Below are 141,530 nucleotides of genomic sequence, written 5' to 3' on the forward strand. Positions count from 1 at the left end.
TTTTCCGCACTAGATCTCGCCCCCACAGCTCGCGGCGCATCATGGAGGAAGGAAATTGTCCTTTTTCCATGGTAACTCGGCATTGAGCGAGTGCGCCGGCGGCCGCCGGGACAGGCGACTGGGAGAATGGAGTGAATAATTTCACTGCGACGAGTTTTCAGTGGGTGGTCGGCTCGACTAGATCGCCTTTATGGCTTTGGAAACAGCAGCACTGACGAAGGTCTACGCAGAGTCCTCCCCATTAATCGGCGTGTCAGCGCGCGCTCATTTCTTTTTGCCTTCATATGCATTTTGTTTTCATATGTATTTTTTTGCAAAGGGCAAGCACTCCGCCGCTTCCATCCAACCCCGCGCGCTGCATAGCAGAAACTTTGGACAGTAAATAATTAGCACTGTTTGTGGACCTCGTAGGGCGCTGTTCGAGCAGCACCGTCGCGTGAAGTGTTTCGCCCGTGTCGCTTGCTTGGTCCTGCATACACAGAAAATTTTACGCGTCGCCCGGAAGTACACCCGCGACTGGCAAATGAGGACTCCGCCGTGCACGCTTCTGGGGTTCTGATCTATGTGCTCCCCGCCCGCCTCTGTCTTGGCCTCAAAACGCAGACCGACTTGGCCAGAGAACATATTGAATTTGCTGTGGCCGTAAGGCAGCGCAGCAAAATTAAAGAAAAATGAACACTCTGCTAGTTGGTAAAAGAGGGCTAACAACACTTGGAACGGGCTACGCGCAGAGCTAGCACAGACAAACTTTATTTAGTTCAGATAAGTGGCAGGAGGGCGGACTTGCCCCCCACCCTCCCCCACGCGTCCTTGTCAACCGGCCGAGATCCCTCGGGACCTGGCGGCTTCGAAGGCTAGTCTTACGACGGTCTTATGCTCTTCCAGGTCCTATGGATGCGTGGCGATACCACCCAGGACTCCTTACTGACAGCTGCAGCGGTGGATTGGGCGCATGCAAACGTCATATGGGCTGGGCAGCTCCTCTGCAGGGCGAAATGCCGCGTCGGCCCGCGGGTACGGGCGCTCGATGCGAGGCGCCGCTGTAACATCGTTGATGCAGACGACTCACTAAGATTTAGACTAGATGTTGCATAAATTATTGCTACCTCACAACAGAAAAAATAAAATAATACTTTTTACTCTAACGCGAAATATATCTGCGATAAGAAATGCATAGTTGCCATGATGAGCACAAACGTCTGGCCACAATGCATCAAAAATTTGAAAGCTCAACAACAATGTCTTTGTTGTAAGCTTGGAGCTCACACTGTTTTACTTGCTGCGGAAATGAGGTTCCTTTTGTCTCAGCAGATAATAAGTTCCCACTAAGCATTTTTAGTACAAGCGGGAAGTGATAGTTTTCGTTCAGAAATCTGGCCACCAAGGTTATTCACGTAAGTCTGGCAACAAAGTAAAAAATTTGAAACAAATGTTAAATATTGTTATAAAATAATTATGCAGCTACAAATTTTGAATTTATAAAACACAGAACATATCCGCGAAGAGAAGTAGTTTCCATTATGAGCACAAACGTCTGACCACACTGCATAAAAAATCTGAAAGCTCAACAACAATGTATTTGTTGTAAGATTGGAACTTACGCTGTTTTGATTGCTGCGGAAAGGAGGCTGTTTTTGTGTCAGCAAATAATATGTTGCCACTGAGCATTTTTAGTAAAAGTGGAAAGTGATAGTTTTCGTTCAGAAATCTGGCCACCAAGGTTATTCACGTAAGTCTGGCAACAGTCTAAATTTGGAAACAAATGTTAAATTTTGTTTGCAAATTTGGAATTAATAAAATTTGTTTAGTTTCCATCGTTGCACATAATCGTTTGGTGTAATTTTTAGGCATTTGAAGCCCATAACTTCTACTACACTTGTGCACAACTCTGCAGGGTTGTCGCCAGTTGGTTCAGTGACTCTCGCTGTCAGGGGTTCGGTGATCGCGCGATTGATTGATTGATTGATTACAGACATCTTTATTTCTTCAATGTTCTCAGAACATGTGGGTGGGCCGCCTAGTGCGGTAGTCCACTGGCTGCTGCTGCTGCGCTGGCCCTCCCCACATGACAGTAGACATGACATGATAAGTTATCACGTGGTTTGAGCGTTATCTTCTGCTCCACCAGCAAGAGTAAAATTTAACCGGTCGTAATTGGCTATTGATCGTTGATTATCCCAAAACGTACCTATACACTATTAGAAATACATTCGGGAAGGACATAGTAGTTTATGACGCTTATAATATTCAAAACACACACCGTGAAATACTCAAGCCTATTAGCTTTTCCTTTCTGCTGAAAGCGACCAGTTCGGCTCTGAGTTCAACGTGTGAGATCCGTTCACTAGAAAAATGTCAACCTACTCCTTGCTGGGCCGCAAGCAGTAGGATGTTGACGTGCCACTGGTCGGTATCGGTCAGCTCTGTGGATGGGCGTCCTGCCTTGGTACGGAACAAAGTGAGAAACGACTGCCCTACACCAATACTCCGGAAGAGCCCCGTCTTCGCAAACCAGACCTGCTGTAGGAGAACTTGGAGTTTCTCAGCGCCCAAGTTGCACGAAGGACTGCTTGGCGACATCCAGTCCGGGTGTGCTGCCGCTCTTTTTTTCTGCGCCTCCGCGTGCGCGACGACGCCTTTCGGCTGCGAGCAACTAGCACCGACTTTTGGAAAGCACGGCGGCCACAGCTCGCGAGCGCCATGCGGTTTTCCGCACTAGATCTCGCCCCCACAGCTCGCGGCGCATCATGGAGGAAGGAAAATGTCCTTTTTCCATGGTAACTCGGCGTTGAGCTAGTGCGCCGGCGGCCGCCGGGACAAGCGACTGGGAGAATGGAGTGAATAATTTCACTGCGACGAGTTTTCAGTGGGTGGTCGGCTCGACTAGATCGCCTTTATGGCTTTGGAAACAGCAGCACTGACGAAGGTCTACGCAGAGTCCTCCCCGTTAATCGGCGTGTCAGCGCGCGCTCATTTCTTTTTGCCTTCATATGCATTTTGTTTTCATATGTATTTTTTTGCAAAGGGTAAGCACTCCGCCGCTTCCCTCCAGCCCCGCGCGCTGCATAGCAGGAACTTTGGACAGTAAATAATTAGCACTGTTTGTGGACCTCGTAGGGCGCTGTTAGAGCAGCACCGTCGCGTGAAGTGTTTCGCCCGTTTCGCTTGCTTGGTCCTGCATACACAGAAAATTTTACGCGTCGCCCGGAAGTACACCTGCGACTGGCAAATCAGACTCCGCCGTGCACGCTTCTGGGGTTCTGATCTATGTGCTCCCCGCCCGCCTCTGTCTTGGCCTCAAAACGCGGACCGACTTGGCCAGAGAAAATATTCAATTTGCTGTGGCCGTAAGGCAGCGCAGCAAAATTAAAGAAAAATGAACACTCTGCTAGTTGGTAAAAGAAGGCTAACAACACTTGGAACGGGCTACGCGCAGAGCTAGCACAGACAAACTTTATTTAGTTCAGATAAGTGGCAGGAGGGCGGACTTGCCCCCCCCACCCTCCCCCCCGCCTCCTTGTGAACCGGCCGAGATCCCTCGGGACCTGGCGGCTTCGAAGGCTAGTCTTACGACGGTCTTATGCTCTTCCAGGTCCTATGGCTGCGTGGCGATACCACCCAGGACTCCTTACTGACAGCTGCAGTGGTGGATTGGGCGCATGCAAACGTCATATGGGCTGGGCAGCTCCTCTGCAGGGCGAAATGCAGCGTCGGACCGCGGGTACGGGCGCTCGATGCGAGGCGCCGCTGTAACATCGTTGATGCAGACGACTCACTAAGATTTAGACTAGACGTTGCATAAATTATTGCTACCTCACAACAGAAAAAATAAAATAATACTTTTTACTCTAACGCGAAATATATCTGCGATAAGAAATGCATAGTTGCCATGATGAGCAACGTCTGGCCACAATGCATCAAAAAATTGAAAGCTCAACAACAATCTCTTTGTTGTAAGCTTGGAGCTCACACTGTTTTACTTGCTGCAGAAATGAGGTTCCTTTTGTCTCAGCAAATAATAAGTTCCCACTAAGCATTTTTAGTACAAGCGGGAAGTGATAGTTTTCGTTCAGAAATCTGGCCACCAAGGTTATTCACGTAAGTCTGGCAACAAAGTAAAAAATTTGAAACAAATGTTAAATATTGTTATAAAATACTTAGGCAGCTACAAATTTTGAATTTATAAAACACAGAACATATCCGCGAATAGAAATAGTTGCCATTATGAGCACAAACATCTGGCTACACGGCATAAAAAATCTGAAAGCTCAACAACAATGTTTTTGTTGTAAGATTGAAACTTACGCTGTTTTGATTGCTGCGGAAATGAGGCTGTTTTTGTGTCAGCAAATAATATGTTCCCACTAAGCATTTTTAGTACAAGCGGGAAGTGATAGTTTTGTTCAGAAATCTGGCCACCAAGGTTATTCACGTAAGTCTGGCAACAAAGTAAAAAATTTGAAACAAATGTTAAATATTGTTATAAAATAATTATGCAGCTACAAATTTTGAATTTATAACACACAGAACATATCCGCGAATAGAAATAGTTTCCATTATGAGCACAAACGTCTGGCCACACTGCATAAAAAATCTGAAAGCTCAACAACAATGTCTTTGTTGTAAGATTGGAACTTACGCTGTTTTCATTGCTGCGGAAATGAGGCTGTTTTTGTGTCAACAAATAATATGTTGCCACTGAGCATTTTTAGTAAAAGTGGGAAGTGATAGTTTTCGTTCAGAAATCTGGCAACCAAGGTTATTCACGTAAGTCTGGCAACAGTCTAAATTTAAATTTTGAAAAAAATGTTAAATTTTGTTATAAAATATTGATGCAGCTGCAAATTTGGAATTAATAAAATTTGTTTAGTTTCCATCGTTGCACATAATCATTTGGTGTAATTTTTAGGCATTTGAAGCCCATAACTTCTACTACACTTGTGCACAACTCTGCAGGGTTGTCGCCAGTTGGTTCAGTGACTCTCGCTGTCAGGGGTTCGGTGATCGCGCGATTGATTGATTGATTACAAACATCTTTATTTCTTCAATGTTCTCAGAACATGTGGGTGGGCCGCCTAGTGCGGTAGTCCACTGGCTGCTGCTGCTGCGCTGGCCCTCCCCACATGACAGTAGACATGATATGATAAGTTATCACGTGGTTTGAGCGTTATCTTCTGCTCCACCAGGAAGAGAAATATTTAAGCGGTCGTAATTGGCTATTGATTGTTGATTATCCCAAAACGTACCTATACACTATTAGAAATACTTTCGGGAAGGACATAGTAGTTTAGGACGCTTATATTATTCAAAACACACACCGTGAAATACTCAAGCCTATTAGCTTTTCCCTTCTGCTGAAAGGCGACCAGTTCGGCTCTGAGTTCAACGTGTGAGATCCGTTCACTAGAAAAATGTCAACCTACTCCTTGCTGGGCCGCAAGCAGTAGGATGTTGACGTGCCACTGGTCGGTATCGGTCAGCTCTGTGGGTGGGCGTCCTGCCTTGGTACGGAACAAAGTGAGAAGCGACTGCCCTACACCAATACTCCGGAAGAGCCCCGTCTTCGCAAACCAGACCTGCTGTAGGAGAACTTGGAGTTGCTCAGCGCCCAAGTTGCACGAAGGACTTCTTGGCGACATCCAGTCCGGGTGTGCTGCCGCTCATTTTTTCTGCGCCTCCGCGTGCGCGACGACGCCTTTCGGCAGCGAGCAACTAGCACCGACTTTTGGAAAGCACGGCGGCCAAAGCTCGCGAGCGCCATGCGGTTTTCCGCACTAGATCTCGCCCCCACAGCTCGCGGCGCATCATGGAGGAAGGAAAATGTCCTTTTTCCATGGTAACTCGGCGTTGAGCTAGTGCGCCGGCGGCCGCCGGGACAAGCGACTGGGAGAATGGAGTGAATAATTTCACTGCGACGAGTTTTCAGCGGGTGGTCGGCTCGACTAGATCGCCTTCGTGGCTTTGGAAACAGCAGCACTGACGAAGGTCTACGCAGAGTCCTCCCCGTTAATCGGCGTGTCAGCGCGCGCTCATTTCTTTTTGCCTTCATATGCATTTTGTTTTCATATGTATTTTGTTGCAAAGGGCAAGCACTCCGCCGCTTCCCTCCAGCCCCGCGCGCTGCATAGCAGGAACTTTGGACAGTAAATAATTAGCACTGTTTGTGGACCTCGTAGGGCGCTGTTAGAGAAGCACCCTCGCGTGAAGTTTTTCGCCCGTGTCGCTTGCTTGGTCCTGCATACACAGAAAATTTTACGCGTCACCCGGAAGTACACCCGCGACTGGCAAATCGGACTCCGCCGTGCACGCTTCTGGGGTTCTGATCTATGTGCTCCCCGCCCGCCTCTGTCTTGGCCTCACAACGCGCACCGACTTGGCCAGAGAAAATATTCAATTCGCTGTGGCCGTAAGGCAGCGCAGCAAAATTAAAGAAAAATGAACACTCTGCTAGTTGGTAATAGAGGGCTAACAACACTTGGAACAGGCTACGCGCAGAGCTAGCACAGACAAACTTTATTTAGTTCAGATAACTGGCAGGAATGCGGACTTGCGCCCCACCCTCCCCCCCGCGTCCTTGTCAAAAGGCCGAAATCCCTCGGGACCTGGCGGCTTCGAAGGCTTGTCTTACGGCGGTCTTATGCTCTTCCAGGTCCTATGGCTGCGTGGCGATACCACCCAGGAATCCTTACTGACAGCTGCAGCGGTGGATTGGGCGCATGCAAACGTCATATGGGCTGGGCAGCTCCTCTGCACGGCGAAATGCCGCGTCTGACCGCGGGTACGGGCGCTCGATGCGAGGCGCCGCTGTAACATCGTTGATGCAGACGACTCACTAAGATTTAGACTTGACGTTGCATAAATTATTGCTACCTCACAACAGAAAAAATAAAATATTACTTTTTACTCTAACGCGAAACATATCTGCGATAAGAGATGCATAGTTGCCATGATGAGCACAAACGTCTGGCCACAATGCATCAAAAATTTGGAAGCTCAACAACAATGTCTTTTTTTGTAAGCTTGGAACTCACACTGTTTTACTTGTTGCAGAAATGGGGTTCCTTTTATCTCAACAAATAATAAGTTCACACTAAGCATTTTTAGTACAAGCGGGAAGTGATAGTTTGGTTCAGAAATCTGGCCACCAAGGTTATTCGCGTAAGTCTTGCAAGAAAGTAAAAAATTTGAAACAAATGTTAAATATTGTTATAAAATAATTATGCAGCTACAAATTTTGAATTTATAAAACACAAAACTTATCCGCGAATACAAATATTTGCCATTATGGCACAAACGTCTGGCCACACTGCATAAAAAATCTGAAAGCTCAACAACAATGTCTTTGTTGTAAGATTGGAAATTACGCTGTTTTGATTGCTACGGAAATGAGGCTGTTTTTGTGTCAGCAAATAATAAGTTGCCACTGAGCATTTTTAGTAAAAGTGGGAAGTGATAGTTTTCTTTCAGAAATCTGGCCACCAAGGTTATTCACGTAAGTCTGGCAACAGTCTAAATTTTGAAACAAATGTTAAATTTTCTTATAAAATATTTATGCAGCTGCAAATTTGGAATTAATAAAATTTGTTTATTTGCATCGTTGCACATAATCGTTTGGTGTAATTTTTAGGCATTTGAAGCCCATAACTTCTACTACACTTGTGCACCAAATCTGCAGGGTTGTCGCCAGTTGGTTCAGTTACTCTCGCTGTCAGGGGTTCGGTGATCGCGCGATTGATTGATTGATTACAAACATCTTTATTTTTTCAATGTTCTCAGAACATGTGGGTGGGCCGCCTAGTGCGGTAGTCCACTGGCTCCTGCTGCTGCTCTGGTCCTCCCCACATGACAGTAGACATGACATGATAAGTTGTCACGTGGTTTGAGCGTTATCTTCTGCTCCACCAGCAAGAGCAAAAATTAACCGGTCGTAATTGGCTATTGATCGTTGATTATCCCAAAACGTACCTATACACTATTTAAAATACATTCGGGAAGGAAATAGTAATTTAGTACGCTTATAATATTCAAAACACACTAGTTCGGCTCTGAGTTCAACGTGTGAGATCGCTTCACTAGAAAAATGCCATCCTACTGCTTGCTGGGCCGCAAGCAGTAGGATGTTGACGTGCCACTGGTCGGTATCGGTCAGCTCCGTGGGTGGGCGTCCTGCCTTGGTACGGAACAAAGTGAGAAACGACTGCCCTACACCAATACTCCGGAAGAGCCCCGTCTTCGCAAACCAGACCTGCTGTAGGAGAACTTGGCATTGCTCAGTGCCCAAGTTGCACAAAGGACTTCTTGGCGACATCCAGTCCGGGTGTGCTGCGAGAGAGAGAGAGAACAACTTTTATTTAGAAAGCCTGCAGAGTCGGTTAGGCTCCCTCCAAGCAGGGAGGACAAGCTTTTACCGCGACGCGGCCACTACGTCAATCTCGTGCGTTGTGCTCCTTGAGGTCTTGTTACGTCCTTCGCTACTTCCGCGGGTTCGAGAGGACCGCCGCCCCCTTCCTGGGGGTGCCGCCCCCCTCTCCTCGGTTTCGCTCGGTCGCTACCTCTCGAGAGCTGCCGAGACCTGCTGGACGGCCTTGAGTTGTGTCTTTTGATCACAGCTCCTCGTTGCAGCCTCTAGCTGCGGCGGGATCGTCGTCTTCTCGCTGGCTTCGCGCGGATTTACGCTACAGTCCCAAAGGATGTGAGCCGCGGTGGCTCTCTCCTTCGCGCACAGTCTGCATATGTCGCTCGCGTGCACTCTCGGACACACGTGCTTAGCTAGCACCGGGGTGAGCAGGGACCCCGTCTGTAACTGTCTATATAACACTGCCTCCTTCCGGGTAAGCCCAGGGTGAGGTGGCGGCATAGTCTGTCTGTTCAGTCTGTACCATTTCACTATTTCGTTGAAGGTGGTCATCTTGTCCTTGGCAGTGCGCCGCGACCAGGACTCCGAGTCGGCCGTGCTTTCAGCCGCGCGGTTGGTTAGTCCTCGCGCGGCCGAGTTGGCCGTCTCGTTGTGGTTCACGTTTCCGCGTTCCGACACGTCACTGCCCATGTGGGCCGGAAACCACTTGATCACCACAGGACTGTTGCGTCCGATGTCTTCGGCCTTGCGCAGTATGCTCGCGGCCTCACTACATACCCTACCCTTGGCGTAGTTCTTCACTGCCGTTCTACAGTCACACAACACTGTAGTACATCCGGGGTCGGAAACGGCCAAGGCGATGGCCACCTCCTCCGGCCGGTGCGCTTCTCGAGTCCGGAGGCTCACCGCGGTCTTCGTTGCACCCGTCGATCCCCGACAACCACCGCCGCGTATGCGTCGGTGCTCCCTTGATACTCTGCCGCGTCCACGTAGGCGGCGCCTTCTTCTCTGGCGTGGAGGTCCACGAGAGCCCTGGCCCTCGCCAACCTCCGCTCCCTGTTGTGCTCGGGGTTCACGTTCTTCGGGATCGGGAAGACCCTGAGCTTTCTGTTGATGCTATCTGGTATAGGTACGTCTTTCTGCTGCTTGCCTTCCCTCGGTTCGAGGCCAAGGTCCCGCAGTAGCTGTCTTCCGGTTCTCGTTTCGGAGAGACGCTCGAGTTGCGCCGTTCTCTGTGCTTCGGCTATTTCGTCCAGCGTGTTGTGGACTCCCAGCGCCATGAATTTTTCGGTGCTCGTGGCCCCGAGGAGACCGAGTGCCGCCTTATACGCCTTGCGTATGGTGGCGTCTATCTTGTTACGTTCACTCGGCCTCCAGTTGTGGAAGGCGGCCACGTACGTTATGTGGCTAACTGCGAAGGATTGAACGAGCCTAGTCAGGCTCTCCTCCTTCATCCCCGCTTTTCTGTTGGACACCCTCTTGATCAGTCTCATTGCCGCAGCCGCCTTGCCCGCGAGCTTGTTGACCGTGTCACCGTTGACTCGGTTCCGCTGGACGAGCAGCCCGAGTACCCGAATCTTCTCGACCTCCGGTATTACCTGTCCTCCCGCCGTCTTGACCGTGATCTTGGGACGCTCGTACTTGACTTCCATATTCTTTCTTTTCCTGCACGATCCTTTCGGGGGAATCACCAGCAGTTCTGACTTGGCCGGGGAGCAAACGAGTCCAGACCCGTCCAGCTGCTCCTCGATGGCGTTGACCGCTTCTTGCAGCGTTGTCTCGATGTGTCCGTCGCTTCCTCCCGGTACCCATAGCGTCACGTCGTCGGCGTAGATGGTGTGCCGGACTCCCGCTACTCTTTCTAGCCGGGTGGCCACCCCGATCATCACGAGGTTGAAGAGTAGTGGGGAGATCACCGACCCCTGCGGAGTTCCGACGCTGCCCAGCTTCTTCTCTTCGAGCTGTAGGTCTCCCGCAAAGATTTCGGTGGTTCGTTCCGTCAGGAAGTCTTTGATGTACTGGTATGTCCTCCTGCCCATGTTTAGCCTGGATACTTGGGCCAGGATAGCCGAGTGCCTCACTTTATCAAAGGCGCTCTGCAAGTCCAGCCCGAGTACGGCTCTGTTGTCCTTGGTGCCCGTCGTATCGTCGATGGTCTCGTTCTTCAGTAAGATCATGGCGTCTTGCGTCCCGAGTTTGTTCTGAAACCCGATGATGGAGTTTGGGTAAAGCTCCAATTCTTCCAGGTAACGCTGCCACCTGTTCATCAGAACGTGCTTGAGGACCTTTCCCACGCACGAAGTGAGTGAGATCGGCCTGAGGTTCTCTATGTTGGGCGGCCTGCCAGACTTGGGGATGAGGATCGTCTTGGCTGCTTTCCATTGCTTGGGTAGCCTTCCTTCTTGCCAGCACTTGTTGTAGAAGTTCGTGAGCGTTTCGATACCCGCTTCGTTGAGGTTCTTGAGCGCTCTGTTGGTCACTCGATCGGGACCCGCGGCAGACCTTCCATTGAGTTCCTGCAGGGCAACTCTTACTTCCCAGGTCTGGATGTCGCGATCTAGCGTCTCGTTCTCCTTGCCTTGGTAATCCGGGTGTCTTTCCGTGGGGGTGGTCGGCAGGTACTTGGCGTCCAAGCGCCGCTTGACCTCGTCCTCCCCGTGTTCGCAGATTGCCTTGTGTAGGATCCTGGCCAGGTTGTTGTGTTGGTGGCCCTTGGTCTTGGTTTCGTCGAGGAGGTGCCGCAGCATGTTCCACGTCTTGCCCTTGTGCATCTGTCCGTCGGCTTCGTTGCAGGCCTCGTTCCACTGTTGGGTGCATAGCACCCTGCAGTGGACCTCGATCTGCCTGTTGAGCTCGGCGATCTTCTTCCTTAGACTTCGGTTGGTTCGTCGCTTCTGCCACCTCGCCTTTATGGACTGCTTGGCTTCTATCAGGTGGGCCAGCCATCTTGTCTATCCGTTCGTCCGTCTCTAGCTCTTTGGTGGCTCCTTCCTTCGTCTCAACGACGTTGGCCGCCCATTGCTCGATGTCCGTAATGTCCTCTTGCACCGCGGGTAGCGCCTTTCGAAAGGCGTCCCAGTCCGTAATGCGATGCTTTCTTATGCCGGTGTTGCCTTGGCCTTCGAGCAGTATGACGACCTCTACGATGTAGTGATCGCTGCCCAGCTCTTGGCCCGTGTTTCTCCATTTCGCTTCTCTTGATCCTCCTTCAGTTTTGATGAATGTAAGGTCCGGAGTTGTGTCTCTCGGAACAGATGTGCCGATCCTGGTGGGAAAGGCCGGATCCGTGATTAGGTTCAGTCCGACGTCGGTGGCGTCTTGCATCAGCTTTCTCCCCTTGACCGTCGTTCTGTGGTAGCCCCAGTCTTGGCTCGGTGCGTTAAAGTCTCCGCACACTACGAGCGTATTGCTTTCCGCGACTGAAGCTGCCTTGTGGAACAGTGCCTTGAATTTCTGTTGTCCGTGGGACGGGTTGCTGTAGATGTTCACCAGGAAAGTGCTCTCCCTCCTCTTCCTTCCCGTGATTACTTCCACTGTGCAGTGTTCGATGGCGCTTCTGCCGATCATTTCGTGTTCCACGAAGGTGATCCCTCTCCTAACGAAGGTGCAGACCCCTCTGCCCTTGCCCTTGGACGTGTCCCTTTTGCTCGGCGGGCTGTCGTGCGACCGGTAGCCCGGTAGTTTCGGCGTCTCTTCGCTGTGTGTTTCTTGAATCATTATGACGTCTGGTTTCCTCGTTAGTTGCTGCAAGTGTTGCTGCAGCACTGCTCTCTTGCCGGTAAAGCCGTTGCAGTTCCAGTGCCAGACCAAGAGGTCTCTCACTGGGGGTGTGGATGCTGCTGTACTTGCTGTCCCGTCCATGATTGCTGCAGTTTGGCGGTGATCTGTGCTTCCATACATTGTATTTGTGCCTGTACCTGCGTCTGCAGCTGTGCTTGCATTTGCGCCATCATGTTCTGGATCGTGCTCTGTATATTCGTTGTCATCTGCTGAACCGTTTGCGGGAGCGCAATAAGTCGTTCGTTGGTTTCCTTGCTGGTCGCCTCCAGACGGTCGAGTCTGACGTCCTGTTTTTCGATTCTCTCCATTGTCTTTCGTTCCTTGGCGACCTCTATGGCTCTCCTCTTGGGAGCCGGTCCCGCCGTTTTCGTGGCTCTCGGGTCCACCTCGACCTCTAGTTCGTCCTCGGTTATCTCTTCTTGTTCCCTCTCTTGTGCGGGCTTCGGCAGCAGCTGCTGCTGTTGCTGCATCGCAATTAATGTCGTTAGCTTCGCGTTGATTTCCTTGATGGTTGCGTCCTGCTCGGCGATTCTCTGCTTTAGCTTCTCGTTCTCGTCTCTTAGGGCTTTTATTACCATTCCATTCTCTTCTTGAAACTTCTTTGTGGCGTTTTGCGCCGGTGGTTGTCTTTTCTCTGTCATGTTAGCCTTGACTGCTTCGGCCCAGGTGACTCTTTCCCCCGACTGCGACGGTCTGTGGCGGCTGGCGCTCCTGCCTCCCTTGCTGTTGTCCCTCTTGCGGCTGCTGTCGCGCTGCCTCGAATCCCCGCGGGGTCTCTCAGCAGACGGCGCTCGCAGCGGCGGAAAGCTTTTCGGACCCAGTTGTTGCTGCATGGCTTCCATCTTGCGTTCCCATTGCCGTTTTTTGACCACATACGGCATCTTGTACTTGTTTTTGCATTCCCTCTCGCCCGTTGGATGCTGTCCCCCGCAGAGCTTGCACTTGGGCTTGCATTCGCGTTTGTGATCCTCGCTGGGGTTCACGATTCCGCAGCCGAAGCATACTTTGGCATTGGGATTCGGGCGTACGTCTCTTCTATGGCTGATCCTGCCGCATTGCCTGCACACGTCAAAGTGCTTGCGGTAAAGCCCGCACCTGACTAATATCGAGCCATACTTGACGTAGTTCGGTACTTTTTGTCCAGCGAAGAGTACTATCACTGTGGTTGTATTGCCGATTCTGTGCGCCTCCACCGCTAGGGGGTTGCATGGGTTCACGATGTTTTCGGTTATCTCTTCCGGGGTGTCGCGTACGGCTATGCCTCGGATGACTCCCTTGACCGTGCCGTCCGGCGCCGTTCGGTAGGCGCTGACTTCGTATGCCTTGTCTCCTACGTTTAGGGTTTTGACCTTAGAGTACAGCGTGGCACGCCTCTCGTCCGGGGTGCTGACCACGATGATGTTTTGCTGCGCGTTCGTGCAGATGGTGTCTGCTTTGGCTTCTTCCTTCGTCATTCGAACCGCCGTCATGACGGCCGACATAATTATTGAAACCTCAGTTCTCGCTACGTTGAGACCTCCCCGTGGTCTCATGACTATCTTGGTGTCTTCCTTCGGCATGTCTATCGGCATCATCGCCGCTTTCGTTACCGAGGCTGCAACTCTCTTAGCAACACTGGCCCTAGTCTTGGGTCTAGACTGGCGAGTAGTGGCGGCGGAATCACCGTTTTCCTTGCCGGCCATGATCTGCTTGATGCGCTTGCCGGAGGCCGACCAGCCTTCGGCTTCTTCCGGTGTAATGTCCTCTCCGGGAACTTCAATGGACGTACGCCCGCCGAGACTGCTGATGCTCGGCGCTGACGTTATGCTGTCTCCCATCGACGTGGCCACTTCCATGTCGGACGCCATCTTGGTCGCACTCGTCGTCGGGTTAGGCCTAGCGGCCGGGCCCGTCGCCACCGGTGGCCGTACTTGTGGTAGGCCGACGCTAGGCCTAGCACCGCACCAGAGAAAAGTCCTCGTAAATCGGGAGAATCACGTACCGCTTGGTCAAAACTGGTACCGGTCGATGCCCCGCACTTTCGCGCACACTTTGATACCAAATATATCGCGGTAACTGTAAATTAACACTGCGTTAATTGGCATAATAGCAGGGGCCGATAAGAAGCGCGTCCCCTCCCGTCGGCGACCGCAGCGCCCTCTCGGTGTGCTGCCGCTCATTTTTTCTGCGCCTCCGCGCGCGCGACGACGCCTTTCGGCTGCGAACAACTAGCACCGACTTTTGGAAAGCACGGCGGCCACAGCTCGCGAGCGCCATGCGGTTTTCCGCACTAGATCTCGCCCCCACAGCGCGCGGCGCATCACGGAGGAAGGAAATTGTCCTTTTTCCATTGTAACTCGGCATTGAGCGAGTGCGCCGGCGGCCGCCGGGACAGGCGACTGGGAGAATGGAGTGAATAATTTCACTGCGACGAGTTTTCAGTGGGTGGTCGGCTCGACTAGATCGCCTTTATGGCTTTGGAAACAGCAGCACTGACGAAGGTCTACGCAGAGTCCTCCCCGTTAATCGGCGTGTCAGCGCGCGCTCATTTCTTTTTGCCTTCATATGCATTTTGTTTTCATATGTATTTTTTTGCAAAGGGCAAGCACTCCGCCGCTTCCATCCAACCCCGCGCGCTGCATAGCAGAAACTTTGGACAGTAAATAATTAGCACTGTTTGTGGACCTCGTAGGGCGCTGTTCGAGCAGCACCGTCGCGTGAAGTGTTTCGCCCGTGTCGCTTGCTTGGTCCTGCATACACAGAAAATTTTACGCGTCGCCCGGAAGTACACCCGCGACTGGCAAATCGGACTCCGCCGTGCACGCTTCTGGGGTTCTTATCTATGTGCTCCCCGCCCGCCTCTGTCTTGGCCTCAAAACGCAGACCGACTTGGCCAGAGAACATATTGAATTTGCTGTGGCCGTAAGGCAGCGCAGCAAAATTAAAGAAAAATGAACACTCTGCTAGTTGGTAAAAGAGGGCTAACAACACTTGGAACGGGCTACGCGCAGAGCTAGCACAGACAAACTTTATTTAGTTCAGATAAGTGGCAGGAGGGCGGACTTGCCCCCCACCCTCCCCCCCGCGTCCTTGTCAACCGGCCGAGATCCCTCGGGACCTGGCGGCTTCGAAGGCTAGTCTTACTACGGTCTTATGCTCTTCCAGGTCCTATGGATGCGTGGCGATACCACCCAGGACTCCTTACTGACAGCTGCAGCGGTGGATTGGGCGCATGCAAACGTCATATGGGCTGGGCAGCTCCTCTGCAGGGCGAAATGCCGCGTCGGACCGCGGGTACGGGCGCTCGATGCGAGGCGCCGCTGTAACATCGTTGATGCAGACGACTCACTAAGATTTAGACTAGATGTTGCATAAATTATTGCTACCTCACAACAGAAAAAATAAAATAATACTTTTTACTCTAACTCGAAATATATCTGTGATAAGAAATGCATAGTTGCCATGATGAGCACAAACGTCTGGCCACAATGCATCAAAAATTTGAAAGCTCAACAACAATGTCTTTGTTGTAAGCTTGGAGCTCACACTGTTTTACTTGCTGCGGAAATGAGGTTCCTTTTGTCTCAGCAAATAATAAGTTCCCACTAAGCATTTTTAGTACAAGCGGGAAGTGATAGTTTTCGTTCAGAAATCTGGCCACCAAGGTTATTCACGTAAGTCTGGCAACAAAGTAAAAAATTTGAAACAAATGTTAAATATTGTTATAAAATAATTATGCAGCTACAAATTTTGAATTTATAAAACACAGAACATATCCGCGAAGAGAAATAGTTTCCATTATGAGCACAAACGTCTGACCACACTGCATAAAAAATCTGAAAGCTCAACAATAATGTCTTTGTTGTAAGATTGGAACTTACGCTGTTTTGATTGCTGCGGAAATGAGGCTGTTTTTGTGTCAGCAAATAATATGTTGCCACTGAGCATTTTTAGTAAAAGTGGAAAGTGATAGTTTTCGTTCAGAAATCTGGCCACCAAGGTTATTCACGTAAGTCTGGCAACAGTCTAAATTTTAAAACAAATGTTAAACTTTGTTTGCAAATTTGGAATTAATAAAATTTGTTTAGTTTCCATCGTTGCACATAATCGTTTGGTGTAATTTTTAGGCATTTGAAGCCCATAACTTCTACTACACTTGTGCACAACTCTGCAGGGTTGTCGCCAGTTGGTTCACTGACTCTCGCTGTCAGGGGTTCGGTGATCGCGCGATTGATTGATTGATTGATTGATTGATTACAAACATCTTTATTTCTTCAATGTTCTCAGAACATGTGGGTGGGCCGCCTAGTGCGGTAGTCCACTGGCTGCTGCTGCTGCGCTGGCCCTCCCCACATGACAGTAGACATGACATGATAAGTTATCACGTGGGTTGAGCGTTATCTTCTGCTCAACCAGCAAGAGAAAAATTTAAGCGGTCGTAATTGGCTATTGATCGTTGATTATCCCAAAACGTACCTATACACTATTAGAAATACATTCGGGAAGGACATAGTAGTTTAGGACGCTTATAATATTCAAAACACACACCGTGAAATACTCAAGCCTATTAGCTTTTCCCTTCTGCTGAAAGCGACCAGTTCGGCTCTGAGTTCAACGTGTGAGATCCGTTCACTAGAAAAATGTCAACCTACTCCTTGCTGGGCCGCAAGCAGTAGGATGTTGACGTGCCACTGGTCGGTATCGGTCAGCTCTGTGGATGGGCGTCCTGCCTTGGTACGGAACAAAGTGAGAAACGACTGCCCTACACCAATACTCCGGAAGAGCCCCGTCTTCGCAAACCAGACCTGCTGTAGGAGAACTTGGAGTTTCTCAGCGCCCAAGTTGCACGAAGGACTTCTTGGCGACATCCAGTCCGGGTGTGCTGCCGCTCTTTTTTTCTGCGCCTCCGCGTGCGCGACGACGCCTTTCGGCTGCGAGCAACTAGCACCGACTTTTGGAAAGCACGGCGGCCACAGCTCGCGAGCGCCATGCGGTTTTCCGCACTAGATCTCGCCCCCACAGCTCGCGGCGCATCATGGAGCAAGGAAAATGTCCTTTTTCCATGGTAACTCGGCGTTGAGCTAGTGCGCCGGCGGCCGCCGGGACAAGCGACTGGGAGAATGGAGTGAATAATTTCACTGCGACGAGTTTTCAGTGGGTGGTCGGCACGACTAGATCGCCTTTATGGCTTTGGAAACAGCAGCACTGACGAAGGTCTACGCAGAGTCCTCCCCGTTAATCGGCGTGTCAGCGCGCGCTCATTTATTTTTGCCTTCATATGCATTTTGTTTTCATATGTATTTTTTTGCAAAGGGCAAGCACTCCGCCGCTTCCCTCCAGCCCCGCGCGCTGCATAGCAGGAACTTTGGACAGTAAATAATTAGCACTGTTTGTGGACCTCGTAGGGCGCTGTTAGAGCAGCACCGTCGCGTGAAGTGTTTCGCCCGTTTCGCTTGCTTGGTCCTGCATACACAGAAAATTTTACGCGTCGCCCGGAAGTACACCTGCGACTGGCAAATCAGACTCCGCCGTGCACGCTTCTGGGGTTCTGATCTATGTGCTCCCCGCCCGCCTCTGTCTTGGCCTCAAAACGCGGACCGACTTGGCCAGAGAAAATATTCAATTTGCTGTGGCAGCTACAAATTTTGAATTTATAAAACACAGAACATATCCGCGAATAGAAATAGTTGCCATTATGAGCACAAACGTCTGGCTACACGGCATAAAAAATCTGAAAGCTCAACAACAATGTCTTTGTTGTAAGATTGGAACTTACGCTGTTTTGATTGCTGCGGAAATGAGGCTGTTTTTGTGTCAGCAAATAATATGTTCCCACTAAGCATTTTTAGTACAAGCGGGAAGTGATAGTTTGGTTCAGAAATCTGGCCACCAAGGTTATTCACGTAAGTCTGGCAACAAAGTAAAAAATTTGAAACAAATGTTAAATATTGTTGTAAAATAATTATGTAGCTACAAATTTTGAATTTATAAAACACTGAACATATCCGCGAATAGAAATACCCTATCAAAAAATCCAACAGTCTCTCCTTGTTGGCCCTTGAATGGCAAACAGGAATTGCTATTGGCACTCTGTTTGTCAAACAAGCCAATAAGCCAACACCAACAGATTCCTTATTGGGCCGTGTTGGCGGAACGCGAAATTATGCCAACACCAACAGAGTGGCTTGAATTGGAAAGAAAATCCTGACTGGTACAGCTGTTGGCCAAAGACGCCAGTAAGCCAACACCAATAAGTGGCTTGAATCGCAAGCAGGAAACTTGTTGGGTGAACACGCCATGTAGCCAATAGCAACGTGCAAACAGGTAAATTTGTATGCGCAGCAAAATATTGACACTGTATGCCATGAAGACAACCCGTACGGTTATTCAGTCAGCATGCTTTGCTTCGGATGGTCTCCTTCCGTGTCATAGGTAATTTTCTGTGCACTAATAGAAAAGAATCGCGGCTCGATTCGATTCGAAGGAAATGGAAGAGGATAGCCAGGAGATGCGGTATGCTCTCCGGACCGACCTACGCACCGAGCCACATTCATGTGAGCGCCACTCGAGGCAGGCGATGCGGTGTGCACTCTGGACCGACCGGCGAACCGAGACAGATTCACGTGAGCCTCTTGAGTCGAGGGGACGACTGCCGCCATCTCGACGGGAGTAGGCGCCGATGAGAAATTGCGTCGTACGATCGCTTACAGGTGGCACTATATTTTGCTGCGCATGATGCATGAAAGCCTATGCACGCCTTATAGTTTTGTCCGCGTAGTTGAGATGCGTCCATTGCCAAATCAAGGCGCGTCGCGTTGCAAACTTAGTGCGCATTTGCGGTTCGTTTTAATTGTTCCCGAAATGTTCGTCTACTGTGAGTACGTGTGTGATCATACAACTGCTGTTGTTGAACACACTAAAGTTCAGTCATTTGAACCAAAGAACGTCGCGGATTTCGATCCGGGAAAAAACTACAGCGTCTACTGGTGCGGCGACGACTTCACCGCTGGCGGTTACTACGATGCCAGAATCATACACATGACAGGTAAGTCGCCAAAAGGTCATCCATTGTATTTCTTTTTCTGCGGCTGAACAACTTTTTGCGGTATTAGGAAGGTGTATATACAAGCGCGTGCCCTAAGTATGCATGACTTCCGCACCTGTGCGCGCGCTGCTCTACGCAACGACACAACCGTCTTGAGAGCTCAAAATGGAGCACTTTCGGGGATCCATTGGCTATATTATAGATATTTGTCGCTTCGTCAAGGGCTCGTGAAAATATTTTGAGGCATGACAAGTAAACCACGCAAAGCGCGCAAGTTGAGGTCGCGGGAAGCGGCGAATGGAAAACATGTGCTCTAAAGTTTCGATTTCTCTTTTTTTTTGTAATTCTCGTATCTTCACCTGTCTTCTAGCGAATAATTATAACGAAAGGTTGCGAAGTTCATAAAATGACTTGTTTTCTCATGCGTAGTTGTCTAACATTGTCAACGAATTGCGCTTCTGATACCCCGCCGGTGCCTCCCGGTGCCGGTGCCGCCGGTTTCGCGGGTCGCGGTGCCTCGTGTATTTCGCGGGTTTCTGCTCGTGTTTTTAATTTTATTTCAGTGAGTATTGGGCTTCATGTATAAGAAAAAAATGGCTTTATTGCACACAACAAGGCTTTGTGTACTACTAATTATACACTTGTATACTTCCTTCTTAACTATTGATGTCCCGGGGAGGACTATATGAGGGTATTAGTTTTAATGACTCAGTAACTTTAGACAGCTTTAGACAGCTTTAGACAGCTACTCATCGACCATTTCCAAGAAAAATAAAACTTTCCATGTATCAGCTGCGATGTGCTACAAAATGATCGCTTTATTTGACGCGTTGTTTTACTGTGGTGTGTATTTCTCTATGTTTTTTTTTTCACATTGTTTTTGATTGACTATATTAATGTATTTACTATTTTGCTTGTTTCTCACATTGTCTTTGATTGACTTCATAATTCGTTTACTGTTTTGCTTTGTCTAGCTTTCTTTCTAGTTTTTATTCTTTTTTTCTCTCTTCTTGTTCTTGTTTCTGCCTTTTCTTATGTATGACCGTCGGACACTTGTATCCCCCCCCCTTATGTAATGTCCCCACGAGACCCTTAAGGGTTAATAAATGATGATGATGATGAACTGTTGCAGCTAGCGGAGCGTAAAATCCAAATGTGAAATCAGCATACAAAGTTTTATGTAGTATGTATGTATACACATATATATATTAAATTAAGGTATATTTTATAAATAATGGTAATAGTTTTAACTGCCATCCCTGCTGAAAAAAGTTCTATGTTGCAATAAACTCACACAGTTTATCATAGAAATATCATAGACTTATCATACAAATCATAGAAAATTATCATAGAAATGTCATACATTTCTATAAATCATAGTCATCATAGAGATGTCATAGAATATCATACAAATTGTATGATATATCATTCAGATTGCATGATATTCTATGATGAAGCCTCTATGAGGTTATTGCATCATAGAAGTTTTTTTCAGCAGGGATGCCCTCCTTGAGGCAAAACGCTGTGGGGTACATGTTGCTATAGTGGCTCAGCCGAGCATGTGTTTCTCTGTTTTTAGTGTTTTATAATTTATTACCCTACAGAGTTCTTGCCCTCAAGGCAGGACAAAAGGAGGGGATATGTGCTCAACCTCAAACACTAAAATGAAGTGTGTATGTGCTTAGAAATTGTAATCAAGCTTTTACTGCTTAAGACGTTAATTAATGTGTCTTCAACTAATTCTTGCTCAACAAAGGACATATGAATGCAGCCTGAAGTACCGCAGCTGTGCCCTCTTGGTTTGAGCATCCACCTTGCGTGCAAGCAGTGTTGGGTTCAATCCCCATACAGTGCCCCCAGGTACTCAGAAATGATGCAGTGTGTGCAAGGTTTCCCTTGGCCTGGTGTTTGGCATATGTGCGGTAAAATGCTCGAAAAATGTGTCTCTAATTTCACCTTGAGTAGACGAAAATTCCTTGTGCCATGGTGCTCTTTGGACAAAGCTGCCTTTAAACCAGTAAGATCTGCAATCATCATCATCTGGTAAGCTGCATACAGTATGATTGCAGTAGACGGAGAGGAACTTGTACACAGAATTCGCGGATGCAGGTTTGTTCCATTACAATACAAAAAAATTGAACATTTTGTAAAGGTTGTGTGCATATCAGATTGGAAAAATTCAAAATAATATGCGGTGCAGCTCCATGATACATTCTTAACCTTTTATCAATGCACATTGCTTCTAACTTTCTATGTGCTGTGCAGAATCAAAGGAGGAAATGGACATCTACAATGAAAAACGACACCGAAGACCTCTTATACCACCCGAAGGGAAGAAAAGGACAAAAGTAAAGGTAAAGTCATAGCTTTTAAAGGCTGCTAATATTACTTTCAAATGTGCAGTTTTGCACTGTAAAAGTGTGTGTCTACTTGATGAACAGCTCACAAGGTGGGGCTTGTGACTGGCCTTGAAGACAGATCATTGCCTCCAGATATCCACTTCTATTTCAAGCTGTAAAATATTTGATCCTAAGTAGGTTGTCGGGCAGGTGAGTTACATTTATTGAAAGCAGTGTTAAAAAATATGGACATGGGAAGAAGGTGTACACACGAAGATGAACGGACAGCTAATCTATATGCAGGGACTGCTCCACATTAAATACACTGCCTACTAGGATGCCGTGCTGACATTTAGTATGCTCCTTTCCCCACACACTCTTCCACGTGATTCCTGGCTCAACTTGGATCAGCTTGCAAGGTCAGCTGACCTTTGTGCACCAGGCTAGCAGCCTTCTTAGGGGTTGACTCTGAGTGACCAAACACAGTTCTACTGGGTCATTCCATGCCAAACACCCCAGACGTTGCACACAGCCATCTACAGTTTGTTCAAAAATATTCATGGCAAGTTATGCCAATGTGCCTAATCAAAGCCTGAAACATTTTCGTTGAAAAAATTTATTTGTGAGGTCAGTGCAGCTTGAACATTTAGAGAAGGTTTTAATAAAAACACTTATAGTCGGATACAACTTAAGTCTGCAGTGAAGCTCCGCCCATATATTTAGCCTCCGCGCAAGAATTCCTCCACGACGAAAAAGTAGTCCGTTGCTTAAAAATACCTTGTTACCTATAAACAAGCTTATTGCAAGAAAAAAAATTATGAGCTTTTGAATTTTGATATGGGGATTGTTTGATAAAATCAAACATTCAAGCTGATTTCGTTTACTGTTCCGTTTACAAAAGTCAGGCTGATTTTGTTTCTGTTCCAATTGGAAAGCGGCGACTGCGGTCCAGTGTTAGCAACTGCTGTTTTTTTAAGTTGTATTCTACTATAATATTGTTACGTGCTTAGCACGTAACGCACGGGGGGTTATTCACAGAGGGGATCGGTCGGAGCAGGATGGAAGCAGGAAGCCTACCAGCGTCCTTCCGCTCTTTCTCTTCCTTTCTCTCTGCTCGTCCTTCATCTTCTGCTTCTTCCGTCGAGGTTCTATGGAAGCACGTTACATTTCCCTCCTCGCAGACGAAGCCCGTCGGGCGAGTTAAACAGACCGCCTGGGATGGAATCGCTTGAGGCGGGCTACATGCACCACCTGAGACTGGCGTGACCGTCGACCACTAGCAGTTAGTCGCGATATAACGTAATTAACGTCACTAATGCACTCCAACACAACAAACGGTCCAGTGTAGTGGGATAGCAGTTTCTGACACAGACCACGCTTGCGCAGAGGGGTCCACAACCACACAATGTCACCAGGAACATAAGAAACTTCTTGGTGGTGGACGTCGTAGCGGTTCTTGGAACGCTCTTGCGAAGATAAAATTCGAACGCGGGCAAGCTGGCGAGCTTCTTCAGCTCTGCAGAGTGTGGTCGCAAGAGAAGGTTCGTCGTGGATGAAAAATGGCAGAATGGTGTCAAGGCCACAGCGAGGCGAGCGAGCATAGAGCAGGTAAAAGGGGCTGTAGCCAGTTGTCTCATGTTGCGCTGTGTTGTATGCATGAGTAACGAACGGGAGGACGCCATCCCAGTCTTTATGATCTGCAGCGATGTACATAGCAAGCATGGTGGTGAGCGTCCGATTAGTGCGTTCTACCACACCGTTCGTTTGGGGATGATATGGCGTGGAGTGGCGAAAACTGCAGCTGCTGAGGCGGAGAAGTTCTTCAACAACGTCCGCTGTAAATTGGCGTTTACGGTCGCTAATGAGAACTGCAGGAGGGCCGTGCCGAAGAATGACGAAACGAAGTAAGAAGTTAGATACTTCAGACGCAGTAGCAGCTGGTATCGCGGCTGTCTCACAATAACGGGTTAAGTGGTCTACGCACACAAGAATCCATCGATTTCCTTTCGAGGACCGTGGGAAAGGTCCAAGGAGGTCAATGCCAACTTGCTCAAACGGGGCTGTTGGAGGTGTGATTGGCCGCAGTTTGCCAGGTGGACTTGAAGTCGGCAGCTTAAAGCGCTGGCATTGCACACAGCTGGCTACATAGTGCTGGATGGTTGAACGCATGTTAGGCCAGTAAAATCGTTGCTGTGTGCGGTGGAGTGTGCGTGTCACTCCCAAGTGCCCAGACGTGGCGTCGTCGTGCATCATTTCAAGAACTGTGATGCGTAGGTTTTCGGGTACAAGAAGCATGCGTGCTCCTCCAGAAGCGAAATTCTTCTTATAAAGCAAACCGTCGCGAATGCAAAAAGTATTCTTTACAGAATCTTGAGCGGCATCAAACAAAGAGGTTAATGTTTGGTCTTTGCGTTGCTCAGTTCGGAAAACTTGAAGATCGGGGAAGGCTTGTGAAAGTGACGCCAAGTATTCATCAAAGTTGTCTGCGTCGTCATCAGTCGTTTGAAGCGGCAAACGGGAAAGACAATCGGCATCTGAGTGTTTACGGCCGCTTTTATGCACCACAGTGAAATTAAATTCTTGTAGGCGCAAAGCCCATCGAGCAAGCCGGCCACAGGGGTCACGAAGACTCACTAGCCAGCAAAGCGAGTGGTGGTCGGTCACGACGGTGAAAGCATTTCCGTACAGATAGGAGCGGAAGCGCTGTACAGCGAAAACAACGGCGAGACATTCTTGCTCAGTAACCGTGTAATTTCTTTCGCTCTTACTCAATGACCGGCTGGCATATGCTACCACGTGCTGATCGTGACCATGGCGTTGTATAAGTACAGCGCCGATACCGATACCACTTGCATCAGTGTGCACTTCAATTGGTGCAGATGGGCAGAAGTGGCGTAGGATGGGGCCCGAGGTCAAAAGAAATTTCAGATGTCGGAAAGCTGCGTCACATTCGCTGGTCCAATTGAACGGTGCATCTTTATGCAGCAAACACGTCAGTGGGTAAGCGATGTCCGCAAACCTAGCTATAAAGCGTCGAAAGTACGAGCAGAGTCCTAAAAAACTCTGCAGCTCTTTCACTGATTGAGGCACCGTAAAACTTTTGACAGCTTCAATTTTCTTTGGATCTGGTCGAACACCTTCTTTATCAACTAAATGACCAAGAACAATTGTTTCACGGTTCCCAAAATGACATTTCTTGGAATTGAGGATAAGGCCAGCTCGTTCCATGCAATCACGCACAATATCCAGGCGGCTGTTGTGCTCACTAAACGTTTTGCCATAAATTACAACGTCGTCCAAATAACATAAACAAATTTGCCACTTAAGGCCACGCAGGATTGTATCCATGAACCGCTCGAATGTTGCAGGTGCGTTACATAATCCGAAAGGCATAACGTTAAACTCGTAAAGTCCGTCTGGTGTTATGAATGCCGTTTTTTCCCTATCTGCAGCGTGCATGGGGATTTGCCAGTAGCCGGATCTCAAATCAATAGAAGAAAAGTATGAAGCGGAGTGCAGACAATCAATTGCGTCATCTATACGTGGAAGCGGGTAGACGTCCTTCTTCGTGGCCGTATTTAAGCGACGGTAGTCAACACAGAACCTCCATGTGCCATCTTTTTTCTTAACAAGGATAACTGGAGCTGCCCAAGGACTTGAAGACTCTCGAATTATGCCTCGCTTTAGCATCTCTTGAACTTGGTCATCTATTAACTTACGTTCAGTGGCTGAGACTCGATAGGGCTTCTGGCGTATAGGAGGTGCGGAGCCGGTGTTGATCGTGTGATGAATACGACTGGTAGGCGGTGGTGTAGAATCGTCTTTGGCAAAGTCGAACACGAACACGTGCTTCAGAAGGAGTTCCACTAGAGTGCGACGCTCGGTTGTGGGAAGAGCCTGATTAATCATAGCCTTAACTTGGGTCTCCATATCTCTTTTCACGTGCTGCTCACTGACAGAGTTGGTTAACGTCGCGACGGAACCTGACACACCTTCCTCGAAACGGGCGAGTTTGAGGCCCCGGGGCAACACAGCTGGCTCTTCAGAGTGGTTCACTGTCCACAGCTCAGTACGGCCTCTCACCACGGGAACGACGCAACGAGGCACGACGATACTCTTCTTAGAGCAGGCGAGTGTCGTAGGCTCTACCACAGCTTCAAAAGATTCGCACTGATTGTGAATAGAGGAAACCCGCACGAATGCTGCGGAGAAAGCTGGTACAATAGTGTCTTCTTCCACCGCAAATGCTCCAAAATCCGGTGTCGAGTTATCCACAAGAGCTGAAAGTAGTGAAGAATTCAAAGCAATTTCTCCCGTACGACAGTCTAAAGTTGCACCACACTCTTGCAGAAAATCAATTCCAAGAATCACATCATGCGTTGACCGTGGTAGCACTGCGAATTCTGTTCTAAACGTTAGACCACCAATAACAACATCCGAAGCACACACACCAAGTGGAACCAAAGGTTCACCACCGACACCACGAAATAACGCTGCACGGTCACCACTAAACATAACTTTCCTACCTAAACGGTTCTTAAAACTCAAACTCATAACGGATACGGTAGCACCAGTGTCCACAAGAGCCATTGTTCTCACACCATCAATAAACACTTCCAGCTTGTTCTTCAACATAAACACGGGCAGAGGTATATTGGACGTCATCGACTCGCCGGCGGCCTCACCTCCATTGGCCGCGCCTCCTAGTTTCCCGGAGGCGGAGGGGATGCACGACGTCGAGGAGAAGGTGACCGCCGTTGGCGCTGAGGTGGCGGCGTCACACTGCGGTCAGATGCAGGTTATGAACTCCGCAAAGTGCTCGGACGGTATGGGTCCCAAGTGGACGTTGAGGGTCGCTGCTGCGCGGTGTGCACTTGTCCGTAAGTAGGCGCTGGGGGTTGGCAGTCTTGAGAAGTCGGGAAACGACGGCGGCAATATCTAGCGATATGCCCTGCAATGCCACACCGGTAGCACAAAGGTTGAGAGCGCCAGCGACCGCCATAAAAGTCCTGGCGAACAAAGTCGCGACGTTGGCTGGAGCCAGGATCTCGCTGCTGACGAACAACGTCTTCTGGGTAGGTGGGCCTCCTTTCCGCCGGCTGGTGGCCATAACGTTGGGCAATGTTCCGATCGTCCTTGGGCAAAGTGCCGTTAGGTTGAGCCCACGGAGTCGACAGGGCGGCAACATCTTCCTCCGGTGCAGAACTGTGCCGCAGATATTCTGTGCGGCAGAAGGTGTCCCGGGATCTGGACAATTCCTCGCGCACAATCTCTCGAATCATTTCAGCCATAGAATTTGGAGGACAGGCTTCAACACTGGCTATAGAGGTGACATTGGCCAATCTTCCGAATTTAGGGGTAATTCGACGCAGCTTAAGAGCTTCAAATGTTCTGCAATGTTTTATAACGTCAGCGGTGGTGCTCAGGCTCTCTTTACTAATCAGGAAATTGTAAACATCTTCCGCAATTCCTTTTAGAAGGTGGCCGACTTTGTCTTCTTCAAGCATACTGGAGTTAACTAGCTTGCATAACTTTAAGATGGCTTCGATGTATGCCGTGCAAGTTTCTCCGGGTACTTGCGCGCGGTGAAGCAATGTCTGTTCAGCACGCTTCTTTGTTGCCGATTCATCCCCAAAATTTTTCTTGATTTCGGTCGTAAAGGTTGCCCATGAACTCAATGTATCCTCATGATTGTCGAACCAGTCAAGGGCAGTGGCGGCAAGGAAAAACACCACGTTAGCCAGTTTGGTAGCAGCGTTCCAGCGATTGTATTTGCTCACCCGCTCGTAGTGTTTCAGCCACTCGTCAACGTCCTCTTCAGGTTTTCCAAAAAATGTGCGGGGCTCTCGGTAATGTGGCCAGTTGTTCGCTGTGGATGTCCCGGGTTGCTCGGCATTGTCGTCTCCAGGCATGTCCGATGGCAGTGGTGGGAAGCCTGCGAGTCTACGGCTCCTTCGGTAGATGGAATGCTCCGTGGTCGATACCCCGCACCTCCACCAAGCTGTTACGTGCTTAGCACGTAACGCACGGGGGGTTATTCACAGAGGGGATCGGTCGGAGCAGGATGGAAGCAGGAAGCCTACCAGCGTCCTTCCGCTCTTTCTCTTCCTTTCTCTCTGCTCGTCCTTCATCTTCTGCTTCTTCCGTCGAGGTTCTATGGAAGCACGTTACAATATTAACATTTGGAAAATAATAACATTTAGAAAAGATTAATCATCATCATCAGCCTGCCTACGCCCACTGCAGAGCAAAGGCCTCTCCCATGTCTCCCCCCACAAAAAAAATACTCTGCCTGTCGATGGAACTGCATAACCAGGCCTGAAGTGCGGCCTGATCTCGGTGACCAGAACCGACAACGCACTTCCTCACCAGAGCAGGATTTGGCCACCCTGGTGTAGTACTTGGCCACAACCTTCTGTGAACAAACCAATTAAGAGAAAAGATTAATGAAAAACAAATTTTTAGAAAACACTCCACAATTTTTTCAGTGACATTTGCGCAGATTCTGGCTTTCGACATAAATCAGAGCGTATAGGTTTTTACGGCTCAAATCTTTTTTTTTAATTAAAGAAAATATGAAAATGCACCATTTCTGCTGTTTTTTTATACCAACTTGCTCTCGCATATTCATAAATAGCCGTTTGGCTTCTCTAGATGTCTAGAACTTATAACCAATGTTACAGGTGATGAAACTGTGTACATTGAAGTAAGAAAAATACTAAGGTTGCAAAAAAGTGGATTTTGAGCCAAAAACACTGGTTAATTTCACCCTGAGGTGATCCAAGTAAAAATACAAACAATGACAGGTTACATAGAACAATTTATTGCCTTTCATTTCTTACATTTTAATCGAGGTAATTTTTGTTTAAAGGGAGAAAAGATTTTTTGAAGTTGAGCTCTTGCGTCGGAAGTTGCAAGTTGCAGATATAGGAGAATTGCGACCTGCACTTGGACCTGTGAAGAGCCACATGTAGCTCGCGACCTACAGTTTGCCCCCCCCCCCCCCTCCTCCTCCCCCCTGTACTAGTGCATTGCACAACTTTCCCCATTATGCTGTGGCGTGCTGCTGTCAGGATTAATCCTGATGGATTGCATATTTTGGTGTGTTCAACAGTTCAGTAGGAAATTTTAATTGCGCCTATTCAGTTGCAGGTGACAAAGTCAGCAAAAAAGCTACGGCTTGATGTGCAGCGCCAACAGGAGCTGCAGTTGATTGAGGAGGCAGTGGTGGATGGAGCCGTCGACATGGTTCCTGTTGGATTGCACAACGAGCGGAAGCGCAAAACAGAGGCCTTGGAGATTGAACTGGCTGCGTTGAAGCAAGCAAGGGTGACCAGCCAGCTACAGCTGAATTTGAAGCTCTTAAGGACGAAGTTGGAGAGCTCCGTATTCTGAATATGGAACTGCAGCGCAGCCTTACTTCCAAGCTCTTCGATGCTGGTAAATCCTCTTGAAAAGTTAGCTTCTTTGGAGCTGTTATGTCTTGATGCAGAGCATACTTTCAGATCCATCTACAGAATCATGTGTAGTGTGAAACAATTTTTTTGTTTCCCCCACACAGACACACACTTGTAAATGTGTTGTGAAGATGGTGGGGAACAGGTACTTCTAAACTTCTGAAATCCATCATAGCTGTGTGGAGGGATGCTTGTTGCTGTCGTGATTGCTTCCTCAAATTTCCAGTTAACTCGCTGGCTATAAGTTTCCAAAAAGACAGGAAGAGGATAGGCAGCTGGTCTGTGCAAAGAACCCTCGGTGTATCATGTGCCTTTTAACTCAATGGGAGATCATTAAGCATTAAAAAAGAATTTAAAATCTTTTTTTTCTTTTTTGAGGCAGGCCAGGTTTTTTCATTTATCGGAAATTTTTGTTTCTGCATGTGCTCATCGCGTTCAGAATATATATCAGTGCATGCTCTGCATATTCATTCATTCAATATCTTAGCTAGCGGAAGCTTCCTTAATTTCTTAGCTTTCATTTTCACTGCACATTAAAAAAACAGGGCGGCATATGCATGACTTTGGTAGCGCACATTAATGGCATGCCAGCACACAGTTCGGCACTGCTTATGTCAACAAAAGTTGGAAAGGAGGCTAGTTGATGGTGGACGCGCATTGCTAAGTGGCCAAGTGAAATCTTAGTGCATTATGAAACAGTAATCTGCAGTATTTTTGTTGGGAGCTCAGAAGAAAGAGCATGTTTCGCTTCTATTTAGGCCATTATAAGCTGATGAGCTGCATTACAGAAATGATCTAGTGTTTTATGTAGCCCTTCGTGCTGAGTACCAGATTTCCATTGGGTATAAAGAACAATTGCGTTGTTTTCAGTGAAAATTGAATCTTAGCCTCTTCACTGGTATGTTGTTGTTAATTTGGCAGCAAAGGACATAATTATTGCTGGTAAAATCAGATTGGAAATCTTTCCACTGGCTGATTCAAACTTTTGAGGTCTTTGCTGAAAAGGACAGGTTGCCACCGTTTTGAAGTTAATGATGGTCTAGCATATCCTCTGAGATGCGCGCAATAAAATTGATGTTGATACACATGCTTCATTCATGAGAACGGCCAGTGATGACTACACCTGCATTTCGTTTCTAGGTTCTAGCTTATGAAAGCTTTGTTTTCAGTTTGTTTTGAACACGCTACCGTACTGATACAGGTGAACTTAAATTTTTGTTTTGCGTCCCTTTAACATATTCCTCATAGATATTTCTTTGCTTCTAATTTAGGAAGACTACAAAAAAAATGAAACTAACATGTATAAGTGCTGAATATTGTTCCTCGTTCATGCATTATAACTGCAGTGCAGTAGAATAAACAAGGTGTAAGCATTCTATAGTGCTGTTATTTGGAAGATGCAGTGTGCCCACAACCATGCAGTGCCGGCACCAAAAGAAATGTTCTAAAATAGGCTAGCTGCGGCTGTCACAGGACTGAGCTGATTAGAAATCAGTGAAAAAGGTCTGATTTTTCCATGCACATAGCTAGGCTTTTGATCATAAACAGGAAGCCTGAGTATGTCATAGAAGTTGCCAGACTGAAGCAGGAAGGTTAGCATTGTATTGAACAAATAACCCTGCCACAGGACGAAGGACAGGGAAGAGACAAGGTGCACACTGCGACTGAAACTAACAACTGTGCAGCAAGTTTTCTTGGGAGATGGATGTGCTTCATTAGAACACTGTTGTTAGTTCCAGTTGCAGTGTGCGCCTCGTCCCTTCCTTGTCGTTCAGCGTTTGCCTGGGTTATTTGTTCAATACAGTGCACCAGCTGACCCAGATCGCAACTTTTCTGCTAAAGTATGTACCAGTACTGCAGCCTGTGAACCATGGAATTATCCCTCCTGCGGCCTCAGTGTTGCAGAGTAGGCAAGGCAGATTTCGTTTGCAAACAGTATCCAACATCAGGAGTTCAGTTTCATGACACGCAGGTACTGCTTGCAACTATAGCAGAGATTTGGATAGCATGGTGGAAGGCGACAAGCTGGATAACGTGGAAGTAAACTCTTGTATACAGGTAAAAAAAAGAGTTGTATGAAGAAACCTAGCAAAGATTATCGGTAGCGTTGCATTGCTGTTTGTAAAGCCGATACAATTTCTTCCAGTGTCGTGGCACTGGTGAACATTGCCATAGGGGACAATAAATTTTTACCTTTTCTCTAAACTCTACTTCAGAGAAAATTTATTGTTCGATCCGGCAATGTTTACTCAATTATGACATTGGAAGTAATTGTATGGGCTTTCCAAATAACAAGGTAATGCTATCAGTAATCTTTTCTCGGTATTAAGTTGCGCTGTGAGCAAAATCATTAAGTGCCAGCTCACTGGCCTGTGTTTGATGAATTTATGTGATACCTGATTGGCACTAATATCCTCAGGTATAGGAAGCTGGAGTAATGAATTAACAGAAGTGTTTTAGGCAACTAAACTTATGTACTTAAAAACCGAATTATTCACTCTTATGTGCTATGATATGTAAGGGGGAAAGAAGGGATTACTTTTAAATTTATTTTTCTTTTTCAGAAGTGAGGCTGATATATGCAGCTGCCTCTGATCTTCCACTGAATATTGTGTATCAGCCCGCACTAGATAGTATGGAGAAGAATGGTAAGTAATTATTTGTCCACTTGCATTCTTTTACTTTTCTAAACTGATTTGAATGCCTCTGAAGCTCTTTACTTGTAATATCTGCAGGACAAGCCTCGGCGAGCGTTGCATCCCCACAGTGCCAAGTTCAGCATGGTAAGGTGTATATATTCTAAACACGTATTGGTTTGTTGACATGGGGTTTGCTGGTGGCAGTTTCATGACATTTCAGGACGTGTGTTTGTAAGCAGAATCTGTAAACTTCTTGAACCTAGGGAGAGAACACTGTTTAGTTGAACCGGGTCAATTTGAGAGTTATCAGAATGATAGAGCACCGTTGCATTACCATGTAGACTGACACAGATGCTATGCTTAACTCCTTGAAAGTGAGGCTAAAATGAAAGTGGTGACGTAAGTATACCTTTCACTGGCAAGACTTTGCACGGCTGCTTTGTCTGATGTGGCCGTGCAACAGTCGGAAGTACTGGCATGCCTTACTGCAAATAATTATGGAAGAGAAATTCCTCTGCAGCTCCTTATAACTTGCTGTTCCTACAGGACAAGCCTCGGCGAGCACTGCTTCCCTGGAGAGCCCAGGTCTGCTTGGTAAGATACACTTTCATGTTTTGGGTTTAGTGATCTGACAGTTTAGTGCTGTTTTGGATCGTAGTCGTATGTTGGGAGAAAAAAGCCTCGGTAGTTGGCTAACTTATTACTTGCTGCACCTACAGGACAAGCTTCAACGAGCACTGCTTCCCAGAGCCCAGGTCTGCTTGGTAAGATACTCTTTCATGTTTTGGGTTTAGTGATCTGACAGTTTAGCGCTGTTTTGGATCGTAGTCGTATGTTGGGAGAAAAAAGCCTTGGTAGTTGGATAACTTATTACTTGCTGCACCTACAGGACAAGCTTCAACGAGCACTGCTTCCCAGAGCCCAGGTCTGCTTGGTAAGATACTCTTTCATGTTTTGGGTTTAGTGATCTGACAGTTTAGTGCTGTTTTGGATCGTAGTCGTATGTTGGGAGAAAAAAGCCTCGGTAGTTGGCTAACTTATTACTTGCTGCACCTACAGGACAAGCTTCAACGAGCACTGCTTCCCAGAGCCCAGGTCTGCTTGGTAAGATACTCTTTCATGTTTTGGGTTTAGTGATCTGACAGTTTAGCGCTGTTTTCGATCGTAGTCGTATGTTGGGAGAAAAAAGCCTCGGTAGTTGGCTAACTTATTACTTGCTGTACCTGCAGGACAAGCCTTGACGAGCACTTCTTCCCTGGAGAGCCCAGGTCTGCTTGGTAAGATTCTCATTGTACTCCCGTGTTGGTTTGGTGATCTGAAAATTTTGATCTGCTTCAAAATATAGTGTTCATAAGCTGAAGCCGACTCGGCTGGGAAAGTTTGCTTAATGCTTGAAAGCCAATGAGCATCAGACCAATTTGATGTTGCTGAGAATTACTTAGCACCATTGCACGGCCCATGCAGTACGAAAAGAATGCCGTGATTAATTCTTTGAAAGCAACAATACATGAAAGCACTTTCTGAAGACTACCTGTTCGTCTTACTGCCAAGGCTTTGCACGGCTTCTTTGCCTGCATTAGCCATGCAACAGTCTGGAGTGCCTGCGTGCCTTATTGCAGGTAATAGTGGAAGAATAACACATCTGGAACTCCTTTTTACTCACTCCATCCGCAGGACAAGCCTCGACAAGTGCTGGTCCCCTGGAGAGCCCAGGTCTACGTGGTAAGATTATTCGATTGTTGGTTTGGTGATTTGACAATTTTGATCCACTTCAAAATATAGTGTTTATAAGCTGAAGCTGACTTGCCTGGGAGAGTTTGCTTAATGCTTCAAAGCTAATGAGTGTCAAATAATTTTGGTATTTCTCAGTTATTTAGCACCATTGCATTCTCCATACAGTGCGAAAAAATGCTATAACTCCTTTAGAGTGAGAATAAATGGAACGCTTTCAGAAGATTACCATTTCCTCGAATGACTTTCCATGGTTGTTTTGCCTAATATAGCCACGCAACTGTCTAGATTATCTGCACACCTTAGTGCAAGCTTTAACTGAAGAGCAACGCCTCTACAACTACTTTTTACTTGTGTACCTGTGGTACAAGCCACGACGAGCACTGCTTTTTTTATATCAGTTTCGGAGTAGAGGTACCACATGCAGTGTTTGAATATTCCAGCCCCCATGAAAAAGTTAAGTATATAAGAAGCTATGTTAATTGATCATTTTATGGTTTGATCATCCCTGTGCATGCACATTTTATACTTTTTTTGGTGTCCAAAACAAAAAGTCAATTTTTGTCTTTGTGCAGGAGAAGGAGGCCATGGCCACTGCCCTATCACTGAAGCTGACATACAAGTGGGCTCTACCAGGGTTGATGGAAAAGTAATCACCTTTCTTTTTTACAAGCAAGCATGTAAACATCTGGTGGAGATGGTGTTCCATGGCTCCCAGTTTTACTGTAAGGACTGTGCTTTAAAATATAAAATATCTTGTCAGCTTAAATGCGACGACAAATTTCTTATGGTCTAAAGTAGGCTTTTTGAATTATTATAGATAGATGTGAACAGGTAGGCAGACAGCTACAGTATTCATTTTAAATGAGCCTCAGGGGAGCATTTATGGAGGGAGGTGGTGGGGCATTGGTAAATTTCATTTAAGGAAAACATGCAGAACACCATTTTTTTAACAAAAGGCGAAGAAATACATGGCTAAAATGTGACTGCTGCCCCAAGAGAGTGCCGTATATCCGACCCTATGTTAAATTAAGCCTACTCAATAACATTTTGAGTCTGCTTAATTTTTTGTTTAGTTTTAAGATTGCATAGGTCAGGAAGATAGCACCTCTAAGGGAATAACCTGTAGCACAAGCATATTAATTGCTGCTTTTCGATGTGGCAGAAGACTTCAAGCTGCTAATTGGGTGCTTGCAAGGAGAGTTAATTTGTCATACTGAACTGCTGTTTCATGTGAGCAGTAAATTTACAAAAGCCTCTCCTGCATTTCTAACCTGCTGTCAGGCACTTTAGTTGTGCAGCTGGTAAGCCTGTTCGCAACACAGGTGCATTGATCATGCTTAAACTGCTAACAATGTCCAATGTATTGAACAAGTTGCATAAGCCCATGTTATCATCAGTGGTGTATTAGCTTTGAATATTTTGGGGCCAGATGTAGAATCCACTTTCTCCTTAACTATATTGCTCAAAGACAAATTTAGGCAGTCGTTTTTGCATTCATGTCTAAACTGGAACACTATTTTTGTAAAGAACCCGTAGTAGCTTTTTCTGATTGACAGCTCAAGCTTTTGTGGAGTATGGAATTTGGAGCAATGTTTTGTCATATTACGCGTTGCTGTTGTTATTGGAGTTTGAAGTCTTATGTGGGCAATACACTAATGTGACGCTTGAAAAAAGTGAAAATGCAACACTCTAAAAACTCATAAGGTGTGGTAGAACTGCTTTCATATGGATACTATTGTGATATTCATGACTTCTGCATTTTTTGTGCTCCATACCATGAGACTCAGGAGAAAACAGTTGCCCAGCCTGTCATATTGGCTTTGAGGGGACTATACAAAAAGTGCTAAATAGCGTGACAGTTTTTGTTTTGCGTCATTGTCAAGTGACCTTAAGTCGCCATCATGTGCTAGAGTACTATGTAATGCTTGATGGTGCTACTGAAAGCTCCTCTGTCAAGGTACTTATAGCCTCAGAGCGCAGAAAGAGGTCTGAAAAAAATAGGCCGCAGGAAAGTATTAACAGCTGTGTGCACATATTTTGCAGGTCTATGCTGGAAGCGGTGCCTGGGTGGAGCCACAGGTGTGGACTAGGCTCTTCCAGGCGCCATCCGACTCGATGTTCTGCCGGATGGCGGCTCAGGTGTACTGGAGCACAGAAGAGTTATAAACAGGAGTGTGACTGGAACGCTTTCAAACAGAAGCCTGTCTCTGGGCAAGACAGAGCCAAAGCCTGCATTGACGCCGCAGAAGCTGACTTCTCTGAAAGGTGTGTTGACCCTTTGGTGACCCTTTTGCTTTATGTCTAGCGTTGCTCAGTTAGTAAATGGCCACGTAACAATAATTTGGAACCTAAACTTCTCATCATACCTTGTGGGCTGTGAGTTTTGGTACAGAAGGAAAAATGTTTCAATGACTGCACTTCAGGATACAACTTGTCCACAGGTTATTTACAAACACTAGACAAGCAGGAAGCTGTTTGCTGGAACTGGTCACATTAAATGCATCATCATTTGCATCATCGTGTACGTGCAAAGTATGTTAATAAAACTGGAATTAAACAAATTTAGGAAGTCATGACAGACCCATTGTTCAAGGAATTTTCACCACCGGACAACACTGCTTATAGTTCACAGATCCAGAGCTGTGTCCTGTAATTAATGGCAGCTCACTCACTTTTAAAGTTATCATGTGTGCATTTTTTTCAATGCAGAACACTGCGCTATACCACAGCAGTTAATGAAGCTGGTTCTGCAGCAAGCTGTATTACTTAAACTTGTTCTTCTGCTCTTAACTAAGAATTCATTGTATTCTGCCCATAGTTATTATTGAAGCGTTAAATGTTTGTCCGTGGCAGAGCTTACAGAGATACGGAGTAGAAATTGAAGTTGGCCTAGCTGGATTTAGCTCAGCAGTTTGAGATTGAGTTCATATATTTTAAGAAGGCTTCTCATAAATTTGTTGTGGTGTGTGGAATTTAACGTCCCAAGGTTACTCAGCCTATGAGGGATGCTGTAGTAGAGTGTTCTGGAATAATTTTACATCACCAGAAGTGTTAAACCTTTACTGACATCGTCCAGCACATGGACGCCTTTTGCATTTTGCCTTCATCGAAATTGTGTGGCCGCGACTGGGTTCGAGCCTGAATACTCAGGCTCGGTTTCTGAAATCCTAACCACTAAGCAACTACAGCTAGTCCTTCTCATGAATATGTCGCAGTCTGCACTGACTACCTAAAAGCTCTTGACCGCGTCGAATCATCTCAGAAAAAAGTTTCTACCTTGCAGAGTAACATGATGGTGCTTTTATGCTGCCACTATTTTGTCAGTTTATTGTGTAAAATGTATGTTGCCAAAGGCAAAGTGCTACAATGCACTTGTATGAACCACCAGTGGCTATTGTGTTCCAGATTGGGCTGGCCCTTAGTCACAAAGCAATTTTTCATTTGGCTATATATAATGCACTATATGCAACTTTTGAAACTGCAGTCCTTGACTGCATTGGGTTTCTTTGCTTTACTTCTTCTTTTGAGAGTTGCTTGTGGAAATGTTTGTGTAATGCCCCTCAATCCATACATTGCCCTTAATATTTATTCTTTCTGCAGCTTTGTTCCGCCTCTACATGGGGGACACAAGCCCAGAGGAGTCTGCAAAACGGCTGAAAGCGGTGCGCAAGCATCTTGCTCAGAAACTGGGTGATGTACAGCGCAAATAGTGCGCAACATAATAAAGGTGTTCTGTGAAATTTTTTGTGACTGTTATCTAGAGACACACATTTTGCTAAAAAGTTATTGCACCATTTATTTGCAGCATGCAGAAATAATTTTCCAGTTTATCCAAGTTCTTCTTTTCAAGTATTCAGATAATCGTTTTAAGCTTGTCCAAAGATACCAGCAGGATTGTGTGTTGAAACAATGTGAAGGTGCCATGGTCATGTGTCTGCGTGAGCTTCATGCTCACGGGCCAACAGGCCTTCAGGCATGCACAAAAGCAGGCCAATACCAGTAGGCCGACACCACCAGGCCAATACCAGTAGGCCGACACCATTAGGTCCAACACCAATAGGCCCGACAGCAATACACCCAACACCAATAGGCCCAACACCAATAGGCCCAACACCAGCAGGCCCGACACCAGCAGGGTCCCAATTTACGGATTGCCAACAGACCTACAGCCTGTTGGATTTTCTGATAGGGTAGTTTCCATTATGAGCACAAACGTCTGGCCACACTGCATAAAAAATCTGAAAGCTCAACAACAATGTCTTTGTTGTAAGATTGGAACTTACGGTGTTTTCATTGCTGCGGAAATGAGGCTGTTTATGTGTCAGCAAATAATATGTTGCCACTGAGCATTTTTAGTAAAAGTGGGAAGTGATAGTTTTCGTTCAGAAATCTGGCAACCAAGGTTATTCACGTAAGTCTGGCAACAGTCTAAATTTAAATTTTGAAACAAATGTTAAATTTTGTTATAAAATATTGATGCAGCTGTAAATTTGGAATTAATAAAATTTGTTTAGTTTCCATCGTTGCACATAATCGTTTGGTGTAATTTTTAGGCATTTGAAGCCCATAACTTCTACTACACTTGTGCACAACTCTGCAGGGTTGTCGCCAGTTGGTTCAGTGACTCTCGCTGTCAGGGGTTCGGTGATCGCGCGATTGATTGATTGATTACAAACATCTTTATTTCTTCAATGTTCTCAGAACATGTGGGTGGGCCGCCTAGTGCGGTAGTCCACTGGCTGCTGCTGCTGCGCTGGCCCTCGCCACATGACAGTAGGCATGATATGATAAGTTATCACGTGGTTTGAGCGTTATCTTCTGCTCCACCAGCAAGAGAAATATTTAAGCGGTCGTAATTGGCTATTGATCGTTGATTATCCCAAAACGTACCTATACACTATTAGAAATACATTCGGGATGGACATAGTAGTTTAGGACGCTTATAATATTCAAAACACACACCGTGAAATACTCAAGCCTATTAGCTTTTCCCTTCTGCTGAAAGGCGACCAGTTCGGCTCTGAGTTCAACGTGTGAGATCCGTTCACTAGAAAAATGTCAACCTACTCCTTGCTGGGCCGCAAGCAGTAGGATGTTGACGTGCCACTGGTCGGTATCGGTCAGCTCTGTGGGTGGGCGTCCTGCCTTGGTACGGAACAAAGTGAGAAACGACTGCCCTACACCAATACTCCGGAAGAGCCCCGTCTTCGCAAACCAGACCTGCTGTAGGAGAACTTGGAGTTGCTCAGCGCCCAAGTTGCACGAAGGACTTCTTGGCGACATCCAGTCCGGGTGTGCTGCCGCTCATTTTTTCTGCGCCTCCGCGTGCGCGACGACGCCTTTCGGCAGCGAGCAACTAGCACCGACTTTTGGAAAGCACGGCGGCCAAAGCTCGCGAGCGCCATGCGGTTTTCCGCACTAGATCTCGCCCCCACAGCTCGCGGCGCATCATGGAGGAAGGAAAATGTCCTTTTTCCATGGTAACTCGGCGTTGAGCTAGTGCGCCGGCGGCCGCCGGGACAAGCGACTGGGAGAATGGAGTGAATAATTTCACTGCGACGAGTTTTCAGTGGGTGGTCGACTCGACTAGATCGCCTTCGTGGCTTTGGAAACAGCAGCACTGACGAAGGTCTACGCAGAGTCCTCCCCGTTAATCGGCGTGTCAGCGCGCGCTCATTTCTTTTTGCCATCATATGCATTTTGTTTTCATATGTATTTTTTTGCAAAGGGCAAGCACTCCGCCGCTTCCCTCCAGCCCCGCGCGCTGCATAGCAGGAACTTTGGACAGTAAATAATTAGCACTGTTTGTGGACCTCGTAGGGCGCTGTTAGAGAAGCACCCTCGCGTGAAGTTTTTCGCCCGTGTCGCTTGCTTGGTCCTGCATACACAGAAAATTTTACGCGTCACCCGGAAGTACACCCGCGACTGGCAAATCGGACTCCGCCGTGCACGCTTCTGGGGTTCTGATCTATGTGCTCCCCGCCCGCCTCTGTCTTGGCCTCACAACGCGCACCGACTTGGCCAGAGAAAATATTCAATTTGCTGTGGCCGTAAGGCAGCGCAGCAAAATTAAAGAAAAATGAACACTCAGCTAGTTGGTAATAGAGGGCTAACAACACTTGGAACAGGCTACGCGCAGAGCTAGCACAGACAAACTTTATTTAGTTCAGATAAGTGGCAGGAATGCGGACTTGCGCCCCACCCTCCCCCCCGCGTCCTTGTCAAAAGGCCGAAATCCCTCGGGACCTGGCGGCTTCGAAGGCTTGTCTTACGGCGGTCTTATGCTCTTCCAGGTCCTATGGCTGCGTGGCGATACCACCCAGGAATCCTTACTGAGAGCTGCAGCGGTGGATTGGGCGCATGCAAACGTCATATGGGCTGGGCAGCTCCTCTGCAGGGCGAAATGCCGCGTCTGACCGCGGGTACGGGCGCTCGATGCGAGGCGCCGCTGTAACATCGTTGATGCAGACGACTCACTAAGATTTAGACTTGACGTTGCATAAATTATTGCTACCTCACAACAGAAAAAATAAAATAATACTTTTTACTCTAACGCGAAACATATCTGCGATAAGAGATGCATAGTTGCCATGATGAGCACAAACGTCTGGCCACAATGCATCAAAAATTTGGAAGCTCAACAACAATGTCTTTTTTTGTAAGCTTGCAACTCACACTGTTTTACTTGCTGCAGAAATGGGGTTCCTTTTATCTCAACAAATAATAAGTTCACACTAAGCATTTTTAGTACAAGCGGGAAGTGATAGTTTGGTTCAGAAATCTGGCCACCAAGGTTATTCGCTAAGTCTTGCAAGAAAGTAAAAAATTTGACACAAATGTTAAATATTGTTATAAAACAATTATGCAGCTACAAATTTTGAATTTATAAAACACAAAACTTATCCGCGAATACAAATATTTGCCATTATGGCACAAACGTCTGGCCACACTGCATAAAAAATCTGAAAGCTCAACAACAATGTCTTTGTTGTAAGATTGGAAATTACGCTGTTTTGATTGCTACGGAAATGAGGCTGTTTTTGTGTCAGCAAATAATAAGTTGCCACTGAGCATTTTTAGTAAAAGTGGGAAGTGATAGTTTTCTTTCAGAAATCTGGCCACCAAGGTTATTCACGTAAGTCTGGCAACAGTCTAAATTTTGAAACAAATGTTAAATTTTCTTATAAAATATTTATGCAGCAGCAAATTTGGAATTAATAAAATTTGTTTAGTTTGCATCGTTGCACATAATCTTTTGGTGTAATTTTTAGGCATTTGAAGCCCATAACTTCTACTACACTTGTGCACAACTCTGCAGGGTTGTCGCCAGTTGGTTCAGTTACTCTCGCTGTCAGGGGTTCGGTGATCGCGCGATTGATTGATTGATTACAAACATCTTTATTTTTTCAATGTTCTCAGAACATGTGGGTGGGCCGCCTAGTGCGGTAGTCCACTGGCTCCTGCTGCTGCTCTGGTCCTCCCCACATGACAGTAGACATGACATGATAAGTTGTCACGTGGTTTGAGCGTTATCTTCTGCTCCACCAGCAAGAGCAAAAATTAACCGGTCGTAATTGGCTATTGATCGTTGATTATCCCAAAACGTACCTATACACTATTTGAAATACATTCGGGAAGGAAATAGTAATTTAGTACGCTTATAATATTCAAAACACACACCGTGAAATACTCAAGCCTTTTAGCTTTTCCCTTCTGCTGAAAGGCGACCAGTTCGGCTCTGAGTTCAACGTGTGAGATCGGTTCACTAGAAAAATGTCATCCTACTGCTTGCTGGGCCGCAACCAGTAGGATATTGACGTGTCACTGGTCGGTATCGGTCAGCTCCGTGGGTGGGCGTCCTGCCTTGGTACGGAACAAAGTGAGAAACGACTGCCCTACACCAATACTCCGGAAGAGCCCCGTCTTCGCAAACCAGACCTGCTGTAGGAGAACTTGGCGTTGCTCAGCGCCCAAGTTGCACGAAGCACTTCTTGGCGACATCCAGTACGGGTGTGCTGCCGCTCATTTTTTCTGCGCCTCCGCGCGCGCGACGCCGCCTTCCGGCTGCGAACAACTAGCACCGAATTTTGGAAAGCACGGCGGCCACAGCTCGCGAGCGCCAAGAGGTTTTCCGCACTAGATCTCGCCCCCACAGCTGGCGGCGCATCATGGAGGAAGGAAAATGTCCGTTTTCCATGGTAACTCGGCGTTGAGCGAGTGCGCCGGCGGCCGCCGGTACAGGCGACTGCGAGAATGCAGTGAATAATTTCACTGCGACGAGTTTTCCAGTGGGTGGTCGGCTCGACTAGATCGCCTTTATGGCTTTGGAAACAGCAGCACTGACGAAGGTCTACGCAGAGTCCTCCCCGTTAATCGGCGTGTCAGCGCGCGCTCATTTATTTTTGCCTTCTTATGCATTTTGTTTTCATATGTATTGTTTTGCAAAGGGCAAGCACTCCGCCGCTTCCCTCCAGTCCCGCGCGCTGCATAGCAGGAACTTTGGACAGTAAATAATTAGCACTGTTTGTGGACCTCGTAGGGCGCTGTTAGAGCAGCACCGTCGCGTGAAGTGTTTCGCCCGTGTCGCTTTCTTGGTCCTGCATACACAGAAAATTTTACGCGTCGCCCGGAAGTACACCCGCGACTGGCAAATCGGACCCCGCCGTACACGCTTCTGGGGTTCTGATCTATGTGCTCGCCGCCCGCCTCTGTCTTGGCCTCAAAACGCGGACCGACTTGGCCAGAGAAAATATTCAATCTGCTGTGGCCGTAAAGCAGCGCAGCAAAATTAAAGAAAAATGAACACTCTGCTAGTTGGTAATAGAGGGCTAAAAACACTTGGAACGGGCTACGCGCAGAGCTAGCACAGACAAACTTTATTTAGTTCAGATAAGTGGCAGGAGGGCGGACTTGCCCCCCGCCCACCCCCCCGCGCCCTTGTCAACCGGCCGAGATCCCTCGGGACCTGGCGGCTTCGAAGGTTGTCTTACGACGGCATTATGCTCTTCCAGGTCCTATGGCTGCGTGGCGATACCACCCAGGACTCCTTACTGACAGCTGCAGCGGTGGATTGGGCGCATGCAAACGTCATATGGGCTGGGAAGCTCCTCTGCAGGGCTATAGTGAACTAGAAAGTATTCTAGTTCACTATAGCAGGGCGAAATGCCGCGTCGGACCGCGGGTACGGGCGCTCGATGCGAGGCGCCGCTGTAACATCGTTGATGCAGACGACTCACTAAGATTTAGACTAGATGTTGCATAAATTATTGCTACCTCACAACAGAAAAAATAAAATAATACTTTTTACTCTAACGCGAAACATATCTGCGATAAGAAATGCAAAGTTGCCATGATGAGCACAAACGTCTGGCCACAATGCATCAAAAATTTGAAAGCTCAACAACTATGTCTTTGTTGTAAGCTTGGAGCTCACACTGTTTTACTTGCTGCAGAAATGAGGTTCCTTTTGTCTCAGCAAATAATGAGTTCCCACTAAGCATTTTTAGTACAAGCGGGAAGTGATAGTTTTCGTTCAGAAATCTGGCCACCAAGGTAATTCACGTTAGTCTGGCAACAAAGTAAAAAATTTGAAACAAATGTTAAATATTGTTATAAAATAATTATGCAGCTACAAATTTTGAATTTATACAACACAGAACATATCCGCGAATAGAAATAGCTGCCATTATGAGCACAAACGTCTGGCCACACTGCATAAAAAATCTGAAAGCTCAACAACGTCTTTGTTGCAAGATTGGAACTTACGCTGTTTTGATTGCTGCGGAAATGAGGCTGTTTTTGTGTCAGCAAATAATATGTTGCCACTGAGCATTTTTAGTAAAAGTGGGAAGTGATAGTTTTCGTTGAGAAATCTGGCCACCAAGGTTATTCACGTAAGTCTGGCAACAGTCTAAATTTTGAAACAAATGTTAAATTTTGTTATAAAATATTTATGCAGCTGCAAATTTGGAATTAATAAAATTTGTTTAGTTTCCATCGTTGCACATAATCGTGTGGTGTAATTTTAAGGCATTTGAAGCCCATAACTTCTACTACACTTGTGCACAACTCTGCAGGGTTGTCGCCAGTTGGTTCAGTGACTCTCGCTGTCAGGGGTTCGGTGATCGCGCGATTGATTGATTGATTGATTACAAACATCTTTATTTCTTCAATGTTCTCAGAACATGTGGGTGGGCCGCCTAGTGCGGTAGTCCACTGGGTACTGCTGCTGCGCTGGCCCTCCCCACATGACAGTAGACATGATATGATAAGTTATCACGTGGTTTGAGCGTTATCTTCTGCTCCACCAGCAAGAGAAAAATTTAACCGGTCGTAATTGGCTATTGATCGTTGATTATCCCAAAACGTACCTATACACTATTAGAAATACATTCGGGAAGGACATAGTAGTTTAGGACGCTTATAATATTCAAAACACACACCGTGAAATACTCAAGCCTATTAGCTTTTCCCTTCTGCTGAAAGGCGACCAGTTCGGCTCTGAGTTCAACGTGTGAGATCGGTTCACTAGAAAAATGCCATCCTACTGCTTGCTGGGCCGCAAGCAGTAGGATGTTGACGTGCCACTGGTCGGTATCGGTCAGCTCCGTGGGTGGGCGTCCTGCCTTGGTACGGAACAAAGTGAGAAACGACTGCCCTACACCAATACTCCGGAAGAGCCCCGTCTTCGCAAACCAGACCTGCTGTAGGAGAACTTGGCATTGCTCAGTGCCCAAGTTGCACAAAGGACTTCTTGGCGACATCCAGTCCGGGTGTGCTGCGAGAGAGAGAGAGAACAACTTTTATTTAGAAAGCCTGCAGAGTCGGTTAGGCTCCCTCCAAGCAGGGAGGACAAGCTTTTACCGCGACGCGGCCACTACGTCAATCTCGTGCGTTGTGCTCCTTGAGGTCTTGTTACGTCCTTCGCTACTTCCGCGGGTTCGAGAGGACCGCCGGCCCCTTCCTGGGGGTGCCGCCGCCCTCTCCTCGGTTTCGCTCGGTCGCTACCTCTCGAGAGCTGCCGAGACCTGCTGGACGGCCTTGAGTTGTGTCTTTTGATCACAGCTCCTCGTTGCAGCCTCTAGCTGCGGCGGGATCGTCGTCTTCTCGCTGGCTTCGCGCGGATTTACGCTACAGTCCCAAAGGATGTGAGCCGCGGTGGCTCTCTCCTTCGCGCACAGTCTGCATATGTCGCTCGCGTGCACTCTCGGACACACGTGCTTAGCTAGCACCGGGGTGAGCAGGGACCCCGTCTGTAACTGTCTATATAACACTGCCTCCTTCCGGGTAAGCCCCGGGTGAGGTGGCGGCATAGTCTGTCTGTTCAGTCTGTACCATTTCACTATTTCGTTGAAGGTGGTCATCTTGTCCTTGGCAGTGCGCCGCGACCAGGACTCCGAGTCGGCCGTGCTTTCAGCCGCGCGGTTGGTTAGTCCTCGCGCGGCCGAGTTGGCCGTCTCGTTGTGGTTCACGTTTCCGCGTTCCGACACGTCACTGCCCATGTGGGCCGGAAACCACTTGATCACCACAGGACTGTTGCGTCCGATGTCTTCGGCCTTGCGCAGTATGCTCGCGGCCTCACTACATACCCTACCCTTGGCGTAGTTCTTCACTGCCATTCTAGAGTCACACAACACTGTAGTACATCCGGGGTCGGAAACGGCCAAGGCGATGGCCACCTCCTCCGCCCGGTGCGCTTCTCGAGTCCGGAGGCTCACCGCGGTCTTCGTTGCACCCGTCGATCCCCGACAACCACCGCCGTGTATGCGTCGGTGCTCCCTTGATACTCTGCCGCGTCCACGTAGGCGGCGCCTTCTTCTCTGGCGTGGAGGTCCACGAGAGCCCTGGCCCTCGCCAACCTCCGCTCCCTGTTGTGCTCGGGGTTCACGTTCTTCGGGATCGGGAAGACCCTGAGCTTTCTGTTGATGCTATCTGGTATAGGTACGTCTTTCTGCTGCTTGCCTTCCCTCGGTTCGAGGCCAAGGTCCCGCAGTATCTGTCTTCCGGTTCTCGTTTCGGAGAGACGCTCGAGTTGCGCCGTTCTCTGTGCTTCGGCTATTTCGTCCAGTGTGTTTTGGACTCCCAGCGCCATTAATTTTTCGGTGCTCATGCCCCCGAGGAGACCGAGTGCCGCCTTATACGCCTTGCGTATGGTGGCGTCTATCTTGTTAAGTTCACTCGGCCTCCAGTTGTGGAAGGCGGCCACGTACGTTATGTGGCTAACTGCGAAGGATTGAACGAGCCTAGTCAGGCTCTCCTCCTTCATCCCCGCTTTTCTGTTGGACACCCTCTTGATGAGTCTCATTGCCGCAGCCGCCTTGCCCGCGAGCTTGTTGACCGTGTCACCGTTGACTCGGTTCCGCTGGACGAGCAGCCCGAGTACCCGAATCTTCTCGACCTCCGGTATTACCTGTCCTTCCGCCGTCTTGACCGTGATCTTGGGACGCTCGTACTTGACTTCCATATTCTTTCTTTTCCTGCACGATCCTTTCGGGGGAATCACCAGCAGTTCTGACTTGGCCGGCGAGCAAACGAGTCCAGACCCGTCCAGCTGCTCCTCGATGGCGTTGACCGCTTCTTGCAGCGTTGTCTCGATGTGTCCGTCGCTTCCTCCCGGTACCCATAGCGTCACGTCGTCGGTGTAGATGGTGTGCCGGACTCCCGCTACTCTTTCTAGCCGGGTGGCCACCCCGATCATCACGAGGTTGAAGAGTAGCGGGGAGATCACCGACCCCTGCGGAGTTCCGACGCTGCCCAGCTTCTTCTCTTCGAGCTGTAGGTCTCCCGCACAGATTTCGGTGGTTCGTTCCGTCCGGAAGTCTTTGATGTACTGGTATGTCCTCCTGCCCATGTTTAGCCTGGATACTTGGGCCAGGATAGCCGAGTGCCTCACTTTATCAAAGGCGCTCTGCAAGTCCAGCCCGAGTACGGCTCTGTTGTCCTTGGTGCCCGTCGTATCGTCGATGGTCTCGTTCTTCAGTAAGATCATGGCGTCTTGCGTCCCGAGTTTGTTCCGAAACCCGATGATGGAGTTTGGGTAAAGCTCCGATTCTTCCAGGTAACGCTGCCACCTGTTCATCAGAACGTGCTCGAGGACCTTACCCACGCACGAAGTGAGTGAGATCGGCCTGAGGTTCTCTATGTTGGGCGGCCTGCCAGGCTTGGGGATGAGGATCGTCTTGGCTGCTTTCCATTGCTTGGGTAGCCTTCCTTCTTGCCAGCACTTGTTGTAGAAGTTCGTGAGCGTTTCGATGGCCGCTTCGTTGAGGTTCTTGAGCGCTTTGTTGGTCACTCGATCGGGACCCGCGGCAGACCTTCCATTGAGTTCCTGCAGGGCAACTCTTACTTCCCAGGTCTGGATGTCGCGATCTAGCGTCTCGTTCTCCTTGCCTTGGTAATCCGGGTGTCTTTCCGTGGGGGTGGTCGGCAGGTACTTGGCGTCCAAGCGCCGCTTGACCTCGTCCTCCCCGTGTTCGCAGATTGCCTTGTGTAGGATCCTGGCCAGGTTGTTGTGTTGGTGGCCCTTGGTCTTGGTTTCGTCGAGGAGGTGCCGCAGCATGTTCCACGTCTTGCCCTTGTGCATCTGTCCGTCGGCTTCGTTGCAGGCCTCGTTCCACTGTTGGGTGCATAGCACCCTGCAGTGGACCTCGATCTGCCTGTTGAGCTCGGCGATCTTCTTCCTTAGACTTCGGTTGGTTCGTCGCTTCTGCCACCTCGCCTTTATGGACTGCTTGGCTTCTATCAGGTGGGCCAGCCGACTGTCCATCTTGTCTATCCGTTCGTCCGTCTCTAGCTCTTTGGTGGCTCCGTCCTTCGTCTCAACGACGTTGGCCGCCCATTGCTCGATGTCCGTAATGTCCTCTTGCACCGCGGGTAGCGCCTTTCGAAAGGCGTCCCAGTCCGTAATGCGATGCTTTCTTATGCCGGTGTTGCCTTGGCCTTCGAGCAGTATGACGACCTCTACGATGTAGTGATCGCTGCCCAGCTCTTGGCCCGTGTTTCTCCATTTCGCTTCTCTTGATCCTCCTTCAGTTTTGATGAAGGTAAGGTCCGGAGTTGTGTCTCTCGGAACAGATGTGCCGATCCTGGTGGGAAAGGCCGGATCCGTGATTAGGTTCACTCCGACGTCGGTGGCGTCTTGCATCAGCTCTCTCCCCTTGACCGTCGTTCTGTGGTAGCCCCAGTCTTGGCTCGGTGCGTTAAAGTCTCCGCACACTACGAGCGTATTGCTTCCCGCGACTGAAGCTGCCTTGTGGAACAGTGCCTTGAATTTCTGTTGTCCGTGGGACGGGTTGCTGTAGACGTTCACCAGGAAAGTGCTCTCCCTCCTCTTCTTTCCCGTGATTACTTCCACCGTGCAGTGTTCGATGGCGCTTCTGCCGATCATTTCGTGTTCCACGAAGGTGATCCCTCTCCTAACGAAGGTGCAGACCCCTCTGCCCTTGCCCTTGGACGTGTCCCTTTTGCTCGGCGGGCTGTCGTGCGACCGGTAGCCCGGTAGTTTCGGCGTCTCTTCGCTGTGTGTTTCTTGAATCATTATGACGTCTGGTTTCCTCGTTAGTTGCTGCAAGTGTTGCTGCAGCACTGCTCTCTTGCCGGTAAAGCCGTTGCAGTTCCAGTGCCAGACCAAGAGGTCTCTCACTGGGGGTGTGGATGCTGCTGTACTTGCTGTCCCGTCCATGATTGCTGCAGTTTGGCGGTGATCTGTGCTTCCATACATTGTATTTGTGCCTGTATCTGCGTCTGCAGCTGTGCTTGCATTTGCGCCATCATGTTCTGGATCGTGCTCTGTATATTCGTTGTCATCTGCTGAACCGTTTGCGCGAGTGCAGTAAGTCGTTCGTTGGTTTCCTTGCTGGTCGCCTCCAGACGGTCGAGTCTGACGTCCTGTTTTTCGATTCTCTCCATTGTCTTTCGTTCCTTGGCGACCTCTATGGCTCTCCTCTTGGGAGCCGGTCCCGCCGTTTTCGTGGCTCTCGGGTCCACCTCGACCTCTAGTTCGTCCTCGGTTATCTCTTCTTGTTCCCTCTCTTGTGCGGGCTTCGGCAGCAGCTGCTGCTGTTGCTGCATCGCAATTAATGTCGTTAGCTTCGCGTTGATTTCCTTGATGGTTGCGTCCTGCTCGGCGATTCTCTGCTTTAGCTTCTCGTTCTCGTCTCTTAGGGCTTTTATTACCATTCCATTCTCTTCTTAGAACTTCTTCGTGGCGTTTTGCGCCGGTGGTTGTCTTTTCTCTGTCATGTTAGCCTTGACTGCTTCGGCCCAGGTGACTCTTTCCTCCGACTGCGACGGTCTGTGGCGGCTGGCGCTCCTGCCTCCCTTGCTGTTGTCCCTCTTGCGGCTGCTGTCGCGCTGCCTCGAATCCCCGCGGGGTCTCTCAGCAGACGGCGCTCGCAGCGGCGGAAAGCTTTTCGGATCCAGTTGTTGCTGCATGGCTTCCATCTTGCGTTCCCATTGCCGTTTTTTGACCCCATACGGCATCTTGTACTTGTTTTTGCATTCCCTCTCGCCCGTTGGATGCTGTCCCCCGCAGAGCTTGCACTTGGGGTTGCATTCGCGTTTGTGATCCTCGCTGGGGTTCACGATTCCGCAGCCGAAGCATACTTTGGCATTGGGATTCGGGCATACGTCTCTTCTATGGCCGATCCTGCCGCATTGCCTGCACACGTCAAAGTGCTTGCGGTAAAGCCCGCACCTGACTAATATCGAGCCATACTTGACGTAGTTCGGTACTTTTTGTCCAGCGAAGAGTACTATCACTGTGGTTGTATTGCCGATTCTGCGCGCCTCCACCGCTAGGGGGTTGCATGGGTTCACGATGTTTTCGGTTATCTCTTCCGGGGTGTCGTGTACGGCTATGCCTCGGATGACTCCCTTGACCGTGCCGTCCGGCGCCGTTCGGTAGGCGCTGACTTCGTATGCCCCCAGGCAGCACAAACCGTTGGCCCAATATTGGGAGTCTGTTGGCTATGTGTGGCCCTATACAGGACCAATGTTGCCTTCATTGTCCCCATATTGGCACTGCCACAATGTGCCATTTCCAACATTGGCCCTACTTGTCCGATGTTTTCCCCATATTGGCAATGCCGCTTAGTTACACCTCCAACGATGGCCCTACTTGTCCGATGTTTTCCCCATATTGGCAATGCCACTTAGTTACACCTCCAACGATGGCCCTAAATTCCTGCTGTCGTCCCCATATTGGCAGTGCCGCCTCATTACACCCGCTATGATGGCCCTACTTGTCCGCTGTTTTCCCTGTATTGGCAGTGCCGCTCCACGACACACCAAATGATGTCCCTGTGATTATATGTGGTTATTTCTCTCAATCCGTTTTTTTTAATATTCGGACTTGTTTATTTATTTATTTTTTATGACCAACAACAGCGCTAGCGTCGAACTCTGACGCGAAATTACAATAAAAAGCGCGATGTAATTGATTGCGCGAAAGTGAGCAGAGGTCAGATTCATTCTCGAAGGTATACGAATTTTGAAAAGCGGCGTCTTTTGTAATGGACCTTTTTCATGGTGGCACTCTGCGCATGCGCGCGCAATGCATTGCGGGAAGTGTGCGACTGCCATGTTTTTTGGTGGTTCGTCGGCCAGTTGAGCTAGCTGACCGGTGCGGGCGGTCGCGTCTTCGCTGCTGCGTAGCTGTCGCGAACTCTGCGCTTTGCGTGCCTGCCGAAACCGCTGGCGAGATGCCTCAGCGATGCGCCGCCGTGGGATGTTTTAATTCAAGCAAAAAGCCGGGAAATGTACGATTCTTTAGGTTCCCTGCGGCATCACTGCATGCAGCCAAACGGGCAAAGTGGGTGCAAGCAATGTGCCGTGTGAACGTCGATGGATCGCCGTGGCAGCCAACAGCCAACTCGCGTGTCTGCAGCGACCACTTTTTGACAGGTAAAAGCTCCCTTTCTTGTTTATTGCACTCAGTTTTATAAGAAGTTGAGCGCGGCGTCTCTGTTGTTTATATGCTAGTGTAGCAGAAGTAGCCGTATGAAAAAAATAAGCGGAAACTGCGCGAGCCTGTCTGCTAGCACACCGGGGATAACTTATTTGTCGTTCTATCGTTCTAGTTGGATAGTATAGACGCAAAGAACTGCGCGAACGAAGAACGGACGGCGAAGAAACAGAGACTGAGCCGCGTTTGTGTGCGTCTTTGCCTGTTCGCCGTCCGTGACTCGTTCGCGCAGATCTTTCTTTGAAACTGTAATATCAGTGCTGCATTTGAAAAGAAGTGAGCCTAAAAGATAGAGTGAAAGTAAAAAGAATGTAGTACGCCAGCGGGAATGTGCGCGCGCCGTGGCATAGCCTGTCTCGACGGTAGGGCGCGGCCGCGGCGAGAGCGTTCGCCGCAACGACGACGATGGCTCCAGAACGCCGGATACCTTCCGCTTTGGAGCAACTCCTCGGTGAAAGCAGGCGCCTCGACATCTTTTTCTGCAGTGGATTGTGCCCCTTTCAGACCATCGCAATATGGAGTTGACTGCGCGAAGGCTTCCTCAGCGGAACTCTCGTGCGCTCGCGAGCCAGCCGAATAGTAAGCGCTTCCCCAGCGCTGTGTCACGTTGCGAGATCAACAGCCCTGGCACAGCTTGTTATCAAATAACGAGCACGCTTGACTAGGTACCCCGATCGGGCTTTCAATCGATTTGCTTCCCATTTGTTATTCCCGAAACTGCAGGCAGAGATTTGAGCAACAAGAGTGCACAGTTAAGAAAAAGGTCAGGTTGACGTGCATTTCCCTTACGTTTAATATTTTTTGCAGGGGTGCCTTCTCGTTTCGTGGGCCATCCCGATTACGTGCCATCACTCTTCAAACACAAGAATGGTAGCCGCGTCGGTGCTGTCGCCCGCTTCGAAAGGTCGAAGAAAAGAAACACCACAACCGCGAGTTGTGGGCTGAGTGATGGGGCTCCTTCACTGAGCACTCCACTGCACGACAGCGACCAGACGCAAGCTATGGCTCAAGACGGCGTCACTGGAGATAACACAACAGACGCTGTCATGACTGATGATTCCTCAGCAGAGAAGTGCCAGAATGAACATCTGCTTCAACAAATTGAAGAACTTGAATCGCTTTTAGCTAAAGAAAAAGAGAAAAACGGTAAACTTCATTCACAGCTGAAAACAGCAGAAGAAAGTATTGGTCAGTGGCAGACATGTTATTATGAACTGAAGTCAAGAATGTTGTGCCTTGAGAACATGAAAACACCACAGGACATGCTCTATTATACTGGGCTGCCATCTGTATCTGTTTTTAATCATATTCTCAATTTTGTGGTAGAAAGAAGCCCAAAGCTTGCCAGAAGTGAAAACCAAAATTTGCGTTCTCTGGAAGAACAAATGTTTATGGTTCTGGTACGTCTGCGAACAGGCATGGCAACAAAGGAAATTTCACGAAATTTTGCTGTTTCCATGCCTACCTTTAGTCGCATTTTCACAGAATGGATACTCGTGCTGGACAAAGATCTGGCTGCTATAACAACCTTTCCATCACTTGCCGAGGTGCAGCGACATATGCCAGCCCATTTCAGGCAGTATCCGAACACACGGATTATTCTGGATACAACTGAAGTGCGCATCCAGAAGCCGTCGGGTTTAAATGCACAAAGATATACCTTTTCGAACTACAAATTTGCAAACACTATGAAGTGTTTGGTGGGGGCCACACCAGACTGTTATATCAGCTTTGTGTCACCCCTATTTGGTGGAGGTACGAGTGACAGATCTATTGTTGAGGAGAGTGGCGTCCTAGATCTGTTAGAGCCAGGTGATGGGGTAATGGCTGACAAAGGGTTTAAAATTACTGACCTGCTTCCTCCTCATGTTGACCTCTATATGCCCCCATTTCGCATCCCTGGGAAGCCTCAGATGAGTGCCAGTGATGTTCGAGAAACAAAACAAGTGGCAAGTGCAAGAGTGCACATTGAGAGAGTAATACGGAGAATAAAGGAGTATCACATACTAGACAAACCATTCCCCATCAACATGCTGGATATAGCAGACCAAATTTTTGCCACCTGTGCTCGGCTGTCAAACTTCCGAGGACCATTGTTGAATAACAAAAGGGATGAACAGTCAGACTCTGAGTAGATCACCAGTACCCTATAGGCTCTTCATCAATTTAACTTTTCATTTTGATGGTTACCTAATGCTTGTGTTCATGTTGATGGTTTTAAGATGGCGCATGAAAGATGCAACCTCTGATATCACTTCTCTATGTTGGCCTTGTTCAATGAAGCGAGTCATTTGTGTGTGAAGATTTGCTATCAAGAAGCAGTTTAAATGCACTTTATAAGTAAAATATGATTGTGCACTTTTTGTAATGTCATGTCTATTGCAAATGTAATATTTGAAAGTATAGGTGGGCGAATAAAATTCAGTACACTTGGAAATGTTGCATTTAGCACCGCACGATGAAGGCAGCAAAAATATTTATTTAAGCTTTCGAAGTTTCAGCTTCAGTGGCTCGTTCTGTTCATCAACAACGTAAAACCCCTCCCTGAACTTTTGAAATGGTACATAGCCAGCGCCTGTTGTGTACAAAAATCCCAGGCGTTTCACACGGCGTGTGATTAGCTCTGGTATCACTGCAGCCCTGTAAAAATAAAGTAGTCCTTGCAGAATTTCATCCCACATTTGGCGATCGAAATAAATCCTCTGAACTGATATGGAGTGCTCCAGTTCAGGGTGGCCAGTCCACAGCGCAAAGTCGCACCAAGGTTTGCTGGTGACACCAAGTTGTCCCTGTATTTGATAAAAGTATGCATGTGAACGCTTTAGGTGCATTTCCCCCTCAACAACTTCAGCACAGAATGCTTTGTCAGTGCATGCATCGAGCACTTTTTGTCCGGCTTTTGATGAAGGGCATTTCACCTCGAGAAGTCCACCTATGCCTCCATCCATCACAAGACGGTCTGGTGATGCAGCGATGAAAGAATATTTTTCATGGACATGGAGGCCCGTCTTGCTCACTTCGATGTCTTTGTCGTACAGCTGCATTATTTGAATGTATTGCAGTACGGCTGCTTCTTCATTTTGCAGTCCATACATTCTTGGGTCATCGTGTCTGAGTGTTTTTCTTCTTGGATACAGAATATCCTTAACAACTCCTTCAGGCTTTCTGCAGCAGAGAATTCTTCTGAAATTCGATGCCGTTAGCCGACCAGTCCTTTCAGCAGCCCATAATGCATTTTCATCTTGACCTACTGTTTTCACGCAGATCTCCTCTCGCTCAGCTGTTGTTAGCGGGACAAGCTGCTCAAAGTGGTCCCTTGTTTTTGCCAAACACTTCTCAGAATGCAAATCTTCAGTGTCTGAAATGTCACTCGCGTGGCAGGGTGGTGCTGGCTTGCTGGTCGAGTACCTGTTCCACACTAAGTGTGGTGCATCATCAGCAATTTTCTTCGCAAAGGCTGCGTAGTTAGATTGGTTGGCCGACGAATAATCTGGTGGCAGTCGTCGCTTCCGCTTTGCTGGCACTGTTTTGTTGATGACATGTTTCTTGAAGGTTATATCAACCAGTGGCTTTGTCAGCAGACGGTTGTGACCTGCAAGTGAAAAAATGACCACTTGTAGAAAACACTACCGTTACGTGCATTTGAACTGCTTGGCATTAATCTGCTCAAGGCAGTCCACTTATTGAAAAAATGTATCTTTGTCCCTTATGATCTTTCTCTGCAACTCCACACACGAGGTTCGATCATTTCAAAGCTGCATAAGCAATGAGTTCAACAAATAAAGTACAGCTGTTCGAGGCAAAATGCAAAGCTGGATTGAAGATGCTCTTTGAATACAGCAGTAACAATCTGCTGGATACCCTTAAGTCTGACTTTTTAAGCAGCACAACCAAATGATGGGCAAGAAACATGCAAGGAACCAACCAAAGACAAAAATAATAAATATTTATCTCCATGCTGTGTGTGTCCTTTTTCTGTTGTGTGACTGCACAACAACATTGCATGTATATCAGCTACCATGCCCAAAATGCTTTTTCTCCATGTAAAAGCAGGTGTCATAACACATAAGTCAATGCACTTAAAATGTTGAGTGAAATGTAAAATAGCCTTGCCTTGTGTTGGTGCCATCCATCGGCATGGCATATCGGTACATGAAGGTGTCTGAATGCTGCGGACAGCAAAAAGGAGGGCAGCGATGTGCTGGCACCTCTGGCTCAGTCTGCAAAAGAACGCATTGAAAAGAGTTGCAAAAACATCCTTTGTTGGAATGCATGCAAACGACTTCTATATACGCACTTCTGCATGCTGCTTAGGCAGGCACCTATTACCATTCTTAGTGCATGTTTAAAACCCAGCAGTTACACAGTTAAAGGTCTATTCTGTTTATTAACAGGGCGGTCAAGACGATCATACGGGAACCAAAGTAACACATGTACATAACTGATCTCTGGAGCCGTGTACTTAAAAAACTCCAGCGTTAAATAAGTCTATGAAACAGGCCTTCCTACGCTTAAAGTATCCACGACTTAAGAAGGCGTCATAAATAAACGCCCGGGATTGCGAGAACAGTATACATCACACCACTGGTTATATCGCCGTGTCGATAGATTTATTCAAGACTAAGCGAATGGCAGGGCAGTACATATGAGCGCACCTTTCAATATTCAAAGGAATGTGTACTAACCCAGCAACGCAGTCGCAGTATGCTTGCGCTACCTTTGTTTGTCCGTCATCACGTAGTGCTGCGACTTGTCTATAATGTCCGGGTTTCATTGAGCAAAGGCAGATGCTTCTCAGTATCAGCAGCTCGCCGTCGGGCGAGTGCTGATGAACGCAACATTCAATGCGGCGGATGTATTTTTCTTCTTTGAACGCCCATCCTCTCAGCAGTTGCCGGTTCGATGCGCAAAAGTGCGTGTCAATCACACTATCACTGATCGGAGGCACAGATGTCAAATCGTTAGTCCACTGCTTGCTCGCGTCAAAAAACTGCGCGAAATCCATCGCCGAAAACATTCTCAGCTTAACAGAAAGAAAATGTTCACAGCAATATATAATGGCAAAAGTCGATGGTCGGATGAGCACGAAAACTGCATCAACAAGCACGGACGGAACAACAAACTGACTGCGGATACTGCGCGACGCGAGCGACCCGACCGAGCCACCAGTTGTGCTTCGGCGGCCGCCGCTAGGGGCGCTCTCCCAACGTGAAAAAGGTCCAAAAAAAAGAAAGAGAGAAAGAGGTGCCACAATCAAGAAAATGAAATTTCGATTCGAGGAATGGTATAATAACGCACTAATTAACGTCCTGCCTCGCATATCTCTCGCATACCTCGCATACCACAGCTCCCGATTATAGGTTGCCGGTTCAAATTCGTGTCTCAAGATATAGGCTCAACTTAACTAATAAGTTTATGCTGCACGAAACGGTGAATCGTATTACACAATCCGGAATACAATGCCTCACCCACAGGATGCTCACCCTAGAAAAAAACAAATAAATCGCTTTTTCCACTTGGTCACAAATTATTGCGTGGCGCATTTTGAGAGAAGAAACGATGTGAGTAAAACGGGATTTTGGTTTTATCGCAAATAAACAGTTGACGTGAACAACTTGCTGCGCATTTACTGCGTGAAGAAGCAGCAGACGAGAAAGAAAATGTAGATGTATGTTAAATTAAAAAAATAATAATAAGCGAACAAACGGCTCTGCTTCCTGAAGCCGCGATGCTAAGGTGGCTAGGTTTTTTTAATGTCGCAAATTGTTTTGTTATTCTGCTGTGATTTTTGGGTATTCTATAACGACGGCTCTAGCATACGTTTTTGCTTTAAATTATCACGTTTATCAAATTAAAGATCGGAACTTTTTCCCGGTCGCATTTCCACTAGTTTTTTTTGCCTTTTCTTTGCGCGTATCCTTAATACCAATGAGCCATAACAGGTGCATTGCTGATTAGCGCGCCGCGTCATTTCGAGCTAGCGCAGACACGCACGGGTGGGCCGCATGACGGCTTATACCGACCTGCCTACACTGGTGTGTATAAAATGTAGAGTATTCGTCGCTCTAGAAGCGAATCATTGGATTATATTGATGAATGGTGTTGCTTGGACGTATGTCATCCTACTTAGTCCGCCACAAGTATCGTATATAAAACACTCAAAGAACACGCATTGTTCCCGCTAATTTTATTTATTGTTTTATATTTCCGGTATTTTCATAGTAACACGTTTATCTCAGCTTCAACCAAAGAGGCACACGACCGCAGAGACTACGCTAATGTTTGGAGCCGTTTTGACGAAATTCATGCCCAAGCTCCACGTTTCCACTTCCAACATCTCCGCATTGTCGTTTCCTTGCCGCTTTTCACGTGCTCAACGCCTATGGCGCACCCTCCGGACATTCCGGAATTCTTTCACTCATTTCACCCCCCCCCCCCCTCTCCACCCCCTTTTTGAAGTCCCATACAGCCGCCTTTTGCCGGGCCGAGCCTCTTTGTTGGAAGAGCGCTGGCCCTCACCATGCTAGGAGTTTTTTTTTTCTTTGTGATTTTAGGTACACTGACCTTCTCTAACCTGTTTTCCCCTCGCGCCCAACTAAGCGCAACGCCGCTCATCCACCCTCCCTAGATTTTCTTCTACCCCTTTTCCAGCTGCCGTTTCTCTTGCTGCAGCAAATTCTCCGAAAAATATAAGAAACCTGTCCCATCGTCGTCTCCTCCTTTCCCGAACACTCGCCCAACGAGTATCGCCTGTAGCTAGCAAGGCGGCGAAAAGCCACACAACCAGCGTGCCGACGAAGCATGCGCGCTCAAGCTGACGCCGTTCGTTGTCGAGAATCCGCACCCGATACGATTTGACAATTATGACGGAATTCAGTAGCCTGGCCTGCAAGATTCTATTTGTGAGTACCACCATACTTTTATATTGAAATGTGTTCGGAAATGAATATGGTTCTTGGCGTAATTGCCGCTTTGAATCAGCGCCGACCTTTTTTTTCTCCGGCAGGAAACGAGAAAGCGACAAAGCACTAGCGCCAACTTCTGAATGGCAACTTTCACAGCGAAATGTCTAGCGCAAAGGCATGCACAGAATGGTGAGAACTTTATTTTTCAGCTTTGAAAAAAAGGATTTACCGAACGTTGACTACCTCTTCAATCACCGTGGCGGAGTGTCGTGTGGCCCGACTCATGTTGCGTTCATTACGACATTGGTCGTCTATCGTTTGTGCAAGATGAGTACCAGAAGCGCTTATTCTGTCACTGCAGCAGTTTTCTGGCCGCGTGTAATATTCCCGTGCCGGGTGCCCTTGTCTTGGCCAGTTGCAGGCGTACGAGAAAAGCGGAATTCCTGGTCCCAGCGAACTTTATCCATGTTGTCTCGGAATTAATCACCCATGGACTAACGGAAGAGTGATTTCGTGTGGTTTTCAAGTAAGATTTCCGTCTGCCCCGTTACATGCATGCCAAGCGGCATCGATAATCTGCTTACTTTAAAAAAAGTGTATTCGGTCTCCTGCGTTCAGCTCATTTCGCAAAACTGTGCAAGCCGTCTTTGCATGGAATATTATATTTCATAGCGAAAAAAAAATTGCTCACAGCTGTTCAATAGGGAGGAGCTGCTACCACCTGTGCCATACTTTGCTGGAACAAAAAGGCAAACAACCAGCTCGCAATAGACATATAACTTTGATAGGAAATATAAAAATAGATTGATTTGTATTAAACACTATATTTATCTCTTTTTGTGACTTTCAATATGCATTTGAGGGTGTGACACGGCAAATTGGGATTAGAAATTAGCAATACGGTGGGAAAAAATTGTTAAATTCAATTCAACATTTTGCTATTAGTGTGGGGATTTATATTAAGAGTCATTTAGAAATTATACTTTCTAAATTTCGCTACTTTCTAGCGTTCTCCTGTGTACTTCTCCTCCTTGTGAATGCGTCTTTTTCGCTGGTTTTCTACATACCATGCACCAACTGGCCCAACAAGCTACGCTTCTTCAATACTATACTTTCAACATACGTTGCGAGTACCTTCTCGCACACTGCGCGCCACTAAGATCAATGTGTTATTTTATTTCTTGTCTTTTTTCTGCGATGGTTGTACTTACACTCATGATCACATCATGCACCTCTTTGCAGCTGCGATGTACAGCCAGGTCATCGTGCAAGAGCTTTGCGAGGAATTTGTTTCAAGGCTCTGCAAAAGTTCTCTTACAAGAGGAGTGCAACGATTAGTGCCGATATGACTCATCGATTCAGCGGCTCCGGCACAATGCATTTCACGATGTACTGGCACCGTAGATGCAATAAATTTTGTTCTTTGAATCCGTTCTTTCTTTTTTGTATGTCTGCTGACTGCTCATATGTAAAATGTTACACATACAAGCTCCGGCTGGTGGAAAACAAGCGGTATATGTCTGCATTGTTGCTGGCCAGCAAGAGGTTTGGTACAAAACTAGGTGGAACCCCCGATCGCGTACAATTTCCCACTGGCCTTGCAATTGATATGCCACCTATAAAAGTTAGATCAAGGGTGGAAAAGTGGGCACAAGTCGGAGCAAACCTGGGGCTATTATTGATACTGGCGGAATGTGGGCATACTATTGGCGCGAATTTCGGGCCATTATCGACAGATCGACTGAATGTGGGCATACTATTGGCGTGAGATTGGCTGAATATGGGCATAGTATTCGCACGAATGTCGGGCCATAATTAATAGATTGGCTGAACATGGGCATAGTCTTGGCACGAACGTTGGCCATTTGTGGATAGACTGGCTGAATGTTGGGTCAATGCTGGCAGCTAGACTGCCTGAGTATAGGCACAATCTTGGCATGAATGAAGGGCCATTGTTGGAAAAAGTCTCGGATTGCTCAAATGCCAGTGTAGGACCAATATTCATGCCAATTTCCGCCACTCTTTTGCCAATGTTGGACCAATCAATTTGTGCTGCTTGGGCCTTGTCTCCTACGTTTAGGGTTTTGACCTTAGAGTACAGCGTGGCACGCCTCTCGTCCGGGGTGCGTACCACGATGATGTTTGGCTGCGCGTTCGTGCAGATGGTGTCTGCTTTGGCTTCTTCCTTCGTTATTCGAACCGCCGTCATGACGGCCGACATAATTATTGAAACCTCAGTTCTCGCTACGTTGAGACCTCCCCGTGTTCTCATGACTATCTTGGTGTCTTCCTTCGGCATGTCTATCGGCATCATCGCCGCTTTCGTTACCGAGGCTGCAACTCTCTTAGCAACACTGGCCCTAGTCTTGGGTCTAGACTGGCGAGTAGTGGCGGCGGACTCACCGTTTTCCTTGCCGGCCATGATCTGCTTGATGCGCTTGCCGGAGGCCGACCAGCCTTCGGCTTCTTCCGGTGTAATGTCCTCTCCGGGAACTTCAATGGACGTACGCCCGCCGAGACTGCCGATGCTCGGCGCTGACGTTATGTTGTCTCCCATCGACGTGGCCACTTCCATGTCAGACGCCATCTTGGTCGTACTCGTCGTCGGGTTAGGCCTAGCGGCCGGGCCCGTCGCCACCGGTGGCCGTACTTGTGGTAGGCCGACGCTAGGCCTAGCACCGCACCAGAGAAAAGTCCTCGTAAATCGGGTGAATCATGTACCGCTTGGTCAAAATTGGTACCGGTCGATGCCCCGCACTTTCGCGCACACTTTGATACCAAATATATCGCGGTAACTGTAAATTAACACTGCGTTAATTGGCATAATAGCAGGGGCCGATGAGAAGCGCGTCCTCTCCCGTCGGCGACCGCAGCGCCCTCTCGGTGTGCTGACGCTCATTTTTTCTGCGCCTCCGCGCGCGCGACGACGCCTTTCGGCTGCGAGCAACTAGCACCGACTTTTGGAAAGCACGGCGGCCACAGCTCGCGAGCGCCATGCGGTTTTCCGCACTAGATCTCGCCCCCACAGCTCGCGGCGCATCATAGAGGAAGGAAAATGTCCTTTTTCCATGGTAACTCGGCGTTGAGCGAGTGCGCCGGCGGCCGCCGGGACAGGCGACTGGGAGAATGGAGTGAATAATTTCACTGCGACGAGTTTTCAGTGGGTGGTCGGCTCAACTAGATCGCCTTTATGGCTTTGGAAACAGCAGCACTGACGAAGGTCTACGCAGAGTCCTCCCCGTTAATCGGCGTGTCAGCGCGCGCTCATTTCTTTTTGCCTTCATATGCATTTTGTTTTCATATGTATTTTTTTGCAAAGGGCAAGCACTCCGCCGCTTCCCTCCAGCCCCGCGCGCTGCATAGCAGAAACTTTGGACAGTAAATAATTAGCACTGTTTGTGGACCTCGTAGGGAGGTGTTAGAGCAGCACCGTCGCGTGAAGTGTTTCGCCCGTGTCGCTTGCTTGGTCCTGCATACACAGAAAATTTTACGCGTCGCCCGGAAGTATACCCGCGACTGGCAAATCGGACTCCGCCGCGCACGCTTCTGGGGTTCTGATCTATGTGCTCCCTGCCCGCCTCTGTCTTGGCCTCAAAACGCGGACCGACTTGGCCAGAGAAAATATTCAATTTGCTGTGGCCGTAAGGCAGCGCAGCAAAATTAAAGAAAAATGAACACTCTGCTAGTTGGTAGAAGAGGGCTAACAACACTTGGAACGGGCTACGCGCTGAGCTAGCACAGACAAACTTTATTTAGTTCAGATAAGTGGCAGGAGGGGGACTTGCCCCCCACCCTCCCCCCCGCGTCCTTGTAAACCGGCCGAGATCCCTCGGGACCTGGCGGCTTCGAAGGCTAGTCTTACGACGGTCTTATGCTCTTCCAGGTCCTATGGCTGCGTGACGATACCACCCAGGACTCCTTACTGACAGCTGCAGCGGTGGATTGGGCGCATGCAAACGTCATATGGGCTGGGCAGCTCCTCTGCAGGGCGAAATGCCGCGTCGGACCGCGGGTACGGGCGCTCGATGCGAGGCGCCGCTGTAACATCGTTGATGCAGACGACTCACTAAGATTTAGACTAGATGTTGCATAAATTATTGCTACCTCACAACAGAAAAAATAAAATAATACTTTTTACTTTAACGCGAAATATATCTGCGATAAGAAATGCATAGTTGCCATGATGAGCACAAACGTCTGGCCACAATGCATCAAAAATTTGAAAGCTCAACAACAATGTCTTTGTTGTAAGCTTGGAGCTCACACTGTTTTACTTGCTGCAGAAATGAGGTTCTTTTTGTCTCAGCAAATAATAAGTTCCCACTAAGCATTTTAGTACAAGCGGGAAGTGATAGTTTTCGTTCAGAAATCTGGCCACCAAGGTTATTCACGTAAGTCTGGCAACAAAGTAAAAAATTTGAAACAAATGTTAAATATTGTTATAAAATAATTATGCTGCTACAAATTTTGAATTTATAAAACACAGAACATATCCGCGAATAGAAATAGTTGCCATTATGAGCATAAACGTCTGGCCGCACTGCATAAAAAATCTGAAAGCTCAACAACAATGTCTTTGTTGTAAGATTGGAACTTACGCTGTTTTGATTGCTGCGGAAATGAGGCTGTTTTTGTGTCAGCAAATAATATGTTGCCACTGAGCATTTTTAGTAAAAGTGGGAAGTGATAGTTTTCGTTCAGAAATCTGGCCACCAAGGTTATTCACGTAAGTCTGGCAACAGTCTAAATTTTGAAACAAATGTTAAATTTTGTTATAAAATATTTATGCAGATGCAAATTTGGAATTAATAAAATTTGTTTAGTTTCCATCGTTGCACATAATCGTTTGGTGTAATTTTTAGGCATTTGAAGCCCATAACTTCTACTACACTTGTGCACAACTCTGCAGGGTTGTCGCCAGTTGGTTGGTTGGTTGGTTAAAAAGCACGACAGGATTTGCTGTCGCGGATCTGTCGTGCGACACAAATTTGTGTCGCGCGACAAGCGTTCTTGTCGTGCTTTGTGTCGTCCAACAGAGGCTTGTGTAGTGTGTCGTGTCGTGCGACAGAGGCTTGTGTAGTGTGTCGTGTCGTGCGACAGAGGCTTGTGTTGTGTGTCGTGTCGTGGGACAGATGCCCGTGTCGTGGATTGTCGCTTTGTGTCGTGCGACAGAGGCTTGTGTAGTGTGTCGTGTCGTGCGACAGAGGCTTGTGTAGTGTGTCGTGTCGTGCGACACAGGTCCATGTCGTGGGTTTGTCGCGAGATTGATGTCTGTCGTGAGTACTGTCTTGCGACAAATCAAGCCGTGCCGCGCGACAGTGTGCGCGTCCAACGACAGAGGTACCTGTCGTGGGTTCTGTCGTGCGACAGACCCCTAGCACACCTCTTGTCGTGCGACAGAGGAGCCTGTCGTGGGTTCTCTCGCGCAAGACATTCCTGTCGTGTCGTGCGACAGACATCTCGCTTGCAACAGCGCGGTGTCTGTTTTCGGTGTTGTTGAGCAACTAATCTCTATTGCTTTATTGTATTTCCAACCATGGCATAGATTCCTTTCAAAAGAATAGTGCAATCTGTTGTGCAACCAGTAAGGTATACATATACATATAACTGGTGCAGAAATAAGACCAGAGGTGGAGTTCAGTTGTAATTTATTATACCGATATAAGTGGCAAATTAGGCAGATTTCTGATCCAAAATCAATAATATTGCAGATTGTCAAGCTGTAGAAGAAAACAGGATGAACTTAATTATATATACTTTGCAGCTATACATTCAAAAACGACTGTTCATAGCTGACAATCGCAGAGAACTTTACATGACGTTGTCAATCCACTTTATAATTGTTTGCTATGTCACAAACATAAGATTCAGTTTCAAGGTCAAGCAAAATGCACTGAGCAGCAATGTCATCAACTGAGTACAAGCAAATGTTTCGGTCTGGGGGGGCACGTTTGCAGCTGTGTATATAACAACGGTCACTCATAAGCCAGCAAGGGGTCTGGTAGTTGTTCACTTTTCCACTGTGCGTACAATGACGTCAAAATTCGACAGAAGAATACCTGCTACCTGACACTTGGTAGTGCACACTTCTTCAGTGTCGTATCTCTTTTTCTTGTCGGCATCTTACAACACAGCGTTCAATAAAAAATAGTTTGCTGTTTCTGTAGGGAGTGAGCATTATATCAAGGTCAGACATGTAGTAGAGCTTGGAAATCAACGGCTCTGCACAGGCACGCAGTTCATAGTTATTCAAGGAGCACCGCAGACGCGCCGGAGCTATCTGGTGGCCCCTGGTGACTGATATTTTCTCTGCGTATGTGCCGGAACTGCATGCAGCTCTCCGGTTTCACGAAAGTGCTGCTGTCACTGATCACTGCTCTAGCTTCTACCCAGAATCGAGAAAAATTTACCACACCCGCGACCAACTTTCATTGCTTCACCTGTTTCCTTGACAGGCCCGAGCGGCGCTAACAAGCGCAGTCACCCAATTTAAGTGCCGTTTGTTTATAACATAGTTACGTGCGGCTAACCTACGCCCAGCGACTACCGGCCGAATCTCTGATGAACGTGGATTCCAAACGGCAGTCTTAATGTGACACGCGAAGAAAGCATGCACCTCTTTTCCCTTTACTTGTAGGCTTGCAGAGCAGGAGCTCTACTATGTGCACCTCAATCATAGCGGCCAGTGGCGAGTGCTCTGCGGCTCGGCTGTGCACCAGTGCATACCACCTATAGTGTATCATGTTTCATGTGAGGAGATGCGAAAGAAAGGCTTTAGGCCATTGTTGCCAGTCAACATTCACAGTGCTTGAAATAAATCTACTCATGGACTTGACACATATTTTATTTTACTTCATTGCTTCTGTTGCCTTTGGCAATCATTTCTTTTTATCTATTCTTAGCTACCAGCTGCCAGCCTGGGTTTACGGCACCTCCAGGCCCTGGACACGTCCTTCCTTCAGCTGCACCACCTTTTCCGGCACCAGTGCCTCAGGGTACCTGGTTTCATTACTTTTTATTACAGCTGCCTTCCATGACTAAATTTATATTTTTCCATGTCCCAAAGCTATATCCTAGTATCTGTTTGAAGAAATCAGCGTTTGCAGCAAGAAATTGCCTCAGCTCCTTGGTTGGTACGTTAATACAGGCAAGCCCACTTAAAATGGCCGCAGTTATAATAATAATGCTTGCTTATTACCTGTGAGGGTAGTGCTACCATCAAAATATGTATTAGGTCCATGCCATCGTATCAGATGCAACAAACTCTATTGGCCGCACAAATTGGTTACAGCGAACTATGAGACCCTGTAAAACTGCCCCTGCTGTCGGAAACCCTCTTTTTTTCTCGGGAGCTGAGATATTGCTGACCTGATATTGCTGGTGGTGACCCCGGCATCGGAGAGCCAGTCACTGACGAAAATACAAGCATTAACACGTTATAACTACGAACGTTGTCCAGTCGCCAGAAAAATGATGAAGGCGATGACGAGGAGGCTGACCTACCACCATCTGTTGTGGAGGCTTCCGCTGCGGTTAGCTATATCTCCTTCCTAAAGCTCCCCGCCGCAATGGCTCAGTGATTAGGGCACTCAGCTACTGAACCAAACCTCCCAGGTGTGAACCCAGCTGCGGCGGCCGCGTTTCAATGGAGGTGAAACGTGAAAGGCGCCTGTGTTGCACGTGTCATTGCACGTTAAGCATCCCCAAGTGGTCGAATTTATTCCAGGGCCCTCCACTATGGCATCTCTTTCTTCCTTTCTTCTCTGACTTCCTCCTTTACCCCTTCCCTTACTGCGCGGTTCAGGTGTCCACCGAGATGTGAGACAGATACTGGGCCATTTCATTACTTCAAAAACCTATTTTCCTCCCTAAGGCAGCTAATGGGTAACACCGAGATCGGGAAGGGGTATTCGACTGTTCTGGAGAGCTTGGAAAGCAATATAATAAGGCTTAGTTTAAATAGACAGACGTGCATAACGAATAGCGGACTGGCTTTTGTAATTTTGACCTTAACATGGAAAGTCCACTTACTTTGAACTTCGAATATAACGAACGCAATCCACGCAACTATGAGGTTTGTTATGAGTGGGCTTGACTGTGTGTGAACTGGTGACGTACTTGGAGTGGGACAAATGTTCACTTTAGTAGAGCTTGAACCACTAGCAGGGATCAGCTGACCGTTGTCTTTTTCTTGTGCTGTTATACTGCAAATGTGTCAGTGACTGTTTTGAGAACAAACAGACGTTAAAGCCCTTGTCCACACCTAGTAGGTGTAACATTGCAGTGTCCTAAAATTTTGTGGGTTTCCACAAGGTCAATATTTTTATCACAAATTATTGGGCACTTTTCATGAATGAATTTCTTATTTTGGGCTTGAAATGAAATGGCTTTCATACCCTATGCTCCTGGCTGTATACAATGAAACTGATATTTTGCTGACCTACTAGCTCTCCTTCCGTATGGAACTGATGGAATCGTTTGTATCAAGAAGGCAACTTGTGTGTGAATAAAACTGATTTATTACTGTATGCTACCGTTAACAAATTCATACAGCACTATTCTCCCTATCATCTTGAACCTTCAGTGTTTACTGTGCATCTGATACCTGCAGTTGGGTTTGCACTTGGCCTACTGTAAAGAAAAATTAGTTGAGTGGCTCATTGTTTCATTGTTTTTGTTCATGGTTTTTCACGTAACGCCGGTTTTAAGCCCAATGCTTTGGGTGTTTTCTTACACTCCTGAAATGGCCTATACTTAGCACTGTGCAATTCAGGAAAGTTTTTGTCTGGTAGCAAAAATTTACAAATCATGTGAGCTGCGCGTGTTATTCTGTATTATTTTGGCTGTGTTACTCAAAAGGAGCTTTTGGCGCCTAGTATTTTATTCATAATCTGCATGAATATTGATTAAAACTGCATATATGCATGGCATTTTTATTTGCTATTATTGTTGCCATTGCCTACGCCTGACCAAGCCACTTATTAAAGTTGTAAATAAGTCATCATTTGGCAAGCACGCGTCCTAATTACGAGGCATTGAAGTTGAAGTCCATGCCCAGAATTTGCAAAAAATATTGCACTTTGAGCAATCCTACCTTTTTCAAAAGTGTTGAGAAGAAAGATAGTTCTTGAAACAAGTAAAATCTTTGTAATGCACAGAAAATTTTATTGTACCGATTACGTTCTGCAAAAGTGCATTGGTAATTTTTACAGAGAATAACTTTGTGCTGTTGCAGCAGCCGCAGCTGTTGGGACTGGACAAATTCAGGTGCAGACTATTCCAAGGCCAAATAAAGGTATGTACTTCCATATTCTGTGCTAACCGCCTTTATTTCCTGGCCACTGCGGTGGCTCAGTGGTTATAATGCTCGGCTGCTGACCTGAAGGATACGGGTTCGATCTGCCTGCAGCGGCTGAATTTCGATGAAGGCCAAATTCTAGAGGCCCGTGCACTGTGCGTTGTCAGTGCACGTTAAAGAACCCCAGGTGGTCGAAATTACTGGAGCCGTCCACTACAGCATCCCTCACCGCCTGAGTCACTATGGAACATTAACCCCCCTCCCCAAGAAATGCACCAGCACATTGCATTTCTAAGCGCCAAAGCATCAGTCGAGCTGATGCAACCTGCGGTGAGGAATGCTGGACGTCATTCAAGCCTTCTTGTTGGCTTGGTAGTCAAAGGAAGGTGCCTTGCATTCTTTACACACTGTGTTATGTGGTCTCCCAATCACAAGGAGTGGCGGACAGTGTGTGCCAACAGCATGGCTGTGTGCCAGTCATGCTGGTGGCAAGTAGGATAGTGACCCTGTCCTTGCTTTCTTTGCCTCCCGTGCAAGGGTCATCTCTGAAGGGGATGATCTTATCTGGAAATGCCTTGCAAAGCAGCACGGTCTTGTTGTCATTAAACACATTGTATGCATCCTACGCATGCCATGCTCTTTGCCTGATATTTTGGCCATTTTGCCGGCGACATCACATCAGCATGCAAAGTCTATACGTGCTGCGTACATTAATGGTTGTGCTAGGGCTAAAACACTGAAAACACAGGAGTACGCCGAACAGTTTTGTAGAGCGTGCAAAGATGTATGCAGGACAATGCCTTGGGCCTGTATGATCGCCACCATGGCAGCAAAGCACATGGTAGACTTTTTTCTCTCTCTGGCACCACTGCTCGGGCGACAATTTTCGTAGCCTGTATTGCACCTCTGTCCCTCCCCGGTGACTCGGGGCTGCGGTGCTTGGTTGAATAGCCAATGCACACTGTAATTCATCCAAGTTAACGAGTTTCGCCCCATCAACTTCTGTCCATAGGTATTAGTAGGGACCAGGCGGGCAGGTCAAATTAACCAACTTTCAGAATTAACGCGGAGCCAGTTACTGAACTTTTACTGTGCAAAGTGTTGTGAGAAAAAATGAAGGCCATCTGTATTAATGTGGCAAAATTGGGCCAGCCTATCTTCTCTGGAGCTGTGTCTAATAAAAGCATGCTCCAATTTCGGCACATCGACATTTTTCTGTGTTGCTTGCTGCACTCCCTTTAATTTCTGCTCGTTTTTGCAGCACTTGGACAGGCTGGCCAGGAGATTGACGAAACTGTGGGGGCATTGAATGAGGCAGGAGAGGTAAGCTTTTTAACCCCATTTTTCCTGGCATGCTATACAGACTCAAAATTTTCGATTTTTATCCTTGACAAATGCCCAGCTAATGTCACGAAGCTTTTATAATGATGGAGTGTCATAGTGTGGTGTATCCAGCTGCTGCCTGCTTAAAGTCGTGGCCTAACGTGGAGTATTTTTTCATCAAAATAATTTTGTAGTAAGGAGCAGTTAACCTCCTTTTCAATTCAGAACTTTGCAGCTATTGTGAAAGTTCTCTGCAGAGATTGTAATATTGAATTGTCACCGATTTAGATTTGAAAGGAAAAGGTGAAATTAACTTCAGAGGCATAACTAATGCCGGAATGAAAATGTATTGAAAATAATTTTAACAAATAACTAGGCTTCAGAAAGAGTGATTACATTGTCTGGTTTTTATTCTCAGAACTTGATACTTAGGTGCTTCAGGTATTGATAGTTCAACGACACTTGTTTTTGAGGATAATGAGAGTGAAAGTTCGCATTTATCTCCCACTTTTTTTTACTCAAACCCATTACGTTGGGATTCCAGTTGACCTTGCATGATGCGCCGTGCCATGTAAGTATGTGTGGACATATTTGCTAAAATTATAGAATCTGGCACCTTTCTCTTTTTCTCTTAGCACTAAGTCTGTTAACGCACTAGTGTGCCAGTCCTAGTGTGAATGGCTCTGCAGTGATGGACCAGTATTTAGGGCACTCAACTGCTGAGCCAGAAGATGCAGGTTCAGTCCCGGCTGCAGCAGTCTCGTTTCGATGGAAGTAAGTCGCAAGGTGCCAGCGTACTATGTGATGACAGTGCTCCTTAAAGAACTCCAGTTAGCTAAAATTGCCACAGCTCTCCACTGCAGTGTTTCTCGTGGCCAATTTTGCTTTGGGACGTTAAAGTCCATATAGAGTTTCACAAGGGAACAGCAGGTCACAATTAGTAGCGAGGTGCTGGAAGTAGTAAGGGAATAATACGTCTAGTTATGGCATGTATTGGCCACTGATCCGGATCATGAGCCGAAAATAACTGGAAAAATAAGACTGGAGTGGAGTGCTTAAGGCAACTTCTCTCAGATCATGAATAGCAGTTTGCCATTTACCCGCTGCTGTGTCGCAGGGGTTAAGGCGCTAGTCTACCAAGCCAGGGTACCCAGTTGTAAACCCGACCGCGGCGGCCGCATTTCGATGAAGGCTGAACGCGAAAGGCGCCCGGTGTGCTGTGTAATATCAGTGCACGCTAAAGATTCCCAGGGGGTCGAAATTATTCTGGAGAAAGGTCGGCATCTCTTTCTCTCTTTCTTCTTTCACTCCCACCTTCCTCCCTTTCCTTGCAGCACAGTTCAGGTGTCCACTGAGATATGTGTGACAGATACTGCACCATTTCCTTTCCTCAAAAACAAATTTACCAGTTTACTACTATCCCTCAACAGAAAAGTAAACAATATCTGTATTTTACTGGTACTCATCTATGAGTCAGAAATGTGGAGGCTAACAAAGAGGGTTCCGCTTAAGTTAAGGACAACGCAGCGAGCTATGCAAAGAAAAATGATAGATGTAACGTTAAGAGCTCAGAAGGGGGGGCGAGAGATCAAACGCGAGTTAAAGATATCCTACTCGAAATCGAGAGGAAAAAATGGGTTTGGGCAGGGCATGTAATGCGAAGGCAAGATAACCGCTGGTCCTTAAAGTTGACGGAGTGGATTCCAAGAGAAGTCAAGCAGAGCAGGGAGCGGCAGAAGGTTAGATGGGCAGATGAGATCAAGAAGTTTGTGGGGATACAGTGGCAGCAATTGGCAAAAAAAAACAGTTAATTGGAGAGATGTGGGAGAGTCTTTCGCCCTGCAGTGGGCAGAGTCAGGCTGATGATGATGGTCATACCATCCTAGTGTAAATATGTATGTGTTCTACCAGAAGTACATTGAGTTAAAAATGTAGACTGAGGATACGGATGTCACTACTTAGTAAGCTAGGTTAGGTGATGCTGGATGACTTGTTCTGTGAGCTTTCAGCCTCCTTTTGCCTTGAGAAGCTCCTCGTAACATCTTTGCATCATTCACTTTTAACTTAATGTGCACGATATATCGGTGTATGTCATAATTGCTTATTAGAGCATGCAGCCATTTTGCTGCTTGAGTGTCAGGGAAAATCAGGGCAATAAGAAACATGTTTAAATATTACTCTTCCTTGATTAACACTTGTCAGCCATCTGTAAAGGTGTCCCTTGGTTTCAATTTGCCAAGTAAATTGGAATTGGCAGTACATGATTGAATGTACATACACTAGTGCATGCATGCACATGTATGCTATGTCAGCTGCGCCATGCATATACATAATATTTGCTTCTGCAGGTCCACTTGGGTCATGACAGTTACACTGCACCGGCTACTTGGGAGAGGCTCTTGGCCTTGCCTGGGGACTCTGCCTTCTGCAAGCAGTTGGCCGTGAGCATCTGGGGAAGCGACGTGCTTTCCCAGAGGACATTGACGGGAACACTTTCTAACAATGCCCGTTCTAAAGGGGCAACAAAAGTGTTCCCGCCACTGTCCCCTGTAAAGGTGGCTGCAGTGTCAGGTGAGCTGAAAATTGTAATTCAGGTTTCACGTGTGACTACCCTTTGAATTTTATTGGTGCCACCAGAAGAGTGTAATTTGCAAAAATCGCAGACCTCCCTCTTTATCTCTTAGCACTCCACATCTTTTCAGAGTACTTCCTAAGCATTGTTCTTCCATTCTGAGCAGCAATAAAAAAAAGCCAGCACGTGCACCGTATAAACGTGCATAAGGGATGCACTTGTGTACAGGCCGAAGTAAACACTAAAAGAGAGTGTGTAAGGGCGCACACAGACTTTCCATGAACCACGTGGGAATAGCCTTCGAAATGCATGCGCTCAGGCACTTGCAGGTGCTGCCAACAGATGGCGCCCTAGGCCGCGGGTCATCATCAGTAACTTTTTCCTCTGCCACGAGCTCCCGCTCTCTGTATGAGCATCAGTATCTCCAACTTTTTGTTGCTGTCAAAGCCACAGAAGTTGTGGTAGTGTGGCAGTTTTATGTAGTTGTGTGTTTTGTGTGCTACCGCCGAGCATTGCAATTTTAGCAAGGTGGGCAAGCACCTTAATAACTTACACAGCTGGGAATTCGCCCTTAAACGCAGCAAGCGTGTGACAAGCAGAAAATTCGATGTGGATGAGAAATCCATCCAGCGATGGTGCAACCAGAAGGGTGCGTTAAGGAACACAAGCTGCAAAAAAATGCGATTTCTGAGGCAAGCCCTGCAAATTCCCCCGAACTGCAAGGGCTGCTCTGCTATGTTATGGAAGTGAGGAACAGTACACGTTGACAACGGACTTGCTGTGTGACTTCCTGTGGGATGAGCATGCACCAGAGCACAGCCCCAGCTCTTATTCAGAAGACTCAAGGAGTGATGACTGAATGTAGAATAACTGTCACTCTTTCCCTGATTTGTGTGTTTTTGCTTAAAAAGAAAATTTTTTTGCACATTTCGAATATGGGCTGCAACCCGAAAATTGGCCCTCATATATGGAAAAAAAGTGCGACCCTTACACACGTTTATTCGATCTTTTTATTTCGTTTAGTGTTTCATTGCGGGATTGAATAGTCTGCAATTTTCCTATAAATCTAAGCATGCATTTAAGACCCATTGGAAAATTTCATTCACTGTCATGAGCTTGTATTGCTTGGTAAAGTTTTCTGCGCTGTAGTACGGAAGAAGTTTGATAAAGTTTTGAAATTGTGTTTTTTCTTAAATTTGGCTGTGAGTTTCACGCTGAGGTACAAGTAAAAGTGCATAAGAACGAGTTACCAAATTAGACGGCCAGTTTTATTCTATGTTGCCCAATGATTTTAATTTGAGCAATTTTTGGGGGGAGCAGAATTTTCTAGACTTGGGGTCCTAGAGGCCTAGCTTCCCTCAGGGTTTTTTTTCTTTTTTGCAGATTCCTTCCGGTATTTCCTTAAGTTGAAGGGTTGCCCTCCTGAAGAATTTACGCGGCGGCACAAGAAGGTGGCTCGGTATTTGGCACAGAAATGCTCTGATCTGCGCCGCTCATAATTCAGTGAGTATTTTTTGCCCACAGCAAAGAATTCATTGCTAGTGCATGAAAGGTAAATGCATATACAGTTAGTTGCTCTCCCGTAAGTTCATTCGAGAGCTGCACATGATGCAAAACTGCAAGAAAACATTTACTTTACTCTTACTTGAGCCCTACTCACCTGCTGATTTGTAGATACCTCTTTAGTGGCTCTGTAAGAGCAGTAGCTGAAAGAGTGTGCAGCTGAATGGATAGCATTTAACGTGCATAAAGTAACTGTGTAATATACACGTGTCATTACCATGCCATTATTAGGTGTACCCTTTCACGGTGTACCCTTATTGCAGAGCTTAAGTGTCCCCTTAAATTTTTTTCCCAGGTTCGACCAGCCGAGAGTAGAAGCCACCAAGGCATCGTGGGATTTGTGCCATTAACAGAGTAGCCTGAAATATTTTGTGCAATAAAGTCAGCATTAAATTTGTTTTTGGCATGGCATTGCTTTGGGGTGCATGCATTGAGCTCACTGCTCTGCAGCTACCCATGCGTGTGCAGGCTTTGAGAACAATTCTGGAGTCCTGACGACACAACACAACAGGACAGAAGACACAACAGGACAGAAGACACAACAGCACAGAAGACACAACAGGACAGAAGGCACAACAGGACAGAAGGCACAACAGGACAGAAGACACAACAGGACAGGACACAACAGGACAGAAGACAGACAACATGCCAAAAACATGACAGGACAGGAGACAGAAACACAACAGAAATTTTCTGTTGTAATCCTGTAGTGTTTTTTGACTGGGAAGTGACTCCCGCTGTCAGGGGTTCGGTGATCGCGCAATTGATTGATTGATTACAAACATCTTTATTTCTTCAATGTTCTCAGAACATGTGGGTGGGCCGCCTAGTGCGGTAGTCCACTGGCTGCTGCTGCTGCGCTGGCCCTCCCCACATGACAGTAGACATGATATGATAAGTTATCACGTGGTTTGAGCGTTATCTTCTGCTCCACCAGCAAGAGAAAAATTTAAGCGGTCGTAATTGGCTATTGATCGTTGATTATCCCAAAACGTACCTATACACTATTAGAAATACATTCGGGAAGGACATAGTAGTTTAGGACGCTTATAATATTCAAAACACACACCGTGAAATAATCAAGCCTATTAACTTTTCCCTTCTGCTGAAAGGCGAAAAGTTCGGCTCTGAGTTCAACGTGTGAGATCCGTTCACTAGAAAAATGTCATCCTACTCCTTGCTGGGCCGCAAGCGGTAGGATGTTGACGTGCCACTGGTCGGTATCGGTCAGCTCTGTGGGTGGGCGTCCTGCCTTGGTACGGAACAAAGTGAGAAACGACTGCCCTACACCAGTACTCCGGAAGAGCCCCGTCTTCGCAAACCAGACCTGCTGTAGGAGAACTTGGAGTTGCTCAGCGCCCAAGTTGCACGAAGGACTTCTTGGCGACATCCAGTCCGGGTGTGCTGCCGCTCATTTTTTCTGCGCCTCCGCGTGCGCGACGACGCCTTTCGGCTGCGAGCAACTAGCACCGACTTTTGGAAAGCACGGCGGCCACAGCTCGCGAGCGCCATGTGGTTTTCCGCACTAGATCTCGCCCCCACAGCTCGCGGCGCATCATGGAGGAAGGAAAATGTCCTTTTTCCATGGTAACTCGGCGTTGAGCTAGTGCGCCGGCGGCGGCCGGGACAGGCGACTGGGAGAATGGAGTGAATAATTTCACTGCGACGAGTTTTCAGTGGGTGGTCGGCTCGACTAGATCGCCTTTATGGCTTTGGAAACAGCAGCACTGACAAAGGTCTACGCAGAGTCCTCCCCGTTAATCGGCGTGTCAGCGCGCGCTCATTTCTTTTTGCCTTCATATGCATTTTGTTTTCATATGTATTTTTTTGCAAAGGGCAAGCACTCCGCCGCTTCCCTCCAGCCCCGCGCGCTGCATAGCAGGAACTTTGGACAGTAAATAATTAGCACTGTTTGTGGACCTCGTAGGGCGCTGTTAGAGCAGCACCGTCGCGTGAAGTGTTTCGCCCGTGTCGCTTGCTTGGTCCTGCATACACAGAAAATTTTACGCGTCGCCCGGAAGTACACCCGCGACTGGCAAATCGGACTCCGCCGTGCACGCTTCTGGGGTTCTGATCTATGTGCTCCCCCCCGCCTCTGTCTTGGCCTCAAAACGCGGACCGACTTGGCCAGAGAAAATATTCAATTTGCTGTGCCCGTAAGGCAGCGCAGCAAAATTAAAGAAAAATGAACACTCTGCTAGTTGGTAAAAGAGGGCTAACAACACTTGGAACGGGCTACGCGCAGAGCTAGCACAGACAAACTTTATTTAGTTCAGATAAGTGGCAGGAGGGCGGACTTGCCCCCCACCCTCCCCCCCGCGTCCTTGAAAACCGGCCGAGATCCCTCGGGACCTGGCGGCTTCGAAGGCTAGTCTTACGACGGTCTTATGCTCTTCCAGGTCCTATGGCTGCGTGGCGATACCACCCAGGACTCCTTACTGACAGCTGCAGCGCTGGATTTGGCGCATGCAATCGTCATATGGGCTGGGCAGCTCCTCTGCAGGGCGAAATGCCGCGTCGGACCGCGGGCACGGCCGCTCGATGCGAGGCGCCGCTGTAACATCGTTGATGCAGATGACTCAATAAGATTTAGACTGCTTGTTGCATAAATTATTGCTACCTCACAACAGAAAAAATAAAATAATACTTTTTACTCTAACGCGGAATATATCTGCGATAAGAAATGCATAGTTGCCATGATGAGCACAAACGTCTGGCCACAATGCCTCAAAAATTTGAAAGCTCAACAACAATGTCTTTGTTGTAAGCTTGGAGCTCACACTGTTTTACTTGCTGCAGAAATGAGGTTCCTTTTGTCTCAGCAAATAATAAGTTCGCACTAAGCATTTTTAGTACAAGCGGGAAGTGATAGTTTTCGTTCAGAAATCTGGCCACCAAGGTTGTTCACGTAAGTCTGGCAACAAAGTAAAAACTTTGAAACAAATGTTAAATATTGTTATAAAATACTTAGGCAGCTACAAATTTTGAATTTATAAAACACAGAACATATCCGCGAATAGAAATAGTTGCATTATGAACACAAGCGTCTGGCCACACGGCATAAAAAATCTGAAAGCTCAACAACAATGTCTTTGTTGTAAGATTGGAACTTACGCTGTTTTTATTGCTGCGAAAATGAGGCTGTTTTTGTGTCAGCAAATAGTATGTTGCCACTGAGCATTTTTAGTAAAAGTGGGAAGTGATAGTTGTCGTTCCGAAATCTGGCCACCAAGGTTATTCACGTAAGTCTGGCAACAGTCTAAATTTTGAAACAAATGTTAAATTTTGTTATAAAATATTTATGCAGCTGCAAATTTGGAATTAATAAAATTTCTTTAGTTTGCATCGTTGCACATAATCGTTTGGTTTAATTTTTAGGCATTTGAAGGCCATAACTTCTACTACACTTGTGCACAACTCTGCAGGGTTGTCGCCAGTTGGTTCAGTGACTCTCGCTGTCAGGGGTTCGGTGATCGCGCGATTGATTGATTGATTACAAACATCTTTATTTCTTCAATGTTTTCAGAACATGTGGGTGGGCCGCCTAGTGCGGTAGTCCACTGGCTGCTGCTGCTGCGCTGGCCCTCCCCACATGACAGTAGACATGACATGATAAGTTATCACGTGGTTTGAGCGTTATCTTCTGCTCCACCAGCAAGAGTAAAATTTAACCGGTCGTAATTGGCTATTGATCGTTGATTATCCCAAAACGTACCTATACACTATTAGAAATACACTCGGGAAGGACATAGTAATTTAGTACGCTTATAATATTCAAAACACACACCGTAAAATACTCAAGCCTTTTAGCTTTTCCCTTCTGCTGAAAGGCGACCAGTTCGGCTCTGGGTTCAACGTGGGAGATCGGTTCACTAGAAAAATGTCATCCTACTGCTTGCTGGGCCGCAAGCAGTAGGATGTTGACGTGCCACTGGTCGGTATCGGTCAGCTCCGTGGGTGGGCGTCCTGCCTTGGTACGGAACAAAGTGAGAAACGACTGCCCTACACCAATACTCCGGAAGAGCCCCGTCTTCGCAAACCAGACCTGCTGTAGGAGAACTTGGCATTGCTCAGCGCCCAAGTTGCACGAAGGACTTCTTGGCGACATCCAGTCCGGGTGTGCTGCGAGAGAGAGAAAGAACAACTTTTATTTAGAAAGCCTGCAGAGTCGGTTAGGCTCCCTCCAAGCAGGGAGGACAAGCTTTTACAGCGACGCGGCCACTACGTCAATCTCGTGCGTTGTGCTCCTTGAGGTCTTGTTACGTCCCTCGCTACTTCCGCGGGTTCGAGAGGGCCGCCGCCCCCTTCCTGGGGGTGCCGCCCCCTCTCCTCGGTTTCGCTCGGTCGCTCCCTCTCGAGAGCTGCCGAGACCTGCTGGACGGCCTTGAGTTGTGTCTTTTGATCACAGCTCCTCGTTGCAGCCTCTAGCTGCGGCGGGATCGTCGTCTTCTCGCTGGCTTCGCGCGGATTTACGCTACAGTCCCAAAGGATGTTAGCCGCGGTGGCTATCTCCTTCGCGCACAGTCTGCATATGTCGCTCGCGTGCACACTCGGACACACGTGCTTAGCTAGCACCGGGGTGAGCAGGGACCCCGTCTGTAACTGTCTATATAACATTGCCTCCTTCCGGGTAAGCCCCGCGTGAGGTGGATGATGATGAAAAGCCTTTATTTAATAAAAGAGGTGAGGCTTTCTTAAAGAGCCCCGCAATGGGTGGAGTCCCTATTCCGGGACCCCATTGGTTGAAGCTGCCAGCTTAGCCCTCTTGACCAAAGCCTTTTGGGCCAGAAGGTCCAAGCAGCCAAGGAGGGCCGCCTCCCATTCCTCTCTGGTAGGGTTGGGGTGGGGGGAGAGAGCTGAGTTGCGCTGGCAAGCCCAAACCATGTGGTAGGTGTCAGCCACCTCGCCACAGTGTTTGCACCTGCCAGTGAACGCGGGATCGAAGTGTTTTAATACTGCCGGGCACAGCATTGTGTTAGTGAATAGTCTAAGTAGAACGCGTTCGTTTGCTTTCCCCAGTCCCTTTGCAGGGGCTGGGTACACGCGGTGCCTATCCTTATAATAAGATGTTATGTCTTTGAACGAGAGTAAAGAGCCACCTTCAGGTTTCAGGTGCTCAGGAGCCAATGGGAACGCCCGGTGAATGAGTGCTCGGGCCGCCGCGTCTGCAGCTTCGTTTCCTGCTAGGCCCTAATGGCCCGGAGTCCAAACTATGCAGCGGGGAGTAGGATCGGTGTCTCGGCTGCAGTTCCTTAGTATTCGTTCAGCTAGTGGAGTTATCCAGCCAGCCTCATAATTTTTACACGCCGAACGCGAATCTGTTATGATGTGTTTTGATTTGGTATCAGAAGCAGCTAGGGCGATAGCAACCTCTTCAGCTTGTGTTGTGCCTGGGGCTTGAAAGGAGAGACCATCCACCTGTATTTCTTGATGTATGACCGCGGCAGTGTACCACCCCCCGTGGGTCGGTCCGGCTACATCTACGTAGTAGACACATTGCTTGTTGCCATAGTGGCGCGCTAAGGCTTCCGCCCTAGCCTGGCGACGACCACTATGGTCTTCCTTATCCATCTTAGTGGGGAGGGGTCGAACTCTGACGGCGCGTCTCCAGAGTTCGGGCACTCGGACCCGCTCCTGAATGTGTAAATCGTGTTGGATGTGAAGCCGGGCTAGCAAGTCCCGGCCCGACTTCGTTTGGGCTAGCCTCGTGTATTGATTTGTGAGATGGGCTTCCTTGAGCTCCTGAAAGGTGTTCACCACTCCCAATGCAAGAAGTCTCGCATTGGAGGTGGAGACAGGAAGGTCAAGTGCCCTCTTCATCATTTTACGGAGTATTACCTCAACTTTGTCTTCGTCGTGCTTCCGCAAGTGTAGATAAGGGACCGAATAGAGAATTCGGCTGATTACGAAAGCATGGCCCAGCCGAACTGCATCCTTGCTTCGCAAACCCCCTCTCTTATTGGAGACGCGACGGACCATACGGCCCACCTGGTCTCCGATTTTGCGGAGCTTGTGCAATGTTGTGTCTACTCTTCTTTGGCTATTGATGAAGAGTCCGAGTATTCGAATTTCTTTGGCCTCATGTATGGGGCCACTTGTTAAGGAGAGATGTATTTTGGTATTGTCCTTAGGTGATGCCCTAAGGTGTACAAATTCAGATTTGCTGGGTGCGCATTGGAGACCACAGTGCCCTGCGTAGCGATCCACTACGTGAGCGGCTGCTTGCAGGCATTACTCCATGCGCCCTAAGTTTCCCTCTGTGGCCCAGATCGTGATATCATCGGCATACAGCGCATGCCGTATGCCGTAAATACCCTGCAACTGGTCCGGGAGATGGAGCATCGCCAAATTAAAGAGTAGGGGGGATAGCACCGCGCCTTGTGGTGTCCCCCGCGTACCCATTTGATACGGACCCTATTCTGCCTCTTGGATTTTGATTAATGCGGTTCGATGGGTGAGAAAGTCTTTCATATAGTTGAAAGTGTTGCGGCCACAGTGGGTCTCACTGAGGTGTGTCAGTATGACGCTGTGTTTGATATTGTCGAAGGCTCCTTTCAAGTCTAAGGCAAGGACGACCTTGTCATTATGTGGATCTTCAACTGGTTGTATTATGTCTCTGTTGAGTTGGAGGAGTATGTCCTGTGCCGACTTATGTGAGCGAAAGCCGAACATAGTGTCTGGAAACGTATTCCGTTGTTCCAAGTATTCGGAGAGCCTATCCCGCACCATTGTCTCCATTAGCTTGCCCACACACGAGGTGAGCGAGATAGGCCTCAAGTTGTCTGTGTTGATTTCCTTTCCCGCCTTGGGGATGAAGGTTACTAGAGATGTTTTCCAGTCCAGAGGGAGCGGGGTTTCGCCCTTCCATATAGTGTTGATGTATTCCAGAAGGGCCTCATACGCCTGGTCAGGGAGATTGGCCAGAAGCTTGACTGTGACCTTGTCCCGTCCAGGCGCAGTGCCCCTTCTCATTTTAGCCAGGGCTGCCTTGAGGTGAAAGAGTTGGAACGGTTCGTCTAACTCAGGATTATCTTTGCCTGCGTAAAGATACTCCTGACCACAAGGGTCCTGTTTGCAGCAGAGATACTTGTCCCTGAGTGTGTCTGCGAGTTGTGTTGTGCTGCCCTTGAAATTATGAAGTGCTCGTTGTAAGTGGCGCTGTGTTTCGCCCCGGGTCTGCGCGGGGTCTATAAGGCTGCGGAAAAGCCTCCAATTGTTCTTCCCGGACATCTGCCTGGCAGCCGTGTTACAGCGATCCATCCAGTTGGCGTCAGCAAGTTTTGAGGCATACTGAGCTGCTTTGTGAGTGAGATCTAGGATGCGCTTCTTGAGTGTTCTGTTATGTTTCTGTCTTTTCCAACGTTTCGTGAGACTGCGGCGGGCTTCCCAGATGTGGAGTAGATGGTTGTCCACCGCTGGGCAGTCCTCCGTGGTTTGTATCTGTGTTTCGTGTTTCTTGAGTGTTGTCATAAGTGTTTGGGCCCACTGCTCGTATCCATCTTTAACCAGGCTGGTTGTGGGCAGGGACTTTCTGAAAGCCTGCCAGTCTGGGAGTCGAGCCTGTGTGAGTGGCCTTTTGAGAGGCCGCGTGTGAATTAGTGTGTTAATGATGCAGTGGTCACTGCCTAGCGTGTCTTCTGTATTGTTCCATTCCACGAGTTGGATGTGTTTGGAAAGTGTGAGATCGGGACACGTGTTCCGAGTCACAGAGTTTCCCATTCGTGTGGGATGTGCTGTGTCGGTCCGGAGGGTGATGCCTAGCGTAGAGATAAGCTCCACTAGCTTTCTACCTCGCACCTCCCCCTTTTTGTAGCCCCATAATTGGTTGGGGGCATTGAAATCGCCCACAATCAATAATGGGTCCCGACCCGCTATCTTCAGTGCCCGGCTGAAGATATCTGAGAAAGTAATATGTTTTAGCTTTGGCGGACAGTATATATTCAGTATGTGTACAGGGGGGTCAGAGCGTCGCAGGGGTAACACGGTGACCATAGTGTACGAGTATGTTATATCTATGTCGAGGTCTACCTCCTGTGCTGTGTATGACTTATGTACAAGGATACAGGTGGATGGGTCCCGCTGAAATGTGTTAAATCCAGAAATTTTTGCTGAAGCCCCAGGTTCTTGAAGCGCGACGATGGCGGCAAGAAATTCTAATGTTTCTAGGTAAAGGCGTAGGTGTGCTCGTTTCGCGTGGTCGCGAAAACCTCTACAATTCCATTGTATTACGGCCAAAGGTTCCTGTTTTGTTTTATGAGGTGTCCGTTTCCTGCCCTGAGCCATGATGAAGGCTAGAGGCTGGCTGGCTCACCCCACTCACTGCATTGGTGTTCTGCATCGTAGCGAGGAGGTTATCCTCATTCTCTTCCTCAATAGCGTCGCGGCAAATTTTGGATGGGCGGCCTACTTCCTTTACGGGTCCTGCGCGCCTAAATAATTTTGGGCTAGTCTGTATCCAGGCTTTAATGTTTTGGGTGACTTGCTGAGTAATGGACACAGTTAGTTGCTGAGTTATGGTTGTTACCAGCTGCTGCATTTGTGTTTGGATAATTTGTGAAATAATCGCTGGTAGTTGGGCCATGTGATCGGCCACATTTTTCTCAATATCCGTCATGCGGGTTTCCATATTTGCAGTGAGCGGAGCACTTGACGGAGCGACGCTCGAGCACGCAGACGCCGGTTCACCAGCGTCCTCCATTGTTTCAGAGACAGGTGGCTCTGCCCTAGCGTTTTGTAATGCGTTGACTTGGGATTGTAGCTGCGCGTTCTGATTTTTGAGAAACGCTAGCTCTTTTCTCAGCTCAAGTTCGAGAGGGGAAGGGGAGGGAGAGGAAATAGAGGCGACACCCGCCCAGTTGGTTACCTTTGATGTTGAGGGTGGGTTGTTGCCAAGGGGGGGGGGGGGGGGAAATCCCCGGCTTGGAAAGCTGGCGGCTTGGCCCCGGTCCCGGATTTTGCCTTTTTAGAAGCTGGAGGTGGTTGGTTTCCGCTTCCTTGCTGCCCGGCAGTTTTGACGGACTTTCCCGTCTTGTTCATAGGCGACTTGCTCGGCTTGCTTGGTTGACCCGCTTGTTGCTGCTGGGCTAGCGGTCTCGATCGTTGGAGACGCCGAAACTTGATCTTGCAATCCGCGGAGCCAGTCAAATGGGCCTGCCCGCAGACCATGCAGCATGGGGTGCAGTCATGTTCTTTTAAACCCTGCTCGGAGGCTCCTACAGTATTCCCGCAAAATCCACATCTTCCGATGTCCGGGTGTGGGCAGTTGTCGACCCGGTGGCCGATGGTCCCGCAGCGGTAGCATGCAGGGATCGTCCGTTTATATTCTCGCACAAGTGTGCATTCACAATTGTAATGCACGTAGCGGGGCACCTTGCGGCCCACAAAGGTGAGCACCGCCACATTTGTTTTTCCAAGTTTGCGCACAAAGGCTATCTCACCTCAGCGCCACTGCACCTTATTCTTGAGGGTAGCCGTCGTCTCATCAGCCCGCACACTGATCACACCCCGGCACACCTAACCATTAAGCTTCACGTGGCCCCGAAATGGATGGGAGTCCGCTCCGGTCTTGAGGTCAAAGTCTTTAGTCAACTTATTTGCTGCGTCGATGTTTTGAGTTCGACAAACCACGAGGTTCTGGGTCCAGACTGGCCATATGCTGAGCGCGGCGCCAGCGTCTCCTCCCACATACTGGGCAATAGCCGCTCCCAACTCGCCGTGCCGGAAAATCGCCTTAAGGTCCATGGTTTTTCTTGGCTTGAGAACTACAATAATGTCTTCGGAGTTCATTTTCGGCGTCTCTTGCGGACGCCAAAGAGCAGTCTTGTTATACAGCGGCAGCGAAGCGCGATCGCTGCCGGGTGCCTGTGTTGATTTGAGCGACGCCATCGATGCGCCGCCCTTGGATGTCTTGGGACGCTGGGCCCGCTTGCGCATTGAAATCAGCGTAAAGAGGCCTTCATCTTCGATGGGCGGAGAGTTGTCTTCAGGCTGTTGGATGTCGATTTCAGTCCAAGCCATTGCAGTTGGATCATAGCCGCGTTGGGTAGTGGTCGCCATAATGCGGTGGCTTCGGGGAAGTTCCCGCGCCTACGGAATCGAGGCTAACCTTCGGCAGGTTAGCTCTTCGTTGCAGCCTCTAGCTGCGGTGGGATCGTCGTCTTCTCGCTGGCTTCGCGCGGATTTACGCTACAGTCCCAAAGGATGTGAGCCGCGGTGGCTCTCTCCTTCGCGCACAGTCTGCATATGTCGCTCGCGTGCACACTCGGACACACGTGCTTAGCTAGCACCGGGGTGAGCAGGGACCCCGTCTGTAACTGTCTATATAACACTGCCTCCTTCCGGGTAAGCCCCGGGTGAGGTGGCGGCATAGTCTGTCTGTTCAGTCTGTACCATTTCACTATTTCGTTGAAGGTGGTCATCTTGTCCTAGGCACTGCGCCGTTACCAGGACTCCGAGTCGGCCGTGCTTTCAGCCGCGCGTTTGGTTAGTTCTCGCGCGGCCGAGTTGGCCGTCTCGTTGTGGTTCACGTTTCCGCGTTCCGACACGTCACTGCCCATGTGGGCTGGAAACCACTTGATCACCACAGGACTGTTGCGTCCGATGTCTTCGGCCTTGCGCAGTATGCTCGCGGCCTCACTACATACCCTACCCTTGGCGTAGTTCTTCACTGCCGTTCTAGAGTCACACAACCCTGTAGTACATCCGGGGTCGGAAACGGCCAAGGCGATGGCCACCTCCTCCGCCCGGTGCGCTTCTCGAGTCCGGACGCTCACCGCGGTCTTCGTTGCACCCGTCGATCCCCGACAACCACCGTCGCGTATGCGTCGGTGCTCCCTTGATACTCTGCCGCGTCCACGTAGGCGGCGCCTTCTTCTCTGGCGTGGAGGTCCACGAGAGCCCTGGCCCTCGCCAACCTCCGCTCCCTGTTGTCCTCGGGGTTCACGTTCTTCGGAATCGGGAAGACCCTGAGCTTTCTGTTGATGCTATCTGGTATAGGTACGTCTTTTCGCTGCTTGCCTTCCCTCGGTTCGAGGCCAAGGCCCCGCAGTATCTGTCTGCCGGTTCTCGTTTCGGAGAGACGCTCGAGTTGCGCCGTTCTCTGTGCTTCGGCTATTTCGTCCAGCGTGTTGTGGACTCCCAGCGCCATGAATTTTTCGGTGCTCGTGCCCCCGAGGAAACCGAGTGCCGCCTTATACGCCTTGCGTATGGTGGCGTCTATCTTGTTACGTTCACTCGGCCTCCAGTTGTGGAAGGCGGCCACGTACGTTATGTGGCTAACTGCGAAGGATTGAACGAGCCTAGTCAGGCTCTCCTCCTTCATCCCCGCTTTTCTGTTGGACACCCTCTTGATGAGTCTCATTGCCGCAGCCGCCTTGCCCGCGAGCTTGTTGACCGTGTCACCGTTGACTCGGTTTCGCTGGACGAGCAGCCCGAGTACCCGAATCTTCTCGACCTCCGGTGTTACCTGTCCTCCCGCCGTCTTAACCGTGATCTTGGGACGCTCGTACTTGACTTCCATATTCTTTCTTTTCCTGCACGATCCTTTCGGGAGAATCACCAGCAGTTCTGACTTGGCCGGGGAGCAAACGAGTCCAGACCCGTCCAGCTGCTCCTCGATGGCGTTGACCGCTTCTTGCAGCGTTGTCTCGATGTGTCCGTCGCTTCCTCCCGGTACCCATAGCGTCACGTCGTCGGCGTAGATGGTGTGCCGGACTCCCGCTACTCTTTCTAGCCGGGTGGCCACCCCGATCATCACGAGGTTGAAGAGTAGCGGGGAGATCACCGACCCCTGCGGAGTTCCGACGCTGCCCAGCTTCTTCTCTTCGAGCTGTAGGTCTCCCGCACAGATTTCGGTGGTTCGTTCCGTCAGGAAGTCTTTGATGTACTGGTATGTCCTCCTGCCCATGTTTAGCCTGGATACTTGGGCCAGGATAGCCGAGTGCCTCACTTTATCAAAGGCGCTCTGCAAGTCCAGCCCGAGTACGGCTCTGTTGTCCTTGGTGCCCGTCGTATCGTCGATGATCTCGTTCTTCAGTAAGATCATGGCGTCTTGCGTCCCGAGTTTGTTCCGAAACCCGATGATGGAGTTTGGGTAAAGCTCCGATTCTTCCAGGTAACGCTGCCACCTGTTCATGAGAACGTGCTCGAGGACCTTTCCCACGCACGAAGTGAGTGAGATCGGCCTGAGGTTCTCTATGTTGGGCGGCCTGCCAGGCTTGGGGATGAGGATCGTCTTGGCTGCTTTCCATTGCTTGGGTAGCCTTCCTTCTTGCCAGCACTTGTTGTAGAAGTTCGTGAGCGTTTCGATGGCCGCTTCGTTGAGGTTCTTGAGCGCTCTGTTGGTAACTCGATCGGGACCCGCGGCATACCTTCCATTGAGTTCCTGCAGGGCAACTCTTACTTCCCAGGTCTGGATGTCGCGATCTAGCGTCTCGTTCTCCTTGCCTTGGTAATCCGGGTGTCTTTCCTTGGGGGTGGTCGGCAGGTACTTGGCGTCCAAGCGCCGCTTGAACTCGTCCTCCCCGTGTTCGCAGATTGCCTTGTGTAGGATCCTGGCCAGTTGTTGTGTTGGTGGCCCTTGGTCTTGGTTTCGTCGAGGAGGTGCCGCAGCATGTTCCACGTCTTGCCCTTGTGCATCTGTCCGTCGGCTTCGTTGCAGGCCTCGTTCCACTGTTGGGTGCATAGCACCCTGCAGTGGACCTCGATCTGCCTGTTGAGCTCGGCGATCTTCTTCCTTAGACTTCGGTTGGTTCGTCGCTTCTGCCACCTCGCCTTTATGGACTGCTTGGCTTCTATCAGGTGAGCCAGCCGACTGTCCATCTTGTCTATCCGTTCGTCCGTCTCTAGCTCTTTGGTGGCTCCTTCTGTCGTCTCAACGACGTTGACCGCCCATTGCTCGATGTCCGTAATGTCATCTTGCACCGCGGGTAGCGCCTTTCGAAAGGCGTCCCAGTCCGTAATGCGATGCTTTCTTATGCCGGTGTTGCCTTGGCCTTCGAGCAGTATGACGACCTCTACGATGTAGTGATCGCTGCCCAGCTCTTGGCCCGTGTTTCTCCATTTCGCTTCTCTTGATCCTCCTTCAGTTTTGATGAAGGTAAGGTCCGGAGTTGTGTCTCTCGGAAAAGATGTGCCGATCCTGGTGGGAAAGGCCGGATCCGTGATTAGGTTCAGTCCGACGTCGGTGGCGTCTTGCATCAGCTCTCTCCCCTTGACCGTCGTTCTGTGGTAGCCCCAGTCTTGGCTCGATGCGTTAAAGTCTCCGCACACTACGAGCGTATTGCTTCCCGCGACTGAAGCTGCCTTGTGGAACAGTGCCTTGAATTTCTGTTGTCCGTGGGACGGGTTGCTGTAGACGTTCACCAGGAAAGTGCTCTCCCTCCTCTTCTTTCCCGTGATTACTTCCACCGTGCAGTGTTCGATGGCGCTTCTGCCGATCATTTCGTGTTCCACGAAGGTGATCCCTCTCCTAACGAAGGTGCAGACCCCTCTGCCCTTGCCCTTGGACGTGTCCCTTTTGCTCGGCGGGCTGTCGTGCGACCGGTAGCCCGGTAGTTTCGGCGTCTCTTCGCTGTGTGTTTCTTGAATCATTATGACGTCTGGTTTCCTCGTTAGTTGCTGCAAGTGTTGCTGCAGCACTGCTCTCTTGCCGGTAAAGCCGTTGCAGTTCCAGTGCCAGACCAAGAGGTCTCTCACTGGGGGTGTGGATGCTGCTGTACTTGCTGTCCCGTCCATGATTGCTGCAGTTTGGCGGTGATCTGTGCTTCCATACATTGTATTTGTGCCTGTATCTGCGTCTGCAGCTGTGCTTGCATTTGCGCCATCATGTTCTGGATCGTGCTCTGTATATTCGTTGTCATCTGCTGAACCGTTTGCGCGAGTGCAGTAAGTCGTTCGTTGGTTTCCTTGCTGGTCGCCTCCAGACGGTCGAGTCTGACGTCCTGTTTTTCGATTCTCTCCATTGTCTTTCGTTCCTTGGCGACCTCTATGGCTCTCCTCTTGGGAGCCGGTCCCGCCGTTTTCGTGGCTCTCGGGTCCACCTCGACCTCTAGTTCGTCCTCGGTTATCTCTTCTTGTTCCCTCTCTTGTGCGGGCTTCGGCAGCAGCTGCTGCTGTTGCTGCATCGCAATTAACGTCGTTAGCTTCGCGTTGATTTCCTTGATGGTTGCGTCCTGCTCGGCGATTCTCTGCTTTAGCTTCTCGTTCTCGTCTCTTAGGGCTTTTATTACCATTCCATTCTCTTCTTAGAACTTCTTCGTGGCGTTTTGCGCCGGTGGTTGTCTTTTCTCTGTCATGCTAGCCTTGACTGCTTCGGCCCAGGTGACTCTTTCCTCCGACTGCGACGGTCTGTGGCGGCTGGCGCTCCTGCCTCCCTTGCTGTTGTCCCTCTTGCGGCTGCTGTCGCGCTGCCTCGAATCCCCGCGGGGTCTCTCAGCAGACGGCGCTCGCAGCGGCGGAAAGCTTTTCGGTTCCAGTTGTTGCTGCATGGCTTCCATCTTGCGTTCCCATTGCCGTTTTTTGACCACATACGGCATCTTGTACTTGTTTTTGCATTCCCTCTCGCCCGTTGGATGCTGTCCCCCGCAGAGCTTGCACTTGGGGTTGCATTCGCGTTTGTGATCCTCGCTGGGGTTCACGATTCCGCAGCCGAAGCATACTTTGGCATTGGGATTCGGGCATACGTCTCTTCTATGGCCGATCCTGCCGCATTGCCTGCACACGTCAAAGTGCTTGCGGTAAAGCCCGCACCTGACTAATATCGAGCCATACTTGACGTAGTTCGGTACTTTTTGTCCAGCGAAGAGTACTATCACTGTGGTTGTATTGCCGATTCTGCGCGCCTCCACCGCTAGGGGGTTGCATGGGTTCACGATGTTTTCGGTTATCTCTTCCGGGGTGTCGTGTACGGCTATGCCTCGGATGACTCCCTTGACCGTGCCGTCCGGCGCCGTTCGGTAGGCGCTGACTTCGTATGCCTTGTCTCCTACGTTTAGGGTTTTGACCTTAGAGTACAGCGTGGCACGCCTCTCGTCCGGGGTGCTGACCACGATGATGTTTTGCTGCGCGTTGGTGCAGATGGTGTCTGCTTTGGCTTCTTCCTTCGTTATTCGAACCGCCGTCATGACGGCCGACATAATTATTGAAACCTCAGTTCTCGCTACGTTGAGACCTCCCCATGGTCTCATGACTATCTTGGTGTCTTCCTTCGGCATGTCTATCGGCATCATCGCCGCTTTCTATACCGAGGCTGCAACTCTCTTAGGAAAACTGGCCCTAGTCTTGGGTCTAGACTGGCGAGTAGTGGCGGCGGACTCACCATTTTCCTTGCCGCCCATGATCTGCTTGATGCGCTTGCCGGAGGCCGACCAGCCTTCGGCTTCTTCCGGTGTAATGTCCTCTCCGGGAACTTCAATGGACGTACGCCCGCCGAGACTGCCGATGCTCGGCGCTGACGTTATGTTGTCTCCCATCGACGTGGCCACTTCCATTCTCGGACGCCATCTTGGTCGTACTGGTCGTCGGGTTAGGCCTAGCGGCCGGGCCCGTCGCCACCGGTGGCCGTACTTGTGGTAGGCCGACGCTAGGCCTAGCACCGCACCAGAGAAAAGTCCTCGTAAATCGGGAGAATCACGTACCGCTTGGTCAAAACTGGTACCGGTCGATGCCCCGCACCTTCGCGCACACTTTGATACCAAATATATCGCTTTAACTGTAAATTAACACTGCGTTAATTGGCATAATAGCAGGGGCCGATGAGAAGCGCGTCCCCTCCCGTCGGCGACCGCAGCGCCCTCTCGGTGTGCTGCCGCTCATTTTTTCTGCGCCTCCGCGCGCGCGACGACGCCTTTCGGCTGCGAACAACTAGCACCGACTTTTGGAAAGCACGGCGGGCACAGCTCGCGAGCGCCATGCGGTTTTCCGCACTAGATCTCGCCCCCACAGCTCGCGGCGCAGCATGGAGGAAGGAAAATGTCCTTTTTCCATGGTAACTCGGCGTTGAGCGAGTGCGCCGGCGGCCGCCGGGACAGGCGACTGGGAGAATGGAGTGAATAATTTCACTGCGACGGGTTTTCAGTGGGTGGTCGGCTCGACTAGATCGCCTTTATGGCTTTGGAAACAGCAGCACTGACGAAGGTCTACGCAGAGTCCTCCCCGTTAATCGGCGCGTCAGCGCGCGCTCATTTCTTTTTGCCTTCATATGCATTTTGTTTTCATATGTATTTTTTTGCAAAGGGCAAGCACTCTGCCGCTTCCCTCCAGCCCCGCGCGCTGCATAGCAGAAACTTTGGACAGTAAATAATTAGCACTGTTTGTGGACCTCGTAGGGCGCTGTTAGAGCAGCACCGTCGCGTGAAGTGTTTCGCCCGTGTCGCTTGCTTGGTCCTGCATACACAGAAAATTTTACGCGTCGCCCGGAAGTACACCCGCGACTGGCAAATCGGACTCCGCCGTGCACGCTTCTGGGGTTCTGATCTATGTGCTCCCCGCCCGCCTCTGTCTTGGCCTCAAAACGCGGACCGACTTGGCGAGAGAAAATATTCAATTTGCTGTGGCCGTAAGGCAGCGCAGCAAAATTAAAGAAAAATGAACACTCTGCTAGTTGGTAAAAGAGGGCTAACAACACTTGGAACGGGCTACGCGCAGAGCTAGCACTGACAAACTTTATTTAGTTCAGATAAGTGGCAGGAGGGCGGACTTGCCCCCCACCCTCCCCCCCGCGTCCTTGTCAACCGACCGAGATCCCTCGGGACCTGGCGGCTTCGAAGGCTAGTCTTACGACGGTCTTATGCTCTTCCAGGTCCTATCCCAAGCAGCACAAATTGATTGGTCCAACAGTGGCAAAAGAGTGGCGGAAATTGGCATGAATATTGGTCCTACACTGGCATTTGAGCAATCCGAGACTTTTTCCAACAATGGCCCTTCATTCATGCCAAGATTGTGCCTATACTCAGCCAGTCTAGCTACCAGCATTGACCCAACATTCAGCCAGTCTATCCACAAATGGCCAACGTTCGTGCCAAGATAATGCCCATGTTCAGCCAATCTATTAATTATGGCCGACATTCGTGCCAATACTATGCCCATATTCAGCCAATCTCACGCCAATAGTATGCCCACATTCAGTCGATCTGTCAATAATAGCCCGAAATTCGCGCCACTAGTATGCCCACATTCCGCCAGTATCAATAATAGCCCCAGGTTCGCTCCGACCTGTGCCCACTTTTCCACCCTTGATCTAACTTTTATAGGTGGCATATCAATTGCAAGGCCAGTGGGAAGTTGTATGTGATCTGGGGTCCCACCTAGTTTTGTACCACACCTCTTTCTGGCCATCAACAATGCAGACATATACCGCTTGTTTTCCACCAGCCGGAGCTTGTATGTGTAACATTTTACATATAAGCAGTCAGCAGAAATACAAAAAAGAAAGAACGGATTCAAAGAACAAAATTTATTGCATCTACGGTGCCAGTACATCGTGAAATGCACACTGCTGGAGCCGCTGAATCGATGAGTCATATCGGCACTAATCGTTGCACTCCTCTTGTAAGAGAACTTTTGCAGTGCCTTGAAACAAATTCCTCGCCAAGCTCTTGCACGATGACCTGGCTGTACATCGCAGCTGCAAAGAGGTGCATGATGTGATCATGAGTGTAAGTATAACCATCGCAGAAAAAAGACAAGAAATAAAATAACGCATTGATCTTAGTGGCGCGCAGTGTGCGAGAAGGTACTCGCACCATTAGTTAAAAGTATAATTTCTAAATGACTCTTAATATTGTGGGAATGCTGGCTTTCCGCCGTCGCCTTTGCGCGGCTGTTCCGGCCTCCCGCGTTGTTTCTCCTCTTTCCCTTGCTAGCGCCTCAGGCGGTGGAGAGGCGGCTGGGTGACTAATCACTGTCATTTAGCCACAGCTCCGCCCCGGCTCCCCAAGGGCCTTTGCCATTGGCGCCTTTTGGCGGGAAGTCGGGATCCGCTGGGCGGCCGCGCACCCCGCGACCGTCCGAGCGGGGCCGAGAGAGAGAGATCCCTCCGAGACAGCGAAAGGTGCGTACGTTACTGTTTGTCCGTGCCGGCCTTGCCGCTCGGACCAGTGCTTACTCGAGCTCGCCCGCACGTGTCCTCTGACCTGCAGCGGCTCGAGCCTGTCCAGCGGGGTCCAGCGACCTCTGACAGGCGTACCTTGTGTTGATGCCCACTCTCTCTCGCAACCGGCCCAACGGTCGACACGAGAGAGAGATCACAGCACTGCCGCGGGGACATTCTCCTGCAGCGGCGTGCTAGCGGTGCGCATTACTCGAGTCGCTTCGTGCGCGCAGCGGAGCCTTGCTCCTCGCGCGCCCCCGGGACGGGGTGACTATTGAGTGTGTGTGTATCAGCCGAGACAGCGTAAGGTGCGTACGTTACTGTTTGTCCGTGCCGGCTTTGCCGCTCGGACCAGTGCTTACTCGAGCTCGCCCGCACGTGTCCTCTGACCTGCAGCGGCTCGAGCCTGTCCAGCGGGGTCCAGCGACCTCTGACAGGCGTACCTTGCGTTGAATGCCCACTCTCTCTCGCAACCGGCCCAACGGTCGACACGAGAGAGAGATCACAGCACTGCCGCGGGGACATTCTCCTGCAGCGGCGTGCTAGCGGTGCGCAATACTCGAGTCGCTTCGTGCGCGCAGCGGAGCCTTGCTCCTCGCGCGCCCCCGGGACGGGGTGACTATTGAGTGTGTGTGTATCAGCTGGAGGACGATGTGAATAAACGTCTCCTTTGTGAACTTGGAGGCCTATTTCTTTGCGGCGAATCGCTCTCCTCCCTGCGGAGGTTGAGTGCGCCGCATCGGTGTCCCAGTGTGTGTGTGGTGACGGCTGATCGGGGCCCTTGGCTCGCGCGAAGCTCGAACCCGCGGTGGGTGGTGGCCTGTGTCCACGTAGGAACCCATAACTGGCGCCCAACGTGCTAAGTCATTGGCGCTTACGCCTTTGATGGCACATTAGCCGAGCAGGTCGCCTTGACGATCACGCTTGCGCACCGTGTCTACCACCCCCAGCGCGGCACTCGGCAGCTACATGTCGGCTCCCTACGGAGTTGTAGCGTCGTTTGATCCGCTGGCTGCTGTTCCTTCGAATAGCTAGACACCGTGGTTGGCCGCGGCCCCCATTGGGGTTTACGGCGACACAACCCAAAATGTCGACCACGCGGCTCCCATTGGAGCTGTATTGGAAGCACCCTGCGGTGCATCCGCTGGTCACATGCCTCAGCTGTGCACGCTTTCCGCCCAGTGCGAAAGCAGTTCGTGTCACGCTGCCGCAACCGGCAGTTTCGAACAGCAGCAGCCGTGCCCCGCGAGCAGTCAATTCTGCTCTGGGAACGGCGAGGCGCTGGCCCGGTTCCCTGTGGAAACCACGCCGCTCATCGAACTAGGAGCCTTGCCTCCCTTGTTCGTGCAGCCCGCCCAAGCCTCCACTGAGGCAGGGGTGCAGTGCGCTCAGTTGGCTGATGCGGCTCCGCGAGCCTGCGGGTCGGCTGGCGCGCTGGGCTCTCCTGATACAGCATTACGACTTTTCCGTGCAGTGTCGAAAGGGGAGCACAAACGTGGTAGCTGACGCGCTATCCCGTGCCCCACTCGCCAGCGGCGCCTTGACGCCTGTAGGCGGAGGGGGCGAAACAGCGGACGAGCCGCCGGGCGGCAAGGAGGGGGAACCCGCAAATGGGTTAACCCATTCCGCTAACCAGGCGAGCAGCGCTTCGCAAAGCGGACGAGAGGCAAAGCTCTTCGTGAGCGCCTCGGAAGTGCCGACGCGAACGGAAATTTTGGCTGCAAACCTGAGTGGGGACGAGACCATGCTCCCCTCTGGGATGACTGGAATCGTTTTCAGCCGTAAGAGCTACTGAAAGCCCAGCAAAATGACCCGTTTTGTCGCGAGGTGAGCGACGGTCTCAGGGAGACGGAGCGCCGTGACGCTACTTGTATTGTAGCGGGCGCAGGGGGGCAGAAGCCAGCGTGTGTCGCGGCGAACCCCGGGGATTCATATTTGCTGGACAATGACGGGCTCGTGCTGAAGTACATAGCCACCGATGACGAGTCCATCGACCCGTTCTAGGTGGTTATCCCCAAAAGTCTAAGAGGCGCACTTTTGCGATTCTCTAATGACGAACCACTGGCCGGTCATCTGAGTGACTCCAAAGTTTTTGCAAAACTAAGTCAATCGGTGACGTGGCCCGGCATGAAGCGTGACATTATCCGCTATTGCCGTTCCTGCCATGTCTGTCAAGCGGTGAAGTCACGGGGTGGCAAGCCGCCTGGAATGATGAAACCGATTGACAGTGTGCGTCCGTGGCAGATGGCCACCTGCGATTTGATGGGGCCTTTCCCCAGGAGCAAGCAGGGGTTCATTGACCTGAAGGCCTACGCGTCACGGTCTGATGAGCTTGCGCCGGTACCCATTGGTATCAAAGGCAAGTGTAAAGGCACAACTGGTGCTGCGGAACGCAAGCGTACGGAGCACCGGTACAATCTGAGGCGACGGTCACCGGTGTGATTGATGCCGGACGGCGGACTTTTCCGCAACCGAAGGCACGCAGCCTCAGCTAGCTGGCGAGCTTTCTCGTCAGGCCCTACCCAGGTGAAGCACGGTGTGTTATTTTTTTTTGTTGTTTTTGCAGCATGCTCAGTTCCAGGCTTGTGTGTTTATCTATTTATTTATTTGTTTTTGTTTTAGTCAGTTTTCTAGCCACTTTCGTTTCCTGCTGGTTCGTCTGTTTTCGTTCTAACGTACCGATATGTACATAGGCAACATGCGTTTGTGTTGGCGTTCAGTTTTTTTTCCCAGACTTGTACATAGGCAAACTTCAGCCCGCTCGTGCTTGCTCTTATCTTCTAGAAGGAATAGATTGGATTAGGTGTCGTTTGTACAGCGCGCCTTTTCTCATTTCCGGCCCGACTGTGGGTGGTTGGCTCGTTAAGGAGCCGTGTGTCGCGGTGCGAGTTTTGTGCGGCCCGTATGGAGGGGAAGTTGGCGGGGCGTTTGGGACGATGGGGGGCGGAAAGTGCACCCTTTGACCCTCGCCGCGGCGCCTCTGGACGCTTCTGATGAGGGGTCGTTGTCGCCGACCAGCGTCCGCGCACTTGCGGGTGTATGCGTGGTTGTGGCTGTGACTGTGTGCGCGCGTAACCATGAGCCAAGGCGACGCCTGTGAGTTGTGCCGTTGTGTCCTTCTGCGTGAGCGCGAGGATGAGAAGGACCCCTCGCTGTGGACAAGGTTACACATCTGGACGCCGCCGAACGTCCTCGCCCGTTTCAGCCGGCGTGAAAGGGGTGCACTAACTTTCTTGTGCCCGAACGTGATGTCGTGTCCAAGGGCGTGAGGTCAGTGCTCTGCCGCGGCCCCGTCGTCATCAACGCACCCTACATCAACGGAAAGAAGACCGCCATCAGTCGTCGGCCCTCCCAACCTGTTCAACTTGAAGTCTGCGAGCGGTGAGTCGCCGACAGGCCCACTGGGCCGCGCCACCGAACTTTGAGGCTGGCATCCACCTGTAACATAGTTGTACAGTTGTATTCACATCTTCTTGTGTACCGTGTATATAATCTGCAAGCTGTTTTGATTTACTGAAGCGTATGCAAGTGTTGTTTGCCTTGTTTTTCCTTTGTTTTTTTTTTACATTGTTCTGGCTGGAACTGATGTGTAGCTAGTTTTTTTGTGTATTCATTTCTTTATTTTTGGAACTGGAGGGTAGCTTATTTTTTTGTGTGTATTGATTTCTTTATTTTGGCCGCGTGCTTTGCCGATGGGTAGGAGGGCATTTAAGGAGAGGGGGATGTGGGAATGCTGGCTTTCCGCCGTCGCCTTTGCGCGGCTGTTCCGGCCTCCCGCGTTGTTTCTCCTCTTTCCCTTGCTCCCGCCTCAGGCGGTGGAGAGGCGGCTGGGTGACTAATCACTGTCATTTAGCCACAGCTCCGCCCCGGCTCCCCAAGGGCCTTTGCCATTGGCGCCTTTTGGCGGGAAGTCGGGATCCGCTGGGCGGCCGCGCACCCCGCGACCGTCCGAGCGGGGCCGAGAGAGAGAGATCCCTCCGAGACAGCGAAAGGTGCGTACGTTACTGTTTGTCCGTGCCGGCCTTGCCGCTCGGACCAGTGCTTACTCGAGCTCGCCCGCACGTGTCCTCTGACCTGCAGCGGCTCGAGCCTGTCCAGCGGGGTCCAGCGACCTCTGACAGGCGTACCTTGTGTTGATGCCCACTCTCTCTCGCAACCGGCCCAACGGTCGACACGAGAGAGAGATCACAGCACTGCCGCGGGGACATTCTCCTGCAGCGGCGTGCTAGCGGTGCGCATTACTCGAGTCGCTTCGTGCGCGCAGCGGAGCCTTGCTCCTCGCGCGCCCCCGGGACGGGGTGACTATTGAGTGTGTGTGTATCAGCTGGAGGACGATGTGAATAAACGTCTCCTTTGTGAACTTGGAGGCCTATTTCTTTGCGGCGAATCGCTCTCCTCCCAGCGGAGGCTGAGTGCACTGCATCGGTGTCCCAGTGTGTGTGTGGTGACGGCTGATCGGGGCCCTTGGCTCGCGCGAAGCTCGAACCCGCGGTGGGTGGTGGCCTGTGTCCACTTAGGAACCCACAATATAAATCCCCACACTAATAGCAAAATGTTGAATTGAATTTAACAATTTTTTCCCACCGCATTGCTAATTTCTAATCCCAATTTGCCTTGTAACACTCTCAAATGCATATTAAAAGTCACAAAAAGAGATAAATATAGTGTTTAATACAAATCAATCTATTTTTATATTTCCTATCAAAATTATATGTCTATTGCGAGCTGGTTGTTTGCCTTTTTGTTCCAGCAAAGTATGGCACAGGTGGTAGCAGCTTCTCCCCATTGAACAGCTGTGAGCATTTTTTTTTCGCTATGAAATATAATATTCCATGCAAAGACGGCTTGCACAGTTTTGCGAAATGCGCTGAACGCAGGAGACCGAATACACTTTTTTTATAGTAAGCAGATTATCGATGCCGCTTGACATGCATGTAACGGGGTGGACGGAAATCTTACTTGAAAACCACACGGAATCACTCTTCCGATAGTCCATGGGTGATTAATTCCGAGACAACATGGATAAAGTTCGCTGGGACCAGGAATTCCGCTTTTTCTCGTACGCCTGCAACTGGCCAAGACAAAGGCACCCGGCACGGGAATATTACACGCGGCCAGAAAACTGCTGCAGTGGAAGAATAAGCGCTTCTGGTACTCATCTTGCACAAACGATAGACGACCAATGTCGTAATGAACGCAACATGAGTCGGGCCACACAACACTCCGCCAGGGTGATTGAAGAGATAGTCAACGTTCGGTAAATCCATTTTTTCAAAGCTGAAAAATAAAGTTCTCACCATTCTGTGCATGCCTTTGCGCTAGACATTTCGCTGTGAAAGTTGGCATTCAGAAGTTGGCGCCAGTGCTTTGTCGCTTTCTCTTTTCCTGCCGGAGAAAAAAAAGGTCGGCGCTGATTCAAAGCGGCAATTACGCCAAGAACCATATTCATTTCCGAACACATTTCAATATAAAAGTATGGTGGTACTCACAAATAGAATCTTGCAGGCCAGGCTACTGAATTCCGTCATAACTGTCAAATCGTATCGGGTGCGGATTCTCGACAACGAACGGCGTCAGCTTGAGCGCGCATGCTTCGTCGGCACGCTGGTTGTGTGGCTTTTCGCCGCCTTGCTAGCTACAGGCGATACTCGTTGGGCGAGTGTTCGGGAAAGGAGGAGACGACGATGGGACAGGTTTCTTATATTTTTCGGAGAATTTGCTGCAGCAAGAGAAACGCGAGCTGGAAAAGGGGTAGAAGAAAATCTAGGGAGGGTGGATGAGCGGCGTTGCGCTTAGTTGGGCGCGAGGGGAAAACAGGTTTGAGAAGGTCAGTGCACCTAAAATCACAAAGAAAAAAATAACTCCTAGCTTGGTGAGGGCCAGCGCTCTTCCAACAAAGAGGCTCGGCCCGGCAAAAGGCGGCTGTATGGGACTTCAAAAAGGGGGAGGAGAGGGGGGGGGTGAAATGAGTGAAATAATTCCGGAATGTCCGGAGGGGCGCCATAGGCAGTTGAGCACGTGAAAAGCGGCAAGGAAACGACAATGCGGAGATGTTGGAAGTGGAAACGTGGAGCTTGGGCATGAATTTCGTCAAAACGGCTCCAAACATTAGCGTAATCTCTGCGGTCGTGTGCCTTTGGTTGAAGCTGAGATAAATGTGTTACTATGAAAATACCGGAAATATAAAACAATAAATAAAATTAGCGGGAACAATGCGTGTTCTTTGAGTGTTTCATATATGATACTTGTGGCGGACAAAGTAGGATGACATACGTCCAAGCAACACCATTCATCAATATAATCCAATGATTCGCTTCTAGAGCGACGAATACCCTACATTTTATACACACCAGTGTAGGCAGGTCGGTCTAAGCCATAGTCATGCGGCCCACCCGTGCGTGTCTGCGCTAGCTCGAAATGACCCGGCGCGCTACTCAGCAATGCACCTGTTATGGCTCATTGGTATTAAGGATACGCGCAAAGAAAAGGCAAAAAAAACTAGTGGAAATGCGACCGGGAAAAAGTTCCGATCTTTAATTTGATAAACGTGATAATTTAAAGCAAAAACGTATGCTAGAGCCGTCGTTATAGAATACCCAAAAAGCACAGCAGAATAACAAAACAATTTGCGACATTAATTTGCGACATTGGTCATAAAAAATAAATAAATAAACAAGTCTGAATAATGAGAAAAAAAACGTATTGAGAGAAATAACCACATATAATCACAGGGACATCCTTTGGTGTGTTGTGGAGCGGCACTGCCAATACAGGGAAAACAGCGGACAAGTAGGGCCATCGTTGCGGGTGTAATGAGGCGGCACTGCCAATATGGGGACGACAGCGGACATTTAGGGCCATCGTTGGAGGTGTAACTAAGTGGCATTGCCAATATGGGGAAAACATCGGAAAAGTAGGTCCATCGTTGGAGGTGTAACTAAGCGGCATTGCCAATATGGGGAAAACATCGGACAAGTAGGGCCAATGTTGGAAATGGCTCATTGTGGCAGTGCCAATATGGGGAAAATGATGGCAACATTGGTCCTGTATAGGGCCACACATAGCCAACAGACTCCCAATATTGGGCCAACGGTTTGTGCTGCCTGGGATGCCTGCGTGGCGATACCACCCAGGACTCCTTACTGACAGCTGCAGCGGTGGATTGGGCGCATGCAAACGTCATATGGGCTGGGCAGCTCCTCTGCAGGGCGAAATGCCGCGTCGGACCGCGGGTACGGGCGCTCGATGCGAGGCGCCGCTGTAACATCGTTGATGGAGACGACTCACTAAGATTTAGACTAGATGTTGCATAAATTATTGCTACCTCACAACAGAAAAAATAAAATAATACTTTTTACTCTAACGCGAAACATATCTGCGATAAGAAATGCATAGTTGCCATGATGAGCACAAACGTCTGGCCACAATGCATCAAAAATTTGAAAGCTCAACAACAATGTCTTTGATGTAAGCTTGGAACTCACACTGTTTTCCTTGCTGCAGAAATGAGGTTCCGTTTGTCTCAGCAAATAATAAGTTCCCACTAAGCATTTTTAGTACAAGCGGGAAGTGATAGTTTGGTTCAGAAATCTGGCCACCAAGGTTATTCACGTAAGTCTGGCAACAAAGTAAAAAATTTGAAACAAATGTTAAATATTGTTATAAAATAATTATGCAGGTACAAATTTTGTATTTATAAAACACAGAACATATCCGCGAATAGAAATAGCTGCCATTATGAGCACAAACGTCTGGCCACACTGCATAAAAAATCTGAAAGCTCAACAACAATGTCTTTGTTGTAAGATTGGAACTTACGCTGTTTTGATTGCTGCGGAAATGAGGCTGTTTTTGTGTCGGCAAATAACATGTTGCCACTGAGCATTTTTAGTAAAAGTGGGAAGTGATAGTTTTCGTCAAGAAATCTGGCCACCAAGGTTATTCACGTAAGTCTGGCAACAGTATAAATTTTGAAACAAATGTTAAATTTTTTTATAAAATATTTATGTAGCTGCAAATTTGGAATTAATAAAATTTGTTTAGTTTGCATCGTTGCACATAACCGTTTGGTGTAATTTTTAGGCATTTGAAGCCCATAACTTCTACTACACTTGTGCAAAACTCTGCAGGGTTGTCGCCAGTTGGTTCAGTGACTCTCGTTGTCAGGGGTTCGGTGATCGCGCGATTGATTGATTGATTGATTACAAACATCTTTATTTCTTAAATGTTCTCAGAACATGTGGGTGGGCCGCCTAGTGCGGTAGTCCACTGGCTGCGGCTGCTGCGCTGGCCCTCCCCACATGACAGTAGACATGACATGATAAGTTATCACGTGGTTTGAGCGTTATCTTCTGCTCCACCAGCAAGAGTAAAATTTAACCGGTCGTAATTGCCTATATTGATCGTTGATTATTCCAAAACATACCTATACACTATTTGAAATGCATTCGGGAAGGACATAGTAATTTAGGACGCTTATAATATTCAAAACACACACCGTGAAATACTCAAGCCTTTTAGCTTTTCCCTTCTGCTGAAAGGCGACCAGTTCGGCTCTGAGTTCAACATGTGAGATCGGCTCACTAGAAAAATATCATCCTACTGCTTGCTGGGCCGCAAGCAGTAGGATGTTGACGTGCCACTGGTCGGTATCGGTCGGCTCCGTGTGTGGGCGTCCTGCCTTGGTACGGAACAAAGTGAGAAACGACTGCCCTACACCAATACTCCGGAAGAGCCCCGTCTTCGCAAACCAGACCTGCTGTAGGAGAACTTTGCGTTGCTCAGCGCCCAAGTTGCACGAAGCACTTCTTGGCGACATCCAGTCCGGCTGTGCTGCCGCTCATTTTTTCTGCGCCTCCGCGCGCGCGACGACGCCTTTCGGCTGCGAACAACTAGCACCGACTTTCCGAAAGCACGGCGGCCACAGCTCGCGAGCGCCAAGCGGTTTCCCGCACTAGATCTCGCCCCCACAGCGCGCGGCCCATCATGGAGGAAGGAAAATGTCCGTTTTCCATGGTAACTCGGCGTTGAGCGATTGCGCCGGCGGCCGACGGGACAGGCGACTGGGAGAATGGAGTGAATAATTTCACTGCGACGAGTTTTCAGTGGGTGGTCGGCTCGACTAGATCGCCTTTATGGCTTTTGAAACAGCAGCACTGACGAAGGTCTACGCAGAGTCCTCCCCGTTAATCGGCGTGTCAGCGCGCGCTCATTTCTTTTTGCCTTCATATGCATTTTGTTTTCATATGTATTTTTTTGCAAAGGGCAAGCACTCCGCCGCTTCCCACCAGCCCCGCGCGCTGCATAGCAGGAAGTTTGGACAGTAAATAATTAGCACTGTTTGTGGACCTCGTAGGGCGCTGTTAGAGCAGCACCGTCGCGTGAAGTGTTTCGCCCGTGTCGCTTGCTTGGTCCTGCATACACAGAAAATTTTACGCGTCGCCCGGAAGTACACCCGCGACTGGCAAATCGGACTCCGCCGTGCACGCTTCTGGGGTTCTGATCTATGTGCTCCCCGCCCGCCTCTGCCTTGGCCTCAAAACGCGGACCGACTTGGCCAGAGAAAATATTCAATTTGCTGTGGCCGTAAGGCAGCGCGGCAAAATTAAAGACAAATGAACACTCTGCTAGTTGGTAAAAGAGGGCTAACTACACTTGGAACGGGCTACGCGCAGGGCTAGCACAGACAAACTTTATTTAGTTCAGATAAGTGGCAGGAGGGCGGACTTGCCCCCCACCCTCCCCCCGCGTCCTTGTCAACCGGCCGAGATCCCTCGGGACCTGGCGGCTTCGAAGGGTTGTCTTACGACGGTCTTATGCTCTTCCAGGTCCTATGGCTGCGTGGCGATACCACCCAGGACTCCTTACTGACAGCTGCAGCGGTGGATTGGGCGCATGCAAACGTCATATGGGCTGGGCAGCTCCTCTGCAGGGCGAAATGCCGCGTCGGACCGCGGGTACGGGCGCTCGATGCGAGGCGCCGCTGTAACATCGTTGATGCAGACGACTCACTAAGATTTAGACTAGATGTTGCATAAATTATTGCTACCTCACAACAGAAAAAATAAAATAATACTTTTTACTCTAACGCGAAACATATCTGCGATAAGAAATGCAAAGTTGCCATGATGAGCACAAACGTCTGGCCACAATGCATCAAAAATTTGAAAGCTCAACAACTATGTCTTTGTTGTAAGCTTGGAGCTCACACTGTTTTACTTGCTGCAGAAATGAGGTTCCTTTTGTCTCGGCAAATAATGAGTTCCCACTAAGCATTTTTAGTACAAGCGGGAAGTGATAGTTTTCGTTCAGAAATCTGGCCACCAAGGTAATTCACGTTAGTCTGGCAACAAAGTAAAAAATTTGAAACAAATGTTAAATATTGTTATAAAATACTTAGGCAGCGACAAATTTTCAATTTATAAAACACAGAACATATCCGCGAATAGAAATAGCTGCCATTATGAGCACAAACGTCTGGCCACACTGCATAAAAAATCTGAAAGCTCAACAACAATGTCTTTGTTGCAAGATTGGAACTTACGCTGTTTTGATTGCTGCGGAAATGAGGCTGTTTTTGTGTCAGCAAATAGTATGTTGCCACTGAGCATTTTTAGTAAAAGTGGGAAGTGATAGTTTTCGTTGAGAAATCTGGCCACCAAGGTTATTCACGTAAGTCTGGCAACAGTCTAAATTTTGAAACAAATGTTAAATTTTGTCATAAAATATTTATGCAGCTGCAAATTTGGAATTCATAAAATTTGTTTAGTTTCCATCGTTGCACATAATCGTGTGGTGTAATTTTAAGGCATTTGAAGCCCATAACTTCTACTACACTTGTGCACAACTCTGCAGGGTTGTCGCCAGTTGGTTCAGTGACTCTCGCTGTCAGGGGTTCGGTGATCGCGCAATTGATTGATTGATTGATTACAAACATCTTTATTTCTTCAATGTTCTCAAAACATGTGGGTGGGCCGCCTAGTGCGGTAGTCCACTGGGTACTGCTGCTGCGCTGGCCCTCCCCACATGACAGTAGACATGATATGATAAGTTATCACGTGGTTTGAGCGTTATCTTCTGCTCCACCAGCAAGAGAAAAATTTAACCGGTCGTAATTGGCTATTGATCGTTGATTATCCCAAAACGTACCTATACACTATTAGAAATACATTCGGGAAGGACATAGTAGTTTAGGACGCTTATAATATTCAAAACACACACCGTGAAATACTCAAGCCTATTAGCTTTTCCCTTCTGCTGAAAGGCGACCAGTTCGGCTCTGAGTTCAACGTGTGAGATCGGTTCACTAGAAAAATGCCATCCTACTGCTTGCTGGGCCGCAAGCAGTAGGATGTTGACGTGCCACTGGTCGGTATCGGTCAGCTCCGTGGGTGGGCGTCCTGCCTTGGTACGGAACAAAGTGAGAAACGACTGCCCTACACCAATACTCCGGAAGAGCCCCGTCTTCGCAAACCAGACCTGCTGTAGGAGAACTTGGCATTGCTCAGTGCCCAAGTTGCACAAAGGACTTCTTGGCGACATCCAGTCCGGGTGTGCTGCGAGAGAGAGAGAGAACAACTTTTATTTAGAAAGCCTGCAGAGTCGGTTAGGCTCCCTCCAAGCAGGGAGGACAAGCTTTTACCGCGACGCGGCCACTACGTCAATCTCGTGCGTTGTGCTCCTTGAGGTCTTGTTACGTCCTTCGCTACTTCCGCGGGTTCGAGAGGACCGCCGCCCCCTTCCTGGGGGTGCCGCCGCCCTCTCCTCGGTTTCGCTCGGTCGCTACCTCTCGAGAGCTGCCGAGACCTGCTGGACGGCCTTGAGTTGTGTCTTTTGATCACAGCTCCTCGTTGCAGCCTCTAGCTGCGGCGGGATCGTCGTCTTCTCGCTGGCTTCGCGCGGATTTACGCTACAGTCCCAAAGGATGTGAGCCGCGGTGGCTCTCTCCTTCGCGCACAGTCTGCATATGTCGCTCGCGTGCACTCTCGGACACACGTGCTTAGCTAGCACCGGGGTGAGCAGGGACCCCGTCTGTAACTGTCTATATAACACTGCCTCATTCCGGGTAAGCCCCGGGTGAGGTGGCGGCATAGTCTGTCTGTTCAGTCTGTACCATTTCACTATTTCGTTGAAGGTGGTCATCTTGTCCTTGGCAGTGCGCCGCGACCAGGACTCCGAGTCGGCCGTGCTTTCAGCCGCGCGGTTGGTTAGTCCTCGCGCGGCCGAGTTGGCCGTCTCGTTGTGGTTCACGTTTCCGCGTTCCGACACGTCACTGCCCATGTGGGCCGGAAACCACTTGATCACCACAGGACTGTTGCGTCCGATGTCTTCGGCCTTGCGCAGTATGCTCGCGGCCTCACTACATACCCTACCCTTGGCGTAGTTCTTCACTGCCGTTCTAGAGTCACACAACACTGTAGTACATCCGGGGTCGGAAACGGCCAAGGCGATGGCCACCTCCTCCGCCCGGTGCGCTTCTCGAGTCCGGAGGCTCACCGCGGTCTTCGTTGCACCCGTCGATCCCCGACAACCACCGCCGCGTATGCGTCGGTGCTCCCTTGATACTCTGCCGCGTCCACGTAGGCGGCGCCTTCTTCTCTGGCGTGGAGGTCCACGAGAGCCCTGGCCCTCGCCAACCTCCGCTCCCTGTTGTGCTCGGGGTTCACGTTCTTCGGGATCGGGAAGACCCTGAGCTTTCTGTTGATGCTATCTGGTATAGGTACGTCTTTCTGCTGCTTGCCTTCCCTCGGTTCGAGGCCAAGGTCCCGCAGTATCTGTCTTCCGGTTCTCGTTTCGGAGAGACGCTCGAGTGTTGCCGTTCTCTGTGCTTCGGCTATTTCGTCCAGCGTGTTGTGGACTCCCAGCGCCATGAATTTTTCGGTGCTCGTGGCCCCGAGGAGACCGAGTGCCGCCTTATACGCCTTGCGTATGGTGGCGTCCATCTTGTTAGGTTCACTCGGCCTCCAGTTGTGGAAGGCGGCCACGTACGTTATGTGGCTAACTGCGAAGGATTGAACGAGCCTAGTCAGGCTCTCCTCCTTCATCCCCGCTTTTCTGTTGGACACCCTCTTGATGAGTCTCATTGCCGCAGCGGCTTTGCCCGCGAGCTTGTTGACCGTGTCACCGTTGACTCGGTTCCGCTGGACGAGCAGCCCGAGTACCCGAATCTTCTCGACCTCCGGTATTACCTGTCCTTCCGCCGTCTTGACCGTGATCTTGGGACGCTCGTACTTGACTTCCATATTCTTTCTTTTCCTGCACGATCCTTTCGGGGGAATCACCAGCAGTTCTGACTTGGCCGGGGAGCAAACGAGTCCAGACCCGTCCAGCTGCTCCTCTATGGCGTTGACCGCTTCTTGCAGCGTTGTCTCGATGTGTCCGTCGCTTCCTCCCGGTACCCATAGCGTCACGTCGTCGGCGTAGATGGTGTGCCGGACTCCCGCTACTCTTTCTAGCCGGGTGGCCACCCCGATCATCACGAGGTTGAAGAGTAGCGGGGAGATCACCGACCCCTGCGGAGTTCCGACGCTGCCCAGCTTCTTCTCTTCGAGCTGTAGGTCTCCCGCACAGATTTCGGTGGTTCGTTCCGTCAGGAAGTCTTTGATGTACTGGTATGTCCTCCTGCCCATGTTTAGCCTGGATACTTGGGCCAGGATAGCCGAGTGCCTCACTTTATCAAAGGCGCTCTGCAAGTCCAGCCCGAGTACGGCTCTGTTGGTCCTTGGTGCCCGTCGTATCGTCGATGGTCTCGTTCTTTAGTAAGATCATGGCGTCTTGCGTCCCGAGTTTGTTCCGAAACCCGATGATGGGGTTTGGGTAAAGCTCCGATTCTTCCAGGTAACGCTGCCACCTGTTCATCAGAACGTGCTCGAGGAGCTTACCCACGCACGAAGTGAGTGAGATCGGCCTGAGGTTCTCTATGTTGGGCGGCCTGCCAGGCTTGGGGATGAGGATCGTCTTGGCTGCTTTCCATTGCTTGGGTAGCCTTCCTTCTTGCCAGCACTTGTTGTAGAAGTTCGTGAGTGTTTCGATGGCCGCTTCGTTGAGGTTCTTGAGCGCTCTGTTGGTCACTCGATCGGGACCCGCGGCAGACCTTCCATTGAGTTCCTGCAGGGCAACTCTTACTTCCCAGGTCTGGATGTCGCGATCTAGCGTCTCGTTCTCCTTGCCTTGGTAATCCGGGTGTCTTTCCGTGGGGGTGGTCGGCAGGTACTTGGCGTCCAAGCGCCGCTTGACCTCGTCCTCCCCGTGTTCGCAGATTTCCTTGTGTAGGATCCTGGCCAGGTTGTTGTGTTGGTGGCCCTTGGTCTTGGTTTCGTCGAGGAGGTGCCGCAGCATGTTCCACGTCTTGCCCTTGTGCATCTGTCCGTCGGCTTCGTTGCAGGCCTCGTTCCACTGTTGGGTGCATAGCACCCTGCAGTGGACCTCGATCTGCCTGTTGAGCTCGGCGATCTTCTTCCTTAGACTTCGGTTGGTTCGTCGCTTCTGCCACCTCGCCTTTATGGACTGCTTGGCTTCTATCAGGTGGGCCAGCCGACTGTCCATCTTGTCTATCCGTTCGTCCGTCTCTAGCTCTTTGGTGGCTCCGTCCTTCGTCTCAACGACGTTGGCCGCCCATTGCTCGATGTCCGTAATGTCCTCTTGCACCGCGGGTAGCGCCTTTCGAAAGGCGTCCCAGTCCGTAATGCGATGCTTTCTTATGCCGGTGTTGCCTTGGCCTTCGAGCAGTATGACGACCTCTACGATGTAGTGATCGCTGCCCAGCTCTTGGCCCGTGTTTCTCCATTTCACTTCTCTTGATCCTCCTTCAGTTTTGATGAAGGTAAGGTCCGGAGTTGTGTCTCTCGGAACAGATGTGCCGATCCTGGTGGGAAAGGCCGGATCCGTGATTAGGTTCAGTCCGACGTCGGTGGCGTCTTGCATCAGCTCTCTCCCCTTGACCGTCGTTCTGTGGTAGCCCCAGTCTTGGCTCGGTGCGTTAAAGTCTCCGCACACTACGAGCGTATTGCTTCCCGCGACTGAAGCTGCCTTGTGGAACAGTGCCTTGAATTTCTGTTGTCCGTGGGACGGGTTGCTGTAGATGTTCACCAGGAAAGTGCTCTCCCTCCTCTTCCTTCCCGTGATTACTTCCACCGTGCAGTGTTCGATGGCGCTTCTGCCGATCATTTCGTGTTCCACGAAGGTGATCCCTCTCCTAACGAAGGTGCAGACCCCTCTGCCCTTGCCCTTGGACGTGTCCCTTTTGCTCGGCGGGCTGTCGTGCGACCGGTAGCCCGGTAGTTTCGGCGTCTCTTCGCTGTGTGTTTCTTGAATCATTATGACGTCTGGTTTCCTCGTTAGTTGCTGCAAGTGTTGCTGCAGCACTGCTCTCTTGCCGGTAAAGCCGTTGCAGTTCCAGTGCCAGACCAAGAGGTCTCTCACTGGGGGTGTGGATGCTGCTGTACTTGCTGTCCCGTCCATGATTGCTGCAGTTTGGCGGTGATCTGTGCTTCCATACATTGTATTTGTGCCTGTACCTGCGTCTGCAGCTGTGCTTGCATTTGCGCCATCATGTTCTGGATCGTGCTCTGTATATTCGTTGTCATCTGCTGAACCGTTTGCGGGAGCGCAATCAGTCGTTCGTTGGTTTCCTTGCTGGTCGCCTCCAGACGGTCGAGTCTGACGTCCTGTTTTTCGATTCTCTCCATTGTCTTTCGTTCCTTGGCGACCTCTATGGCTCTCCTCTTGGGAGCCGGTCCCGCCGTTTTCGTGGCTCTCGGGTCCACCTCGACCTCTAGTTCGTCCTCGGTTATCTCTTCTTGTTCCCTCTCTTGTGCGCGCTTCGGCAGCAGCTGCTGCTGTTGCTGCATCGCAATTAATGTCGTTAGCTTCGCGTTGATTTCCTTGATGGTTGCGTCCTGCTCGGCGATTCTCTGCTTTAGCTTCTCGTTCTCGTCTCTTAGGGCTTTTATTACCATTCCATTCTCTTCTTGGAACTTCTTCGTGGCGTTTTGCGCCGGTGGTTGTCTTTTCTCTGCCATGTTAGCCCTGACTGCTTCTGCCCAGGTGACTCTTTCCCCCGACTGCGACGGTCTGTGGCGGCTGGCGCTCCTGCCTCCCTTGCGGTTGTCCCTCTTGCGGCTGCTGTCGCGCTGCCTCGAATCCCCGCGGGGTCTCTCAGCAGACGGCGCTCGCAGCGGCGGAAAGCTTTTCGGATCCAGTTGTTGCTGCATGGCTTCCATCTTGCGTTCCAATTGCCGTTTTTTGACCACATATGGCATCTTGTACTTGATTTTGCATTCCCTCTCGCCCGTTGGATGCTGTCCCCCGCAGAGCTTGCACTTGGGCTTGCATTCGCGTTTGTGATCCTCGCTGGGGTTCACGATTCCGCAGCCGAAGCATACTTTGGCATTGGGATTCGGGCATACGTCTCTTCCATGGCCGATCCTGCCGCATTGCCTGCACACGTCAAAGTGCTTGCGGTAAAGCCCGCACCTGACTAATATCGAGCCATACTTGACGTTGTTCGGTACTTTTTGTCCAGCGAAGAGTACTATCACTGTGGTTGTATTGCCGATTCTGTGCGCCTCCACCGCTAGGGGGTTGCATGGGTTCACGATGTTTTCGGTTATCTCTTTCGGGGGTGTCGTGTACGGCTATGCCTCGGATGACTCCCTTGACCGTGCCGTCCGGCGCCGTTCGGTAGGCGCTGACTTCGTATGCCTTGTCTCCTACGTTTAGGGTTTTGACCTTAGAGTACAGCGTGGCACGCCTCTCGTCCGGGGTGCGTACCACGATGATGTTTGGCTGCGCGTTCGTGCAGATGGTGTCTGCTTTGGCTTCTTCCTTCGTTATTCGAACCGCCGTCATGACGGCCGACATAATTATTGAAACCTCAGTTCTCGCTACGTTGAGACCTCCCCGTGGTCTCATGACTATCTTGGTGTCTTCCTTCGGCATGTCTATCGGCATCATCGCCGCTTTCGTTACCGAGGCTGCAAATCTCTTAGCAACACTGGCCCTAGTCTTGGGTCTAGACTGGCGAGTAGTGGCGGCGGACTCACCGTTTTCCTTGCCGGCCATGATCTGCTTGATGCGCTTGCCGGAGGCCGACCAGCCTTCGGCTTCTTCCGGTGTAATGTCCTCTCCGGGAACTTCAATGCACGTACGCCCGCCGAGACTGCCGATGCTCGGCGCTGACGTTATGTTGTCTCCCATCGACGTGGCCACTTCCATGTCAGACGCCATCTTGGTCGTACTCGTCGTCGGGTTAGGCCTAGCGGCCGGGCCCGTCGCCACCGGTGGCCGTACTTGTGGTAGGCCGACGCTAGGCCTAGCACCGCACCAGAGAAAAGTCCTCGTAAATCGGGTGAATCATGTACCGCTTGGTCAAAACTGGTACCGGTCGATGCCCCGCACTTTCGCGCACACTTTGATACCAAATATATCGCGGTAACTGTAAATTAACACTGCGTTAATTGGCATAATAGCAGGGGCCGATGAGAAGCGCGTCCCCTCCCGTCGGCGACCGCAGCGCCCTCTCGGTGTGCTGACGCTCATTTTTTCTGCGCCTCCGCGCGCGCGACGACGCCTTTCGGCTGCGAGCAACTAGCACCGACTTTTGGAAAGCACGGCGGCCACAGCTCGCGAGCGCCATGCGGTTTTCCGCACTAGATCTCGCCCCCACAGCTCGCGGCGCATCATGGAGGAAGGAAAATGTCCTTTTTCCATGGTAACTCGGCGTTGAGCGAGTGCGCCGGCGGCCGCCGCGACAGGCGACTGGGAGAATGGAGTGAATAATTTCACTGCGACGAGTTTTCAGTGGGTGGTCGGCTCAACTAGATCGCCTTTATGGCTTTGGAAACAGCAGCACTGACGAAGGTCTACGCAGAGTCCTCCCCGTTAATCGGCGTGTCAGCGCGCGCTCATTTCTTTTTGCCTTCATATGCATTTTGTTTTCATATGTATTTTTTTGCAAAGGGCAAGCACTCCGCCGCTTCCCTCCAGCCCCGCGCGCTGCATAGCAGAAACTTTGGACAGTAAATAATTAGCACTGTTTGTGGACCTCGTAGGGCGGTGTTAGAGCAGCACCGTCGCGTGAAGTGTTTCGCCCGTGTCGCTTGCTTGGTCCTGCATACACAGAAAATTTTACGCGTCGCCCGGAAGTATACCCGCGACTGGCAAATCGGACTCCGCCGCGCACGCTTCTGGGGTTCTGATCTATGTGCTCCCTGCCCGCCTCTGTCTTGGCCTCAAAACGCGGACCGACTTGGCCAGAGAAAATATTCAATTTGCTGTGGCCGTAAGGCAGCGCAGCAAAATTAAAGAAAAATGAACACTCTGCTAGTTGGTAGAAGAGGGCTAACAACACTTGGAACGGGCTACGCGCTGAGCTAGCACAGACAAACTTTATTTAGTTCAGATAAGTGGCAGGAGGGGGGACTTGCCCCCCACCCTCCCCCCCGCGTCCTTGTCAACCGGCCGAGATCCCTCGGGACCTGGCGGCTTCGAAGGCTAGTCTTACGACGGTCTTATGCTCTTCCAGGTCCTATGGCTGCGTGACGATACCACCCAGGACTCCTTACTGACAGCTGCAGCGGTGGATTGGGCGCATGCAAACGTCATATGGGCTGGGCAGCTCCTCTCAGGGCGAAATGCCGCGTCGGACCGCGGGTACGGGCGCTCGATGCGAGGCGCCGCTGTAACATCGTTGATGCAGACGACTCACTAAGATTTAGACTAGATGTTGCATAAATTATTGCTACCTCACAACAGAAAAAATAAAATAATACTTTTTACTTTAACGCGAAATATATCTGCGATAAGAAATGCATAGTTGCCATGATGAGCACAAACGTCTGGCCACAATGCATCAAAAATTTGAAAGCTCAACAACAATGTCTTTGTTGTAAGCTTGGAGCTCACACTGTTTTACTTGCTGCAGAAATGAGGTTCCTTTTGTCTCAGCAAATAATAAGTTCCCACTAAGCATTTTAGTACAAGCGGGAAGTGATAGTTTTCGTTCAGAAATCTGGCCACCAAGGTTATTCACGTAAGTCTGGCAACAAAGTAAAAAATTTGAAACAAATGTTAAATATTGTTATAAAATAATTATGCTGCTACAAATTTTGAATTTATAAAACACAGAACATATCCGCGAATAGAAATAGTTGCCATTATGAGCATAAACGTCTGGCCGCACTGCATAAAAATCTGAAAGCTCAACAACAATGTCTTTGTTGTAAGATTGGAACTTACGCTGTTTTGATTGCTGCGGAAATGAGGCTGTTTTTGTGTCAGCAAATAATATGTTGCCACTGAGCATTTTTAGTAAAAGTGGGAAGTGATAGTTTTCGTTCAGAAATCTGGCCACCAAGGTTATTCACGTAAGTCTGGCAACAGTCTAAATTTTGAAACAAATGTTAAATTTTGTTATAAAATATTTATGCAGATGCAAATTTGGAATTAATAAAATTTGTTTAGTTTCCATCGTTGCACATAATCGTTTGGTGTAATTTTTAGGCATTTGAAGCCCATAACTTCTACTACACTTGTGCACAACTCTGCAGGGTTGTCGCCAGTTGGTTGGTTGGTTGGTTGGTTGGTTGGTTAAAAAGCACGACAGGATTTGCTGTCGCGGATCTGTCGTGCGACACAAATTTGTGTCGCGCGACAAGCGTTCTTGTCGTGCTTTGTGTCGTCCGACAGAGGCTTGTGTAGTGTGTCGTGTCGTGCGACAGAGGCTTGTGTAGTGTGTCGTGTCGTGCGACAGAGGCTTGTGTTGTGTGTCGTGTCGTGCGACAGATGCCCGTGTCGTGGATTGTCGCTTTGTGTCGTGCGACAGAGGCTTGTGTAGTGTGTCGTGTCGTGCGACACAGGTCCATGTCGTGGGTTTGTCGCGAGATTGATTTCTGTCGTGAGTACTGTCTTGCGACAAATCAAGCCGTGCCGCGCGACAGTGTGCGCGTCCAACGACAGAGGTACCTGTCGTGGGTTCTGTCGTGCGACAGACCCCTAGCACACCTCTTGTCGTGCGACAGAGGAGCCTGTCGTGGGTTCTCTCGCGCAAGACATTCCTGTCGTGTCGTGCGACAGACATCTCGCTTGCAACAGCGCGGGGTCTGTTTTCGGTGTTGTTGAGCAACTAATCTCTATTGCTTTATTGTATTTCCAACCATGGCATAGATTCCTTTCAAAAGAATAGTGCAATCTGTTGTGCAACCAGTAAGGTATACATATACATATAACTGGTGCAGAAATAAGACCACAGGTGGAGTTCAGTTGTAATTTATTATACCGATATAAGTGGCAAGTTAGGCAGATTTCTGATCCAAAATCAATAATATTGCAGATTGTCAAGCTGTAGAAGAAAACAGGATGAACTTAATTATATATACTTTGCAGCTATACATTCAAAAACGACTGTTCATAGCTGACAATCGCAGAGAACTTTACATGACGTTGTCAATCCACTTTACAATTGTTTGCTATGTCACAAACATAAGATTCAGTTTCAAGGTCAAGCAAAATGCACTGAGCAGCAATGTCATCAACTGAGTACAAGCAAAGGTTTCGGTCTGGGGGGGCACGTTTGCAGCTGTGTATATAACAACGGCCACTCATAAGCCAGCAAGGGGTCTGGTAGTTGTTCACTTTTCCACTGTGCGTACAATGACGTCAAAATTCGACAGAAGAATACCTGCTACCTGACACTTGGTAGTGCACACTTCTTCAGTGTCGTATCTCTTTTTCTTGTCGGCATCTTACAACACAGCGTTCAATAAAAAATAGTTTGCTGTTTCTGTAGGGAGTGAGCATTATATCAAGGTCAGACATGTAGTAGAGCTTGTAAATCAACGGCTCTGCACAGGCACGCAGTTCATAGTTATTCAAGGAGCACCGCAGACGCGCCGGAGCTATCTGGTGGCCCCTGGTGACTGATATTTTCTCTGCGTATGTGCCGGAACTGCATGCAGCTCTCCGGTTTCACGAAAGTGCTGCTGTCACTGATCACTGCTCTAGCTTCTACCCAGAATCGAGAAAAATTTACCACACCCGCGACCAACTTTCATTGCTTCACCTGTTTCCTTGACAGGCCCGAGCGGCGCTAACAAGCGCAGTCACCCAATTTAAGTGCCGTTTGTTTATAACATAGTTACGTGCGGCTAACCTACGCCCAGCGACTACCGGCCGAATCTCTGATGAACGTGGATTCCAAACGGCAGTCTTAATGTGACACGCGAAGAAAGCATGCACCTCTTTTCCCTTTACTTGTAGGCTTGCAGAGCAGGAGCTCTACTATGTGCACCTCAATCATAGCGGCCAGTGGCGAGTGCTCTGCGGCTCGGCTGTGCACCAGTGCATACCACCTATAGTGTATCATGTTTCATGTGAGGAGATGCGAAAGAAAGGCTTTAGGCCATTGTTGCCAGTCAACATTCACAGTGCTTGAAATAAATCTACTCATGGACTTGACACATATTTTATTTTACTTCATTGCTTCTCTTGTCACTGGCAACCATTTTTTTATATGCTTAGCTGCCAGCTGCCAGTCCGGGGTGGTGGCACCATCAAGTCCTGAGGATCTATCACCTTCAGCTACAGCATCTTCACCATCACCAATGCCTCAGGGTACTAACTTCATCGTATTTTTATTATAGCTGCCTTCCTGGCCTACTTTTAAATATTTCTGCATCTCTCAAAACCACATCCTAATATCTGCTTCCCTTTGAACAGAAGAAATGAGCATTTGGCATAATTATTGAACCAGGAACTTCGAACAGATGCTTCTTATGGAGAATGTGTAAAGTGTATCGTGTTTCATGTGAGGACGGAAAGGAAATACTTTTCAAGCAGGGAGAAAGGCTTCATGCCTTTGCTACCAGTTGACATTCATGTTGTTTGGAACAAAGCTACTCGCAGGCGTGACGCATATTTTATTTTACTTCATTGCTTCTGTTGCCTTTGGCAATCATTTCTTTTTATCTATTCTTAGCTACCAGCTGCCAGCCTGGGTTTACGGCACCTCCAGGCCCTGGACAAGTCCTTCCTTCAGCTGCACCACCTTTGCCGGCACCAGTGCCTCAGGGTACCTGGTTTCATTACTTTTTATTACAGCTGCCTTCCATGACTAAATTTATATTTTTCCATGTCCCAAAGCTATATCCTAGTATCTGTTTGAAGAAATCAGCGTTTGCAGCAAGAAATTGCCTCAGCTCCTTGGTTGGTACGTTAATACAGGCAAGCCCACTTAAAATGGCCGCAGTTATAATAATAATGCTTGCTTATTACCTGTGAGGGTAGTGCTACCATCAAAATATGTATTAGGTCCATGCCATCGTATCAGATGCAACAAACTATATTGGCCGCACAAATTGGTTACAGCGAACTATGAGACCCTGTAAAACTGCCCCTGCTGTCGGAAACCCTCTTTTTTTCTCGGGAGCTGAGATATTGCTGACCTGATATTGCTGGTGGTGACCCCGGCATCGGAGAGCCAGTCACTGACGAAAATACAAGCATTAACACGTTATAACTACGAACGTTGTCCAGTCGCCAGAAAAATGATGAAGGCGATGACGAGGAGGCTGACCTACCACCATCTGTTGTGGAGGCTTCCGCTGCGGTTAGCTATATCTCCTTCCTAAAGCTCCCCGCCGCAATGGCTCAGTGATTAGGGCACTCAGCTACTGAACCAAACCTCCCAGGTGTGAACCCAGCTGCGGCGGCCGCGTTTCAATGGAGGTGAAACGTGAAAGGCGCCTGTGTTGCACGTGTCATTGCACGTTAAGCATCCCCAAGTGGTCGAATTTATTCCAGGGCCCTCCACTATGGCATCTCTTTCTTCCTTTCTTCTCTGACTTCCTCCTTTACCCCTTCCCTTACTGCGCGGTTCAGGTGTCCACCGAGATGTGAGACAGATACTGGGCCATTTCATTACTTCAAAAACCTATTTTCCTCCCTAAGGCAGCTAATGGGTAACACCGAGATCGGGAAGGGGTATTCGACTGTTCTGGAGAGCTTGGAAAGCAATATAATAAGGCTTAGTTTAAATAGACAGACGTGCATAACGAATAGCGGACTGGCTTTTGTAATTTTGACCTTAACATGGAAAGTCCACTTACTTTGAACTTCGAATATAACGAACGCAATCCACGCAACTATGAGGTTTGTTATGAGTGGGCTTGACTGTGTGTGAACTGGTGACATACTTGGAGTGGGACAAATGTTCACTTTAGTAGAGCTTGAACCACTAGCAGGGATCAGCTGACCGTTGTCTTTTTCTTGTGCTGTTATACTGCAAATGTGTCAGTGACTGTTTTGAGAACAAACAGACGTTAAAGCCCTTGTCCACACCTAGTAGGTGTAACATTGCAGTGTCCTAAAATTTTGTGGGTTTCCACAAGGTCAATATTTTTATCACAAATTATTGGGCACTTTTCATGAATGAATTTCTTATTTTGGGCTTGAAATGAAATGGCTTTCATACCCTATGCTCCTGGCTGTATACAATGAAACTGATATTTTGCTGACCTACTAGCTCTCCTTCCGTATGGAACTGATGGAATCGTTTGTATCAAGAAGGCAACTTGTGTGTGAATAAAACTGATTTATTACTGTATGCTACCGTTAACAAATTCATACAGCACTATTCTCCCTATCATCTTGAACCTTCAGTGTTTACTGTGCATCTGATACCTGCAGTTGGGTTTGCACTTGGCCTACTGTAAAGAAAAATTAGTTGAGTGGCTCATTGTTTCATTGTTTTTGTTCATGGTTTTTCACGTAACGCCGGTTTTAAGCCCAATGCTTTGGGTGTTTTCTTACACTCCTGAAAAGGCCTATACTTAGCACTGTGCAATTCAGGAAAGTTTTTGTCTGGTAGCAAAAATTTACAAATCATGTGAGCTGCGCGTGTTATTCTGTATTATTTTGGCTGTGTTACTCAAAAGGAGCTTTTGGCGCCTAGTATTTTATTCATAATCTGCATGAATATTGATTAAAACTGCATATATGCATGGCATTTTTATTTGCTATTATTGTTGCCATTGCCTACGCCTGACCAAGCCACTTATTAAAGTTGTAAATAAGTCATCATTTGGCAAGCACGCGTCCTAATTACGAGGCATTGAAGTTGAAGTCCATGCCCAGAATTTGCAAAAAATATTGCACTTTGAGCAATCCTACCTTTTTCAAAAGTGTTGAGAAGAAAGATAGTTCTTGAAACAAGTAAAATCTTTGTAATGCACAGAAAATTTTATTGTACTGATTACGTTCTGCAAAAGTGCATTGGTAATTTTTACAGAGAATAACTTTGTGCTGTTGCAGCAGCCGCAGCTGTTGGGACTGGACAAATTCAGGTGCAGACTATTCCAAGGCCAAATAAAGGTATGTACTTCCATATTCTGTGCTAACCGCCTTTATTTCCTGGCCACTGCGGTGGCTCAGTGGTTATAATGCTCGGCTGCTGACCTGAAGGATACGGGTTCGATCTGCCTGCAGCGGCTGAATTTCGATGAAGGCCAAATTCTAGAGGCCCGTGCACTGTGCGTTGTCAGTGCACGTTAAAGAACCCCAGGTGGTCGAAATTTCTGGAGCCGTCCACTACAGCATCCCTCACCGCCTGAGTCACTATGGAACATTAACCCCCCTCCCCAAGAAATGCACCAGCACATTGCATTTCTAAGCGTCAAAGCATCAGTCGAGCTGATGCAACCTGCGATGAGGAATGCTGGACGTCATTCAAGCCTTCTTGTTGGCTTGGTAGTCAAAGGAAGGTGCCTTGCATTCTTTACACACTGTGTTATGTGGTCTCCCAATCACAAGGAGTGGCGGACAGTGTGTGCCAACAGCATGGCTGTGTGCCAGTCATGCTGGTGGCAAGTAGGATAGTGACCCTGTCCTTGCTTTCTTTGCCTCCCGTGCAAGGGTCATCTCTGAAGGGGATGATCTTATCTGGAAATGCCTTGCAAAGCAGCACGGTCTTGTTGTCATTAAACACATTGTATGCATCCTACGCATGCCATGCTCTTTGCCTGATATTTTGGCCATTTTGCCGGCGTCATCACATCAGCATGCAAAGTCTATACGTGCTGCGTACATTAATGGTTGTGCTAGGGCTAAAACACTGAAAACACAGGAGTACGCCGAACAGTTTTGTAGAGCGTGCAAAGATGTATGCAGGACAATGCCTTGGGCCTGTATGATCGCCACCATGGCAGCAAAGCACATGGTAGACTTTTTTCTCTCTCTGGCACCACTGCTCGGGCGACAATTTTCGTAGCCTGTATTGCACCTCTGTCCCTCCCCGGTGACTCGGGGCTGCGGTGCTTTGTTGAATAGCCAATGCACACTGTAATTCATCCAAGTTAACGAGTTTCGCCCCATCAACTTCTGTCCATAGGTATTAGTAGGGACCAGGCGGGCAGGTCAAATTAACCAACTTTCAGAATTAACGCGGAGCCAGTTACTGAACTTTTACTGTGCAAAGTGTTGTGAGAAAAAATGAAGGCCATCTGTATTAATTTGGCAAAATTGGGCCAGCCTATCTTCTCTGGAGCTGTGTCTAATAAAAGCATGCTCCAATTTCGGCACATCGACATTTTTCTGTGTTGCTTGCTGCACTCCCTTTAATTTCTGCTCGTTTTTACAGCACTTGGACAGGCTGGCCAGGAGATTGACGAAACTGTGGGGGCATTGAATGAGGCAGGAGAGGTAAGCTTTTTAACCCCATTTTTCCTGGCATGCTATACAGACTCAAAATTTTCGATTTTTATCCTTGACAAATGCCCAGCTAATGTCACGAAGCTTTTATAATGATGGAGTGTCATAGTGTGGTGTATCCAGCTGCTGCCTGCTTAAAGTCGTGGCCTAACGTGGAGTATTTTTTCATCAAAATAATTTTGTAGTAAGGAGCAGTTAACCTCCTTTTCAATTCAGAACTTTGCAGCTATTGTGAAAGTTCTCTGCAGAGATTGTAATATTGAATTGTCACCGATTTAGATTTGAAAGGAAAAGGTGAAATTAACTTCAGAGGCATAACTAATGCCGGAATGAAAATGTATTGAAAATAATTTTAACAAATAACTAGGCTTCAGAAAGAGTGATTACATTGTCTGGTTTTTATTCTCAGAACTTGATACTTAGGTGCTTCAGGTATTGATAGTTCAACGACACTTGTTTTTGAGGATAATGAGAGTGAAAGTTCGCATTTATCTCCCACTTTTTTTTACTCAAACCCATTACGTTGGGATTCCAGTTGACCTTGCATGATGCGCCGTGCCATGTAAGTATGTGTGGACATATTTGCTAAAATTATAGAATCTGGCACCTTTCTCTTTCCTCTTAGCACTAAGTCTGTTAACGCACTAGTGTGCCAGTCCTAGTGTGAATGGCTCTGCAGTGATGGACCAGTATTTAGGGCACTCAACTGCTGAGCCAGAAGATGCAGGTTCAGTCCCGGCTGCAGCAGTCTCGTTTCGATGGAAGTAAGTCGCAAGGTGCCAGCGTACTATGCGATGACAGTGCTCCTTAAAGAACTCCAGTTAGCTAAAATTGCCACAGCTCTCCACTGCAGTGTTTCTCGTGGCCAATTTTGCTTTGGGACGTTAAAGTCCATATAGAGTTTCACAAGGGAACAGCAGGTCACAATTAGTAGCGAGGTGCTGGAAGTAGTAAGGGAATAATACGTCTAGTTATGGCATGTATTGGCCACTGATCCGGATCATGAGCCGAAAATAACTGGAAAAATAAGACTGGAGTGGAGTGCTTAAGGCAACTTCTCTCAGATCATGAATAGCAGTTTGCCATTTACCCGCTGCTGTGTCGCAGGGGTTAAGGCGCTAGTCTACCAAGCCAGGGTACCCAGTTGTAAACCCGACCGCGGCGGCCGCATTTCGATGAAGGCTGAACGCGAAAGGCGCCCGGTGTGCTGTGTAATATCAGTGCACGCTAAAGATTCCCAGGGGGTCGAAATTATTCTGGAGAAAGGTCGGCATCTCTTTCTCTCTTTCTTCTTTCACTCCCACCTTCCTCCCTTTCCTTGCAGCACAGTTCAGGTGTCCACTGAGATATGTGTGACAGATACTGCACCATTTCCTTTCCTCAAAAACAAATTTACCAGTTTACTACTATCCCTCAACAGAAAAGTAAACAATATCTGTATTTTACTGGTACTCATCTATGAGTCAGAAATGTGGAGGCTAACAAAGAGGGTTCCGCTTAAGTTAAGGACAACGCAGCGAGCTATGCAAAGAAAAATGATAGATGTAACGTTAAGAGCTCAGAAGGGGGGGGCGAGAGATCAAACGCGAGTTAAAGATATCCTACTCGAAATCGAGAGGAAAAAATGGGTTTGGGCAGGGCATGTAATGCGAAGGCAAGATAACCGCTGGTCCTTAAAGTTGACGGAGTGGATTCCAAGAGAAGTCAAGCAGAGCAGGGAGCGGCAGAAGGTTAGATGGGCAGATGAGATCAAGAAGTTTGTGGGGATACAGTGGCAGCAATTGGCAAAAAAAAACAGTTAATTGGAGAGATGTGGGAGAGTCTTTTGCCCTGCAGTGGGCAGAGTCAGGCTGATGATGATGGTCATACCATCCTAGTGTAAATATGTATGTGTTCTACCAGAAGTACATTGAGTTAAAAATGTAGACTGAGGATACGGATGTCACTACTTAGTAAGCTAGGCTAGGTGATGCTGGATGACTTGTTCTGTGAGCTTTCAGCCTCCTTTTGCCTTGAGAAGCTCCTCGTAACATCTTTGCATCATTCACTTTTAACTTAATGTGCACGATATATCGGTGTATGTCATAATTGCTTATTAGAGCATGCAGCCATTTTGCTGCTTGAGTGTCAGGGAAAATCAGGGCAATAAGAAACATGTTTAAATATTACTCTTCCTTGATTAACACTTGTCAGCCATCTGTAAAGGTGTCCCTTGGTTTCAATTTGCCAAGTAAATTGGAATTGGCAGTACATGATTGAATGTACATACACTAGTGCATGCATGCACATGTATGCTATGTCAGCTGCGCCATGCATATACATAATATTTGCTTCTGCAGGTCCACTTGGGTCATGACAGTTACACTGCACCGGCTACTTGGGAGAGGCTCTTGGCCTTGCCTGGGGACTCTGCCTTCTGCAAGCAGTTGGCCGTGAGCACCTGGGGAAGCGACGTGCTTTCCCAGAGGACATTGACGGGAACACTTTCTAACAATGCCCGTTCTAAAGGGGCAACAAAAGTGTTCCCGCCACTGTCCCCTGTAAAGGTGGCTGCAGTGTCAGGTGAGCTGAAAATTGTAATACAGGTTTCACGTGTGACTACCCTTTGAATTTTATTGGTGCCACCAGAAGAGTGTAATTTGCAAAAATCGCAGACCTCCCTCTTTATCTCTTAGCACTCCACATCTTTTCAGAGTACTTCCTAAGCATTGTTCTTCCATTCTGAGCAGCAATAAAAGAAAGCCAGCACGTGCACCGTATAAACGTGTATAAGGGATGCACTTGTGTACAGGCCGAAGTAAACACTAAAAGAGAGTGTGTAAGGGCGCACACAGACTTTCCATGAACCACGTGGGAATAGCCTTCGAAATGCATGTGCTCAGGCACTTGCAGGTGCTGCCAACAGATGGCGCCCTAGGCCGCGGGTCATCATCAGTAACTTTTTCCTCTGCCACGAGCTCCCGCTCTCTGTATGAGCATCAGTATCTCCAACTTTTTGTTGCTGTCAAAGCCACAGAAGTTGTGGTAGTGTGGTAGTTTTATGTAGTTGTGTGTTTTGTGTGCTACCGCCGAGCATTGCAATTTTAGCAAGGTGGGCAAGCACCTTAATAACTTACACAGCTGGGAATTCGCCCTTAAACGCAGCAAGCGTGTGACAAGCAGAAAATTCGATGTGGATGAGAAATCCATCCAGCGATGGTGCAACCAGAAGGGTGCGTTAAGGAACACAAGCTGCAAAAAAATGCGATTTCTGAGGCAAGCCCTGCAAATTCCCCCGAACTGCAAGGGCTGCTCTGCTATGTTATGGAAGTGAGGAACAGTACACGTTGACAACGGACTTGCTGTGTGACTTCCTGTGGGATGAGCATGCACCAGAGCACAGCCCCAGCTCTTATTCAGAAGACTCAAGGAGTGATGACTGAATGTAGAATAACTGTCACTCTTTCCCTGATTTGTGTGTTTTTGCTTAAAAAGAAAATTTTTTTGCACATTTCGAATATGGGCTGCAACCCGAAAATTGGCCCTCATATATGGAAAAAAAGTGCGACCCTTACACACGTTTATTCGATCTTTTTATTTCGTTTAGTGTTTCATTGCGGGATTGAATAGTCTGCAATTTTCCTATAAATCTAAGCATGCATTTAAGACCCATTGGAAAATTTCATTCACTGTCATGAGCTTGTATTGCTTGGTAAAGTTTTCTGCGCTGTAGTACAGAAGAAGTTTGATAAAGTTTTGAAATTGTGTTTTTTCTTAAATTTGGCTGTGAGTTTCACGCTGAGGTACAAGTAAAAGTGCATAAGAACGAGTTACCAAATTAGACGGCCAGTTTTATTCTATGTTGCCCAATGATTTTAATTTGAGCAATTTTTTGGGGGAGCAGAATTTTCTAGACTTGGGGTCCTAGAGGCCTAGCTTCCCTCAGGGTTTTTTTTCTTTTTTGCAGATTCCTTCCGGTATTTCCTTAAGTTGAAGGGTTGCCCTCCTGAAGAATTTACGCGGCGGCACAAGAAGGTGGCTCGGTATTTGGCACAGAAATGCTCTGATCTGCGCCGCTCATAATTCAGTGAGTATTTTTTGCCCACAGCAAAGAATTCATTGCTAGTGCATGAAAGGTAAATGCATATACAGTTAGTTGCTCTCCCGTAAGTTCATTCGAGAGCTGCACATGATGCAAAACTGCAAGAAAACATTTACTTTACTCTTACTTGAGCCCTACTCACCTGCTGATTTGTAGATACCTCTTTAGTGGCTCTGTAAGAGCAGTAGCTGAAAGAGTGTGCAGCTGAATGGATAGCATTTAACGTGCATAAAGTAACTGTGTAATATACACGTGTCATTACCATGCCATTATTAGGTGTACCCTTTCACGGTGTACCCTTATTGCAGAGCTTAAGTGTCCCCTTAAATTTTTTTCCCAGGTTCGACCAGCCGAGAGTAGAAGCCACCAAGGCATCGTGGGATTTGTGCCATTAACAGAGTAGCCTGAAATATTTTGTGCAATAAAGTCAGCATTAAATTTGTTTTTGGCATGGCATTGCTTTGGGGTGCATGCATTGAGCTCACTGCTCTGCAGCTACCCATGCGTGTGCAGGCTTTGAGAACAATTCTGGAGTCCTGACGACACAACACAACAGGACAGAAGACACAACAGGACAGAAGACACAACAGCACAGAAGACACAACAGGACAGAAGGCATAACAGGACAGAAGGCACAACAGGACAGAAGACACAACAGGACAGGACACAACAGGACAGAAGACAGACAACATGCCAAAAACATGACAGGACAGGAGACAGAAACACAACAGAAATTTTCTGTTGTAATCCTGTAGTGTTTTTTGACTGGGGAGTGACTCTCGCTGTCAGGGGTTCGGTGATCGCGCAATTGATTGATTGATTACAAACATCTTTATTTCTTCAATGTTCTCAGAATATGTGGGTGGGCCGCCTAGTGCGGTAGTCCACTGGCTGCTGCTGCTGCGCTGGCCCTCCCCACATGACAGTAGACATGATATGATAAGTTATCACGTGGTTTGAGCGTTATCTTCTGCTCCACCAGCAAGAGAAAAATTTAAGCGGTCGTAATTGGCTATTGATCGTTGATTATCCCAAAACGTACCTATACACTATTAGAAATACATTCGGGAAGGACATAGTAGTTTTGGACGCTTATAATATTCAAAACACACACCGTGAAATAATCAAGCCTATTAACTTTTCCCTTCTGCTGAAAGGCGAAAAGTTCGGCTCTGAGTTCAACGTGTGAGATCCGTTCACTAGAAAAATGTCATCCTACTCCTTGCTGGGCCGCAAGCGGTAGGATGTTGACGTGCCACTGGTCGGTATCGGTCAGCTCTGTGGGTGGGCGTCCTGCCTTGGTACGGAACAAAGTGAGAAACGACTGCCCTACACCAGTACTCCGGAAGAGCCCCGTCTTCGCAAACCAGACCTGCTGTAGGAGAACTTGGAGTTGCTCAGCGCCCAAGTTGCACGAAGGACTTCTTGGCGACATCCAGTCCGGGTGTGCTGCCGCTCATTTTTTCTGCGCCTCCGCGTGCGCGACGACGCCTTTCGGCTGCGAGCAACTAGCACCGACTTTTGGAAAGCACGGCGGCCACAGCTCGCGAGCGCCATGTGGTTTTCCGCACTAGATCTCGCCCCCACAGCTCGCGGCGCATCATGGAGGAAGGAAAATGTCCTTTTTCCATGGTAACTCGGCGTTGAGCTAGTGCGCCGGCGGCGGCCGGGACAGGCGACTGGGAGAATGGAGTGAATAATTTCACTGCGACGAGTTTTCAGTGGGTGGTCGGCTCGACTAGATCGCCTTTATGGCTTTGGAAACAGCAGCACTGACGAAGGTCTACGCAGAGTCCTCCCCGTTAATCGGCGTGTCAGCGCGCGCTCATTTCTTTTTGCCTTCATATGCATTTTGTTTTCATATGTATTTTTTTGCAAAGGGCAAGCACTCCGCCGCTTCCCTCCAGCCCCGCGCGCTGCATAGCAGGAACTTTGGACAGTAAATAATTAGCACTGTTTGTGGACCTCGTAGGGCGCTGTTAGAGCAGCACCGTCGCGTGAAGTGTTTCGCCCGTGTCGCTTGCTTGGTCCTGCATACACAGAAAATTTTACGCGTCGCCCGGAAGTACACCCGCGACTGGCAAATCGGACTCCGCCGTGCACGCTTCTGGGGTTCTGATCTATGTGCTCCCCCCCGCCTCTGTCTTGGCCTCAAAACGCGGACCGACTTGGCCAGAGAAAATATTCAATTTGCTGTGCCCGTAAGGCAGCGCAGCAAAATTAAAGAAAAATGAACACTCTGCTAGTTGGTAAAAGAGGGCTAACAACACTTGGAACGGGCTACGCGCAGAGCTAGCACAGACAAACTTTATTTAGTTCAGATAAGTGGCAGGAGGGCGGACTTGCCCCCCACCCTCCCCCCCGCGTCCTTGAAAACCGGCCGAGATCCCTCGGGACCTGGCGGCTTCGAAGGCTAGTCTTACGACGGTCTTATGCTCTTCCAGGTCCTATGGCTGCGTGGCGATACCACCCAGGACTCCTTACTGACAGCTGCAGCGGTGGATTGGGCGCATGCAATCGTCATATGGGCTGGGCAGCTCCTCTGCAGGGCGAAATGCCGCGTCGGACCGCGGGTACGGGCGCTCGATGCGAGGCGCCGCTGTAACATCGTTGATGCAGACGACTCACTAAGATTTAGACTACTTGTTGCATAAATTATTGCTACCTCACAACAGAAAAAATAAAATACTACTTTTTACTCTAACGCGAAATATATCTGCGATAAGAAATGCATAGTTGCCATGATGAGCACAAACGTCTGGCCACAATGCCTCAAAAATTTGAAAGCTCAACAACAATGTCTTTGTTGTAAGCTTGGAGCTCACACTGTTTTACTTGCTGCAGAAATGAGGTTCCTTTTGTCTCAGCAAATAATAAGTTCCCACTAAGCATTTTTAGTACAAGCGGGAAGTGATAGTTTTCGTTCAGAAATCTGGCCACCAAGGTTGTTCACGTAAGTCTGGCAACAAAGTAAAAAATTTGAAACAAATGTTAAATATTGTTATAAAATACTTAGGCAGCTACAAATTTTGAATTTATAAAACACAGAACATATCCGCGAATAGAAATAGTTGCATTATGAGCACAAACGTCTGGCCACACGGCATAAAAAATCTGAAAGCTCAACAACAATGTCTTTGTTGTAAGATTGGAACTTACGCTGTTTTGATTGCTGCGGAAATGAGGCTGTTTTTGTGTCAGCAAATAGTATGTTGCCACTGAGCATTTTTAGTAAAAGTGGGAAGTGATAGTTTTCGTTCCGAAATCTGGCCACCAAGGTTATTCACGTAAGTCTGGCAACAGTCTAAATTTTGAAACAAATGTTAAATTTTGTTATAAAATATTTATGCAGCTGCAAATTTGGAATTAATAAAATTTCTTTAGTTTGCATCGTTGCACATAATCGTTTGGTTTAATTTTTAGGCATTTGAAGGCCATAACTTCTACTACACTTGTGCACAACTCTGCAGGGTTGTCGCCAGTTGGTTCAGTGACTCTCGCTGTCAGGGGTTCGGTGATCGCGCGATTGATTGATTGATTACAAACATCTTTATTTCTTCAATGTTTTCAGAACATGTGGGTGGGCCGCCTAGTGCGGTAGTCCACTGGCTGCTGCTGCTGCGCTGGCCCTCCCCACATGACAGTAGACATGACATGATAAGTTATCACGTGGTTTGAGCGTTATCTTCTGCTCCACCAGCAAGAGTAAAATTTAACCGGTCGTAATTGGCTATTGATCGTTGATTATCCCAAAACGTACCTATACACTATTAGAAATACACTCGGGAAGGACATAGTAATTTAGTACGCTTATAATATTCAAAACACACACCGTAAAATACTCAAGCCTTTTAGCTTTTCCCTTCTGCTGAAAGGCGACCAGTTCGGCTCTGGGTTCAACGTGGGAGATCGGTTCACTAGAAAAATGTCATCCTACTGCTTGCTGGGCCGCAAGCAGTAGGATGTTGACGTGCCACTGGTCGGTATCGGTCAGCTCCGTGGGTGGGCGTCCTGCCTTGGTACGGAACAAAGTGAGAAACGACTGCCCTACACCAATACTCCGGAAGAGCCCCGTCTTCGCAAACCAGACCTGCTGTAGGAGAACTTGGCATTGCTCAGTGCCCAAGTTGCACGAAGGACTTCTTGGCGACATCCAGTACGGGTGTGCTGCCGCTCATTTTTTCTGCGCCTCCGCGCGCGCGACGACGCCTTTCGGCTGCGAACAACTAGCACCGACTTTTGGAAAGCACGGCGGCCACAGCTCGCGAGCGCCAAGCGGTTTCCCGCACTAGATCTCGCCCCCACAGCTCGCGGCGCATCATGGAGGAAGGAAAATGTCCGTTTTCCATGGAAACTCGGCGTTGAGCGAGTGCGCCGGCGGCCGCCGGGACAGGCGACTGGGAGAATGGAGTGAATAATTTCACTGCGACGAGTTTACAGTGGGTGGTCGGCTCGACTAGATCGCCTTTATGGCTTTGGAAACAGCAGCACTGACGAAGGTCTACGCAGAGACCTCCCCGTTAATCGGCGTGTCTGCGCGCGCTCATTTCTTTTTGCCTTCTTATGCATTTTGTTTTCATATGTATTTTTTTGCAAAGGGCAAGCACTCCGCCGCTTCCCTCCAGCCCCGCGCGCTGCATAGCAGGAACTTTGGACAGTAAATATTTAGCACTGTTTTTGTGGACCTCGTAGGGCGCTGTTAGAGCAGCACCGTCACGTGAAGTGTTTCGCCCGTGTCGCTTGCTTGGTCCTGCATACACAGAAAATTTTACGCATCGCCCGGAAGTACACCCGCGACTGGCAAATCGGACTCCGCCGTGCGCGCTTCTGGGGTTCTGATCTATGTGCGCCCCGCCCGCCTATGTCTTGGCCTCAAAACGCGGACCTACTTGGCCAGAGAAAATATTCAATTTGCTGTGGCCGTAAGGCAGCGCAGCAAAATTAAAGAAAAATGAACACTCTGCTAGTTGGTAATAAAGGACTAACAACACTTGGAACGGGCTACGCGCAGAGCTAGCACAGACAAACTTTATTTAGTTCAGATAAGTGGCATGAGGGCGGACTTCCCCCCCACCCTCCCCCCCGCGTCCTTGTCAACCGGCCGAGCTGCCTCGGGACCTGGCGGCTTCGAAGGCTTGTCTTACGACGGTCTTATGCTCTTCCAGGTCCTATGGCTGCGTGGCGATACCACCCAGGACTCCTTACTGACAGCTGCAGCGGTGGATTGGGCGCATGCAAACGTCATATGGGCTGGGCAGCTCCTCTGCAGGGCGAAATGCCGCGTCGGACCGCGGGTAAGGGCGCTCGATGCGAGGCGCCGCTGTAACATCGTTGATGCAGACGACTCACTAAGATTTAGACTAGATGTTGCATAAATTATTGCTACCTCACAACAGAAAAAAATAAAATAATACTTTTTACTCTAACGCGAAACATATCTGCGATAAGAAATGCATAGTTGCCACGATGAGCACAAACGTCTGGCCACAATACATCAAAAATTTTAAAGCTCAACAACAATGTCTTTGTTGTAAGCTTGGAACTCACACTGTTTTCCTTGCTGCAGAAATGAGGTTCCTTTTGTTTCAGCAAATAATATGTTGCCACTGAGCATTTTTAGTAAAAGTGGGAAGTGATAGTTTTCGTTCAGAAATCTGGCCACCAAGGTTATTCACGTAAGTCTGGCAACAGTCTAAATTTTGAAACAAATGTTAAATTTTGTTATAAAATATTCATGCAGCTGCAAATTTGGAATTAATAAATTTTGTTTAGTTTGCATCGTTGCACATAATAGTTTGGCGTAATTTTTAGGCATTTCAAGCCCATAACTTCTACTACACTTGTGCACAACTCTGCAGGGTTGTCGCCTGTTGGTTCAGTGACTCTCGCTGTCAGGGGTTCGGTGATCGCGCGATTGATTGATTGATTACAAACATCTTTATTTCTTCAATGTTCTCAGAACATGTGGGTGGGCCGCCTAGTGCGGTAGTCCACTGGCTGCTGCTGCTGCGCTGGCCCTCCCCACATGACAGTAGACATGACATGATAAGTTATCACGTGGTTTGAGCGTTATCTTCTGCTCCACCAGCAAGAGTAAAATTTAACCGGTCGTAATTGGCTATATTGATCGTTGATTATCCCAAAACGTACCTATACACTATTTGAAATGCATTCGGGAAGGACATAGTAATTTAGGACGCTTATAATATTCAAAACACACACCGTGAAATACTCAAGCCTTTTAGCTTTTCCCTTCTGCTGAAAGGCGACCAGTTCGGCTCTGAGTTCAACGTGTGAGATCGGTTCACTAGAAAAATGTCATCCTACTGCTTGCTGGGCCGCAAGCAGTAGGATGTTGACGTGCCACTGGTCGGTATCGGTCAGCTCCGTGGGTGGGCGTCCTGCCTTGGTACGGAACAAAGTGAGAAACGACTGCCCTACACCAATACTCCGGAAGAGCCCCGTCTTCGCAAACCAGACCTGCTGTAGGAGAACTTGGCATTGCTCAGCGCCCATGTTGCACGAAGGACTTCTTGGCGACATCCAGTCCGGGTGTGCTGCGAGAGAGAGAGAGAACAACTTTTATTTAGAAAGCCTGCAGAGTCGGTTAGGCTCCCTCCAAGCAGGGAGGACAAGCTTTTACAGCGACGCGGCCACTACGTCAATCTCGTGCGTTGTGCTCCTTGAGGTCTTGTTACGTCCCTCGCTACTTCCGCGGGTTCGAGAGGGCCGCCGCCCCCTTCCTGGGGGTGCCGCCCCCTCTCCTCGGTTTCGCTCGGTCGCTCCCTCTCGAGAGCTGCCGAGACCTGCTGGACGGCCTTGAGTTGTGTCTTTTGATCACAGCTCCTTGTTGCAGCCTCTAGCTGCGGCGGGATCGTCGTCTTCTCGCTGGCTTCGCGCGGATTTACGCTACAGTCCCAAAGGATGTTAGCCGCGGTGGCTATCTCCTTCGCGCACAGTCTGCATATGTCGCTCGCGTGCACACTCGGACACACGTGCTTAGCTAGCACCGGGGTGAGCAGGGACCCCGTCTGTAACTGTCTATATAACATTGCCTCCTTCCGGGTAAGCCCCGCGTGAGGTGGATGATGATGAAAAGCCTTTATTTAATAAAAGAGGTGAGGCTTTCTTAAAGAGCCCCGCAATGGGTGGAGTCCCTATTCTGGGACCCCATTGGTTGAAGCCGCCAGCTTAGCCCTCTTGACCAAAGCCTTTTGGGCCAGAAGGTCCAAGCAGCCAAGGAGGGCCGCCTCCCATTCCTCTCTGGTAGGGTTGGGGTGGGGGGAGAGAGCTGAGTTGCGCTGGCAAGCCCAAACCATGTGGTAGGTGTCAGCCACCTCGCCACAGTGTTTGCGCCTGCCAGTGAACGCGGGATCGAAGTGTTTTAATACTGCCGGGCACAGCATTGTGTTAGTGAATAGTCTAAGTAGAACGCGTTCGTTTGCTTTCCCCAGTCCCTTTGCAGGGGCTGGGTACACGCGGTGCCTATCCTTATAATAAGATGTTATGTCTTTGAACGAGAGTAAAGAGCCACCTTCAGGTTTCAGGTGCTCAGGAGCCAATGGGAACGCCCGGTGAATGAGTGCTCGGGCCGCCGCGTCTGCAGCTTCGTTTCCTGCTAGGCCCTAATGGCCCGGAGTCCAAACTATGCAGCGGGGAGTAGGATCGGTGTCTCGGCTGCAGTTCCTTAGTATTCGTTCAGCTAGTGGAGTTATTCAGCCAGCCTCATAATTTTTACACGCCGAACGCGAATCTGTTATGATGTGTTTTGATTTGGTATCAGAAGCAGCTAGGGCGATAGCAACCTCTTCAGCTTGTGTTGTGCCTGGGGCTTGAAAGGAGAGACCATCCACCTGTATTTCTTGATGTATGACCGCGGCAGTGTACCACCCCCCGTGGGTCGGTCCGGCTACATCTACGTAGTAGGCACCTTGCTTGTTGCCATAGTGGCGCGCTAAGGCTTCCGCCCTAGCCTGGCGACGACCACTATGGTCTTCCTTATCCATCTTAGTGGGGAGGGGTCGAACTCTGACGGCGCGTCTCCAGAGTTCGGGCACTCGGACCCGCTCCTGAATGTGTAAATCGTGTTGGATGTGAAGCCGGGCTAGCAAGTCCCGGCCCGACTTCGTTTGGGCTAGCCTCGTGTATTGATTTGTGAGATGGGCTTCCTTGAGCTCCTGAAAGGTGTTCACCACTCCCACTGCAAGAAGTCTCGCATTGGAGGTGGAGACAGGAAGGTCAAGTGCCCTCTTCATCATTTTACGGAGTATTACCTCAACTTTGTCTTCGTCGTGCTTCCGCAAGTGTAGATAAGGGACCGAATAGAGAATTCGGCTGATAACGAAAGCATGCCCCAGCCGAACTGCATCCTTGCTTCGCAAACCCCCTCTCTTATTGGAGACGCGACGGACCATACGGCCCACCTGGTCTCCGATTTTGCGGAGCTTGTGCAATGTTGTGTCTACTCTTCTTTGGCTATTGATGAAGAGTCCGAGTATTCGAATTTCTTTGGCCTCATGTATGGGGCCACTTGTTAAGGAGAGATGTATTTTGGTATTGTCCTTAGGTGATGCCCTAAGGTGTACAAATTCAGATTTGCTGGGTGCGCATTGGAGACCACAGTGCCCTGCGTAGCGATCCACTACGTGAGCGGCTGCTTGCAGGCATTACTCCATGCGCCCTAAGTTTCCCTCTGTGGCCCAGATCGTGATATCATCGGCATACAGCGCATGCCGTATGCCGTAAATACCCTGCAACTGGTCCGGGAGATGGAGCATCGCCAAATTAAAGAGTAGGGGGGATAGCACCGCGCCTTGTGGTGTCCCCCGCGTACCCATTTGATACGGACCCTATTCTGCCTCTTGGATTTTGATTAATGCGGTTCGATGGGTGAGAAAGTCTTTCATATAGTTGAAAGTGTTGCGGCCACAGTGGGTCTCACTGAGGTGTGTCAGTATGACGCTGTGTTTGATATTGTCGAAGGCTCCTTTCAAGTCTAAGGCAAGGACGACCTTGTCATTATGTGGATGTTCAACTGGTTGTATTATGTCTCTGTTGAGTTGGAGGAGTATGTCCTGTGCCGACGTATGTGAGCGAAAGCCGAACATAGTGTCTGGAAACGTATTCCGTTGTTCCAAGTATTCGGAGAGCCTATCCCGCACCATTGTCTCCATTAGCTTGCCCACACACGAGGTGAGCGAGATAGGCCTCAAGTTGTCTGTGTTGATTTCCTTTCCCGCCTTGGGGATGAAGGTTACTAGAGATGTTTTCCAGTCCAGAGGGAGCGGGGTTTCGCCCTTCCATATAGTGTTGATGTATTCCAGAAGGGCCTCATACGCCTGGTCAGGGAGATTGGCCAGAAGCTTGACTGTGACCTTGTCCCGTCCAGGCGCAGTGCCCCTTCTCATTTTAGCCAGGGCTGCCTTGAGGTGAAAGAGTTGGAACGGTTCGTCTAACTCAGGATTATCTTTGCCTGCGTAAAGATACTCCTGACCACAAGGGTCCTGTTTGCAGCAGAGATACTTGTCCCTGAGTGTGTCTGCGAGTTGTGTTGTGCTGCCCTTGAAATTATGAAGTGCTCGTTGTAAGTGGCGCTGTGTTTCGCCCCGGGTCTGCGCGGGGTCTATAAGGCTGCGGAAAAGCCTCCAATTGTTCTTCCCGGACATCTGCCTGGCAGCCGTGTTACAGCGATCTATCCAGTTGGCGTCAGCAAGTTTTGAGGCATACTGAGCTGCTTTGTGAGTGAGATCTAGGATGCGCTTCTTGAGTGTTCTGTTATGTTTCTGTCTTTTCCAACGTTTCGTGAGACTGCGGCGGGCTTCCCAGATGTGGAGTAGATGGTTGTCCACCGCTGGGCAGTCCTCCGTGGTTTGTATCTGTGTTTCGTGTTTCTTGAGTGTTGTCATAAGTGTTTGGGCCCACTGCTCGTATCCATCTTTAACCAGGCTGGTTGTGGGCAGGGACTTTCTGAAAGCCTGCCAGTCTGGGAGTCGAGCCTGTGTGAGTGGCCTTTTGAGAGGCCGCGTGTGAATTAGTGTGTTAATGATGCAGTGGTCACTGCCTAGCGTGTCTTCTGTATTGTTCCATTCCACGAGTTGGATGTGTTTGGAAAGTGTGAGATCGGGACACGTGTTCCGAGTCACAGAGTTTCCCATTCGTGTGGGATGTGCTGTGTCGGTCCGGAGGGTGATGCCTAGCGTAGAGATAAGCTCCACTAGCTTTCTACCTCGCGCCTCCCCCTTTTTGTAGCCCCATAATTGGTTGGGGGCATTGAAATCACCCACAATCAATAATGGGTCCCGACCCGCTATCTTCAGTGCCCGGCTGAAGATATCTGAGAAAGTAATATGTTTTAGCTTTGGCGGACAGTATATATTCAGTATGTGTACAGGGGGGTCAGAGCGTCGCAGGGGTAACACGGTGACCATAGTGTACGAGTATGTTATATCTATGTGGAGGTCTACCTCCTGTGCTGTGTATGACTTATGTACAAGGATACAGGTGGATGGGTCCCGCTGAAATGTGTTAAATCCAGAAATTTTTGCTGAAGCCCCAGGTTCTTGAAGCGCGACGATGGCGGCAAGAAATTCTAATGTTTCTAGGTAAAGGCGTAGGTGTGCTCGTTTCGCGTGGTCGCGAAAACCTCTACAATTCCATTGTATTACGGCCAAAGGTTCCTGTTTTGTTTTATGAGGTGTCCGTTTACTGCCCTGAGCCATGATGAAGGCTAGAGGCTGGCTGGCTCACCCCACTCACTGCATTGGTGTTCTGCACCGTAGCGAGGAGGTTATCCTCATTCTCTTCCTCAATAGCGTCGCGGCAAATTTTGGATGGGCGGCCTACTTCCTTTACGGGTCCTGCGCGCCTAAATAATTTTGGGCTAGTCTGTATCCAGGCTTTAATGTTTTGGGTGACTTGCTGAGTAATGGACACAGTTGCTGAGTTATGGTTGTTACCAGCTGCTGCATTTGTGTTTGGATAATTTGTGAAATAATCGCTGGTAGTTGGGCCATGTGATCGGCCACATTTTTCTCAATATCTTGTTACGTTCTATCTATCTTGTCTATCTTGTTACGTTCACTCGGCCTCCAGTTGTGGAAGGCGGCCACGTACGTTATGTGGCTAACTGCGAAGGATTGAACGAGCCTAGTCAGGCTCTCCTCCTTCATCCCCGCTTTTCTGTTGGACACCCTCTTGATGAGTCTCATTGCCGCAGCCGCCTTGCCCGCGAGCTTGTTGACCGTGTCACCGTTGACTCGGTTTCGCTGGACGAGCAGCCCGAGTACCCGAATCTTCTCGACCTCCGGTGTTACCTGTCCTCCCGCCGTCTTAACCGTGATCTTGGGACGCTCGTACTTGACTTCCATATTCTTTCTTTTCCTGCACGATCCTTTCGGGAGAATCACCAGCAGTTCTGACTTGGCCGGGGAGCAAACGAGTCCAGACCCGTCCAGCTGCTCCTCGATGGCGTTGACCGCTTCTTGCAGCGTTGTCTCGATGTGTCCGTCGCTTCCTCCCGGTACCCATAGCGTCACGTCGTCGGCGTAGATGGTGTGCCGGACTCCCGCTACTCTTTCTAGCCGGGTGGCCACCCCGATCATCACGAGGATGAAGAGTAGCGGGGAGATCACCGACCCCTGCGGAGTTCCGACGCTGCCCAGCTTCTTCTCTTCGAGCTGTAGGTCTCCCGCACAGATTTCGGTGGTTCGTTCCGTCAGGAAGTCTTTCATGTACTGGTATGTCCTCCTGCCCATGTTTAGCCTGGATACTTGGGCCAGGATAGCCGAGTGCCTCACTTTATCAAAGGCGCTCTGCAAGTCCAGCCCGAGTACGGCTCTGTTGTCCTTGGTGCCCGTCGTATCGTCGATGATCTCGTTCTTCAGTAAGATCATGGCGTCTTGCGTCCCGAGTTTGTTCCGAAACACGATGATGGAGTTTAGGTAAAGCTCCGATTCTTCCAGGTAACGCTGCCACCTGTTCATGAGAACGTGCTCGAGGACCTTTCCCACGCACGAAGTGAGTGAGATCGGCCTGAGGTTCTCTATGTTGGGCGGCCTGCCAGGCTTGGGGATGAGGATCGTCTTGGCTGCTTTCCATTGCTTGGGTAGCCTTCCTTCTTGCCAGCACTTGTTGTAGAAGTTCGTGAGCGTTTCGATGGCCGCTTCGTTGAGGTTCTTGAGCGCTCTGTTGGTCACTCGATCGGGACCCGCGGCAGACCTTCCATTGAGTTCCTGCAGGGCAACTCTTACTTCCCAGGTGTGGATGTCGCGATCTAGCGTCTCGTTCTCCTTGCCTTGGTAATCCGGGTGTCTTTCCGTGGGGGTGGTCGGCAGGTACTTGGCGTCCAAGCGCCGCTTGACCTCGTCCTCCCCGTGTTCGCAGATTGCCTTGTGTAGGATCCTGGCCAGGTTGTTGTGTTGGTGGCCCTTGGTCTTGGTTTCGTCGAGGAGGTGCCGCAGCATGTTCCACGTCTTGCCCTTGTGCATCTGTCCTTCGGCTTCGTTGCAGGCCTCGTTCCACTGTTGGGTGCATAGCACCCTGCAGTGGACCTCGATCTGCCTGTTGAGCTCGGCGATCTTCTTCCTTAGACTTCGGTTGGTTCGTCGCTTCTGCCACCTCGCCTTTATGGACTGTTTGGCTTCTATCAGGTGGGCCAGCCGACTGTCCATCTTGTCTATCCGTTCGTCCGTCTCTAGCTCTTTGGTGGCTCCTTCCGTCGTCTCAACGACGTTGGCCGCCCATTGCTCGATGTCCGTAATGTCCTCTTGCACCGCGGGTAGCGCCATTCGAAAGGCGTCCCAGTCCGTAATGCGATGCTTTCTTATGCCGGTGTTGCCTTGGCCTTCGAGCAGTATGACGACCTCTACGATGTAGTGATCGCGTTCCCAGCTCTTGGCCCGTGTTTCTCCATTTCGCTTCTCTTGATCCTCCTTGAGTTTTGATGAAGGTAAGGTCCGGAGTTGTGTCTCTCGGAACAGATGTGCCGATCCTGGTGGGAAAGGCCGGATCCGTGATTAGGTTCAGTCCGACGTCGGTGGCGTCTTGCATCAGCTCTCTCCCCTTGACCGTCGTTCTGTGGTAGCCCCAGTCTTGGCTCGGTGCGTTAAAGTCTCCGCACACTACGAGCGTATTGCTTCCCGCGACTGAAGCTGCCTTGTGGAACAGTGCCTTGAATTTCTGTTGTCCGTGGGACGGGTTGCTGTAGACGTTCACCAGGAAAGTGCTCTCCCTCCTCTTCTTTCCCGTGATTACTTCCACCGTGCAGTGTTCGATGGCGCTTCTGCCGATCATTTCGTGTTCCACGAAGGTGATCCCTCTCCTAACGAAGGTGCAGACCCCTCTGCCCTTGCCCTTGGACGTGTCCCTTTTGCTCGGCGGGCTGTCGTGCGACCGGTAGCCCGGTAGTTTCGGCGTCTCTTCGCTGTGTGTTTCTTGAATCATTATGACGTCTGGTTTCCTCGTTAGTTGCTGCAAGTGTTGCTGCAGCACTGCTCTCTTGCCGGTAAAGCCGTTGCAGTTCCAGTGCCAGACCAAGAGGTCTCTCACTGGGGGTGTGGATGCTGCTGTACTTGCTGTCCCGTCCATGATTGCTGCAGTTTGGCGGTGATCTGTGCTTCCATACATTGTATTTGTGCCTGTATCTGCGTCTGCAGCTGTGCTTGCATTTGCGCCATCATGTTCTGGATCGTGCTCTGTATATTCGTTGTCATCTGCTGAACCGTTTGCGCGAGTGCAGTAAGTCGTTCGTTGGTTTCCTTGCTGGTCGCCTCCAGACGGTCGAGTCTGACGTCCTGTTTTTCGATTCTCTCCATTGTCTTTCGTTCCTTGGCGACCTCTATGGCTCTCCTCTTGGGAGCCGGTCCCGCCGTTTTCGTGGCTCTCGGGTCCACCTCGACCTCTAGTTCGTCCTCGGTTATCTCTTCTTGTTCCCTCTCTTGTGCGGGCTTCGGCAGCAGCTGCTGCTGTTGCTGCATCGCAATTAATGTCGTTAGCTTCGCGTTGATTTCCTTGATGGTTGCGTCCTGCTCGGCGATTCTCTGCTTTAGCTTCTCGTTCTCGTCTCTTAGGGCTTTTATTACCATTCCATTCTCTTCTTAGAACTTCTTCGTGGCGTTTTGCGCCGGTGGTTGTCTTTTCTCTGTCATGTTAGCCTTGACTGCTTCGGCCCAGGTGACTCTTTCCTCCGACTGCGACGGTCTGTGGCGGCTGGCGCTCCTGCCTCCCTTGCTGTTGTCCCTCTTGCGGCTGCTGTCGCGCTGCCTCGAATCCCCGCGGGGTCTCTCAGCAGACGGCGCTCGCAGCGGCGGAAAGCTTTTCGGATCCAGTTGTTGCTGCATGGCTTCCATCTTGCGTTCCCATTGCCGTTTTTTGACCACATACGGCATCTTGTACTTGTTTTTGCATTCCCTCTCGCCCGTTGGATGCTGTCCCCCGCAGAGCTTGCACTTGGGGTTGCATTCGCGTTTGTGATCCTCGCTGGGGTTCACGATTCCGCAGCCGAAGCATACTTTGGCATTGGGATTCGGGCATACGTCTCTTCTATGGCCGATCCTGCCGCATTGCCTGCACACGTCAAAGTGCTTGCGGTAAAGCCCGCACCTGACTAATATCGAGCCATACTTGACGTAGTTCGGTACTTTTTGTCCAGCGAAGAGTACTATCACTGTGGTTGTATTGCCGATTCTGCGCGCCTCCACCGCTAGGGGGTTGCATGGGTTCACGATGTTTTCGGTTATCTCTTCCGGGGTGTCGTGTACGGCTATGCCTCGGATGACTCCCTTGACCGTGCCGTCCGGCGCCGTTCGGTACGCGCTGACTTCGTATGCCTTGTCTCCTACGTTTAGGGTTTTGACCTTAGAGTACAGCGTGGCACGCCTCTCGTCGGGGGTGCTGACCACGATGATGTTTTGCTGCGCGTTCGTGCAGATGGTGTCTGCTTTGGCTTCTTCCTTCGTTATTCGAACCGCCGTCATGACGGCCGACATAATTATTGAAACCTCAGTTCTCGCTACGTTGAGACCTCCCCATGGTCTCATGACTATCTTGGTGTCTTCCTTCGGCATGTCTATCGGCATCATCGCCGCTTTCTATACCGAGGCTGCAACTCTCTTAGGAAAACTGGCCCTAGTCTTGGGTCTAGACTGGCGAGTAGTGGCGGCGGACTCACCGTTTTCCTTGCCGCCCATGATCTGCTTGATGCGCTTGCCGGAGGCCGACCAGCCTTCGGCTTCTTCCGGTGTAATGTCCTCTCCGGGAACTTCAATGGACGTACGCCCGCCGAGACTGCCGATGCTCGGCGCTGACGTTATGTTGTCTCCCATCGACGTGGCCACTTCCATTCTCGGACGCCAGCTTGGTCGTACTCGTCGTCGGGTTAGGCCTAGCGGCCGGGCCCGTCGCCACCGGTGGCCGTACTTGTGGTAGGCCGACGCTAGGCCTAGCACCGCACCAGAGAAAAGTCCTCGTAAATCGGGAGAATCACGTACCGCTTGGTCAAAACTGGTACCGGTCGATGCCCCGCACCTTCGCGCACACTTTGATACCAAATATATCGCTTTAACTGTAAATTAACACTGCGTTAATTGGCATAATAGCAGGGGCCGATGAGAAGCGCGTCCCCTCCCGTCGGCGACCGCAGCGCCCTCTCGGTGTGCTGCCGCTCATTTTTTCTGCGCCTCCGAGCGCGCGACGACGCCTTTCGGCTGCGAACAACTAGCACCGACTTTTGGAAAGCACGGCGGGCACCGCTCGCGAGCGCCATGCGGTTTTCCGCACTAGATCTCGCCCCCACAGCTCGCGGCGCATCATGGAGGAAGGAAAATGTCCTTTTTCCATGGTAACTCGGCGTTGAGCGAGTGCGCCGGCGGCCGCCGGGACAGGCGACTGGGAGAATGGAGTGAATAATTTCACTGCGACGAGTTTTCAGTGGGTGGTCGGCTCGACTAGATCGCCTTTATGGCTTTGGAAACAGCAGCACTGACGAAGGTCTACGAAGAGTCCTCCCCGTTAATCGGCGCGTCAGCGCGCGCTCATTTCTTTTTGCCTTCATATGCATTTTGTTTTCATATGTATTTTTTTGCAAAGGGCAAGCACTCTGCCGCTTCCCTCCAGCCCCACGCGCTGCATAGCAGAAACTTTGGACAGTAAATAATTAGCACTGTTTGTGGACCTCGTAGGGCGCTGTTAGAGCAGCACCGTCGCGTGAAGTGTTTCGCCCGTGTCGCTTGCTTGGTCCTGCATACACAGAAAATTTTACGCGTCGCCCGGAAGTACACCCGCGACTGGCAAATCGGACTCCGCCGTGCACGCTTCTGGGGTTCTGATCTATGTGCTCCCCGCCCGCCTCTGTCTTGGCCTCAAAACGCGGACCGACTTGGCGAGAGAAAATATTCAATTTGCTGTGGCCGTAAGGCAGCGCAGCAAAATTAAAGAAAAATGAACACTCTGCTAGTTGGTAAAAGAGGGCTAACAACACTTGGAACGGGCTACGCGCAGAGCTAGCACTGACAAACTTTATTTAGTTCAGATAAGTGGCAGGAGGGCGGACTTGCCCCCACCCTCCCCCCCGCGTCCTTGTCAACCGACCGAGATCCCTCGGGACCTGGCGGCTTCGAAGGCTAGTCTTACGACGGTCTTGTGCTCTTCCAGGTCCTATATGCCTGCGTGGCGATACCACCCAGGACTCCTTACTGACAGCTGCAGCGGTGGATTGGGCGCATGCAAACGTCATATGGGCTGGGCAGCTCCTCTGCAGGGCGAAATGCCGCGTCGGACCGCGGGTACGGGCGCTCGATGCGAGGCGCCGCTGTAACATCGTTGATGGAGACGGCTCACTAAGATTTAGACTAGATGTTGCATAAATTATTGCTACCTCACAACAGAAAAAATAAAATAATACGTTTTACTCTAACGTGAAATATATCTGCGATAAGAAATGCATAGTTGCCATGATGAGCACAAACGTCTGGCCACAATGCATCAAAAATTTGAAAGCTCAACAACAATGTCTTTGTAGTAAGCTTGGAGCTCACACTGTTTTACTTGCTGCAGAAATGAGGTTCCTTTTGTCTCAGCAAATAATAAGTTCCCACTAAGCATTTTTAGTACAAGCGGGAAGTGATAGTTTTCGTTCAGAAATCTGGCCACCAAGGTTATTCACGTAAGTCTGGCAACAAAGTAAAAACTTTGAAACAAATGTTAAATATTGTTATAAAATACTTAGGCAGCTACAAATTTTGAGTTTATAAAACACAGAACATATCCGCGAATAGAAATAGTTGCCATTATGAGCACGAACGTCTGGCCACACGGCATAAAAAATCTGAAAGCTCAACAGCAATGTCTTTGTTGTAAGATTGGAACTTACGCTGTTTTGATTGCTGCGGAAATGAGGCTGTTTTTGTGTCAGCAAATAATATGTTTCCACTAAGCATTTTTAGTACAAGCGGGAAGTGATTGTTTGGTTCAGAAATCTGGCCACCAAGGTTATTCACGTAAGTCTGGCAACAGTCTAAATTTTGAAACAAATGTTAAATTTTGTTATAAAATATTTATGCAGCTGCAAATTTGGAATTAATAAAATTTGTTTAGTTTCCATCGTTGCACATAATCGTTTGGTGTAATTTTTAGGCATTTGAAGCCCATAACTTCTACTACACTTGTGCACAACTCTGCAGGGTTGTCGCCAGTTGGTTCAGTGACTCTCGCTGTCAGGGGTTCGGTGATCGCGCGATCGATTGATTGATTACAAACATCTTCATTTCTTCAATGTTCTCAGAACATGTGGGTGGGCCGCCTAGTGCGGTAGTCCACTGGCTGCTGCTGCTGCGCTGGCCCTCCCCACATGACAGCAGACATGATATGATAAGTTATCACGTGGTTTGAGCGTTATCTTCTGCTCCACCAGCAAGAGAAAAATTTAAGCGGTCGTAATTGGCTATTGATCGTTGATTATCCCAAAACGTACCTATACACTATTAGAAATACATTCGGGAAGGACATAGTAGTTTAGGACGCTTATAATATTCAAAACACACACCGTGAAATACTCAAGCCTATTAGCTTTTTTCTTCTGCTGAAAGGCGACCAGTTCGGCTCTCAGTTCAACGTGTGAGATCCCTTCACTAGAAAAATGTCATCCTACTCCTTGCTGGGCCGCAAGCGGTAGGATGTTGACGTGCCACTGGTCGGTATCGGTCAGCTCTGTGGGTGGGCGTCCTGCCTTGGTACGGAACAAAGTGAGAAACGACTGCCCTACACCAATACTCCGGAAGAGCCCCGTCTTCGCAAACCAGACCTGCTGTAGGAGAACTTGGAGTTGCTCAGCGCCCAAGTTGCACGAAGGACTTCTTGGCGACATCCAGTCCGGGTGTGCTGCCGCTCTTTTTTTCTGCGCCTCCGCGTGCGCGACGACGCCTTTCGGCAGCGAGCAACTAGCACCGACTTTTGGAAAGCATTGCGGCCACAGCTCGCGAGCGCCATGCGGTTTTCCGCACTAGATCTCGCCCCCACAGCTCGCGGCGCATCATGGAGGAAGGAAAATGTCCTTTTTCCATGGTAACTCGGTGTTGAGCTAGTGCGCCGGCGGCCGCCGGGACAAGCGACTGGGAGAATGGAGTGAATAATTTCACTGCGACGAGTTTTCAGTGGGTGGTCGGCTCGACTAGATCGCCTTTATGGCTTTGGAAACAGTAGCACTGACGAAGGTCTACGCAGAGCCCTCCCCGTTAATCGGCGTGTCAGCGCGCGCTCATTTCTTTTTGCCTTCATATGCATTTTGTTTTCATATGTATTTTTTTGCAAAGGGCAAGCACTCCGCCGCTTCCCTCCAGCCCCGCGCGCTGCATAGCAGGAACTTTGGACAGTAAATAATTAGCACTGTTTGTGAACCTCGTAGGGCGCTGTTAAAGCAGCACCGTCGCGTGAAGTGTTTCGCCCGTGTCGCTTGCTTGGTCCTGCATACACAGAAAATTTTACGCGTCGCCCGGAAGTACACCCGCGACTGGCAAATCGGACTCCGCCGTGCACGCTTCTGGGGTTCTGATCTATGTGCTCCCCGCCCGCCTCTGTCTTGGCCTCAAAACGCGGACCGACTTGGCCAGAGAAAATATTCAATTTGCTGTGGCCGTAAGGCAGCGCAGCAAAATTAAAGAAAAATGAACACTCTGCTAGTTGGTAAAAGAGGGCTAACAACACTTGGAACGGGCTACGCGCAGAGCTAGCCCAGACAAACTTTATTTAGTTCAGATAAGTGGCAGGAGGGCGGACTTGCCCCCGCCCTCCCCCCCGCGTCCTTGTCAACCGGCCGAGATCCCTCGGGACCTGGCGGCTTCGAAGGCTAGTCTTACGACGGTCTTATGCTCTTCCAGGTCCTATGGCTGCGTGGCGATACCACCCAGGACTCCTTACTGACAGCTGCAGCGGTGGATTGGGCGCATGCAAACGTCATATGGGCTGGGCAGCTCCTCTGCAGGGCGAAATGCCGCGTCGGACCGCGGGTACGGGCGCTCTATGCGAGGCGCCGCTGTAACATCGTTGATGCAGACGACTCACTAAGATTTAGAGTAGATGTTGCATAAATTATTGCTACCTCACAACAGAAAAAATAAAATAATACTTTTTACTCTAACGCGAAATATATCTGCGATAAGAAATGCATAGTTGCCATGATGAGCACAAACGTCTGGCCACAATGCATCAAAAATTTGAAAGCTCAACAACAATGTCTTTGTTGTAAGCTTGGAGCTCACACTGTTTTACTTGCTGCAGAAATGCGGTTCCTTTTGTCTCAGCAAATAATAAGTTCCCACTAAGCATTTTTAGTACAAGCGGGAAGTGATAGTTTTCGTTCAGAAATCTGGCCACCAAGGTTATTCACGTAAGTCTTGCAACAAAGTAAAAACTTTGAAACAAATGTTAAATTTTGTTATAAAATACTTAGGCAGCTACAAATTTTGAATTTATAAAACACAGAACATATCCGCGAATAGAAATAGTTGCCATTATGAGCACAAACGTCTGGCCACACGGCATAAAAAATCTGAAAGCTCAACAACACTGTCTTTGTTGTAAGATTGGAACTTACGCTGTTTTGATTGCTGCGGAAATGAGGCCGTTTTTGTGTCAGCAAATAATATGTTCCCACTAAGCATTTTTAGTACAAGCGGGAAGTGATAGTTTGGTTCAGAAATCTGGCCACCAAGGTTATTCACGTAAGTCTGGCAACAAAGTAAAAAATTTGAAACAAGTGTTAAATATTGTTATAAAACAATTATGCAGCTACAAATTTCGAATTTATAAAACAGAACATATCCGCGAATAGAAATAGTTGCCATTATGAGCACAAACGTCTGGCCACACTGCATAAAAAATCTGAAAGCTCAACAACAATGTCTTTGTTGTAAGATTGGAACTTACGCTGTTTTGATTGCTGCGGAAATGAGGCTGTTTTTGTGTCAGCAAATATTTGTTGCCACTGAGCATTTTTAGTAAAAGTGGGAAGTGATAGTTTTCGTTCAGAAATCTGGCCACCAAGGTTATTCACGTAAGTCTGGCAACAGTCTAAATTTTGAAACAAATGTTAAATTTTGTTATAAAATATTTATGCAGCTGCAAATTTGGAATTAATAAAATTTGTTTAGTTTCCATCGTTGCACATAATCGTTTGGTCCATGGTAGAGAGAGGGTGCGGTAGATGGTCCTTGGCGATCACAAAATGAACAAGGGAGGGGAAAACCTCAGGTTGCTAGAGCCAACGTTTCGACAAGGGGACTTGTCTTCGTCTGGGCAAAGCGTTCATCATCGGCAGGGATTAAATAGGGCCTTCGCTCCGAGGAGGAAGGCCCCGGGGGTGGGGCAGGAAAGTGATGTGGGAGTGGATGCGTGTCAGGAAGGGGAGGGAGGTGAATCATGATTCCTTAGGCTGCAATAGTGGAACAACTAATATCCGGGGGGTGTGTAATGATCAAAAGGCTTTGAAGGGGCTGCGACGGGGGAGGAGGCGCTGGGTGAACCTGCAAAACTCAGATAAAAGGATTAGTCAGCGTGGTACAGGGAAATGAGAACAAGGGGAAAAAAAAGAAGCTGGCACTGGAAGGAGAAAGGAAGGGGGGCATTTCCAAGGAAGGACAAGGCAGAGGGAGGGGGGGAAATGGCTCGTGTTCAGAGAAAGCCAAAAAGTGGGGGCGGAGGGGGTAACAGGAGTGTCATGGTTTCCGAGAACTGGTAGCAGGGGATTAGGAGAAAAAAAAAAAGTGAACAAAGGGAGAGGGTGACATGGCCGGAAATGTGGTGGAAGATATGACGTGGGAAGGGTGCAAGGAGCGACAATATAAGTAAATTTTCACAGGTTCATTATCTTCCTTATTGCACCAGCGGTGCCCCGCCAGAGACGGGTTGGTTTCAACTGGAAGACTGAAGCTTGGTCTCTGCACCAGCGGTGCCCCGTCAGAGACGGTCTCAAGATGTGTTGACACGCAGGGATAAAGAAAGGCAATAACTGAGGTTTATGTACAGATATTTACAGCGTACAGAAGTTTAGACACTCGAGACAAATTAACGGCACAAGGACAAACAAAAACAAAAAGGTGGATCTGGCTAATACTAGGGGAAGCCCCTACTCGGCGTTGCCGAAGATGCGTTGCATCTGACCTTAGCGCAGAACCTCTTTTTCTGGCGCCGGAGCCAGGTTTTAAAGACATCAAGGCCCA

The 141,530-nt window shown here is 49.1% G+C and overlaps 4 protein-coding genes, 5 long non-coding RNA genes and 2 pseudogenes across 9 annotated transcripts; 7 read left to right on the forward strand and 4 right to left on the reverse strand.

The window, feature by feature from the left end:
* Nucleotides 1-12,174: 12,174 nt before the first annotated feature.
* Nucleotides 12,175-13,983, reverse strand: LOC149357616 (uncharacterized). The gene has a single exon (XM_089577951.1). It carries the CDS (start codon nt 13,981-13,983, stop codon nt 12,175-12,177), a length of 1,809 nt encoding a protein of 602 aa, XP_089434077.1.
* Nucleotides 13,984-28,886: 14,903 nt separating this feature from the next.
* On the forward strand, nt 28,887-32,397 carry LOC149357617 (uncharacterized). Its single transcript, XM_089576635.1, has 5 exons — nt 28,887-28,939; nt 31,521-31,604; nt 31,692-31,739; nt 32,142-32,189; nt 32,315-32,397. Exons 1-5 carry the CDS (start codon nt 28,897-28,899, stop codon nt 32,395-32,397), a joined length of 306 nt encoding a protein of 101 aa, XP_089432761.1. The 5' UTR covers nt 28,887-28,896.
* A 256-nt stretch (nt 32,398-32,653) lies between these two features.
* Nucleotides 32,654-33,326, forward strand: LOC149357618 (uncharacterized). Its single transcript, XR_016289914.1, has 3 exons — nt 32,654-32,699; nt 32,825-32,872; nt 33,270-33,326. It is a non-coding gene; the product is annotated as an uncharacterized LOC149357618 (long non-coding RNA).
* A 2,171-nt stretch (nt 33,327-35,497) lies between these two features.
* On the forward strand, nt 35,498-37,069 carry LOC149357619 (uncharacterized). The gene is made up of 2 exons (XR_016289915.1): nt 35,498-35,594; nt 36,930-37,069. It is a non-coding gene; the product is annotated as an uncharacterized LOC149357619 (long non-coding RNA).
* Nucleotides 37,070-44,255: 7,186 nt separating this feature from the next.
* LOC149357620 (uncharacterized) lies at nt 44,256-47,472 on the reverse strand (annotated as a pseudogene).
* A 2,487-nt stretch (nt 47,473-49,959) lies between these two features.
* LOC149357621 (uncharacterized) lies at nt 49,960-52,459 on the forward strand. The gene is made up of 2 exons (XM_089577952.1): nt 49,960-50,231; nt 51,100-52,459. The coding sequence occupies exons 1-2, from the start codon at nt 50,030-50,032 to the stop codon at nt 52,425-52,427; spliced, it is 1,530 nt and encodes a 509-aa protein (XP_089434078.1). The 5' UTR covers nt 49,960-50,029; the 3' UTR covers nt 52,428-52,459.
* Nucleotides 52,460-52,769: 310 nt separating this feature from the next.
* LOC149357622 (uncharacterized) lies at nt 52,770-55,309 on the reverse strand. Its single transcript, XM_089576636.1, has 3 exons — nt 54,978-55,309; nt 54,406-54,512; nt 52,770-53,884 (listed from the first exon to the last, which is right to left on the reverse strand). Exons 1-3 carry the CDS (start codon nt 55,307-55,309, stop codon nt 52,770-52,772), a joined length of 1,554 nt encoding a protein of 517 aa, XP_089432762.1.
* A 14,509-nt stretch (nt 55,310-69,818) lies between these two features.
* On the forward strand, nt 69,819-72,350 carry LOC149357623 (uncharacterized). The gene is made up of 3 exons (XR_016289916.1): nt 69,819-70,389; nt 71,797-71,893; nt 72,249-72,350. It is a non-coding gene; the product is annotated as an uncharacterized LOC149357623 (long non-coding RNA).
* A 23,519-nt stretch (nt 72,351-95,869) lies between these two features.
* LOC149357624 (uncharacterized) lies at nt 95,870-107,102 on the reverse strand (annotated as a pseudogene).
* Nucleotides 107,103-112,045: 4,943 nt separating this feature from the next.
* Nucleotides 112,046-115,894, forward strand: LOC149357625 (uncharacterized). Its single transcript, XR_016289917.1, has 3 exons — nt 112,046-112,107; nt 114,348-114,407; nt 115,672-115,894. It is a non-coding gene; the product is annotated as an uncharacterized LOC149357625 (long non-coding RNA).
* Nucleotides 115,895-118,190: 2,296 nt separating this feature from the next.
* On the forward strand, nt 118,191-120,229 carry LOC149357626 (uncharacterized). The gene is made up of 3 exons (XR_016289918.1): nt 118,191-118,304; nt 119,712-119,808; nt 120,164-120,229. It is a non-coding gene; the product is annotated as an uncharacterized LOC149357626 (long non-coding RNA).
* Nucleotides 120,230-141,530: the final 21,301 nt, after the last annotated feature.

The sequence above is a fragment of the Amblyomma mixtum genome, chromosome 3, assembly GCF_055824585.1.
Source record: "Amblyomma mixtum isolate Tamu chromosome 3, ASM5582458v1, whole genome shotgun sequence".
Taxonomy (NCBI): Eukaryota; Metazoa; Arthropoda; class Arachnida; order Ixodida; family Ixodidae; genus Amblyomma; species Amblyomma mixtum.

Bases quoted from the DNA above. Each gene is read 5' to 3' on its own strand.
- LOC149357622 (XM_089576636.1), bottom strand. From the start codon at position 55,309: ATGTTTTCGGCGATGGATTTCGCGCAGTTTTTTGACGCGAGCAAGCAG. The intron at 54,513-54,977 runs GTTAGTACACAT...GTTCTTTTGCAG, and splicing joins TACTGCGACTGCGTTGCTGG to ACTGAGCCAGAGGTGCCAGC. The intron at 53,885-54,405 runs GCAAGGCTATTT...TTTCACTTGCAG, and splicing joins ATGGATGGCACCAACACAAG to GTCACAACCGTCTGCTGACA.
- LOC149357617 (XM_089576635.1), top strand. From the start codon at position 28,897: ATGGAACTGCAGCGCAGCCTTACTTCCAAGCTCTTCGATGCTG. The intron at 31,740-32,141 runs GTAAGGTGTATA...CTGTTCCTACAG, and splicing joins ACAGTGCCAAGTTCAGCATG to GACAAGCCTCGGCGAGCACT. The intron at 32,190-32,314 runs GTAAGATACACT...CTGCACCTACAG, and splicing joins GGAGAGCCCAGGTCTGCTTG to GACAAGCTTCAACGAGCACT.
- LOC149357621 (XM_089577952.1), top strand. From the start codon at position 50,030: ATGCCTCAGCGATGCGCCGCCGTGGGATGTTTTAATTCAAGCAAAAAG. The intron at 50,232-51,099 runs GTAAAAGCTCCC...TATTTTTTGCAG, and splicing joins CAGCGACCACTTTTTGACAG to GGGTGCCTTCTCGTTTCGTG.
- LOC149357616 (XM_089577951.1), bottom strand. From the start codon at position 13,983: ATGGCGTCCGACATGGAAGTGGCCACGTCGATGGGAGACAGCATAACG.